At 40.9% G+C, this 144,179-nt stretch overlaps 1 protein-coding gene and 1 long non-coding RNA gene across 2 annotated transcripts; one reads left to right on the top strand and one right to left on the bottom strand.

The window, feature by feature from the left end:
* Nucleotides 1-3,122: 3,122 nt before the first annotated feature.
* Nucleotides 3,123-58,269, bottom strand: MAN1A1 (mannosidase alpha class 1A member 1). The gene is made up of 12 exons (XM_081856190.1): nucleotides 57,613-58,269; nucleotides 47,083-47,179; nucleotides 37,939-38,054; nucleotides 33,702-33,782; nucleotides 28,581-28,675; nucleotides 23,060-23,183; nucleotides 21,289-21,382; nucleotides 16,908-17,023; nucleotides 15,067-15,286; nucleotides 11,939-12,111; nucleotides 10,173-10,288; nucleotides 3,123-8,037 (listed from the first exon to the last, which is right to left on the bottom strand). Exons 1-12 carry the CDS (start codon nucleotides 58,252-58,254, stop codon nucleotides 7,917-7,919), a joined length of 1,995 nt encoding a protein of 664 aa, XP_081712316.1. The 5' UTR covers nucleotides 58,255-58,269; the 3' UTR covers nucleotides 3,123-7,916.
* A 69-nt stretch (nucleotides 58,270-58,338) lies between these two features.
* Nucleotides 58,339-73,585, top strand: LOC309338817. The gene is made up of 2 exons (XR_014155061.1): nucleotides 58,339-58,873; nucleotides 72,740-73,585. It is a non-coding gene; the product is annotated as an uncharacterized lncRNA (long non-coding RNA).
* Nucleotides 73,586-144,179: the final 70,594 nt, after the last annotated feature.

Consider the following 144,179-nt stretch of genomic DNA (forward strand, 5'->3'; position numbering starts at 1 on the left):
CAGCTGTTGAACAATCTCATTTGCACAAGTTGTTTATACCTTCTGCATTGGATGTCTTATGTTCAAAAGGCATGTCATTGTGTACTTTGCGGTATGCATCTAGGTTACTTCCACCCTTGGGTTTTTCAGAGTTTTGCCTTTCCCGTGTTGTAGCTCACTAGTGTGCTGGCCAGTACCTTCTAAGACAACTATTCAAACTTACTGTGACCTTCCCTTAAAAATCCACAATGCACAAGGGAGTGGGATGTATTCTACATAGTGCTAACTTAAAGTCACTCAGCAGTATACTTGCTTTTTGGTGAAATATTTTGCACTAGTGGAACACCTTTGCACAAGAGAATGCAAGTTGCTGGTAACTTTGTCACACAATCATGAGATTCTTAAGGTACCCTGTGTTTTCAGATCCGAGAGTAAGAAATAATACATGAATCTAGATAAATTTGGTATTAGTCAGAGTCTTAAGAAGAATTCTTTGCTCACTGTGTATCAGAGGTTTGGCAACTTGGGAATCAGAGCTGGAGAAAACATAACAATGAAAATACTAACAAGGGAAAAAAATGTTACCAGTTTCATAGTTCAGTCCTATGCAAGGTAGTTCGGAGGTCATTGTTGACTGTGCTCAGTTTCCTTCTAGGGGTGTATGTGTGTGTAGCTTAAGGGTCTTTTCACGCAAGGCTTAAATTTAACACAAGGCTGTGACTTCAGTTGACCTCTAATACAATTCTAAACTCATTTCAAGGCAAGTCAAGCTCTTTCAAAACAATTCTTGTCATTTCACAACAGCCCTAAACATCTATTGAGACTGATATAAAGGAGCAATCAACAAACAGTGATGAGATTTTGTAGTGTGTTTGCTTTTAAATTTGGAGCCTATCTTTCCAGGCAAGCATGAACGGCAGAAACAATACTGACCCCCACAAAACATGGGCGTAGCCAGGATATTTGTTGGGGGGGGGGCAGGACTTGGTTGGAGCGGGCATACCCAATGTGATTAGCCAGTTAAGTTAAGCATTTCTATTGTTTTACTTGATCGGGGGTGGGGGGGAGAGCTGCTCCCCTGCCCCCCTGGCTACGCCCATGCCACAAAGCAAATTTTGTTCAGTTGTGAGTTTTTTGGTGGGGGTGTCATTTCAACTTGCTTAAGAGGAATAGTTTTAGCCTCTTCTGCCCCAGGCTTCACACTGGAAGTTTTGGGAGCCATTCGAAGTACCATATATAATGTGTGCATGCCCCCCCCCCCAATTCTGCAACCAGAATCAAATGACATGGACACATTTGCACATACTTTTTGGTTATACTTTATTCTGCTTCTTCCCCCTGGGAGACAGAACACAGAACTCTAAGGAAAGCAGGCGGCCTGCTCCCCAAACACTGGCATTGCTCTGTCTTTGCTTTCTACATCATTCCTGTAGCATCACCTAAGCGGCCTTTTCAAGAGCCGGGCAGTGGTGTGGTGGCGTTTCTCACAAGAGAGACTACCTGATCTCTCCAACCACTGTTCCTCACTACTACGCCAAGTATTTTCTTTAAGCAGTAGCAGAAAGTGTAGTTTGCAACTTTAAGGTCCATATGGCCCACGTCTGAATTTGAATGAGTTTTGTATCATCAGCTCCAGCCAGCACTGCCAATTGTCCTGGTGCCCCATCTCTGATGCAAATGTGACCTTTACACGAGGGAGGTGGAAGTATTTAAAGATCTCCCTTGCAGTACCTGTTGGTGAAACAAATGTATTCATTTAGTCTTGTGACTCAGCCCATCTTGATCTGGTGAGGAAGTTGGTGACAGATAAGCCCTTTCTTGATCCCATTTGATTCAGTTAGCCATACTTAGAGTAGACCCACTGATTTATATATAACTCACTGGGAGATCTCCAACTAACTAGAATGCTTGGGTTGAACTGAAAGAATCACACAATGAGCTTATTTTGTACATGTGCTGCTCAATGACACACTACAGAATATTTCAAAGGATTGCAGGGGATTTATTGATCTTACCTTTGGTCCAGAAGTCACAAATGCAAGGTGTTTGTTAAAAACCATATCCTTAGCTCATTGGTTTCTTATGCCTGAAAGGTAGGAGGGCTGCTGTAGGGATCCTAAGTTGGAGACTCTTTTTGCAAAATTATTAAATGAGGAGGCACTGTCATGTTCAACAAGACTCCCAAGCTCACATGAACATTGGGATGATCTGAGCTGAGATTACTCCACTAGAGGATGATTGAGCTAACTGCTCAACAGCAGCACTTTGTTCCCTAGGATTCTAGTACAAATAATGTCATATTGCTTCTTCCCATTTCCTAAGCCCAAGACCTTCCAATCATGTCACCAAATCTTGTAAGAATCGTGTTGTGCCTTGGGGAGAAGGGGTTGAATAGAATTGTAGAGTTGAAAGGGCTGCCGAGGGCCTTCTAGTCCAACCCCCTGCAATGCAGGAATTTCAACTAAAGCATCCATGACAGGTAGCCATCCAACCTTCTTAAAAAGCAATGGAGAGTCCACAAAAAAGAAGCAACTTGCCCCTCCACTGGTTTACCAGACTGACAGACTAATTGACAGCAGGGGTGCCAATTCCTTAAGGAAAAAAAAATAGCAGGGCAGTAGATTACACACACATAGATATTAGCACATTATTGGGGAAGTGGCTTTATGGGGCACCAAAAATCACTTGGGCAAGGACTGGATATAGCTTGCAGGCTGCAGTTTAGCTACTTCTGGTTTAGTTGGTAAGTACTGCTCCTGCCAACCTAGCAGTTTGAAAGCAAGTCAAAAGGGTAAGTAGATAAATAGGTACCGCTCCGGCGGGAAGGTAAACGGTGTTTCCGTGCGCCGCTCTAGTTCGCCAGAAGCGGCTTAGTCATGCTGGCCACATGACCCGGAAGCTGTACGCTGGCTCCCTCGGCCAATAAAGCGAGATGAGCGCCACAACCTCAGAGTTGTCTGCGACTGGACCTAACGGTCAGGGGTCCCTTTACCTTTACCTTACTGTAGTAGAAATAAATCTACAGAACCAATTTTGGTTCATTACCTCCCATACAGCTATCCAGCATAACTTTTCCTCTTTACAGGAAATTTAACTCTTTTGGCACTTCAGTGCAAGGAAAAAAATCCACCAAAATAAGAGGCTGTATTAAAAGACTTTATTCACAATAGATTTTTTTTGTTTTGTTTTACAAATATAGTTCTTAAAAAGTAAGCATTTTGTTCTCTTATAACTTCAGAGATTTCTATAAAGGTGGAACAAAACTAAGTGGGATATGCAGAAATAATAATTAAAAAAATACACAATATGACCACACAAGTTTACTGAATCAACAAGGTGTCACTGGGTATCATAGAGCTGTCATATAAACAAACATGGACTTTAAATTCGCATTTCTCAGGATTTAATATATATTTAAACAACTGCAGTGTGATATGCTGAAAAGCAATGTAAATTTAGACACTGTTGAAACAGCAAGAGACACTTTAAAAAAATTAAAAATTGCCTTAAATTACATATACAGTGGTCAGCATTAGCTCAGTCACCCATAGTTACTCCTACTGAATGTAAACACAGTGTTATTTCCAGCTTGATTGTGTGACAATTTCTAGGAAATACTAAAAGTTAATTCTGAAGCTATTTACACCACTGTAAATAATTTCAGGACTGTAGCTACAACTTTTTAAATGGTGATCACTCTGAAGTTTTATACTTTGGTGTTTTGTGTTAACATAAATTACTGCTTTGAAGATATAAAAACATGTTTCTCTTACACTTTGCAGTTCTACAGGGAGATACAATCTTCTTGTCTACTTACATCACTTTACAAAAAAGGTACATTATAGTGCAGCTTGTACATACAACCTGATTACTGTATGTTATAGAAACATTGTGCTCTTTCAAATAATAAGACCAATGAACAAAAAACTACCATAATCACAACTTCCCATAAAGAGAAATATGTAACTGATCAAAACACTTGTGTCAAATACATTAGGGAAAATAAACCTGGTGAAATAATCACTAAATTGCCTGCAAGAGGAAAATAAGAAATATCCAGTACAATTCCTGCTGCATTTATAAATTTCTATTTCAACTCTTTATAGTGACTGACAAAAAAGTTTCACAGAAGCACAGTAACCATTTCACACATTTGGCCAGGTTCCCCCAAAATGGCACCAGTGGGTTTTGATGAGGTCCACACTGGAAGATTGGCAACAAATAGGGGAGAAATCTATGCATTAGGCCAGGCATAGGGAGACTTGGCCCTCCAGATGTTTTGGGACTACAACTCCCACCATCCCTTGCTAACAGGACCAGTGGTCAGGGATGATGGGAGTTGCCGAGTCAGGGATGATGGGAGGGCAGAGTTTGCCTATGCCTGTATTAGGCAATAAAAGATGTCAACTAGACCTGATCCACTGACAAAATACTACTGTTAGAGAGTGTTGGAAAAATGATTCCCTTTAAAGGCTTCTATCAGGACATTTCTGAGAAACAGGATGCTTAAGGTGTGGTGTATCCTGCCTAGAATATGGGGTTGGACTGAATATTATTTTTAACAATTCACTACATATGGCATTATACAGTTTGAGGGCTATAGGGTATACTGAGCTTTGCTTAACCAGACAATACTTCTATGTATGAGCATCTGCTGAAAGCCCAGAAGAGCAAGTTACAAAGGGCTACTTAAGTTCAATGATGCCGTCTCTTGGAATGTTTAAAAGCCTATTAAACTGAACAGAAAATACTATCTGGATTGTGGACTTTGAAAATCAGGACAATTTTTCTTAGCTATACATAGCAGATTATATCTCTACAGAACATTTTTTAAACAAAATGTTCCAGATTTATACGCGAAGAGAAGCAATCAATTGGCACAAAAAAGGGCGTGGTAATTCTACAAGACAGCCAGTTTAAAATGGAGGCTGGCAGGACTTCAGTCAGAAGGCAGAAATGGAATACTATATTAGAAAACTGAAAACCATACTAGGTAATCCAAGATCACTGCCATTTTTATTGGCTCAGTCTTAGAAGATGCCCTCTGCTTTTGGTTCTAACGTTTATTCCTCATATCGGATCTCAAATGGGATAATTCACATTCTACTACGATGCCTCTGTGGGAGAATTTGCTCAAAAGATGGATTTCCCCCATTGACACTAGCTTCCACAGAAAGTAAGAGGGGTTCTTCCATTGAAGCTGTAATTTAAGCTTTGGAAATCATTTAAAAATATCATTAAAAATTTTAAAAAAAAACTTATACAGTTAGCAACTTTCAAAAATTTGGTGACTCTGCAGCCCTACATTTAATTGGTGTCTTGCATTTGCTTTTCCATTTTAGGTTTTGAAGAACCAATTAACCTTAAAAACAGAGGTCTGCCAGTCAACATCAGCAGACTTACATCATTCCAAGTTACCAGATGAGAACACCTGTATGGCTGAGTATATTTTGATCCTGTCTTCTTGCTTGTGTGTTGCATATATTTTCTTTATATGGCAGAAACCACCACTATTTGCTTAAAAAATTAGAGAATTTAATTCCATTCTGCATTTAGACTTTGAATATACACACAATAGTGCTTTGGGTGATACAATAGGATGTTCTTTGTAGTTTGAAAAATGCATTATAGCCTGTGAGCTAGAAATAAACCAGAAGCTCCTTTCCCCTTCATTCCTTCAAAAGGAGGGGGGTGTGTGTGAAGAGGATAAAATATGAAGTTTCTCATAACAGATAGTAAAGGAATGTTTAGATTTACCACAGTATTGATTTTCTATACATCAGGCTATCCAACTATTTTCAAATAAAAATGTTTAACGTGAATAACATCTGAATTAATGTTTCACATAAATGAGTAAAGAAGTAAGCACACAGACGCATAGCAAAAGAGCACAGCATATGAAAGGCTTCTTTTAATTTGTCTAACTGATTTTCTGGACTGTAAAGATGTTAGCAGAAGTCCAGAATCAAAAATGTGACACCGATTCTAGTTAAATAAAGGAAAAAAAAATGCTTGTATTTTCATTATTATACTTTATTATAGTGGTTCTTGTGATGGCTTAAAAATCCATACACCAACACCATATCCAATTACTTGAACATCAGTCTTGAATATTAATCAAGTTTTAGTATAGGAAAATTTGCTAGCCCACTCATTTGTAATAACCAGAGATTCATGTGTGCCAGCAACTCGCATGGTTTCCTCTGATTCTTCAGCCTGATCTTAGAATATTTTTTAAAAAAAATTGGGATGGGTGAGTAGGGAATGAATGTAGCATGGAGAGGCACAGAAAGAGGAATCATACATAAATTTGGGGGGAATTATTGTGTTCTCTCACTATTCTACCAGATCGAAATATAAGAGATTTCATTCCTATGGCCTTCACAAATGCTATGGCATAGCCCTGGGTAAATCTATTATATTGAAAGTTAGAATTGTGTAAAGCTGTTCATCAGCACAGAAACTGATGCAGATTATCACCAGTTTTTTTAAAATCTGTGGATCACTCATTTTATGCACCATTCCAAAAAGTCCTTCAGCGACCAAGGAGTTACCTGTGTTGAATCAAATCTGTGGTTCTCATATTTCTTAGCATAAAAAGGATTAGAATAACAGTGTTGGCCTGTTAAATCACAGGCACCTATGTGGCCAAGTAGCTTTACTATATTAATCACTAATTAAAGGCTATTCTGCTCAGAAAGGCATCCCAACTGGTAAACTGGAAAAAGCGGTGCTGTTTCATCCTCTGATTAGACTACTAACCACAGTTATTGAAAAAAATTGGGCTGTCTCAACCAACATTCCATTTCTGTCACTTTGATTAACACTGATTAATATGAGTACAGAGTAGAATCTTTTTTAAAGCAAAGCATTTAAAGCAGTAGTGGTTTGTTTCTATCTCTCAAATGTGAATGAAAGCTGAAATGTGGATTTCTAAAGCATAGCACCTTCTCTTCCTACTTCCACAGCATTGTTCCTGGTATCTACCAAATGTCACACAGTGGAATGTCTGAAATGGCAATCAACATACTTGCAACACTAGCCACTCCTAGTCTCTAAGTGGGCTAAGGCTTAACTCAAAGGATTTCACAGATCAACCCATTTCTCATAAGCAATTACAAGTTTCAGGAGAAACCAGGTTGTGCCTTCAAATACAAATCATGCTGAAACTTTGCACTAACAGAAGGTTTTGAGAACTGCAGTCTCAAATTGTTGTAGATAAAGGGTAAGTTCAGATGGCAGCTACTATGCTCTTGGTGTGGTGGCTGCTTGTGAAACCAAATACAGGAAAAGAAAAGAAGGGCCCTAAATTTACTTGTTTTTAAGTTGATTTGCAGTTAGGTTCTAAAATTGTTATTAGATAAGGGTTTCAACATCTGGACTTTGCCTATCAAGAAAAGCCACAGTTTAACATAATAGTGCACACAGATGAGATGAAACTATTCTTATGAACAGAACACCTTCTAAAGTATTCAAATTACCAATTAATGATAGACCCGCATAAGAAGAGGCTGTCACAGTCAGATTTGTCTCTAGTAATAGACAAACCACATTAACATATATTAAAAAAGAAAAAGCTCTTCATACTTAATTCTTTATGGCTTTTTGCAACACAGCAAAGTATTACAGCTTAAAGCAGACATCTCCTCACAGAGGAGGAAAAGATTTTGCAGTCAAAAACAAAATGGAAAACAAGTAACATGCTGACCTCTGTATTCTATTTGGCCAGATGCATTTTGCAGCCTAACAAAATCTAGAGATGACAAGTTACAATTCCTGTCAAAAGATAAATATGTTTAATTATAATTAATTACTTTAGGTCCCTTGTTAAATATTGAACGGGTAGACACCAGACTGCAAAAAATTGGTTCAAAACAAAAAAAATGATGGAATTTTAATTACTACATTGTGTGCCCCAAATAGAATTCAGCATTATTTTATCGGCTTTTTCTTTTTTCCTCTTCTTTTTTCAGAACTGGTAGAGGGTGTGCCTCAGTGTTAAAGACCCAATGTTCAAACGGTAGAAGATCATCTTCAGAAAATAATAAATATAGATACCTGGCAAAAAGAAAAGGATATTTAACAAACTACAAAACTGGAAGGCTCACATAGGAATAATAATGGAATCATTTGTATCTCTCAAAACACCTAGATCAATAAAAGTGCAATATATTTTCAATGTGGCATAGTGGTTAGTGTTGAACTAGGACCTGGGAGAACAGGGTTCAAGCTTATTATGTGGGCCAGTCTGTGCCTAAACTACCTCAATGGGTTGTTGCGAGGATAAAAAGGGGCAAGGAAAACCATGTCTGCCACCTGGGCGCCTTGGACGAAAGGTGGGATATAACAAATAAAACAAAATATAAAGGAATACCTAGGAAAACACCTGACTGCACCTAAATTTTAGTTCCCTAAGCTCACATTTTTGTGTGTGTGCAAAGCAGTTTAGCACTCAAAATGACACATGGGGAATGAAGAGATTTCCTCCAAGGAAACATGGAAATGCAGCTATGGGACTGTTTTGATCTCCAATATACAGATGCTCCAGAAGCTTAAGTGGTGCTTAGAAAGCCCCTGTTGCCTCTGGAAGGGATGATATACAGAAGATCAGCCCTGATGGATCAGACCAAAGGCCCATCTAGTTTCCATAGTTTTCACGCAGATGCCAGATGATACTCAGTTGCTCCAGAGTCTCCCCTTCGAGAGTCCCTTCACAAATTATCTATTGGGAACATAATATTTGTAATAAAGAATTTGTCCAGGCAGTGTTAACTAATCCTTTTAGATGGGTAGCTTGCCAAATCCACTGCTCAATTTGCTCTGTGACACAGAAAGGAATGACTCCGTCATAAATCAAACCATGCTCAACTATGAAAACTAGATTACTTTGCTGCACAGAACTACATTTCAGATAGTATTTAAGAATTAATGCTTAGGTGTTCAAGTTTGCTTCGAGAGACTTTTGAAAGGGTCTCGTCTACCTGATTTGGAAGCACCTTTACTTCCTTAACATTTCCTTGAGAAGTTCATACTTCTGGAGAAAAGCAACTGAAACAACTGTGTGTAACCAAAGTTTGCCAACCTTCTCTTTCCACCAGCCCCCTCCATCTGCCTGGGCAACTGCTCTGTCAGGCTCCACAGATAGTAAAGCTTATACAGTGGTACCTCGGGTTACATACGCTTCAGGTTACAGACTCCGCTAACCCAAAAATAGTGCTTCAGGTTAAGAACTTTGCTTCAGGATGAGAACAGAAATCGTGCTCCGGCAGCGTGGTGGCAGCAGGAGGCCCCATTAGCTAAAGTGGTGTTTCAGGTTAAGAACGGACCTCCGGAATGAATTAAGTACTTAACCCGAGGTACCACTGTATAGCACATTGCCAGAGTTCAAAACACTTCATAAATTCTCACTAATAATATTTATTATTCCCATGTTACAGAAAGTAGGGTTGGGTCAGAAAATGGAGAATTCAAGGTAACTAAGCAAATTTCTATCTGATACGAATTGAATCACAGGACTTTCTAACGCACCTGCTCTGCCAGTATTTGTTTATATCTTGACTTTCTTTCAGTGAGCTCATAGCAGTATAAATGGTTCTCTCCTCCAGTCTATTCTCATAAAACACTGGGGGTAAGTGGAGAAACAGGGATGGGTTCCATGCTCAAGGTTGAGTGGGAATTTGACCATGGTTCTCCTAAGTCCTAGGTCCGACACTACCCACATGTCAGTTTCCAGAGGCAACAGAACCAAATGACTGCAGTCTCACCCGTACTTGGAACCAATCTGCCTAAACACAGCCCTGGTGTTCCTGGTCACAGTTACATTTTTTTGTCCTTGTCTGAACTGACATGCTTGCTGAAGACATCAGCAGTACCCCCTGAAGCCCCCTACTTCTATTCTGGCCCCGAACAGCATTTCCACGCAATTCTTTGCCAAAAAAAAGCAGAACTCATTTTCTCGACCACACACCAAGATTATGTGCAACACTCCCACCTATTAAAATACTATGGCACTTCAGTAAACAAACCATCTTGTCTTTGAAAGACCACTAGCGATAACCTGCTTGCTTCTCCTGGTTCTGACTCCCCATATTCCCATACCCCTTTTTTGGTCTGTTGCCCTGTACGCCAGCCCATACAAAGATTAATGACTTTTAGCTCGTCAACTTTTAAACTGAAGGGTTTCCACTGCTTACTTGAGGGTTTCTGAAAGGAAGAAACTTTGCTGCACATCATCATGGGTTTGACGGTTGCTGTAAACATCCCTAACACCAGAATAGCCGCCATCTACTCTGCAGTATTTTTCCAATGCCTGAATTTAAAGAAAGGAAAAGAGGAGTTTGATATTTTATAACTTACACTCTGCGCTTTAATGTAAAACATCTTGAGGGAACCTAATAGCACAAAGTTAAAAATTTAAACAATATAAAATAGCACAATTAAACATCAGCATCACAACAAATGTAAAACAACTGCCCAACTGAAGCCACTAAGACTAGTTAATGATTACTATTTAAAGTCTCATTGATTTTGAGCCATTTAACACACAACTTCAAAATGGAGTCCTCAAATTCCCTACACTGTAGTTTTTTTCAAAGGGATACAGTTCCTGAACTCGAAGGACATGCAGAGTAGAAAAACTACCCTCTTTATTCCACACCTAGACAAAGCTCCTATTGTACTGATGTGTTTCCCAGCTCACCAACCATTCTGATGGAAGTCGAAGATACTGAAAGCTACTGGGCACAGTATGACTTGGGACCTAAATACTTGAGGTTATCCTGGTATCTGCTGATGGGGCCCTACTGAGAAGTGCACCAGTGAGTGATTGCAGCTGCTGTTACTATTATGGTTTTACCATTTCAATATTTGTCTGATGTTCATGTTTGGATATTTATGATTACAGTTGCATTGAACTTTATATTTGGCTGTGGTATTTGCTATGTAATTACTATATATTGCTTTGGGATCACTTTTGACATGACCGGCAGCCAATAAATCCAAGGAATTGGACATTGAATATATTCATGTTAAAACAGAGTGAGGTATTGATGGATACTAAAAAAAAAAAGTTATTTTTCAAACAAAAGGAAATAGGAGATTTGTGGAGAACTGTCTGGGATATTTTGTGGGAAACTGCAGTCAAACATAACTATGCATGAGTGCTGGTTAGTACATGAAGGGGTTAAGAACAGAGAAGTTTGTTCCTAGACTCAGGTCACACTTCTCTGATGTGGGAGGAAGTGAAGCCTTCTCTTCCTGTTCCCTCTCTGTGCGCCATGTAACTGGTCAAGAAGATTTGTCTAAGCAAGCGCCAAGCTTATAGCATGTTTTTGATGCTTTCTGTATTTTCTACCCAAGAGTGTTCTGCCAGTGTTCTCCTTGCTGCTGCTTGGACAAATGCATGAATCTTTGGAACCTCTGGAACATTTTGTAAATAAAGTATTTTAAACATACTTACCAGTGTGTAGTAAGTTCACTGCAAGAGTGGTAGAAAAAGAGGAACACTGTAAAAGGGTCTACCAACCTATATTCCTATTGATATTGCTGCTGGACTTTTGTGTGTTTAAACTCTGCTATTGGGGGCTCTCTTCTGCTACAGAGTGTGCAAAGCTCCATGTTTTGAATCTGGGCACCCAGTGGATTCTTTTGTTATTTACCTCCCACACGTGGGTCACAAGGATTAATATTTTCCTCCCGTATGTTTAAGACTCATAAGCTGAGTATTTATCAGTATTTCCAGCTGATGAACAAGGTGGGAGGGCACTAAGGAACTAAAATCAAGGAGTTAGAAGCAATTTATAAGGACACTGTTAATGAGGAATTATTTAAGGAACTGGGTAATTATAAAATTCACATGAGGCAGAAAAATCATTAATTTTTACTAGGCAAGCTTATTTTGAGTGAAAATAAAATACATTGTTCAAAATTAAGCCTTTAAAGAAACAAACAAATATATTACCTCTACAGCTTCCCAGCCCCACTGCCGGTACTTTGGATCGTGAGTGAATCTCCACATATACATGTAGGTTTCGATAACTTCAGGCCGCAAGATGTAGTATTTTTCATTCTGTCTAGTAGCAATTGCCTCAACTCCACCATCAAACCTGAAGGCTTCTGGTCCCAGCTTCATGCCTACACAAACAATGTGCAATATCCAAATGAGTCGGCACATGAAAAACTTTCAACTCTTCAGCATGTGGTAGAGCTTTATTAATTTACGTGAATCATTCATATAAGGTTAGTACTATGTCACAGAAATATTTTTGCCATTTCTGAACTCCACTATTCAATGCTTGCGTCACTAATGCATGACATTTTAGTGTGGAGGGCACAAATATTTTGAAAGCATCCCAATAAAACTTATAAAAACACACCTCTTCTATGACATTTATTGATATCCCTGTCCCTTCCAGGGAATAATGCAGAATAAAAAGGGCAAACTGGGGAAACTAGAAGAATGAATTTGCTTAAAAATTGTAGGCAACAATTGAAAGTTGGGTCAAAGATAACGTTGGACTATGAATAAGCCTTATGTATGAACCACTCTAAGTTTTCTAGCAATATTGCTTTCTCTCATGCCAAATTTTATTGGAAAAGGAAACATATCCTTGATAAAACTTTAGCTTGAATATTTAAAATCTTATTATTTTTTGAGTACATAATGCCGATTGGTTGAATGGGTTTATATGCCAACAGTTTAGCCTATTTTAAATAGGCTCAACTGATCTCAACTAGAAGTCAGGTTAGGGAACACTCCTTCAGCCGAGATTCGGCAAACACCCTCACTTTTGACTCTTAGGTGTCTCTTCAATATCTTTTTATACTGACAAGTCTTGCATTGGTTTGAGTTCTTTTAGTCTGGCCCGCCATTTTTATTATTGTTTTGTACTGTTTTTAATGATTTTTGTGTTTTATTGCCAGAGACTGTAGCATATAAATACTTTAATAAATATTGATCTGTGCTTGTTTCAAGTTCTAAGCAATTCAAAATTAAGCTCTCGCATGCAGTGATCATACTTTGCCGTCTGCTACTTTTTCCTTTACTGGACAGTTTGGGTGTAACTTGGAAGTTTACAAGACAAGTGCCCGCTCCTCTGGAAGCAGAAGCAACTATTAAAACGCTACTGAAATCTACAAAGTAGTCATTAGTAAAAGCAGTTAAGTGCAAGACATAGGAATACATTTAAATCTGCTGGGAACATGTTGCATCTTTTTAGCTTTTTAAAAATACCTGTAAAAACAAACCCTTTAGAAGTTTTCCCATTGATGTACATGGATATTGGACAACTGTGTACAATATCTATTGATTGTGTTTTAACAGAGGTAAAATGATACATAATGCATGTGTGTTGAAATGGGGAAGCTTCCAAGTAAACTGAGTGGAAGTGATTTCTAGCACAGCCTTCTCCAATGTAGCGCCCTCCAGATGTTTTGGACTATGCCTTCCATCACCCCATACCACTGGTCATGCTAGCTGGGGCTGATGAGGAGTTGGAGGTCAACAACATCTTGAAGGCACCAGGTTGGAAAAGCTAGTCTAACTTTTTACATGTCTGTCAAACTAACACAGGCACTCACTGGCTGATAGCCCACTACAAAACTTGCTACCAGTGTTAAAAAGGAGAGCGAGAAACACTCTTTAGTTAATAAGAAAATAGATTACAGATAGTGTCATCCTGTACCAATCATAGTTTCAGTGGTGTTGTCTAACTACTCCAAAGACAGAAGAAGGTTGTCAAAAGCAGTTCTACAGCTTATCTTTGAATGCATGAATATACCACTCTGAGGCTTAATATCAAGGGGAAACTCCCCCTCAAAAAACTTCCCTCCAAACAACATACAGTGGTACCTCGATTTATGAACTTAATCCATTTCAGAAGTCCGTTCTTAAACTGAAACAGTTTTTAAACCAAGGCGTGCTTTCCCTAATGCGGTCTCCCGCCACCGGTGCCCTTTCATCTTTCAGATTCCGTTCTTAGACCAAGGTAAAATTCTCAAAGCAGGACACTACTTCCAGTTTTGCGGAGTTTGTAAACCAAATCGTTCGTAAACAGGGCTGTTCTTAAACTGAGGTACCACTGTACTCTGTACGGAGCACTTTGCTTCAGGATGAGAACAGAAATCGTGCTCCGGCAGCGCGGCGGCAGTGGGAGGCCCCATTAGCTAACGTGGTACCTCAGGTTAAGAACAGTTTTAGGTTAAGAACTGACCACTAGAATGAATTAAGTTCTTTTTTTTTTTTTTTTTTAAATTCTTTTTATTAAGTAACTTTTAACATAACACAAACTTCATCAAAACAGAAAAGACGAAAAAACATTTAAAGGAAAAACAAAAAGAAAAAAAGGAAAAAAAAGAACACATAGTGCAACTACTCAACTACTCAGGCGATATGTGTCAATTGTTGTATATTCTATGTTTCTTTTCCACACCTTTTTGTATTTTTCTAGGCCTTTTTGCCTTTTTTCTTTGTGCTTGTTTTTCTTTTTAAACTCACTTGTTATTGGGATTGTGAGTAGAATGAATTAAGTTCTTAACACGAGGTACCACTGTATAAGTATTGTATCTGTTTGCAGGCAGACTCAGTCAGTTAGTCAGTTAGTCAGTCAGTCAGTCAGTCAGTCAGTCAGTCAGTCAGTCAGTGTGTCTGTCTGTGTGTATGGAGCCTAACTCAGAAGTGAAGCCTGTACTTTGTGTATGCTCTGAAGCTAGTTTAAATCATCTGTTCACTATGTTGTTTATTTGCAAACAAGTTTTAGCTCGGTAAAGCTTTTATTCTTTTACTGAAGAAGACTCTGCATTATTAATTTACGCTGCACATCAATCTGCTCTGGGATCTGGCGGTGAAGGGACGTAAAAATAATAGATGACCCTCGTCAAGGGACGTAAAAATAATAGATGACTCTACAAGTCTGCGATTCTGTGATGACAAGTAATACAAATTCAATGCAGAAAAAGTAAAATGTATTAACTATGTTGGGGTGGGGGAAAGCAAAATGCACAGCACTAACCATCAATATAGAAATGGGCATGTTTTTTGGGAAAAAACCCTCTCTGGAAAAGAGCTGCTCCACAAAGTTTAATGCTTACTTGTGCGATCATAAGACTCATGACATGTGCGGGCAATTTCAGCACCAAGTTCAATGTGACGTCCAGTTTTATCAGCAGGTGCTCCATCTGCACCCAGAACGAACATCCCTCCAGCAAAGCAAGTGAGGTGGCCCATTTTGTGTTCAAGCAGCCCACCCTTCCACTCAGCAATGTACATCAAACCAGTGCTAGATTTTCGGAGCAGATGGGTTTCGATAGACTAGAAAAATGCAAAGATATTTCTGTATTAGAAATAGACGCTCAGCTGGAAGGCATACTGCAGATCAGAAAGGGTACCAGAGGATGTTGTCATAGTTAACAAGAAGAATCAAGGAAGTTCTTTTGAGACAGGAAGGCTTCCCTCAGAAACTAGAAACGTTGCCCAAATTAGAACAATATGAAAAACAAATTTGTACAAAAATGCTAGCAGACGGTAATGGTTGTAAAAAGGAAGCATGTTGCTAAAAACATTAAGACAAACAATAAAATAGTCTTTAAATACATCAGAAGCAGGAAACCAGCTAGGCAGGTGGCTGCATCAATAGAAAGCAGGGGAGGAAAAGGAGTGTACAAAGGAGCTGAATACCGGTACATTTGTTGTGTCTGTCTTTACTGCCTGAAGTGACATTTTCAGGGAGCGACGTGAAGAACCGAGGCAAATAGTGACAAAGGACAAAATTCTAGGCCTTACTGACATATTTAAAATAAACAACTTGCCAGATCCAGATAGTATCTACTCTAGCATTCTTGAACTCTAATGTGAAAAGATTTAGGGGCTTCTTAGTCTGCCCGGCAGCAGTCCCCCTCCCCATAAGCGACTTCCATAGGTTGGTATAGTATTTCATGAAGAATGAGCAGCTGTCATGGCAAGGGCAGATTTCGGCACACACAGTATGTTACTAGTGTTTCACATATGCAGTGGCCTCTGTATAGCATAGGCTTAGTTGACATATCTGATTAAACTTTTTAAAAAGATGGAAACCCAACTTATTATGCTTCCCTTTACCTGAGGGAAAGGGCTACATTTAATACAGGACTGCTTTTAAAAACCCACCATCTTTGAACAGTCACAAAGATACATTTTAGTCACAACAGCCAGTGAGGGCTTCATTCAGAAATAACAGATTTTCAATATTTAGTTATTGCTGTTCCTTGTAGCCATTGGGGGGGGGGGATCCTGCAAGGCCACTACACACATTCCGTCAACTAATGTTGTCAACATAAAAGCTATTGAAAAATGTGCTGTCATGATGTTTTGAAACAGAATTGACACACGTTTAATAACCATGTAGGTCTGGTTCAAGAGATGTTTTGTGTGAGCAGTCCTGCTTCCTCATGCCCTATCACACGCCATTCTGAAAGGACCCTTGATCCTGGGAGCAGCTTCTGAGGGGAGGAGTTTGGGAAATCATTGGCATGCGAGCAGAGTCTGTCTATGGGTCAAACCCATTACATTTACAAATTTTTTCTACTGCCAAGCATGGAGTAAATTATATGCTTTGTTAGTACTGTACCTCTTTTCACAGATAAATAGGCTTTGGCTAATCTTACAACTAGAGGGAAACTGGGAATCTGACCACCAGACACAGGTACATAATCAGTACGATGTGAAGACAGATGTAGGAGGAAATCACGGTCTATTCATAAATTAGGAACAATGACATTCATGTAAAGTAGATGAATATACTTAAAAGTTTTGTTTAAAGGAATACATATTCAATCAAAATTTATTGTTGAAAACATTTAAACAATCCAGACACTTAACATATGCTGCAAAGCCCCTTTCTTTAGAAGGTGTTTCATATTAGAAAATCTTAAGTAGATTTATATATTTCATTTACCTGAACAGCATCATAATACATCTGCATGCCTTCTTCATCTGTCTTGTCTGACATTAGCCATGCCTTCAGCAAATATTCATAAAAGCTATCTCCAAGCCCTCCAATTGACACATGATCTGAAAAGAAACAAACAGAAAAGCACTCTAAACTATTTTCACCTTCAATTTAAGTGTCTGTACACTCCCCACCTAATTTTAAAGATGAACTGCAAAATAACTCTTTGCACAGTAAAGCCGGAAACCCAAGAAATTATTTTAATTTGTAACCCTGCGCACACTTATCTAGGTGTAATTGCCATTGAACAAAGTGAGGCTGACTTCCAAGTAGATATGCAAAGGATTGGGCTGCAAGCCATTATTCAGAATAAAAGTGCTCTACAAACAACACTTTTTGATAAGCTGATTATATATAAATCCAATCACTCTGTATTGTATTACTTCAAAATATAGTGCTCTGCGAGCATGAAAGAATGTCAAGCATTTGGCATATTTAGCTGAACTCTACCCCTAACATAAAGTTAAAAAGTCCTCCCATTCAACCTGATTTGATGAACTCATTCTATTCTTTCTATTCTATAAGTGGGACTGACACATGGTTCAAATGCAATGCATACCGTCATCTGGGTTTAAAAAGGTGAACCAGTCTAATTTTAAGTTGACTCTTTAGGTTTGATTTTAAGTCATGTTGTTTGATTTTGCAAGTTGATTCTCCTTTAGGTTAAATAGGAGGCAATGCTACACTTAAGAGTTTTATTGAACCTTTTAAATGAATATTTCTAGGATGATGAGATACATTTTATGCTTTCTTTCTTTTTCCAGATCATAGTGCATCTACCTCTTCTAAGGTGGCTAAATACTGTGCTGCTGCATGTAAATTAGTCACCAGGGACTAATTGTAGCAAACATCATTTTGTTTTCCGTGTCTGGTGCTTTTATAGTATGATACAGTTACAGTGGTACCTCGGGTTACAGACTCCGCTAACCCAGAAATAGTACCTTTGCTAAGAACTTTGCTTCAGGATGAGAACAGAAATCGTGCAGCAGCAGCGCGGTGGTAGCGGGAGGCCCCATTAGCTAAAGTGGTGCTTCAGGTTAAGAACAGTTTCCAGTTTCCAGAACGAATTAAGTTCTTAACCCAAGGTACCACTGTACTAGTGATTTTATTGTTAGGGCTCTTTATTTTGTTTTCCTTGATATTTTATATATTTGCAAAAAAATTCTGGTCATTGACCATAATGGCAGATTTCCTAAATGTCAGTCATTGCTATGACTTCAATCACAGCAAAACAGTGAAAGGAAGAATAAAGTAAGTGTTTCACATAGCTAATGAGCAGAATACTGCTGGAGCAATGTGCCCCGTATGGACCAGAAATTTATTTACATTAAATGAAATCTGGAAAATTGAGGAGTATGTCTATTCTGGGAGGGATGGAGGGGCAGCTTTCCCTTTCACACCTATACCAAATATCCTGAAAAGAAGTCTATTTAACTTCATGAAGTTCTTCCTTTCCAAATTATGCCTTCAAAATTGAAAGGACAGACATGCTTGTTTACTCTTTAAGGCTTAAAACCAAACAAGTAATATGGGCTACTTTTTCCTATTAAAGGTTTCACCTTTACAGTGTGCATCTTTAACTATCAGCCTGTGACCTGGTATTTAGTTTTCTGAAATGTTACCTTTGCTCTCCATTTCCAAAGAAATGTTCTGTGATGGCAAGATAGAATTACGAAGAACTAACAAAACAGAACACTTTTTTTAAAGTAAAGAAATACCTCATTAATTACACGAGTGTCCACAATACAAAGAAGAAAGAAGCTTTTCTCAGAAGAATGAGTGCACTCTCTGTGATGGAAGGTTGATCTCTGAATAGCAGCATTTAAATGACCTTTGCAGTTTCCTAAATGAATTACCTCAGAAACTCTTGACATTTGCAGACTAAATAGCACAAGCAGAGTCTCATCAATAATAAGTCCTGCTATTATATCCATTATTGCTAGAGACAAATCTAATTGACCCATGACGCTGAAAATCACTTTCAATTTGCAACTGAAGTAACAAAGGCTAAATAAATGTACAGGAACAATAGCAATAAAATAGTTCTGACATTCGGAACTATAGTACTGCTGGTCTAATTGTAGTAGAAAATATTTTGCCTCACAGTGGCTATTGTTTCAGACTCAATATTCTCTAAGGCCCAGTGTCAACATTTTGGTGGTATTTAGTAAAAGGTAGGGTGTGCACCAGATTCAACCAAAGCCCAAAGTCCAAACTAAATCAGGTTGATTTGTGTCCTGCCTAGAGTGTGTAGAAGCAGCAACAAATCACTACAGAGCAAATGGGCTTGTCCCAAAAATATTTGTACAGATTTACGCCAATCTGTAGCTCCAAACAGTCTCACAGAAAGCCAGGCCAATGTTTCAATTATTAATTACAATACTATATAAGAATTCTAGTGTGGAGAGAAGGGGATCTGGAGGAAGGGTAGCATGATCTCCTCCTACCAAACATTTGCTAATCACATGCTTACAGGGATGAGCTGGACTTTGCTTCATGCACGCTGCAGGGCTACCTAGAAGGCTCCTGGTGTGTATGAGAAGTCTTAAAATGAGAAACACTTTTGGAAGTCCTGTCTCTTATAAAGTGTTTGATGGGTTTGGTTGCATTTCTTCAGCTTGTGTTTGTTTTCTCTCGTTTGTCACACAATCCCAGTTCCCTCGTTTGTTTGTTTTGAAATGTTTGCCGTTTTATTTTTTATTTTATTATCGTCTCATTGCTAAGAATATTGCATTTTGATTATCTATTGCCAACCACAAACTACAAGAAGGATCTAGCTTGTGTTTTGTAGCCTAGAGGTGTTTTACCTTTTTATCTCTACAGTGCTACCTTGGTTCTCAAATGCTGAAAATCTGGAAGCAAGTGTTCCTGTTTTCCAATGTTTTTCAGAAGCCGAACATCTGATGCGGCTGTCAGCTATTGTTTCCGGGACACCTGTACCAATCAGAAGCTGTGTCTTGGTTTTCAAACATTTCAGAAGTCAAATGGACTTCCAGAATGGATTAAATTTGTGTTTTTGTTTCTGAGGCTTTTTCGGTTAACTTGTTTTTGTGACTGTGTGGAACCCAGTTCAGCTACTGATTGATTGTGTGACTGCGGAAATGGATAAAAGCCCCCCATCCAACAATGACTATCATCAGTGCAGGTATGAAAAAATAATAATTTTAATTTTTATCATCTACAATACTGTCTTATTTATTTTATAGTACAGTACATTGATTATTGCTTTCATTTTATAGATCAATGGTCTCGATAGATAGTAAAATTCATGTTAAATTGCTGTTTTAGGGGTTGTTTTTAAAAGTCTGGAACAGATTAATCCGTTTTGCATTACTTTCTATGGGAAAGCGCACCTTTGTTTTGTAACGCTTTGGTTTTGTAACGGACTGCTGCTGGAACGGATTAAGTTTGAGAACCAAGGTACCACTGTATTTGCCATCCAGCCAAACCTTGTGGCCACAGCCTACTGAATGCAATATTATCATAATTTATCAGCAAACACAGGAGCATGAGAAATGACATGACTGTCTAATTTTTTTAATTCCTTTTTTTGAAAAGCAAATTTTAAAGGTGTACAGCACAAAAAGACCTGCAGCTCTCTTTCTGCAACTAGGCAGTTACTCCCCTCTAGAGAGGTTACCATGCCCCAAAGTTTACATGTTTCTATGTCAAAAAAGCAAGTTATTGTAGCTTTTATTCTGCAATGCCAGTCAATGTGATTTTGGAAATTTGTAAAATCAGACAAAGCCTGATCCAGATTTACAACCAGAGCAACAAATCAAATAAATGTGTCTGCGATAACACCTTATGAATTTTGAAATTTTGTATCAGTAAATCTTTTGTTAAATATTTATAATTAACAAGTAAAATAGATACATGTGCTCTCAAGATGACTGCTGCATTTGTATTGAACTGTGTCCAAAAGAAATGTCCCATTCACAAAACGAGTCCCACCTGCACAAGATAATTTCCCCTCCCTCTTCTCCCCCATGCAACCCACCATTCTTTTCTGAGTGTCCCAAATCCATCCAGAGAGGGAGAGGGAGGGGAGACTCATTGTGCTTGCATGAACAGGACAATTTTGCTATAACCACATCTAAATTATGAAAATGCATTTCTATTTCATGAAAACAAAACTATCATAACTATTTTGGTTCAGAGTATATTTAGTGTACATGTTATAAACAAACACAAGTAATGAAGGGACAAACAAAAGCCACACTGACAGTATAGTTCAAGTAGCTTTTTAAGAAGTCTTTTAAATGTTTTGTCTTTAAACAAAATAACTGAAATGTGTGCATGCCACCAGTGAAAATGGTATACTTACGTTGACCCCATTGACCACTACTTGGATTTAGGTAATTAGGATAAAGACCTTCTGGCTTATCCAATCGTTTTAAAACTTTTCTTATGTTCATAACCTATGTCAAATAACAAAAACAAACATGGTGTTTCACATGCACACTTTTTGGTGTATTTTACATAAAGAATTTATTCTTTGCAAAAAGAAAAGAAATGTATGACTATTCAAACTTAAGGGAAGCAACTCTTTCAAGAGTACTGGATTATATTCTAACTAAACTTCTACTAACAGTCTCATGAGCAGAGTTTTGCTTTTGGGACACATTCCACAGTGAAAAGGAAGGAGGAGAGAGGAAATGCTTTTTGCCAATCTTTCCTTCCCACTGCAGCCCCTTGAAAATCTGCTTGAAAATCATGAGAAGCAACAAAATGGGAAGAGGAGATTGACAAAAATGCTGCCCCGCCCATACTCCAACCAGACCTTCTGCAGGATTCCAGTTGCCTATATAAACAGAAGCAACTCTTCCATTTGCAGATGAGTTGTTAGGATTCAAGCCATCATTTTATACTGGCTTGGACTCTCCCCCTGTCCCACTCTCTCACACAGCCCACACTGGGATGGACATCGTCCAGAGCTATTTCGTGTAGCTAATTAATGACTTCCTGCTAGATTAGTGTTGAACATTAGCTGAAAAGTAATCTGGTTCCGTAACTCCTCAATATATGTTTGAGAAACTATGGCTGCATTTGAACTTGGGTATTCAGTAACTATAGTTAAAAAATGCAAATAACCTGTGCAGAAGCTTCTTGCTGTCCTAGCAATCCTGTTTTGCTGCTCCTTGAGCTGAGCAAGGAAACAAACCACAAACTGGTTGGCTTAGCATTATATCCAAACCAGCTGTTTGTTTCACTCTCTAAACCCGAAGCCAAGGTTTGTTCTTAGTTGCAGATCGTGGTTTGGAGAGGGGGGGGGGGGAGGGAGAGAGAGAGAGAGAGGCAAACCAAGAGTGCTGCTTTGGACAAAGCAGCCCTGTGTGGTTTGTTTCCCTGATCTACTAAGAGAGCAGAGAAGTGGAAGAGCCTGGGCTGGACGAACAGGCTAATTTGTTAACTGCTTATCGTTATATACAAATGAAGAATATATTTGTAATACAGAATGTATTGGGGGCAATTATGGGTTGTGTTTCATGTTGGGCTATTACAAATGTTTCATCTGAGCAACTATATCAGCTTGCCAGGCGGAAGGGTGTCCATCCCCCCATGTGCTACTCTAGGGGATCACCCAACCACTTCAGAGCCAATTTCATGGGTGCACACAAGGGGAGGCCTTACTGCAAAAGCAGCTACACAGGGCTTCCTCTGATGGGGTGAAATATACTAATAAGCCCTATGTTTTTAATCCCACACTCAAGTTAGTTGGAAAACATTTCTTTTGAATCAGCACCTAAAACAGACTGTTGTGCCATAGCAGGCAAGCACAACATGATTTAGGGATGATTACTACCTGTGAAACTACTAATAAGCTGGATACAAAAAAACCTAATGCAGAGAAAATCCACACACACTTTCTCTCCCTTGTTTGCAGTACAAGGTCAACCTAAGATACTTAAAATGTGTACACTTCTACCATCCTACTATCATAAAACATTTGAAAGAAGTGCTGGAAACCAAATCATTTGTACTCAGAAAATAAGTTCAGAGGATCCAAAGAACAAAAATGGAGATATTCCTGACAACTGGCAATTGTCACACTTCCAAAAGTGTGATGCAACTACTGGTAAAAACTCTTAACTGACCTTTTCAGCAAACACTGGATTTCCAGATAAGTGGCTTAGATGCATAAATTCCAAATGCAGAGTTCCAAATTCCGCCAAAATACTGCTTCCTCCTGAAGCCCAGGGCCAGTTGCGACCAATGCCACTAAAAAGGAAAAAAAAGTGATGTGAGATTGAGAAATAAAAGTTACAACATCATAAACTACGTAGTAGCTTGACAAGAAACATAAAAGCCCTGAATACTAAATGCTAAATGCAATAAAAAGCCTCTAATACGCAGCCTCTTATTTAATCACATTTGCATCTCTTCAATGTTCACATGTACTTTGCTTTTATTTCCTGTTAATGCTGTTAAGCAGTCAGAGCAGCACTTCCTTTGGAGTATGCCTAGTTCACAATACTTAGAAGAGCTGCATTACCAAATCATTTTTATGTGAACCTGAATACCCTCCAAAGAGCGCTGTTCACCTAAATTAGCTATTTGTAACTATAGGATGGAGCCAAAATAAAATGTATTATTCAGTTCCTTTTCAACATTAGCACATTTAACCTATCTGCACTGCTTTGGTACTATTGCAAGTTGAGAGGATGCCCAATTTAGCAATAAGCTCGTTATACACAGACCATGAAGGAGGAGGCTTAGAGATACAAGCCCTTCCCAAGCAGATCTTCTCTTTCCTCCAGAGTACCATACATTACTGTCACATGCTTCCTTGAGTGAACTTGTCTAACAGCCTCAATCCTATGAAATAAGCCCAAATTAGTTCAAAGGTGCTTATGCCCAATGGACATTGACTCCTTGTCACACTTGGCCAGCTTTATGTGATGAAAACTGAACCAGCATCCATCCTTGGTAGTCTCTTCCAGCTCTTGCATGGAACTTACTAGTCTGTCATCTCAGGCTAGTTATGGTCATGAATCAGTTATCCACATGAGTGAACTCTTGACGTGACTACAACTGGTGCGAAACCTGTATTTCTTTTCTTCAAAGGTGTGTGAAACCATTATGGCAAAAAATCCATGTAGTTTACTTTCAAAATAGAAAGTTGTATAAAAATGGAGTCTCTTTTCAAAACTTTAAACTAGGATATTATACTTTATGCTATACCTGATACAAAGCATGGGCTGTTAAACAAAGCATTGACCTTCCAGTGAAATAGAAACCAAATATTACATTAAAAAGCTTTCTGTGTGAATCTTCTGTTACTTATTTTACATTGTGGTTAACAATAAGAACTTCCAAAATAGAAAGCACCAAGGATTTCTAGGTCCACAAGTTCAATACACGATGTGTTTACTTTGAAATTTCTGATGAAAGCAATAAGGCAACCTCTTTCAAGAGTCAGCTGAACAAAATGGAATTCAGTTTTTGAGGCCTTGGGCAAAACTTGATTTAAAAATGATCCTGGCCAAGACACTATTTTGCAACAAAACAAATATTCTCAGTATGCTTATATTATCAAGTACATCCTTGCATGAAAGTAAATCAGACCTGGCTATGGCAATGGACTCTACATGGGGGTACCTTTGCAGACTGCAAGAAGCTTCAACCAGTCCAGAATGGAGCAGCAAGAATGTTTGTGGGAGCTCACCCCTGGATCAGGCTACACCTATCCTGTGACAACTGCACTGGTTACATATTTATTTTCATGTACAAGTCAAAATATCAGAGATGGTTTTTAAAACCCCAAATGGGTTAAGATATCTGATGGAATGCCTTCGCCTGTGTGTTGCTAAGCTATGGGAAAGACTCCCATCCATCAGGGAGACTTATTTTACTGTGAAGATAGCAAGGCCTTCTCAGTGGGCAGCCCCCACATTGTGCAACATGTCTGCTGAAGCCTAGGTTGTTCATCCTCTTGTTTTCCATGGGTTTGTGAAGATGCTTTTCTTTCAGCTGGCTTTTGCTGATCGACTATCTGAAGAGACAGTTTTATCTCTGCTTCCTGTTTCTTTTCAGCTGTTCTTGAATGCATTTTGCCTTTACTGGGGCTTTAATGTGAATCTGATCTATTTGTTGTAAACTATCTTAAATTATGTGTATAAGTGTTTTTAAAAATCTTATCTAAATAAATATAAATTACAGTAGAAGAACCAGTAGCAAGAGATTTAGTCTGCAATCCTGTGCATGTTTCCTAAGACTATGACCCACTGAATGCAGTGGGACAGCTAGGTAAAATATGCATGGGCTGAACTTTTAGCTATGTATATTTTCGTAGCTGCTTATGATTTATTATTCTCTCTCAACAAAATGGAGATACATCAACACCGCTCAGTGTCTACTTGGAAACCTGAAGAAAAATGTGCAGCACTTCATGTCTGGGATTTATTTTACTTTCATCACCATGAGATAAGTTCAAGAAACTAATAACTATTTTTTATGCATAGGTTGAAATAAAGATAGCAAACTCAACTGTCAAAGAGATGAAAATACCAGAGGGACAGAAACAAAGATCTTCACTTTCTTCCTGCCAGAGGGGCATTCATTAAAATTCTTCAGGTATTTATGCTTTCAAAGTATGTGGGCTTAAATTCAGGGATTTTTTGTAACAAATTACAGGAATAGTGCTGCTGAAGAGTTTCAGATAACCAGTTGGAGCCAAGGTATATGAAGCACGTCAAATGTGGGGCAGGCATGGGTAATTTCAGCCAGTAGTAGAAATATGCATTTAAAAAAATAAATAATACTGTATTTACATACATTTCATAAACAATTAGCTACTTTGGTGAAACAACTGAATGGAAAAGAATAGTTAAGGAGTTTCTCCAACATGGCTTTATTTGAATATTTCACCTGCAGTTGTAGGCAAATCTGCAGGAATCAACAGAAACTATAAGTTATTTCTTGCCCTACATATACATTTAGGTTGCAATTAAATGCACATTTACCTCAAGTAAGTTCCACTGAACTCAGTAAATGAGAACACCCAATCTTTGTCCCATGCATGAATGAGGAAATGCAGTAGTGCAGTGGGGGGCGGGGGAAAGGAAGGGTGTAGCCCTGGGTACAAATTTATGAGGGGGTGCAATCAGGCACCACCACCACCAGCTCCCTCATCAAGGCCAGAGCTGTGGGGAGGCAAACCGTGCACAGGCCGGGCCTTCAGGGCTGGGGCAGCACCTCCTTTTCCTCATGGCTGGCAAAGGGACACTTGTGCATGCTCCGCCCCTGGGATGGCCAAGAGGGAGGGATGAAGAAAGCACTGCCAGAGCCATGTGCGTTGCCCAGAGCACCTCGCTGCAGGGACAGGAGGACGAGGTTAGACAGTGAAGCTCCTGGCTTCACGTTCCTCTGCCTTATCTCTGCTCTCAGGTTGGGGCTAGTTTGCAAGGAGAGATTCCCTTGATTGGATGCTGGCCGGTGAAGGGACTGACTGCTGGCCAGTCCACTAGGGGGCACAATACTTGCCCCCCCCAGGGCACCGGCAACCCATGCTGCACCCCTGAGGAAATGTGCATGGGTTTGAGAAAGATAGGAGGAGCAAAGCATATCCTTTCCCCATCTTTCTCATACACTTGCTGCAACACATCCCTTCAGTAAAAAGCCGTAAGCTGTTTGGTCTCTTACTGTGGCGTGAACCACCTCAGATGTACAGATGGCTGATTTAGATCTTTATAGTCATCTTTGGCTTATTGTCTTGTGTGTAGTGCATCTGTTTATATATGAATGAATAAACATGTCAGACAAAAAAATTCTGCTTTTAAATATGATTAGTCAGTGTTTTCCTAGATTAGCACAATAGTCATTCCATTCAAGAAGCAGGTACATGAAGGCAATTCAATTATTGAAAAATTCAGATCCCAGTGCATTTTAAGTACGTACATACTTCTTTAGGTATTGAGTTTATAGCTTAGTTCCTCCTTAGGAAGTACATTCCAGCTCCTGTAAATCTCAAACATACTTTTTATCATCTTTCAGAATACACTTATGTAGCACTGATTAATAAAGGCAAACAATACAGGTTTCCCATTGCTTTATGTGCTAAGGGTTTGATTAATCATTTTTCCTGGGGTTTCACACATAGCAGGGGGGAATAAAATATAAGAAAGCTGTAAGATAATATGTAACAGTGAGAGCCAGCCTTAAAGCAGTTCCTTAAAGCAAAAGCAAGCTGAACACTAAATCAGAGAACCATGAATATGAGTCTGTTATTCTATGAGCTGTGTGATGATAATAAATTATCTCTGAAAAAGAAATCTGTTAGATCTAAGTCCCCCTACAACAGCATCTTGTATAATAAGGAGATTCAGTACCAGAACCACTCCAAAGCCGCAGGGAAGTCAAATAGATTAAAAGGCAATTCATTCAACATAGCTGTTGGCATTGGGAAGACAGGTCAGTAACACAGCCCTACTGACTTCTACTGTCAACAGTTTGTACAACCCTTCCAAGTAGCAAAGAAACCTGAAAACAGACTGAATATAAGTGTGATCCCTGACAAAGTCACAGTGTGTAGTGTGTTCCCATTCAGTATTCCTGCCAGTGATTTCCTTTTCAGCATAAGCCATTCAATTCTCCTTCCTGTTTTGAATTCTACCCTCCACCCCTCAGTCAGTCACCATTCTGTGCCCTCTGAGCATGCTCACTCCTCATTGAGTGGTTTGTGTTCTCTTCTGAAGGTTTTTTTTATAAAAAAAAAATAAATAAAAATAAATCTGGTACTTCAGCAAGCCTTGAGTTCCCTCAAGTCTGTCTATTTTCGCCATGTCACACACTTTGAGAAGGAGGGTGCAATTAGTATATATTGATTTAAAAATTGCAATAAAAAGAAGAGTAAATATTTGCACTGTCCTTGCATCAAGCTGACTCTCATGCACAATTTGTACAATTTGCTATTGTATGATAGAATAAAAAGATGACCAATATAAGAGCATGGGTGTGCATAAAAAAACATACACTAGTTAGTTAATTAATTTACCATTTGCCAGTTGAAGTAAATTAAGAAAGGAATTGAAATAATTAAGTTACACCAATTTTAGAAAGTCTCAATGTGAAATTCAGGCATATTAACTTTAAACCTAGAATACTGTGGCTTCACTACCTCCTTACAAATATTCAGAGTAGACTTTGAGAAGACTGGACTTCTATTCAACTAGACCACAAAAGTTGTTTCAGTTTGCAGAATGTCTGCAAATTGCAACAAATGAGGAAAATGAGAGAGCAATTATGTGTCATCTCGTGTTATGTATTCACACAAGCCAGGAGCCTAAAAGGTAAGATAATACAGTGGTGCCCCGCAAGACGAATGCCTCGCTAGACGAAAAACGTGCAAGACGAAAGGGTTTTTCGTTTCTTGAGTTGCTTCGCAAGACGAATTTCCCTATGGGCTTGCTTCGCAAGACGAAAACGTCTTGCGGATTTGCTTCCTTTTTCTTAAAGCCGTTAATACCCGGGGAATCCGCGCTCCGCAAGACGAAAAAATCACAAGATGAAGCAACTCGCGGAACGAATTAATTTCGTCTTGCGAGGCACCACTGTACAGAAAATTGTCGCCTGATCCCAATAAATAAAGGGCAAACAGAAGCTATTCCTTGTTTTTACCTTTTGATATTTAACAATGCCCAAGGAATTCCTGTTGGCGTGTTAAATGCTGGAAGCAGTTTCTCTCCTAGTTCTACTGCTTTCTTCCGAAATACCTGTAAAATTAAAATCAGCAATAGTCAGACAAATCAAGAAACAATAAAATCTAATTCACCTGGAGCTATGGAACTCTCCCAGGTCAGAGTCACATTAGCCATTCTCCAACACATGGTAAGTAGGATTTGGAATACTTCATGGACACTTTCCCATAACAAAACGAGTTAGAAGCTTTGTTCTAATTTTTAAGTGAAAGCTGAACATTTTTGGAAAGGGTCCTGGAAAACCTCTGAAATTGCTCTGCTTGTACACCCATCCATTCATTTATGAGATTTGTAGACCCCAGAATAGATTACATATATGAAAAACAAAATATAATAAAAATTGAACATAAAAAATCCATAACTCCAACAAAGAAAAAATAATTTCACACTTCCTCTTTTCATCAAGCCATAAAAATTATGTACAACATACAACTCTATTCTTCATTCAGACAATCCTGCATTTTATTATTTAGTTCCCGATTTATAAACCCACCCCTCACATAGTGATCCGTGGGAGGCATACAACATAAAATCAAACTAAATCAAGCTAATGTGATTTACCACCAATGATTCACACATTTATTTGCATGTGCTCTAGTGGCCATCCTTCAAACCCATCCAATAGACAAGTGGCAGTCTATCACCACATCAGGGTACTGGTTCTAGACAAGACTTGCCAATTTCATTCATGTGCACAGGTAGTTTTTTCAAGAATGCTGGTAACTAAACTGAGTGGATCTGACAGTTCACCCACTTGAATCCGTTGCCTCTAATCTATGCCTCTGTTCACCAGCACTTAAAGATGAAAGGAGAACGATGAATTACATTGGCACAAAGCAGAGTTAGGAACAGAAAACACTTCATATGTCCAGATTTTGCTTGCATTACCAAAAAATGACTATTGCAATTTGCTAATTAGGTTTTGTTATCTTATGAGAAGAGGAGCAAAAACCCAGTGGAAAAAAGTTTAATTCAGCTAACAGTAAAACTTCTGTTAGCAGAATGGGGAAGGAAGCAGTTTTCAGCTACTTCCTCTCTCTCTGCAATCCGCCATGCCTCCCTAAATCTGCTCTGAAGGATTGGGAAGACGATCTGGAGTAAATTTAGAGAGAGGTTGATGAAAGGGGGAATAGCTGAAAACTGCTTCCTTCCCCATTCTGCTAACAGACGCCTTACCTATCTGAATGACACAAACGGATTATAAACCTAAGGAAAGATTTTTTTTTTTTAATGTAACTAAAATTCCCTGTAAAAACACAGAGAAGAAAAATGAAAAATGTAGACAGGGCACAGAGTTTGCAGATAACTCAGTGCACATGAAAGTCATTGCTCTAAATAAAATTCTTATCTACATATTACTTGAAAAGAACCTTAGTCTGGAGGAGACACTGAAAGTTCCACGAAGTGCCCTGTAAGTTTTCCTACTTGGTTACATACACAATCTTTTGCCTGATCAACCTTTAATCTCTTAGCAGAACAAAACTTTACATCTAACTGGTCAATACTTGTTTTGTTGGCTTTAGAACACCAGGGACTGCAATCTTTAGCTGATCTAACGTCAATTCATGACAAACAGAAAAACATTTATTCCAACGAAATAAAAATGCAGGTTCAGTGACACAAAAATTGAATTATCTAGGACTGCACAAATGATTGACAAATCCTGAATCAAGAACCGAAGCAGAGCCACTTCAAAAAGGTTTGTCTGAAGTGGATCTCTACAAAGCACTATGGGAATTCAGATGTTTAATCACAGCAAACTGAGTCTCCAAAAATTTCTCCTCTAGTTTGTCATAGAAGAAAAATGCCAGAGCTGGGAGAGGGAGATGTCTTTTGTGACAGACAGGTCTAGCTTTTAATCAGATGACATCATTTTACCAGGGCTCTCCAATCACAGTGCTTTGGGAGATGGGATGCTGAATACATCACCTAGTTTTTGTCTCTTCTGTGCTTTGTCAATTCTTTGTGCTCTGCCAGTGGTGACTGCTTGGAAAACACTGAACATTAAAGCCCTTCTGCCTTTGTGCCACATGCCAAAAATATCCACTCCTATCAAATCAGCTTTGTGCTTAGTTTCTGTGACTTTTGGTGCCAACTGAGCACAACACAAGCCTGAAGCTGTTTCTTTCATTCATCATAACTCCCTAGCCACGGCACTTAACGTCCTGAAATTTTGCAAGTTACTTTCCTAGGGAAACCTCTACAATGTACAACATCTTCATAATAAAATTGTTGCCCTACAGTAAAGTGCCTGCCAGCTCAGGTGTAACGCACACACCAAGAATATAGGTGTGGTTAATCCAACAGGCTATATGGGTGAATACCCAGGTGATGGGGATGCCCCAAAGTGTGATCAGACGCAAAGTCTGGCAAATCACTTCAATCTCTTCTCCCAAAGCAGTAGAAGACAGAAGGGAAGGGGGAAAGGGAACACACAATAGGGATTCACACACACGCCAGGCAAAGGAAAAACGGTCAAGAAAGGAAAGTAACAAGCCAGCAGTAAAGATGGTGGACAGGAGTAAAGTTGGGAAACCAAACAAAATGGTGACTGGTAAAAGACAAAGCTGAGGAGGAAAAAACAACAACCAACCCTCAATCATACCAACCAAACAGACAAAAACACTCTGGAAAACACATCATGCCACATACCACTCACATAAAGAATAATTAGAAAAAATAAGCTTTAAAGAGACAGAGGAAACACCTGAGGAGAAATCAGTAACAGGAGCCAGAGAAGATGTGTACAGCTTTCGTCAAAGGCATATTGGGAGCGATCTACATCCCAATATGTTGTCCTGCCTTTCAACCACTAGGTGGGGCCATAGACCCAACCCGATAGCCTGGTTACCACAATGTGAAATCAGCAAAGGCTGTGTTGCAGAACTGCTACAGCTATCCTTCTGAAATTTGGCAGGATTCATCCACTTAGAAGGGATCAAATGTTGCTCTTTTCCAAACCAATGAAGTGGGGTCCAAACCGAATCTTGTGGTTTATACACAACCCTAGCATTTTCTTCAGTTTCAATAAGCAGGTATTTACCTTAAATAAATAATGTCCAAATTCAATGCTCTGAACTGTTGCATCTTTTAAGTAGCAATCCAATTTGGTATGCAGGTGTTAAAAGTTAATTGTAATGTCATTTTCCTACTGTTTTATCTATTAAGTAGTTGAAGTAATTTATTCTTTCAGGGAGACACATGAAAAGGTCTCCATTCTTAGAAGCCAAATTACATTTAGGACAAGTCAAATTACTTCACAATCTCAGAGATCCTAATAAAATATGGATATAATACTGATAACCACAAAATGGTGTAATGTATGGAACATAAGCAAAGTTTGCTGTGGGACCAGAAAACTGCGGATGTAAAGCGGAGGCTATCAGACAAAGTTGCCTGATGGTGTAAAGTTGGTGAAAGTGTTACCACAAGTAAGATGGAGTCTACAGCACAGCATCAAGAAGGAAATTCAGAGAAACTGAACACCACATTTGCTGCATGGGAATATTTCCTCTCTCCTTCTATTGTGTGCTGTTCCATTGGTTCTTCCAAGTCCCCACCGAGCAAATTTTGGAGGTGGGGAGCAGTGTGGTGAGTTGACCAGGGAGAAGCCCCATTATGCAAACAGAAGACCTTGTACAAGGTCTCTGCTGACGGGACTCATAAGCTGAATCCTGCCGTCAGGGAAAAATAGTTGTGCTGATTTTAGGCAGCATGATACAGCGCAAGCTCACACTGTCTCCCTGCCCTGCTGCAACCCTACACTTAAGTACAGGCACCCTAAGAACAATATCCCAAGACTTCTCAAAGAAAAGCTAAAGAATTCCCATTTTTGTCTTTTCAACTACTGTGTATGTAAGAAAGAAAAAGGGGACATCCACCTTTTTAGACTCTCAAAGTTATTTGCATACTTGTTACGGGGGAATGAACTCCTCATTTGGAGTATGTACCGTATTTTTCACCCTGTAGGACACACTTTTTCCCCTCCAAAAATGAAGGGGAAATGTGTGTGCGTCCTATGGGGCGAATGCAGGCTTTCGCTGAAGCCTGGAGAGCGAGAGGGGTCGGTGCGCACCGACCCCTCTCGCTCTCCAGGCTTCAGGAAGCTATCCGCAAGCCTTGGGAGCCCGGCGGGAGTTCCCGCCAGGCTCCCAAGACTTGCGGACAGCAGCCTGCAGCCCGAAACCCGGGGAGCGCAGTGGGGTGCGCCCCGGGCTTCGGGAAGATATCTGCAAGCCTGGAGAGCCCGGCGGGAGTTCCTGCTGGGCTCCCAAGGCTTGCGGATAGCAGCCTGTTCTGGGGGCTGGGGTCGGGGGAAGCTCGGGCTTCCCCAGCCCCACAAGCTCCGGAAGCGATGGCGAGGTTGCGCAACCTCGCCATCGCTCCCGGGCCCCCAGCCCTGAGGCTAAAAACGAATCCAGGACAGCTAGCGGGATCCATCCCACTCGCTGTCATGGCTTCTTTGCTCTTTGGGGCCCGGGGGGGAAATAATTCCCCCCTTTATTCCCCCCCCAAAATAAGTGCGCCCTATGGGCTGGTGCGCCCTATAGGGCGGAAAATACGGTACATACAGGGTAGTTTACAGGAACTTTGGGAGTGAGAGTCTGGGAGTGGCACAGACTCCCACAAGAGATGATGGACTCTCCTTCCTTGGAGGTTTTTAAGCAGAGGTTGGATGGCCATCTGTCATGGATGCTTTAGCTGAAGTTTCTGCATTGAGGGGTTGGACTAGATAACCCTTGAGTCCCTCCCAACTCTATGATTCTATGACTCTCTTGAAGAGCTCAGTGATTAGGTCTTCCCATTCTTGAGGCATCCCAGACCCAAGTTGTTAAGGGCTTTGAACCCGGCCTGGTAGTGTATGAGGAGGTAGTGCAAGCTTTTGAGCACTAGACTTATGTGCTGGCAGCATTTCTCCAATTAGCCAGTCCCTGGTGTGTTGTTGGCTAACTTCCGGACCCTTAAGCCAAACTTTGGGCTTTAACCTGTTACTCAGTATTATAGATTTAGAGCTACTATTGAAGACCATAAATGATCTTACCTCTTCTCCAGAAAGGTAGTATGCTGAAAGCAGCCCACCAACAAAGCGAATGTTCACTTCAAAAACCGAAACTTCTGCATTCTATGAATACAAATACAATACATTTTTAGGTAAATTATAGTGAATTTTCAACATGAAAAGGAAATACAATGTCTGCAGTAGTATCCAGTTGTTTCTAGGGTCTGGTCTGCATGACATGGTAAGCCAAATTTTGGCAGGCACCTCGAGAGGAGCTTGCAGCTGCTTTGCTACTCCTGGTGCTTTTAACTCCTGTGCTGCACTGAGCTAAGTCAAGGTTTGGCTGAGCACGTTGTTTGAACCCAAGCTCACGGTAAGGTTCTCTCCTCACTAAACACAAGCTGTATCCATGATTTTTTTTTACAAACTTGGCTCCATATCACAGACAGTGAAGTCACTATGAACTCTTTGCCTCCAGGAGGATAAGCTATCCAAAGATTTAAGCATAATTCTTGCCCAATTGGAATTCAGTGTTTATGCCAGTTTTAAGCTTCAAAATGCAGTATGAAAAAGTTTATATCCAGAAGCAGAAATAAAATGATGCTTCACAAAGACAGAAACATCAGTTAAATTCTAAGAAAATGTATTTCTTGTTTCCACAAGAAGGAAGAGTTTAACAGACTACTAATATCATTTGAACCTCACACCCTTACCATGTCCACAGCGCTACGTTTTTTTTTTTTAAAAAAAACCCTAAGAATAGGATTATTGGCAAAAGCTCTTTGTGAATCATACTTCTATGGGACAAACACATTTTCAGGATGTTGTTATTATTCCCTGTCTTTCCAGGTAAGACAGTTCTTCCTAGATTCTTTATGCCCATTTCTTTGTTGCAAATAGTTACACCATTTTACAACAATTAATATATTATGTATTGTTTGTTACACTATTCACATGATCCTGATCTTGACTGGGACTCTGCAGTGGTTTCTCATCCAAATTCCCCCATCTCCTATTTGCCCCTGAATGGACAGTCTGCTATAAACAGCACTGCCAGGAGCAGGAGCAGCCACAGGAATAACTTCTTGGTGGAAAACTGGCAGCTGTAGGCAATCCTTCTGTTTAGTACTCTGTGGGGCTGATTCTCATCCAGAAAGCAAAATTAAGCACTTAAAAACAACAGCCTGCGCTTAACATGTAGTTAGGCCATTAATTACTGCGTAGCTTATGCCAATTTTTTTATAACAAGGCAAAAACTTTGCATACAGCTACAGCTCTCTTTATTAGTATATTAATTCCATAACCTGATAAATTTTGTTTTAATTGTGGAGAGAAAAGATATCACAAAAACTTAAAACTTTTTATCATATATTAAATTACTCAACTTTCTCTCATACAATCTAAGGATACTATCATTTTAAATTATAGCCCTAAATAAACCTTGCAGATTTGCTGAAGCTAACAACTGTACAAACCATAGCATTTCTAGAGTATGTTACACAATCCACTGAAGCATGTGGAACAAATGAAGCAAGAGATTGTAGTCAGCGTAGACATGAAAGCTCTGTATTTAATAGGAGAGCTATCCTTAAGCTCATTATGGCAAGCTAGCATCACCCTGGGAAAACATGTGGATGAGAGAGATTTGAAGAGAAGCTGAAGAGGCTTTACTTAACTTCTAGGAAACCAGTCTGCATTTGAATGGGAATGTGGGGAAGAAGAAGACAATGAGGAGTCTTATTCAAGCCTGTATCAGATTTCCCTATGAGCAGATAATGAATGAAGTCTCAAATCAAAGATGGGGGGGGGGGAGCCCCTCTCGCAAGCTTCAGAAAACTATAAAGATATATCATGTGTAAATGTAAGAAATAAAATATCTGATGAATGCAGTTGAAAATCAGTAGGCCATATATGAGGATGAAGATGAAAAAAGTAACACAGGGATCATGGATTTTAACACTACTTGTCTGTCAGCAACCTATTTCTATAGCAAATATACCATAAAGGTCAGGAAAGAGAAATAATGCACTGTATTCTTCCATGTATAACGCACCTCCATGTATAAGATGCCCCCTATTTTGGGGGACTCCAAATTGAGAAAATGGGGATATTGTATCTGTGTACAAGACGACCCACAATTTTGAACATAATTTTTAAATAAAAAACCCCCTAGTCTCATACACAGAAAAGTATGGTGAGTATTTGGATAAGAGTTGGGAGGAGCAGATCTAGAATCAGGAAGTGGCAGGGGAATATGAAGACTTCCTTCTAATATGTCTTTGTAGTGGGGGAAGGGGGAAGAATATATACTTGCTCACTGAACTGTGAAGTTGCAGAGCAAGCCTGTTCTAAAAGTTGCTGGGTGAGATGTGGATTTTCAACTCCAGTCAAGTCAGCACTGGTTATTACCAGGGTCAGACTTTGGTAATATGGCCCCCTAACTGAATAGTTGCCCATATGTTGGCAAACTACCAGCTGTAAGGTCTGTTTATGCTATACTAAGATCACCTTTGTTCTTTTAAAATCAGATAATTCAGGAGTGAATTTATTTCCTCTCTACCTGCTGCAGAACTCTATGTTCAGAATTTGGCAGCTCTGCCATCACACATTCTTCATCTCCCTTAATCAGGCTTCCTCAACCTCGGCCCTCCAGATGTTTTGAGACTACAATTCCCATCATCCCTGACCACTGGTCCTGCTAGCTAGGGATCATGGGAGTTGTAGGCCAAAAACATCTGGAGGACCGAGTTTGAGGAAGCCTTCCCTTAATCATTGGATTGCTCCACCCATTTGTCTTTTGTTGTTGTTCATTGGAAGTTTCTTTCTTTGAGTAAGCCCATTTACTATCATTATTATCAATTACATTTATTAGATGCTTTTTGTTGCCACAGGCTACTCAAAGTGACTTTACATAAAAAAGAAATAATAAATTTAAAGTTTATCACAAAGGAAGTTAGAATTCTATGTCCCAAGTTGCATCACTTTGTGTTTACGCAGAACTACATATTCCCTGGTACTGCTTATGAAGCTCTTCATGGTCTGGTTGGAATTTTCTATCCTGAATACTGTCTTCCACAAGTTTTGCTATCTCACCAAGCATCCTTATCTCCAGTTTTCACACTAAATGCTGTTAGTCTTAATACAGAACATTGCAGCACTCATTTTTTATGACTTTATTCCATTTTTAGCTACCCTCTGGTTCCTGTTTATTAACTAGTTGGTCCCTATTTATAACATAGGCATGCCACTGTTTGTGAATTAATTTCATTAAATCTTGCATGAAATTACTCCCATTTATTAGGAAGGATTAAAACTAAAAAGTATTTAGTTAGATATTCCTTTGGTAACATCATCAGAATATGCAGCAAAGGCTAGATTTAAATACATAAAGACTTCTGGGAAACATCGAGGTGATTATAAATACCAATTCCACAGTGACCTGACAAACAAGACCTTGGCAGAAAGATTTTTCTTTCAGTGAGACATGCAGGAAACAGATAAATGGAAAGGTGCTGCTGCTTATAATTTTGTGTTTGAATGGGATTTCCTGAAATTTTAATTGCTATATGCTGAGAAAAATTGAGGTGATACAACCACTTTTCAACTTTAAGAATAGGAGGGAGATCATTAATTGCTGCCTTGGTCTAACAAAATATTGTTCACATTCTAGCATTACATTCAGATCCTCTCTAGAACAGCCCCATGGGATGGGAAAACACAATTACTACAGAAATATGACACCCAGGTTTGCAGCTCTTGGGACAGAGGTAGTTATGAAGGTCTTTTAAAGTAACTGTCTACCTAACATATGTTTTCTAAGTAAGAACACAGTTTAACTAGCATTTAAATTTTATTTTATAATATATACCTCCCACAATTACCTTTAAGAAAGATTCTTACTAAAGGATTTTACATTTTAAATAGGTAGTAAAGCAAAATGACATACTGGAAGTCCCATTTGAATTGTGTTAATTAGCAACAGATTTAAAGTTTAAAGCTCTGTCTCATTTGAAGAGAAAAAGAATTGTCATAAGGGTGAGATAAGTAACTTGCTTAGAATGAAACTTGCCTAGGCCTGTTCTGGGTTTGAAACCCATGTTGGGCACAAGATTCCTGGACTGCAAGGGGCTGGAGTAGATGACACTTGTGGTCCCCTCCATCTCTACAGTACTATGATTCTTTTCTGAGGACTGCTAAAAAAACCCAGTATCTCTGAACATTCTTCAAATCAGGGTTGTTGCTATGTGTGCAAGCAGTAGAAAAAGAACACAATACTCACCACATTGAAATCTAGATTTTTCTCTACCCATTCTTTAGCTTCTTTAAATTCATCTTTCATTTCCATGATGTACAGTGTATCCAAGGCATCAACAATTGTTGCTCCTTGAATATTACCTGAAAAGGGCCAGCATTGTAATTAATGATAAGCTTTTTTTGCTGCTCTATCAAGAAATATTTATAAAGCAGACAAAGATCATAATAACTTTCATGGTTCTCCGTCTACACTAACTACAATAGAGTTGCAGATATTATGAAGGGAAAATCCTTACAGTAACTGGATTTTTAAATTTGCTTTAGTGTCCTGTTCTATAGCACTGAAAATCTGATGCACACTTGTGTGCTATGGTCTAGTTGTCCGCATTTGTGAAACTAAATTTCTTGTCAACAGGTCTGCAAATCAAATATCAGTCCATAAATAATAAAATACTTCATTTTGTAGAAAGCTTATGATTGAAACATAATACCTTGAATAATAACTATGATCCCTGCATTAAGAGCACTATTTGGGATTCTTTCCTATCTTCCTATACTACCTGAACACCATCCTTTTGTTCATACAGCCCCCTGCAAGCATGCGACATTTCTTCACACTCCATATTCCTCCAATAATACATTTTGGATTCTGTGCCTCAGTTCTATTATCCTCCAGGCACTGTCTATAAGATGCTCTTATTCTGTTACAGAATATAATGATATTGCGTCTCACCATGATGAGAAGGTTGGGTGCAAGAAAGGTGGTAGTTTGTTAGGGTTTTTTTTTAAGTCTCCACATTTCTATTCTGAATCACATCATTTTAGCTATTTCTCCTCTACCTGACTCCTCAGTTAACACAAGTCTTTCTTGTAACAGTGCATTTGTTATTCATTAACTACTGAAATGTTATAGCTGTGTACAACAACAAATATTTTACAGAAAAAGATATGAGATATCTTGCAAACAATGCAAGAACATTAGCATGTAAAGAAAATGTAAGCAATTCTTTTGGCGAACAACTTCTGAATGGGCCTCAACTGGCAATTGCAAAATCATATAAGTGTCTTGAAACAACACACATCAGTGTGAATGTCCTTTCTGTAAAACCAGCAATAAAAGCACAAATAATAAGCTGAACCACACGTCCCGCACCAACATATGACTCTCCATTCACTAAGAACAGTAAGAGAAAGAGAAAGAGAAAGGCATACCTCATCTTTTAAAAGGTTTGAATACATGAACTTGAAAACTGGCTGAATTCTCAAGTGCTCAATTCTAAACTAGAAAGAAAGCATAACACTTGCCTACAGGGAGATTGCACGTTCTGATTCATGAGTCAACCAATGTGGCACCTGGAAGCACCCACAGAGGCTTTCCCTGCCACCTGCAGCATCCCTGCCCCACTGCTGAAATTTGGCTTGAAAGAATATGCTGCTCTATGATGATGCTGGGAACAACTGCTGATCTGAACTGTCTGCTTTCAGCATAACTTTAGTTGTATCTTCATGGCCATCAAAGAAAATGCAGTGAATTTCACCTATCTAACAAAGAACATCAAATTCCTGAGCCAGGGATTCAGAACTTTTTCTTAGGCCCTCTTGACTGCAAGTCTCTTTTCAGTGATCAAGCTGGCATCCATAAAGGCAGCTGTGGCAAGTAGGCCAATACCATATCTGATGCTCTGCATACCAACATTATGTATTTCTATTGTGTTGAACTCTGCCTTTTTATCAGTAGTGGAAGGTGTATTTGGCTTTTCTAATGTCAATTCATAACTTCCATCATTTCCATCTTGGTCATCATCTATGTGTTATTCATTTTCATCAGCACAGAAAATTATTTTGTTTGATGGTATTAAATCATCTAATCTACTTCTATGCTTATATTCAACAAGCCTTCTCTCATCTTCTTGCTGCTTCCACTTTTTAACTTGTTTGTTATGCTCAAGCATATGTAATACACTTGTGATTACTAGATAATCATTTTAATGATTATTATGCAATTTTACACACATTGTTTAAAAAAATGACAAGTTTTAAATTACTGGAAATTCCACAAAATGTTAAAAAGTCAATATTTGTTTGCAAAGTACAAATCAAAACTAAATTACAGTTGTACCTAGGTTCTCGAACGGCTTAGTTGCCGAACAAATCAGCTCCCGTATGCCGCAAACCCAGAAGTAAGTGTTCTGGTTTGCAAATGTTTTTCGGAAGCCGAACGTCTGATGCGGCTTCTACTTGAGTGCAGGAAGCTCCTGCAGCCAATCAGAAGCCACGCCTTGGTTTTTGAATGGTTTTGGGAGTCGAACAGACTCCCGGAACAGATTAAGTTTGAGAACCAAGGTATATTTATTTAACCAAAATATCTTTTGAATTCCCAACTCATGTTACAACTTTTTAGCAACCCTCATTTTTAGAAATTTAAAGTTAAAAAAATCAGCATACCCTATTATGAGAACCTACAATTTTATTCTCTTATACTACTTGAAGCTGCATCACTATGTACACTTACAAGGGGGTAACTCCCAATGACTTGCCTCTAATTAAATATGCATTGGATTGGCCTGCATGTTTATTCCAAGTGTGAGATAGTATAATCCCAAATCAAACACCACTGCTATTGGTTTTTCTGTCTTAGATAACATGGCTTGTAGTCAAGCGGCGGGAACTAGCCCTGGATGTTTACAGGGAAATAAATGCATTATCAAGTGGTACTACTCACAACACTCCAGCAATTTAGTTTAGTTATATTGTGAAGGCAAATATCATGTTTTTATTCCTAGGCTTTAACCATCTTTAACCAACATTCCTCTGTGAAACAAACTCAGAAAAGCCTTCCAAGACAAATATGCTACTTGACATGACATCATTTAGAGGACAAAATAGGGTAATGCAATTTAATAGCATGAACAGGATAAAGTTATTTGATTTACCAATAAATCCTGGAACTAGTTATGCTGCCAGAAGAAGTGTTATTGGATTTAAAATAGTTTATCTTATTAAATCAGCATAAGCTATAAATACAAACTTCAGTGTATGGCTCCAGCAGGACAATTTACCCACTGAAATAGCATGTTTCTTAAGTCTCTAAAAGCAGGACACACTGAATTGTGATGCTTAGCATCTGCAGAAGAGCCTTGGATCAGAGTTTTAAGTATGCCATCTCATATATATATATATATATATATATATATATATATATATATATGCAGGTTTTGGTGTCCTCGGGTGTCTTCCCGTGTAAAAGTTGGGGTGTCTAGGCGACGTTTCGACGAGGTCTCACTCGTCATCTTCAGGCTGGTGCTTTCGGCTTCTTGTTACTGGAACAGAGCAGGATCTCAGTGTTTGAGTTCCTATAAATACTGTAGAGGGGGTGTGGTGTATAGCCTCCAATGTTCTGGGCAGAGAGGAAGTTCCCAGGCTAGTGTGCCTTTTCTTCTTTTGTTCCTTAATTACTTGAGAGATATCTTGAGTGATTTCTTGAGTGATATCCTGAGTACCACTTAGGTGGGTCATTAGGTGTGGATTAGTTGTTAAAGTCTTTGTGTCTTGACCTCTTGAACTTTGTGAAGAGTTTTCCTGAGAAGATGGCTGTACTGTACTTAGTTGTGCTCTGGCTTGGCTTCGTGTATAGGGGCGAGCTGTGGTTTTGTGGCTTGTGTCAGCCAGATCTGTGTAGGGATTGCAGGGGGGTGCAGCATCCGGAGGTGCCACCATGGATTGGCTACTGGATGGTGTCTGTAATTCATCTGTGGAGAGGGTCTGGGTTTGGGTCTGGTGTGGTTGATTGGTGTTGGCGTTCTGTGTTTACACAGAGAGATTACAGAATCTCTCAAACGTGTTAATTGCCAATGGATACCAGCAAAACAGGATTACGAAGCTAATCCAAAAGGAAACACCCCCCAAAAACCAAGACACAGAAGAAAACAATGGCATGGCCCTCCTTCCTTATATCAAGGGCACTACAGATAAAATTAGCAAAATCCTCCATAAACACAATATCAAAACAGCCTTTTGCACCAACCAAAAAATAGCCAATATCCTCAGAAACCCCAAGGATAAAATCCAGTTGGAAAACCAAGGGATCTATGAAATACCCTGCAAAGTCTGCCCAGCCACGTACATTGGACAAACAAACAGACGAATAAATGCACGTATCGCAGAACACAAGAATGCCGTCAAAAAAGAAGAAAAAACTTCCTCTCTTTTCCAACACATGAAAGAAACAGGACACGAAATTAATTTTGCAGATTCCAAATTGCTCTTTAACACGGAACATCACCACAAGAGAATAATCATGGAAGCCATCGAGATAGAGAAACACCCTCACAACATGAACAAGCGTGACGACACATCCCGCTTGCCAGACATCTGGAAATTAGCCCTCCCCACAAAAACTGACACCAGATCCAGAGGCACACAGAACGCCAACACCAATCAACCACACCAGACCCAAACCCAGACCCTCTCCACAGATGAATTACAGACACCATCCAGTAGCCAATCCATGGTGGCACCTCCGGATGCTGCACCCCCCTGCAATCCCTACACAGATCTGGCTGACACAAGCCACAAAACCACAGCTCGCCCCTATACACGAAGCCAAGCCAGAGCACAACTAAGTACAGTACAGCCATCTTCTCAGGAAAACTCTTCACAAAGTTCAAGAGGTCAAGACACAAAGACTTTAACAACTAATCCACACCTAATGACCCACCTAAGTGGTACTCAGGATATCACTCAAGAAATCACTCAAGATATCTCTCAAGTAATTAAGGAACAAAAGAAGAAAAGGCACACTAGCCTGGGAACTTCCTCTCTGCCCAGAACATTGGAGGCTATACACCACACCCCCTCTACAGTATTTATAGGAACTCAAACACTGAGATCCTGCTCTGTTCCAGTAACAAGAAGCCGAAAGCACCAGCCTGAAGATGACGAGTGAGACCTCGTCGAAACGTCGCCTAGACACCCCAACTTTTACACGGGAAGACACCCGAGGACACCAAAACCTGCATTCCTGTACCCGTGAAAATCTACGAAAGCAAATATATATATATATATATATATGAATGAATACAAGCTTAGCCTTTGAAATAAGTATGTTGTAAGTAGCCATCCTGCCTCATTCCTGACTAGCTGCCACTACAACCTCCTGTAAACACTTCCCTCAATTCTGGAAGACATGAACTTGTACTTGCCTGGCTGCAAGTGAACTACACACAAAGGACCTTAGCTGAAATGAAAGAAAGAGAAGGGACAACACCAGCAAAACAAAGTACTGCACAATATAATGAAGCAGGTAGACATCAAGGGGAGGGGAGGGTAGGTTAGCAGTTCTTACAAGGATGTTTGCCTGACCTGTGATTTGCAACAGACTAGCAACAAATTGTCAGAGTAAAAGCATTACATTTCATGGCCTTTCAGGAAAGTACTAAGCGATAGGCTGTATTCAATGGCTTGCAGCTTGAGCCTCCAATATAAAAAGAACTTTAATCTAAATTCTCAAATCTGCTTATATTTCAGAAAGAACTTCTTTGTTGCTGCCTTTTTTTCTGCTATTGTTTTATATTCATCACTTAAGCCATTAGGACCTGAAACAAATTAGCTCATACAGGGTCTGCTATACATTTGCTACTTACTATAACCCAAACTAAACTTGTAAAAAAATGATGTTTGTTCATACCATTGGTACTAGATTTACCTATACAGTCATACCTTGGTTTTCGAACAGAATGTGTTCTGGAAGTCCACCGGACGTTCAGCTTCCAAGGCAAAGTTCGCAAACCAGAACACTTACTTCCAGCTTTGCGACATTCGAGTTCCAAGTTGTTCGTGAACTAAGCTATTCCAAAACCAAGGTACGACAGTAGTTTTTTTCTTTGTATGAAGAAGATGTATGCAATATGAACTAAGGCTAAGTTTAAAACTTTGTTTTTCAAGAGCAGACAGTCTCACAGAGTGCATTGCAGTGATCTTCACGTCTGCGTGCACACAGAAGTAAATCAATTTATACATATGTCATACAACATGTAGATCTAAACTGTAATAAAAATTAAGGTTATAAAAAGAGAAAGACCAGCAAAAATAACTTTAGAAGTAAAAATATCATAGTCATATCTCATAACTCTGACAAAGGATTTAAAAATTCTCATCTGCTTGCTATTTCATTGTTCTATACACTGTGCCCACTCATGTTTGAACCTGTTCATTCTGTAACTTGTTGAACCCAGATACACCAAGTAATTTTACTCAAAACTGTTATTTCCTATGATTTAATACACCATTCTTTCAGGTGGGGAATTTCCCCACCCTGTGACCACACACAGTATTTTGTATATAGTATCCTTGCAGAAATCAAATTTTTAGATTACCAATGCATGGACCACTGTGGCTAGATTATCTTTGCCCAGGAACAGACATACTGGGCATACCAACCAAAGCTAGCTACTGAAGTCAGTTGAGCCTCTAGTAATGAAGATGAATGACTACATTCTGACTACAAGCTTGGTCCTTCAGAAGGAATAAAACTACATCCAGACAAATTTTCTGGACCTGAGGACTACCTATACACAGTGCCTCCATCTTGCCAGTATTCATGCTCACCTTACTGGCCCTCATCCAGTCCACCATTGCATCCAGAAACCAGCTCAGGGCTTGCATGTTGACTCCTGACTTGGGCGTTACAGAGAGATAGAAACATCTGCTTACTGAAGCCATTGTTCTCCAAATCTTGTAATGGCCACCCCCAATAGCTTCATATAGATGATAAATAGCATTGGGGACAAAATAGCACCCCACAGCCTAACTACTAGAGGGCAAACACATTTGGAAGGCCCTAGAGCTCAGTGGCAGAGCATCTACATTGCATGCAGAAGGTCCTAGGTTTAATCCCTGGTATTTCCAGGTACAGCTAAGTGTATCCCGTTTGAAACACTGCAGGGTTGCTGCCAGTCAGTGTAGACAAATATAAACTGTTTCCTTTGCTGCTTTCTGGACTTGCAGGAAGAAGTGGAACCAATGAAGATCAGTGCCTTCAACTCCCAACCAACAGAAGATATCCAAAAGGATGTCATGGTTGATGGCATCAAATGTTGTTGAAATATCAAGAACGAGTAACATGATTGCACTTCCACTGTCCCTCTCGCAAGCAATGTCATCTATCAAGATGACAGAGGACAACTCAGACCCAAAAACCAGATCACAACCGAGACTAGTAATGGTCAGATAATCTGCATCATACAAGAGTGAATGTACTTGAACTGTCACTACCCTCTCTCAAGCACCTTCCCCAAAACGGGGGTATTGATGATTTATCCCAATTACCACTGAATCAAGGATTTAACAGATGCTCTTAAAGGTGATGGTGAAGTTTACACCCACTACCATACCCTAAAGATAACACAGCCACTATGAGTGCTGTGGTGCTCACAATGTAACAGAGCCTCTTCAATTACAGCAGTCTAAACCACTGAGTCAGCAAGAATGTGGTGTTACACCTGCTCTCTGTGCTATTAAACCTTTCCTTGACAGTATTTGTTTAGTTTGCAATCTATGTTGCCAGAAGTGAATAATTATTAACATGTGCCAAGGTCAATATATGTAAAGCCCCATAGAAAAGCTGTTATTTCCTTTCCAACCTTGGCATTTTAGACTACAGTTTTAAAAGAAGCAGCAACAAACTTTAACTGTTAATCAAAAGAGCCAGCTACTAAGATTGCTCTCCACTATATTTAACAATTCTTCCAAAAGTGGGAATATAAATTTAATGGCCTTTTGGTAGAAGAAAAAAGTGTCAGTAAAGAGTATATTCTAAGTACTGTGGCATAGCAAATATTCAGCTTCTCATAACATTTGCCATAATGCACATGGGTGTACACTATGGCAGCTAAGACATAGTCTATAGAACAAGCCTTTCATCTAGATTTTTTCCCAGAGTAGAAAACTTCATGCAGAATTGCAGCAAGCAAAAGAACAACCCCATATTTCATTTTCTCCATCTCATTCCTATGTGAGGTAATATTTAACAGATTTCCCCCTTTCTCATCATGAATGAAGTGGAACATGTTGCCTTGATACAGGGTTATAGAAGGCAATAAATAATTCCATGATCATGGTAAAAGAGCATGAACTGGGAAATCTGGATGGTGATTGCATGTACTGTTCCCTCAACATTATAGGGAAGGAGAAACAGGGCTGCTGTTTTTGATGGCAGCTATGACTTAATATTTTGCCTTTCCGCCAAGGAGCTAAAAGGTAGTCCTGCCCCCCTTCCATTTCATACTAAAACCCTGTGATATTAGCTAGGCTCCAAGCACACAAGGCCACTTAGTAAACTTTATATTCTAGTGGGAATTTGAACCTGGTGTCTCTGCCCTTAGTCTGACTCTCTAAACACTACTGCAGTTTAGGCTCTTTTACTTCACTACTGAACAGCTAAAGAGAAGTTTCCAAACATGAGATGGAGATTACCATGAACATGCAACCCAAAAGACAACTGAATTTATCGCGTTAAGAGTTCTGGCTGGCTAAAGCACATTAAATGAAACAAAAGCTTGGATTCCACTATTTTAAGTACAAAATAGAAGCAGCTAAAGGAGAAAAGATCTACAGGACAAGGAGGCTATTTTTGTTGCTGATATGGAAGTTCTTAAACTAAGAAACAAGGCTCCCTCAAATATTCCAGAAATTCCTATTGTAAACTATAATCTATTAATAAAGGATATAGATGTTCGAAGCTGATAATACAACAAGAAAAAACTGAATGATTCTAATTGCCATTTTATGTAGTTAGCATGCCTATTTTGAAGAGTGCTTAAAATCTTTATCAGTTTGGCCAGGTTCCATGGTCAACATATGATAACCTTACCATTTTAAATTATTATTTTTGATACTTGAAGCCACTCCAGGGCCCTATGGAGTCATGCTGGTGGGATAAAAATCCACATATAAGGAGTGCAACACTGTAGTATACCTTGTATGATCTTCCTTGTAAGTGGGGAACAAACTAATAAGACAATGCTGCTTTGGTTATTTTCAATAATCAACCATTTACAGATAACCAGCTGTTGTGACATGTGCTAAGAGCCCACATGCTTCTAATGTAATCTCTAACTTCAGAGCAGTAAATCAGATGATGTCACTAAGTACAAAAGCACATATTACTTACCAAATAAATTGCTTGAGTGTCCTTGTTTCGATATGGGTTTCAGTTCATTTAATCCCCATGCGTAATGTTTATAATTATCCCAGGCATGTTTCATCATCTGGTGGGGAATGAAAGCAGGATTATAATGTTGATTTAGCAAGAAACCATTGCAGTAAATGCTAGCAGAAAATATACTGTACACTGAGAATCAATGTGTTGAATTCAGTGGTTAATTAAATCCATATTGTATTGTAGACATACCACTTTAACATAAAGCATTATTAACATTAAGTTGCTGTTGTGGTGTTTTAGTTATAGTAGGGAGTCTTTTATTCAATTCCATTCTCTATTGTTAATTAGGAATTTGTAATGCGCACCCATTAATTCTCATTAAGAAGTTTAGCTAAAAGACTATTAATCCAATTAAGAATTTCCCTCTAAGACAACAGGCTTCTGAAGCTGGGAACTACAGAAAAAATATTTTATTCCCCCACAACATATGCTTACAAAGTTATGAAAGATAAATCATATGTCTGGTAGAGAATGCAGTTTGGTTACAAGCTAGCAGACTGAAACAACTTGAAAGAAAAGAAAAGAAAAGAAAAGAAAAGAAAAGAAAAGAAAAGAAAAGAAAAGAAAAGAAAAGAAAAGAATGTACCAAATCAATGACGGCAGAATACATTCTAGCAAGCAGTGGGGTTTTATGGAATATGTTAAATGATCAAATCCTGTAATAGGAGTACCAAAGAACTAGATGCTTTCCCATATTTACTAGATGAAAGACTGGTGTTCTAATATTTCACAGGACTCCCACAGCAGCACAGTCTTTGTTCCATCCCCATGCCATGGTTGCCACTAAGTAACAGCTGAGTAAACACAGTGATACCTTGGTTTAAGAACAGCTTAGTTTATGAACAACTTGGATTAAGAATGCTGGAAACCTGGAAGAAAGTGTTTTGATTTGTGAACTTTGCCTTGGAAGCAGAACATGTTTTGCTTCCTGTTGAGTGTGTTCCATTTATAAATTGAGTCCCGCTCTGCTATGGGAAAGCATGCTTTGGTTTAAGAACGGACTTCCGGAACGGATTAAGTTTGTAAACCAAGGTACCACTGGAACTTCCATTCAAATAGACTTCCTAAAAGTTTAGGTAGCTTTTCTTAAAAGATTCAAGAAGACAACTTCACAGAAAATGACATTTCCTTCACATGATTGGTCTAAGTGCCACTGACCACATCAAACAAAAATGTCAAGAATATAATTTATAAAGCTACTACATTTTGGTTGGTGTGTATACTTGTATCACAGCCCAGTTTTTGAAAGCAATACAATAGCCAATCCATATGTTGAGGGAGAGAGCAGACAGATCTTCGGGGAGGAAGCATTATTCTTGACATTTTTGTTTGATGTGACCAGTGGTGCTTAGACCAATCACGTGAAGGAAAGGTTGTAAAAGGAGGAAAGGCAGTAGAATTAGAAATAGATTTCCCACTTTTCTCTGCCCCTTGATAGTTTTAAATGTGGATGTTCCTTGGTATGGCTAATTTTAACACCATGAGTGCCATCTTATTAAAAATAGTGGAACATATGCTTCTAATATGTCTGGTCTGACTAATCTGATAATGGGGAAGGCAGCAAACAACTGTGTGTTCACTCAGACTGTGCTCACGCTCCCATTTACTGTGCACTCAATGTATTTCCAGTGCTGCGTTTTTCATCCCTGTTCATCTGACGTTATCCAAAATGCAGATCAAGTCTGTACTTTGCTATAAAATACTACAGCCTGATAAATTGTTAGAATCATAGGATGATAGAATTGTAGAGTTGGAAGGGACCCCAAGGGTCATCTACTCCAATCCCCTGCAATGCAGGAATCTCAGCTAAAAACACCTAAGGAAGGGGAGTCTACAACCTCCCAAGGGAGACAATTCCACTAACAGCTCTTACTGTCTGAAAGCTTTCCCATATGTCTAGTTGCATGTTTAGTTGTTTGTTTGTTTATGTTTTCCATATGTTTTGCTGTAACTTGTCAAACCAGCTTCACACCCGTTAGAGTCCTTAAGTTGCTTTTACTTGTCTCTAGCCAATATGTAAATACCTTTGCATAGAGTAAAGGCATCCGTGTCCCCTCAACACTGCTTGGTATATACACAAACAAAAACAAACCTGACACTAATAAAGCTGTGCTGATGTGAACAACTGGGAGGAGGGGAAGCTGTAAAATGGACAAGGCGGGGAGGACAACTTTACTGCACTCTAAGGTGGCAATGTGAACACACTGTCATTTGGCAGCCCTTGCTTTTTTCTTCTTAATTACCATACTCTCCATAGTTATCTGCTGCACCTCATTTGGACAGAATTCTTCCTAAACCATTTTAGCCAACAACAAAATCTGGTGAAAACTTAAATTTTCATTATTGCTTGTTCTCTTGCTATTCTATGTTGTGTGTGTTTGTGTGTGTGTGTGTGTGTGTATGTATGTATGAATACACACACACACACACACACCCTCTTATCACAATAAAATACCTCTAAGTGGTTTAATAGTAGACAATCTAAAGTATTCATTAAAAATGCCAATAAAAATGTTAAAAGCAAGTTACATATTTATAAATATATACAGTGGTACCTCAGGTTACATACGCTTCAGGTTACATATGCTTCAGGTTACAGACTCCGCTAACCCAGAAATAGTACCTCGGGTTAAGAACTTTGCTTCAGGATGAGAACAGAAATCGTGCTCCGGCGGCATGGCGGCAGGAGGCGGCGGCCCCATTCGCTAAAGTGGTGCTTCAGGTTAAGAACAGACCTCTGGAACGAATTAAGTACTTAACCCGAGGTACCACTGTATATATAAAATCAGTAATTTTAAAACACAGTAGTGTTGCTCCTCATCTTGGATGAGATTTCATATTTCAAGTGTTCTGACTATTTAGTTTTCTCTCATCTCAGAATTGTATGTCAGTAAAAGACCTGAAATACTTTATTAAAGTGCTGCTTATCTACAACACACATTACAATGCCAATCTTCCATCATAAGCCCTTGAAACGAAACCTAAAACTGGACCTGGACCACATGTGAGGTGAGCACCCCCATGTTAACAGAATTATTGGTCCTTATTAGTGTACCAGCTGTTCATAGCCAAGTGCCAAATTTATACCTGTCAAATATGAAACAGACTGAAACCGGCTTTCCACATATGCTAATAGTCAAGTACTAGATTGTAAGAAGAGAAACCATTCTGGTGTGTGTGTGTGTGTGTTTTATAGATTATGATGTGATCCACAAACCAATTAAACTTTGACCTAAGTCTATTCTTCATTTTCAAGATAAGCACAAATACAACCTGGGTTGCTCAACTGTACTGAGTAAAGTTCATATGTACACACACTCACACTCTTCTTATATATACACATACATACACTCTTCTATATTGCATTTATAGTCTGGTCTGCAATCCCAGGAGGCAAGACAGTAGTGTTTTACCTGCACCAGTCTGAAAGTTTCCTTCTTGGTGTGATTCCTGCCTGCAAGAGGTTTTTTTGGCTGACAGCAGAGTGCAGTGTTGTTTGGTTGCTGACTGACTAGATGAGCTGGGATGTGATCCAGAGCACATCTTCTCACAAAGGCAAATCTTGCTGCGGGCAGCAGGATTAACACCAAAGGGGATTTCCACTTGCAGGAGTTATAGGAGTATGGGTACGTCAGGATACAAAATTGTAGGCCAGGTACTGTGGGTGACAGGCCTGTGAGACCCTGGGAGAGGGGAAGTTTGGTTTGGTGTTGTTTCCCTTGAGTGAGAAACAGGGGGACAAATGCTGTAGCTGTGTTCTCACTGACAGTGTGGGATTTGTCCACTACTGGGCCTTACTTAGTCTAGTATCTGTGGGCCGATCAACTATATGATGGTAGTGCTAAGATGTGTCTAGGTGAGCAGGTAGCAGCGTGTTAAGAAGATGCTACCCTGATGTCAGTGTTGGTGAGTAGGGCAAGGTATAGTCTGAATGGAGGAGCTGACCATCTGGGGCAGAGGTGTAGAATGCATACCCCGTCTCCCATTTCAGCCCTTCCACTTTTCCAGAAGTTACTGGTAGATTATCCACCGAGTCTTCTGGTCTGATGGTGCTATTAATGAATGTCAGATCAGTTTATAATAAGACCACGCTCATCCACAATCAAATTGGCTGACCTGCCATGTATTACTGAAACTTGGATGGGTAAGCTGGGTGGACCTAACCTAACTCAGCTGTGCCTCTCTCTTCTTCACCACAAAACCTCTTGATGTTGGGATAAGCTTCAAGAGTCTGCACCTGGTGTTTGGACAGAGAGACAGATTGAGGATGCTCCTCCTCTATCAAATACACTGTTGTCCAGGACTGGCTATTCTGTTTCGGCATTTTATTTCTGTGCCTTGCTATCACCACATAATAAAGCTGCTCCTGCAACTTCTACCTACTTGAAGAAAGTGTATTTATTTCAGAACAGCACTGCATGGCCCCAACACTTTCCATACTCTGCACAACCCATACTCACAACCCTTAATGCTTCTTTTTCTGCATGTTCACACACACACTTTTTTCCAGCTCTGCAAGTCCATCTGGTAAAATCACCAACTCTTTCAGCTGTGCTACTGCAGTGGTGTGAAACCCTACACTAAGACCATAAATATAAACATACTCAGGTCTTTTTGCAATAATTTCTTGAATATTCCAGCAATAAGTTGAATTCTAGCTAGAGGGGGGGGGGATCACAACCATGGTCTGAATTATAATTAGGACTGCATTATTTGCAAGCAAACATTTTTTTAAAAAAAAGAAAGTGGAACTTGAAGTCCACTCCCAAATGTTCCTAAAGATACAATTTCAAATTCCTGCTTTTTTCAAGTCATTTTTGGGAGTCTTTGCAGCCCAGGTAAGCTGATGCAATTACACCATTTAATAATGCCTCCCCAGGCATTATTAAAGTCAGCAAGTTATAAAAACTAGCTCAAATGTGAATGCAGTACTTTATTAAGATGGAAAACATCCTGGGAACTATATTTACCTCTCACAGAGCTACAATTCTGGCCGAACTACTGAACACAGCTATGAGAATACTGGTTTGGGAGTAGACCTATGATATAATAGGAAACATATGGAGGTCATCTATAGCTGAGAAAGCAACCAATAATGTAATAGAGATGAAAGGAAGGAGGGGTGAACTGACTCCTTTTATGCTATTTGGTGGTTGTTTATTTTGTATACGAATGAAGTTTACAAAATACATTATCAGCCACATCACTACAAATTTGGATGTTGTGACCATCTATACTTGTTGATACTTTAAGTTGGAGAAGATGACATTGTAAGGGATTGTGTTTCTATAGAACCCTGATGGAATAACATAAGAGAGTCCTGTAAAATAACTAAATAAAAAATATTAAATATCCTCTATGCACTTCCTTTTCAAATCTTGCAATTTTGTTTATGTTTAGAATTTTTGTATATTATTTTGATAAGGCACAAAGATCAATAGCAATTCCATGCTCATATCCAAACGGGAAGAATATTTTTGTGGAGCGAGACATGAGTAAACTGAGTAGTCAGCGTCTTGGGATCATCAGATTTTGCACTGTCGCAGGTAGAAGAAAGGACATATGGGTAGTTTCCCCAAAAGCAGCAAAAGACATGCCTTGTGGAAGAAAGCGACTAGGTTCCAGGTGTCCTTCACAAAGTTTATTAAAAACAATTATGACCAAAAAACCCCCACATTTTAAAAATGAAAGTTTATTATAGTATAGTAGCCATGGATTTATTTTAAGTGAAAAACTAAAGCTCTGTCAGCATAGTTATGTCATGCATTTGACTTGGGAGATTTCTGCTAAGTTCCAATGATAGTACTCTCACTGAAACTTTATTTGGTCCAGCACAATTTGCAAACTATTCATAATTACTTTAGCAGGTGCAAATAGATCTAAGTTTCAAAGATCGAACATGTTTTACCAATATAAATCTATTAATTATAATGTCAAACTAACAGTGATATTCATAGTGAAACTTTTACTTTTAATCTTGAAAGGCTACATATGGAGTGCATTTCTCAGAGCTACAGATGGGTGGAGAACAAGAACCACATAAGCCAGCCCTACTCTTCTTTTTATACAACAGAACTAGCAAAGCTATATTTTAATAATTATTCAGCAATTATCAAAGGCAGAGCTAAAAAAGCAGTGTCAGGAAAGTTTAATCACATGTCTCCATGTGAATTTTAGTCAGTGAAATACTAAACCACTGTCAATTGCCTCCAATGCAAAGTTTTGCTTTCTTTAATTAAGGGCCCTAAGGCTGCTAGATTCAATGTAAGATACAGTTCTTATGCCTTACATAAATAGTTTAACACTTTTATTCAACCCTTAAAGACACTAGACCTCTGTCCTAAACTGTGTTGCAATTTTGGACCATACAACTTATTTATTGTTTGGAGGGGGTAAACAAACAATCTTGAGAGCACATAAAATTCAGGAAACAAGTACAGTTCATTCCTATGCTTACCTACTCAAAAGTAAGTCCCTGCAAGTACAATGGAATTTGCTTCCAATGAACTGTAACAGGATTTTAGTCTTGTTCTATAAGAGCCATGATATTCCTCAACGCTAATGAGATTAAAAGCAATGTGAAGTGTTTATAGATATTATTCCTGGTGATCTGCAATGAGCCATTGTTGTTGGAACAGCCTAACCAAAATATAATTTATCTTACAAGTTACGATACCAAACCTACTCAAACAACACTGAATCCATTTTGCTCTGATCACAACACATCAGCTCTCATTACAAAGTTAGGAGAGCTGTGTTATTGTTGCTCAAATTCCATTTACTTTTATTTCCTCTAGAATAAACTACAATTTACTTCCATTTGTAATTCCAAGCACATTAAATGAACAGCCCATTAAAATCAAGTTGTGAGTTGCCAAAACTGTAATCCTTAAAAAGCAAGTTTAAAAAGATTTGCTTTGCTGTTATGAAGCAGCTGCATGCACCACATACATATGGCATTAACACACATTACTTGTGGAAGCCAGCCTACCAACTTCACTAAGACTTTCCATCAGCGATTATCAGTGTGTTTGCCATATATGTAACCAAAGAATACTTCTCTATTAAGTTTTGCTGCCAACACCACTTATCTATTATTTCAATGGTGCAATTTACAACACTGCACTTTGGCTACATTCTAACACACTTACAAGGAAGACCCATTGAAATCCATGAGTATTGCCAAGCAAACACAGACAAAGTAAGGCTGTCATGATACTTTCATTTTGGCTTGAGTCAATATATAGTTTCAAGTGCTAACACCATGTATTTGGGAAAGTAGCAGTCGTCACCAACAAAGTCAATATATAGCAGCACTAGTAGATGCAGCTATATGTACACAAATTTCATACCACTGAATCATAAAACCAGTTTGCAATATTCAAAAGAAAGGTGAAAAGTTGCAGATGTCCACGTCAGCCTGCATGAATCGGGCATCATGCCCGACCAGGTTTTTGCCTGCAGCACACTATACAAATCCCAGAAACTTATGTCATTCTTGGACAGATATAAATCCAACAAAGCATCAATATTGTAGTAGGCACAAGAGAAAAGCTTTAATACATTAACAGCCAGGTTCTAAAAAGAAAAGAAGAAACGAATCTGAAGGCCTCCTCTGCAAATATGATGTTAGCTTTGAGGCAACAGGAAGGGGTTATACAGGATACAAAAATAGAGTTTCCTGTTTCTAGATAAGAGGACTGTGATGCACGTAAATATGAACAGTTGATAATAACCAATGAAAGAAATTCTAATGAGGGGAACTGCAGTTTACTAGATTAACAAGACAATGCTACTTATGATTGCTGCAAGTAAGATACACACAAAAATTCAGCCTAGGCACATATACTTAGAAATATTCCATTGAACTCAGTATGACTGAACTTGAAGCCTTCTGAATCCAAAACATGATCCCTTTCCATACACAGCCCTTACTTTCAGACTTAGGACTGACCAATAAAGAAGTTCTCCTGTGGAAGCAGCAGACTATGTACCATAGCCTACCCTACATGTGACAGAATCCTCGTTTTACATTTACTAGGAAGCCTCATTGAAATTCAGTGATGATTGACCTGAAAAGGTGCATAGAACATTGTAAGCTGAACTACCTAAGAAAGCTAGCAGGCAAATTAACTGCTTTCCCAGGTAGCGTACACCTGGGAAGCTACTGTCACTTTAATAGGACAGACATGGTTCTGTCACAATCCATGGTCAACAATGTTACTTTGTACCACTGCTGCCTTTCTCCCTACTGTTTTTCACTTACTGCAAATATGACAATGACCATACCACTTGCCCACACAGTATCTAATTGAATACATGATCCTAGTAGTTCCTGGGAAAATGCTTGATAAAGAAATATTACAGTAGCTTCTTAAGATGCAGGCCAGAGCATCAAAAGATTTGTTAACACATTCCTAAGATGGTGATGGCTTGTTTTGCTTAACTGCCATCTGTTCATAAGATTTAGTTTAAAAGGTGTACAAAACTTTAAACAGAAACCAAGGGAACCACAACAGATATGACAATGTATCACTGTGTGTCCCCTTTTTATTGAAACAAAAAACTTCTGAAACAAACTTAAGCTTATTTCACCAAGCATTTGATATAGGAACTTGAACTACCACTTTGCCCTTATCATAGAAACACGCAGCACAGGTAAAAATCACAGACCCACAAAATCAGACTCCTGTAATTACAAGCCTGATGTGTCAGCCAAATAGTCACTGATAACAGTAGCAGCTTTGATCTTAAATTTAATTAGATGATTTACTGAGTGATTCAACCTGGGATTTAGACTGGGAATTCAAGCAATTCAACATTGTAAAAAAATTAATTCTTAGCAGGCATACACACAATTACAGCTGGTCTGTAGCAATCACTATTGGTACAGTCATCAGAACATTTTCAGAGTTGTCTATTTCAAAAGTCTCATACTGCACCAAGTCAAAAGCAATGTACATAGCCACTCATTAGCAATCAGTTACTGTATTGATGTTAGGTATGCCTACGCAAGATTTTCACCCAAGTCTTCTTTGATACCAGCTTTTTATTATTGGCAGTAGTAGTAGCAGCAGCAGTAGTAGTACTAAGACTTTCACCAGGAATAGGGCAGTTACTTAAAAGCACACATGGACACACACTTAGTAACTTAGGTGTTCAATAAAGTGTCTGTGTATGTGGGTTTTTTAAACTTGTTTGTGCACTAATCAAAAGTTTGGGCAAGAACATGAAAGACGTTATGTGGGCCACTTCACATATTAAACAATTCTTATGGGCAAGTTAGTCCCATGAAGAATTAGGGTGCAAGAAAATGTATGCCATTTTGCCCACAGGGTATGCATAGGATTGCTACATCTCTGTGTGTTTCATGATTAATAGAAGTGCCTCACAAGCAGGACCACTTTTCAACTGTTACTATGTTTTAAAAGTTTAACAAGATCCAAGTGAACAATGAAGTGTATTATCCATAAAGCATGATGTTTAAGAAGAGGTATCAATATAATCCTATAATTTCTCCAACATATGGCCTCAATTAGAGTAATAGTACAATTCCTCCCAACTTTTCCCAAATAGTAGGAAAATATTGCACATGTGGAAAACTTCCAGTAACACTGACAAAGCAGATGAGCAGGGAGAAAACTGAACATTGTAAAATCGGCAGATGGATGAAGACAAAATTGGACATTTAACCAGGCAATCACTAATATATTGACAGTTAAGGACGTCCATCAGTCATTAAAATGCTTTATGACAGTTACTTCTGCTACTAAGCAAAATACTGGAGTTAACTTTTAAGCCCTCTTAGCGATCTGACTTGAAAAGTTAGACAAATTTAGTTTAGGAAGTTACGTAACACAGATGTCTTTAGTTTAGAAAATTACATAATATCGTCAGTATTTGTTATGTTGTCCAGCATGCCTGCTAGATTTTTCTTTTGAACGCTGAAGTCTCAAGTAGCACTTAAGCAGAAATGTACTCTGGCACAAAATAAACCCCTACAAGCAAACACACACACACACACACACACACACACACACACACACATCTCGAGACAAGACATAAGATTCAAGCCAACACAAGAGAAAGCTGAGCTTCAGATACGATCGGAGAACTGACGTAGCCTATTTAAATCATCATCCCGTGAGCTCGAAGAAAACCAGAAGCGCTTAAACTATTTTGAATGAAACGTGTCTTTTCCCCATTAGAAGTTCCTCCTCACGTCAAAAGCCGTCCTCCTCCTCCTCCTCCTCACACAGGACCGTGCCCGACAACGACAACAATGAAATTATTGCAGGAAAAAACGGGAGGGAGGGTCGCCAAGGTGGCGGAGAGAGTACCCAAGAAGAACACAAGACCGAGCCACACAAAAGCGAGAGGGTGACTTTTCGGGATCGTAGGGAAGGAAGTTAATTTCTGCATTATCATTGTTGTTATTATTTGCGGGAGGGGGGAAGCTGCTTTGAAGGAGTCACCCACCTCTTTGATCTTCTCCCTTTTCTTCCGGATGGCGGGATCGGTCGGTTCCCCTCCCACGGCCCCGACGGGTTTGCGGAACGGCAAGTCCGGCAGCCCGGCGGCCCCCGCCTCCCTCCTGCCCAACTTGTCCTGCAGCAGAAACTTCGCCTTGTCCTGGTGGATGTCCCTGCGGATCTCGTCGGGCAGCTTCTGGAGGGTTTCTTTCGCCTCCCGCAAAGCTCGCTCGTGGTCCTCGCGGATCTTGGCCAAGTTCTCCGCGGCTTCCTCTGCAACAGCGGCGGCGGCGGCGGCGGCCCCATAGCCGCTGCTACTACTCCCGGCTCCGGGCGGCTGCGGCGGGCGCTGGTGTTCCCCGTGCGCCGGGGGCGGCGGCGGCTGCTGGAGGTTGCTGCTGGAGTGGAAGAAGACGCCGCTGAGCAGCTTGGGGGAGTCCGGCAGGAAGAAGATGGCCCCGAAGCAGAGCGTGATGAAGGCGCTGAAGACCAGCAGCAGCACGAACTTCTCCGTCAGGCGGAAGGCGCCGCTGGGGCCGGGGGCTTTCCTGCCTCCGGGCCCGCCCAAGGGACCTCCGCCCAGAGGGCCGCCCAGGGCGCCCGGGCCGGCGGGGCTGCCGAAGAGCGGCAACAGGCTGACGGCGGGCATCGCGCGGGGCTCCGGGACTCAGCGCCCCCTGTAGGCCGGCGGCGCCCGCGGGGCAACCCCTCGTCACCAAACCGCCGCAGCCAGAGCGGGCCGGCGGGACCAGCCCGCGCTTCCTGCCCTCGGCTGCCGGCGGCAACTTTCTTCGTCCTCTTCGGCGGCAGGAAGTTTTGCTCGGCCGCCGCCGCCGCCTCCTCCTGCTCCGCGAGTTCCCCCCTCACGGGAAGCGGCTGCCTTTTGCCCGACGAGGGAAGTTCGGCCCCGAGGTGTGTTTGCGGCTCTGTCAGCTCCTGCCCCCGCCGCCCCCTCGGCTGGTGCGGCTGCTGTCGCCGCTGCCCATTTGACGCCGGCGCTGCCGCCTGCCCTCAGGTATCCGGCGAGAGGAAGGCGGAGCGGCGCTGCTGTTATCGCTGTGGCCGCCCAGCCAATTCATAGGAATGATGACACTTCGCTCCCTCTCTCCCCTCCTCCCTCTCTCCCCTCAGAGGCGGCGGCGGCGGCGGCGCCTGGCACTCGGAAGCGGAGGACAACTGCTTACTCGAGCACGGAGCGCGGAACTGAGGCAGCCGCGAGGGGGAGGCGCCTGCTTCTCGGCGAAGGAGCGCGCTGGACCAATCACAGAGTAGGCGGGGCTGGGTGGTGGCGGGCGAGAGGAGGAGGCGGTTACGGGAAGAGAAGGGGCGGGGCATTCCAAGGAGCGAGGGGCGGGGCGTGTGGGTTTGTGGGTTTTTTACAGTTGAGAAACAGAGCGTCCCGGGCGGAGGGGGGCGTTGCCCGTGCAGCGCGCGTGCGGGGGGCCAGAGCCGCTGGTTGCACACTCACAAACACACACACAGATGACGACTTGGCTTGCTATGCATCGTTGTCGGCTTCCCCTGCTCAGGCGTACGTGACGCCACGCAGGAGGTTAGGCGAAATCCTCGTGCCTGGCCCATCTCCCGGCCTAGGGTACATTAACCCCGGGTCCGTTCATGCATGCACACGTGCAGTAGTACGCAGTTGCGTTTCTTGATCAATCAGTGGGGCTTTCATTCTAGCACGAGATTGCAGCATGACGCGCACCGTCCCGTCCCCCCACAAGAAAACTCAAGTTTTAACACTTGTCAATAAAGGATCTTCCTGTGGACGGCCGGCTGCGTGCATATATATATATATATATTTGTTTACTTATAATGTGGCGACAGTTTATGGGAAGGGAGGAACTGAGGCCGAAATCTGACACCGGCTGTAAATATACAGACCGATCGATACATTGCTAGGCAATAACGGGCGCGCTGGCTTCCTGTGCCGCTTACTTGATTGACTAAGCGAGACTGGGTAAACGTTCACAGCCTCCCACCGAACTTTTCTGGAATTAAACTGCATTGGCTGAAGTGACCAACTGGGTTTTTCCACTACAATAATCTAGCGGGGCTTCCAGACTCTGCTGCCCATGCACAAAAGTTTTGCACAGTGTCCTGAGGACGACCTGATCAAATGGAGTTGTCAACTTTTCCTTTTCTTGCGAGGAATCTTATTCGGAATAAGGGAATTTCCTTTTAAAAAAGGGGAAAGTTGAGAGCTATGGCTCCGATTTAAATCACGTTACCTCCCCCAAAGAATGCTGGGAACTGTAGTTTGTCAAAGGTTCTGGGACTAATAGCTCTGTGGAGGGTAAGATACTGTTCCCAGGATTCATTGGGGGAAGCCATGTGCTTTAAATGTACTATGTGGATGTTGCACGAGTCTGGCTGTTGTTTATTTACTGGACTTGTAGCCTGCCCTATCCCAAAGACTTGGGACTGTTAGCAGTGTACTAATTATTCTACCTTATACTCCACACCACTCCATCCATGTGACCAAAAGCATCCATAGTAGCCTTACATCCCTACAACCTTGGGCAAGTCTTCTTAAGAAAGTAATTCTAGAGTTTAGGTGCAGCCATCCATGACACTTGTTTATATTCCCTTGCAGGCATTATTTGGTTCATAGTGGTGGTATGCTTAAACATTATGATAGAGATGCTCTTATAGCTACAGGGTGGTTCATAGCCACCAGCCGCTTGAATTCAGCTTGGAAGGTAATGCAGGGTCTGGGAGAATATGGACTGGGTGAGTCACCATTAGAAGGTCGGCTGCAATATTTTGCATTGGCTAATACTTGTGAATTATTGCCAAGGAGAGCCTTGCATAAATATTTGGCTATCATTTAGCAACAAAGGCTCACCTGGGCCTCTGCATGTTGTACTTTGCTGCACAGCTGTTGTGTTGCTGTAGTGCACTTGACAGATAAAACATATGCTCATTTAGGGTCCATGGTACTCTGGCAGCTCTAGGTGGGAATTGTGCTAGGCAAAAGGGTTTGTGTGTGGTTGTGAAGGGGATTGAAAATGGTGGTTGTGGGCTTCTTAAATTCAGAATAATACTGTTTACAACATTAAAGTCTCACATTGAACAAAATGATCCATAGAAAGTACTTTATGATCTGAAAATAGAAACGATGTATGTACTTTTGTAACCCCAGAAAATCTTTAATAAAAACAATTAAAAAGAAGAAGAAGGGGAGGGGGGATGGCCTCCCTGGGTAGAAAAAGTTTTCAAGTGCTTAAAGTAAAGGGAAAACAATCATCTGATATGTTGCAAAAGAAAAAGAAACTGAATGTTTTGTTTAATTAAAAGTTTGCAATGAACAATGACTCAACGCTTTACCAAACTTACAAAGCTATTTTTTTCTATAAGAAGTTATGTAAAGCTACACATTTATTGTACATGGCTCTATGCCCAAAGCCCTTGCCAAGCAGTAAATTATACAGTGGTGTTGTAATGAACATAGAAATGAAAGGAACAGCTATAAAATGGTTTAACAATAGCCTGCGAAGTCTTTGACATTAAAAAGCACATTTATAGTACGTACAGTACCCCAGAGCATCTCCAGTGACCATGAAGCTACACTTCACCATATGGTTAAGAACAATGTGGTGAAGAAACAAACCAAATCAGAACCCTATAATCACCATCTTTTTATTTATTTTTTAAGGGAAGGGATTGGAATTTTTCATGGAAGATTTATTTTACTTTCGACTAGAATTTTAGCAGACAACAGAAAATCTTTGTCAACTCTTAACACAATCATTTATGTGACTATATTCCTCTTAGGCTAGTGCTACATTGTACTGCAGACCACTGCTTTAGTTTGTTGCTCTTTGCGCACTAGCACATTGTATTATGTTATGGCCACAACATAAGAGGCTGCTAGAAATTGAATTAAAACTCAGTTTGTTGGCACTCAAATGCAAGTGGGCATATGAAATGAAGAGAAAGGGAAAGTATCGCTTGATTGGATTGCACATGCTCAGTGTCTCTTGAGTTGGGATGGAGGAGAAATTCAAATCTGTTTGTATTTAAAGGCAAATTTATCAAATTTTTACTTCTGTCCTTTGCAATTCATACTTATCTGAATTTTGTGATGCAGCTCTCTTACCAACCAATGATAACAAAAATGCATATATTATGTAAAATGTGCAGATGAATGAATGTATTAGTGAACATAACGTGAGAAAGGCATTCTGTTAGGAGAAAATGCTTACAAAATGCATAGAAAAAGTGTTTATTAGGAGAAATTTGCACTAAAATGCAGAAGTGTTTTTTTAATCACAAATTGCTGCAGAAATGTGGAGAACTGAATTTAAGTTTGGAAAAATAAGAAACTGGGGGAACTTAAACTGACAGATCCTTACATGGCAATCTGTAAAGTGCTATGTATGTCTTAGGTTCAAACTATATGAAAGACCATGTTCCTCTGGTTTTGAGATCTTTGAGGGAGGCCTCTCAGTCCCACCACCCTCACAGGCACACTTGGTGGGGATGTGGGAAAGGGCTTTTTTAGTAGCTGCTCCCAGACTGGAACTCCCTCCCGGGAGAAGATAGACTGGTTCCCTCCTTGTCCTTCTGCCAACAGGTGAAGACCTTCTTGTTCCAACAGGTTTTGGGGAGCTGACTGCTTTTAATAAAAGGGATGGTGCAGTGCTGTTTTTATTGCAATTATTTGTATGTTTGAAACACACACACACAAACATATATTTGTTGTGTTTAATAAAGAAACAATGAGAAACTGAGTGTTAATTCAGCATTTATCACTCCTTGGTCTGGAAAGGCCTTCAGTACTTTGCTGTGTTATTTCTTTGTGACCATGGAACTTTACCTGCAAACACCCTACGGACCACAAGCAGTCCTTACACCACAGTTTAGGAATTACTGCCAAGGATATTTAGGAAATTAAGATGACTACGGATTAAAGATATTTAAGCTAACCACAATTGTGTTAATTATACTATCTGCAGGTGGTGTATTGTATTATGTCTTGTGAAAGATTATGTGGATATTGCCTAAGTTTTAACAATCTTGTGCCCTCAATTATCCCTTTGTTGTTATTGCCCATTTCCTTCCTTCTCTTAGCAAATATGCAGTGTATGCCTGATTTTTTTTCTTTTTTGATGATTCCCAATATGGCTCCACCAATTAAACACTACGGAAATTGCTTGCTGAGGGTTCAGATGATCTTATCCTCACCAACTGGAAGGGCATTTACAGATCATAATTTCTATTGCTAGCTGCAATGCTTTAAATTCAAATGCCATTGCTGCATGGAATACAGCTATATACATATTTTGGTGCATTCATTTATGATATATGGTTTTAAAGGGCCTGATGAAACTTGTAATGGAGGCTCTAAGCAGTTTGCAAAATACGGAAAATAGTTACACAAGACAGACATGATTAAAATACACAATAGTTAAAAGAAAACCGTAATTAAAATAAAAAACCCAATCACATTAAAACATTACAATATAAACACTCATAGTTAAAACGTACAATAAAAGAATCCAATTAAAAGTGATAAAAAACGAGTCTTGCGTCAAGAGATCAAGGGAATGCCTTTCTGAACAGGTGCATCTTCAAGAACTGGCAGAATGCCAGTAGAGATGGGGCCTCATATTTCTGCAGGAAATGCATACCACAACACCAGTACTACCAGTGAAAAACCCCACCTCTGTCTCACCATAAATCATCAGACTATCATAGGACTAACCAGGTTCCAGTTGTAGATATCAATGCCCTTACTGAGCAATGGGGTGGAGAGTTGATCTTCCAGGTATTCTTATTCTTCTTATTCATTTCATGTTTATACCACTTTATATTTTTATGAAAAAAAATCCTCAAAGCGGTTAATAACACATAAAAACATCAAAGTATACATTTAAGGTGGCATAATTGACAGGAAACTAAAATATTAAAGATTTCAAAATAAAACATTGCAAAGGAGGTCAACTACAGAATGCACATTTAACACAGCAAAATTAACAAAAAAAAAAGCAAAACAAAGCCTTACTATAGGAAGTCAAGTATAAAAATGCACATTTAAAAGAGCATAGTTAGCAAGAGAATAAAATATTATCATACGCATAGAACATCTACTGGGCAGTGGCTGTGGAAGCTCAGGTTCAATGACCCAGATCTGCACTCAGAGACAGCCAAGACAGCTGCCTTAGCTTTTGTATCTGGAGTGATTCCTGGGCCCCATCCTCCCAGGTCAGGTGGAAAAAGGCCTGTAAGGCAGGAAACAGGTTTTCCAGGACTTACAGCCAAGATGACAACCTGCTCTAGAGTTGTTTAGGGCTTTATATGTAAGAATACTGTAAAACTGGCTCAGTGGCTCATAGGCAGTCTATCATCCCTTAGCACTGGTGTGACATGGGCCCACATTCCCCCTGTCTTCCCCCCAGGGAATTTATACAAGTATTGCACTTTCTCCACACCAAGCTTTTAGTACTTAAGGCAGTCTTCCCATTTCTTCCTTCCCATCTTTTCCTGCATTCTTCATTCTGCACCAACTCATCTGCTATTAATGCTTTTCTTTTTCAACTCCTGTCTCAGTGGCTTCTGATAGAATTCTTCCTATGGTGTGGCATCCTCCCCTTCTCTGTTCATGAAGGTGCTTGCCTTTCCTATTCTATACATGACATTGTGGCTGAATCAAAACAGATCTCCAGACTTCACAGCCCTGTTCACAGACATTGAAAAGCCCCTCTCCATGGGTGATGGTTCGGGGAGGGTAGTAGCAGGTCTGATGATTTTTGCCCATCTTATCTTGTAAGCTGCAACATTTGTATGCACACTCCCCCTTTCCACCACTCATTATGTGTTCCTTCCCACTTATCCATGCAGTGTGAAGCAACTGAGTAAAAGAATGACCCTCACAATGAATTAGCTATGTTTGTAATATTGCGACAATGTGAAATCTGATTGGCAGTATGGAATTGTAACATACAGCAATCACATTCGCCATGTGATCCCTGATTGGCTAGTTAATACAGTGTGCGAAATAAGGAGAAGTGGAATAAAAAAAGTGCCTAAACAGCTGTCCAAAGTGAAAATGAACATGGTCAAATGGCTGTGTGAAAAAGTCAACATTTGATGGTCTTTGGAGAGACATTTTTGGACATCCCACTTCTCATTACACCCCTCATTTCATATCAAAAATGTTCACTCCTGAATATTCATTGCAACCTTACACAAAATCCATTTCTTCAGCAAAGCCTCTACCTGCAACTTTACTGTTAACACTGGACTTTGTATCCTTTTCCCATTGTTCATTCATCACACGGTGACCTCTTCCTATACTCCCCCTGTGCTTTCTTATTTTCTGTCCAGTGCCTAAGAAACTGTTGGCAATAAAACATGTTAAATGGTAGTGGTACCAGATATAGCAAGATTCTAAAAGTAGAGTTTTAGTAGTGCCTTCTACCTTTATGATTTATCTGAGTTGTAAGAACTACCGGTATTTCCCAACAACCTCCTGTAATGTTCTTCAACAATACCAAGTTGCACTCTCATACTCTGTGTGGTCGTGATCTAAAAGCATTGCAGTCTTTACACCTATTGCAGCTTTTATACTTGGATGCACAAACAAGTCACTCTCTTTCTTTGATCTCTGGCCTTTAATCATTGTGGGTCCCCTTCAAATCTTGGTGCTGCATTTCAGAATAGATTCAACTTCATAGGCGATTTTGCTGCAAATAAAAGCACAATAAGAGGGAACAGTAGTAGTAAATGTGTTAGATTTCTTTCTAGTCCAATAAGGAAATATGACATTAGGGTATATTTCCAGATTACAACTCAACATTGATGCCTCTAAATAAAACATTAAGATACTAGGTTTGGTTAACAATTTCTCTGTTTTTCTTCTGTTGTGTTCCTTAAAAAATAACTTTAAAACTTATGCTGCATGCCCTTTTTATATTCCTTTTATATCAATAATAAATGCTATCCAGAAAGAAAGTGGAAATATTTATTTATTTACTTATTTTATTTCTTATGTTTCCTCCACCATTTAGAGTACTTATTCTGTTCTTTGGACATCAGATTTTGGGAAGGGGAAAAAAAGATACCTTGAAAAAAATAAAGGGCCAGATTAGCCCATTGGCAATGCCTCAAGACATACCTCAATTTCTTTTTAGCATGTGTCATCTGAACAGGCACACTGTTCCCATGGACAATTAATATAATGGTGAAGAAAAGGGTTTTCTAATATGAATCAACACTGTACTTTTAAAGAATGGTTGGTGCCTGTTGACCATTGCTGCCCAAGTGCTTCTATTTTATGGCTTTAATTTTTTTGTCTGTAATGGTTGTATTATGAGACTTTAATTATTATGCCTTCCCAATGATTTAGAAAGCCTTCATTTTAAGAGCCCTTGCAACCTGTCTCACTTTTGTTGCCGTGTTATAACAGGCCAGTTTTGTTCCGCCATTCTCAGCCTAGCCCCATGAATTTTATTTCGTGCAATCACTCAGAAGATGGCAGTTCTCAGGGGGGTGGACTGCCATGTGTTGATTAATGCAGCTGGGATGCCTGTGTTCAGGCCATACCACTATGAATATTTGTCTTTTTCCAAATGAGATCAAGGACTTTCTCCTTAGTTTTCTAGCCTTAGGGTGCTTATTCCATTGATTTACTCGGTTGGCTTACTTTTTAATAGGGGAAAGACTAATCAAGAACAAAAATCCAAACTTGTCTGCTCTCCAGACTTCTTCTGGATTATCTGGTATAGCTAAACCCAAACTTTGGAAAAGGGGTAGTTGTGTTAGTGTGTTGCAGCAAAAACAACCATGATTTATTTGGCACTTAGAAGATGGACAGATTTATGGTGGTATATATTTCCATTGGCTAGAGAGACCATTTTGTCAGTTCATAATCACCTAAGTGCATAGTAGGTACACATATATAACCATAGAGAGAAGTGTTATTTATTGTCGAGGGCCTGAGCACCAAGTCTTCGCTTACGTGGTGACTAGGATGGCTACAAAGCCGAGTGCTAGTGAGACCTCAGACACTCACCCTCTTAATTTCCCCAGAGATGTTTGTTACATTTTGCTAAGCATCAGTTTTTGCCAATAGATTTTGGGTGGGGAGAGAGCCCAAATCATGTGCCATGTACTGGGCAGAGAAAATCCTCTTGGTACCACTTAGCTCAGAGAAATACCTGACAGCTAGAGTTTTTGGGGTGGGTGGGGAGGGGGTCCTCTTTCTCTGAAAGTCAGCCTAAATTTGCATCTATACAACTTAGTTGGAATATGCAAACGTTACATTGATGTGTATCACGGGCCTCTGCCCTGAGTCTTTTAGATATCTAGCAATGCCCCTTCTTGCTGACATTGGTTTTAACAAAGTAGACCAAAAGGGCATGCCGTGTAAGAGATGCAACATGTTTTTCACACTGCTATACAAAAGGGTGATTTGGTTGATTTACAGGGCCTGTGATCTCAGTTTCTCTCTGTTTATGGCATTGATTGTGATGCATCCTGGGAAAAGACAGATACCTCTTGGACACTCCTTAAGGGGTGCAGAGCCCAGGCTGGTCTTGTGCCTATACACTCCAGACATACCAACAGATAAGGATCAGGACAATCATTCCGAAACATGTATGTAAGAAACCTAACACAACAATTCTAGGCATGTTTACTCAGAAGTAAGTCCTACTCCAATAAGACTAATCCTAAATTTGCCTGGACATCAGTGGGGTGTGTAGAAGTGGCATAGCCATTGCTGCATCTGCAGCCTTGCCATTCATGCCAGCCGGGACACAAGGCAGGCAAAATCCTGCTCAGTGCTACACCAGCCTGGAGCTGATATAGCAACTGAGCCCAGATCAGACTCACTGTCTTCAAACGATGGCAGTCAGCCTGGCTTGGAAACTAGTTTATTCCAGGTCTGTGCAGCCCTTCACTGCCCCTGGAATGTTTTGTTTGGGAGTTTTCCATGGGCTACTGCTGGTGGGAATCCTGCTGCCAGTAATTTTGCCAGGCAGGATGGGGAGCCCTGCACTGGAGGAGAGATATCAGCATCAGTCCATGGACAGAGACTAGTGGAACTGCTTTTGGATGCGCTCTAAGAGAGACACCTGCCCCATCCAAAACCTCCCTCCCCAGTATTTCAGATTGTGGGGTTTAGATTGCAGCCTTATTTTCTAAGGCATGTTCAGAATTGTAGATTAAATCTGAAGCTTTTAAGAGGACACTGTACCCAGGGAGTTAGGCTACAAAATGGCACAAAGCAGATTTATTTAAAGTAATAATACACTGTTAAAATATATTTTGAAATATGAAGCACCTGTTAAATGCAATGTGCATATTGGTCCAACATATTCAGACTGAAAGAGCTTAAGGTATTCAGTTCAGTTCTCTAGCAATGCAGAAGTAATTAAATGCACATATATCACTTTACGAACACATACCGGGAAAATTGTCAATATACAACTTTCAACATCCATTGGTAAAATGCAGCCCCAGCAGTGAACATCACCTTAATGAAAATCTGTGAAGTACACAACTGTACAGTGCTCGGCAATAGATAACAAATTGGAAATAAGGGAAATATTATGGAGACACAAAAATGGAACATTGCATTTAATTTATGCTTTATATTTCAAAGGGTATTTTAATAATATGTTGTAACTTTTAATAAGCCTCTTCTGTGCAATTTTGTGCTCTAACTTTTGAGTGTAGCATAGAACTTTTTCTTAGAATTTATTACCCTTCCTTTTTGTATGTGAGGGTCTTGTACAGCCTTTAAGAGGATTGCAGTGTAGGATCATTTGAGTCATGGGGGACCCTGAGCTGCACAAATATGAGGCTCCCTACCAACGATTGATTGAGTGAGGGTTTAATAGTCATTTATGCTAAAACATCTGCAGTGGGAATAATTTTACTCAAGTGTACAATATGCTAATATGACAGCATAGGATCAAAGTACAGTAACAATTCCTTCCTCGAAACTTCCTTGGTAGCAACTGCAGGGAATGCTCTCTAAAAGGCCTTAATTGGTCCTTGGTACCTTCAGTGCTGAACAAGCAGGGTCCCATGGACACTGGGAAATGTAGTTCTTCTGGTTGCATGAGTTTTTAATATAGATAGCAGGCAACCTGGAACTTCTTTATTGTTGTTGTTGTTGCTGCTTTTGTTGTTGTATAGTTGCTTCCCCACCCCAAATGAAACTCACTCACACCATTTACAATGGATTCATGTTACACTGAAGGCATTAAAGACAGGTATACATTGAATGACTATATTGTAGAAAGGTAAAGGCACTTTATAAAGAAAAGTAATAGAGGTACAGAGATATAGAAATTTGACTGGGGGCATTACAGGTCTCTTATGAATGAAGAACAGACAGGACATAGAACATACCTACATCATAAAAAAAAATCCAACTTATTAATATGTGTAATGTAGGACCTACTCTAAGGAAAATGTGCATAGCATTTCAGTCTGTTGTATTTAACTTCATGGAATCTAGAGCAGCATTTTAGCCCATGGCAACTCTGTGAGCTAGTTCAGGCTTAGAGAGAGTGGCTTGTTCAGTGAGCAAATAGCTGAATTGGGATTTGAACCTTGTTTCCCACATCCAAATATTGCATTGCCACAACAAATTACATTCCAGCTACCTCTCAATTTCTTCAGAGGCATGTACTAACTTCCCTTGACTAAGTGATTGAGAGACAAAACTTCATCCCAACACAGTGTTGGTGAGCAACTATAATGGAAGTTAATCATTAATTGTACGTGGACTCAGAAAGACTATTTTAACCGGAGCAGAACCAGGGATGACACTGTTGTTCTGAATAAGGATGCCCATTAAATCCTAGATTTACCTTTTCATCTATCCGTGGAATAAATACACTCTGAAGATCTTGCGGTAAAAGTGACTTGCATACTTACTTTTCTTCTGAAGTCTTTTTTTAAAGACACTTTATTTGTGAGAGGCCATATGGTGTATCTTATCTTTTTTTGCTCACTAGGTAGAACAATAAATCTATTGTGCCTGATGCATAACAATAGGAATCTGTCAGACCTTGCTGTCCTATCATTTGGATGATGATTCAGTTTATATTTACATCCCATCCTTCTTCCCAAAGAAGCATAGGATGGCATGCCTTTGTTGGTAATGTGCAAGAAAATGTAGAAAGTTTTTATTTTCAACTCGGCCAAGAAGATGGGATGCTCTGTAGCCTGTCCCAAACATATCCTGTTCTCTCTATGAAAATGTTGTGTTTTTCTACAGTTTGCCATTCTTTTGGTGTTTCCCATTGCTTTGGAGAAACATCAGCTGCCTTTCAAATCCTTCCTATTCAGACACATTTAAAAGAAGAAAAACATGCATCTAAAGCGTTCAAAAAGTAACTGAAGTGCATTGTATAAGCAAGACAGAAGTATCAAAGTATAATAGAATCAGATCATAGAATCACAGAATTGTAGAGTTGTAAGGGACGCTGAGGATCATCTAGTCCAACTCCCTGCAATGTAGGAATATGCAGCTATCCCATAGGGGGATCGAACCTTCAACCTTGGTGTTATCAGCACCACACTCTCTAACCAACTGAGCATTGCTAGCTTCCTACATTTCCCTCTGACTTGCAACAAGTTAGACAAGATAAATACACTAAATCCATAGGTTACTCTACTGACAATAAGACTGCCGTCAGTGGAACATGGAGTGAAGTAATATTTGGCAATACACTTTATCTCATTCAGCTCCTGCCTCAAATCTGCTCCAGAGTATTGTACAAGTCATATATTGTCAAATGAAGTCATATGGCCATTGATCATTTATATTTATTTATTTTTCTGCCGTACTAGATAATCTCCCATTGATTGAAACTGTATTTCCATTTACTCATCATATACTAGAGATGAGATAATTTAGAATTGGCTGAAATTTACACGAAGCTTTGTTGGTAGAATTTGTTGATAACCGTAACAAGCTACAGTGTTAGGAGATTGGGAATGGAATTATTAGAGGATTCTGAATTCCAAAATCTTGTTTGGGATAGGAAGGCTATTGATATGGAAATGTTGTGTTAAGGAATGAAAACTGCCAAGCAGCATCCTTAATATTCCAAAGTACAATCCACTAAGAACTAGGATTACATATACTCAACATAATTCCCACTGGAACGGGTGGAAAATATGTGGCAACAGTCCTTATGGAGCGTACCTCTTTCCCTTGCAAGAAAGATTTGTTTTCAGAATTGTGGAATCTGACTTGAGCTGTCAGTAATGAACATAATTCACTATGGAATCTGAAACAATGTCCATGCTAGAGAATTCGAGGCATTCCCCAGTTGTAGATGAAATAAAATATTCACCACAGAAAATATAATGAAAAGGCTGCATAATTTTATATAATCATAGCACTAAAAATAATACAACTTGCTTAATTCACGAAGTTTTGCTATTTCTTCTACATGAACATTGCCATTTAATTGCAAATTCTGTTTTTTTGCCATGTAATTTTTATTGCCTTGTCTAGGTAAGTGTCTCTTGAGCTTGAAGCTGGCCAGTAGCTCACATCTCTCACTTGCAACATCTGTGCAACCAGACAGAAACAATGAGTCCTGCTAAATAATTCCCATGGGGATAGGGGACAACCACATCAAACTTTGCTTGTATGAAATATTTACCCAGCATGTTCTTTCTATAGAGGAGCAAAGAGGTTCTTGTTAAGTTAATACCCTTTGTGTGTGTGTGTGGGGGGGAGGATTTACTGATTTCAGAAGGCTTCCTGTACAAATGTTTGTTGATCACACTGACAACCTTTCCAGTATGTAATGTTGACTGCCCATGTCCCTTTATCACCTTTTGCCAGACCTGGGTCCAGTAATGGAACAAGGCACTGAACAGGATAACCCCAAGGTGGGGTTGTTGTTGTTGTTTAGTCGTGTCCGACTCTTCGTGACCCCATGGACCAGAGCACGCCAGGCACTTCTGTCTTCCACTGCCTCCCGCAGTTTGGTCAAACTCACGCTGGTAGCTTTGAGAACACTGTCCAACCATCTCTTCCTCTGTCGTCCCCTTCTCCTTGTGATCTCAACCTCTCCCAGCATCAGGGTCTTTTCCAGGGAGTCTTCTCTTCTCTTGAGGTGACCAAAGTATTGGAGCCTCAGCTTCAGGACCTGTCCTTCCAGTGAGCACTCGGGGCTGATTTCCTTAAGAATGAATAGGTTTGATCTTCTTGCAGTCCATGGGACTCTCAAGAGTCTCCCCTAGCACCATAATTCAAAAGCATCAATTCTTCGGTGACCAGCCTTCTTTATGGTCCAGCTCTCACTTCCATACATCACTACTGGGAAAACCATAGCTTTTACTATACGGACCTTTGTTGGCAAGGTGATGTCTCTACTTGAGCCATAATGTATGCTAAAGATTGCTCTGCTTGATATTCCATCATAATAAATTATATGGCATTATGCAGTGCCATAGGAGGAAGGCTCCTATGTAGCTCAGTGGTAGAGCATCTGCTTGCATGCAGAAGGTCCCAGGTTCAGTCCACAGCATCTCTGGGTAGGACTGGGAGGGAACCCAGCCTGAAATCCTAGAGGGCTGCTGCTAGTCCAAATAAACTATTCTGAGCTGGATGGACCAGTGGTCTGACTCAGTAGGAGGAAGCATCCTACATGTCTAGGAAAGGGCCTTCTCTGGGATGGTGCTCCATTTATGAGGTGTGTCCGGTGCCTACTTTGGGTTTTTTTTGTTTCAGTTCCAACTTAGAATATACCAATTTGTCCAGGCATATGTGAGGAGGCTAACTAAGGTCGCAGTCCTCACTTGCCTGGCAGTAAGTTGCAATGGATTTAACCGAACTTACTGCTGAATAGAAATGATGAGGATTGTACTGCTGGTTCAGTGCTGGAAGGATGGAGCCAGCTGCAGTATTAGAGGTTGTTTCAGAGTGCACTTATGGCTGTGATTTAAATTACTTTTTAATTGCTTTTGTTTGTTTGCATTGTCTTTTGTTGATATTTTGTTTTCTATAATCTGCCCTGGGATCAATACTGATGAAGAATGGGCTAAAAAATTTCAAAGCAAATAGACACAATTGCCTAGCATAGTTGTATTGGGTTAATTTACATACCTATAACATTTTTTTTAAAAAATGGTTTATTTTCTTTCAGCATGTGTGGACAACTGCCTAGCTATAGTCAAAGGCTCAGACCAATACGAAAGTAACAACAGAATGAACGACTGGGCACTAAGAGCATAGTGACAACATATGAGAAACTCCTCTCCTTATTCTGTCACTCAGAGCTGGCGCCACCCTCTTCAGGGCTTCTTATTTAGCCCTCCTGATAACATCTTGTGCACTGGAATATGGATGTAGCCTGAGCTTTGGGGACATAAATGGGCAAAACATTGTTGTCAAGAGGAGACAAACGATAAACTCCACTGGCGGGCAGTTCAAAGCTCCTGATTGTTCTATTGTCATTGAAATGTATTGTTTTAAGGAGCTCCAAAGAACGCACAAGTCTGGACTTATTTCTGCAGGAACAGAAGGGAACAAATTAGCTTTTTCCAGTTGGCATAAATAGTCTGCTGCCATCCACCTGATTTTGCTTTCCACTCGGCTCCCTCAGTGGTTAAAATGCCAGCACAGTACATTTTCCTAATGTGTTTTGTCAAAGTAGCAATTTTCTAATAGTGTCGTATGAAAAGTAGAAAATGACACAAAATGTTTGTGTTTTCTATTGATCTTTAAAATGACCCCGCTCCTTTTCAGCATAAGTGACTGACAATTACTTGGCAGATAACCCATGCAGACACCGACCTTGAAGAATTAGAGGAAATCTGTTCCATGGATGAAGTGTTCTTGAACAATTTCTCTGAAGGATTGCACACAAAAGTGCTTTCCTCCGGCATCATTCATGCATGCCCTCTTGTTCCACTCTCTGACTGTGGTACAAACGTGATGCTGTAGTCAATGTAAGGAAGAAGAAGAAGAAAAATAAACAAACTACCTTACACCTCAGTTCCCACCCACATCAGTTTATAGAATGCTACAGTATAATGTACACACAAGTTGGATGCGGGTGCGTTGTGCTCTAAACCACTGAGCCTCTTGGGCTTGCTGATTGGAAGGTTGGCGGTTCGAATCCCTGCGACGGAATGAGCTCCCATTGCTCTGTTCCAGCTCCTGCCAACCTAGCAGTTTGAAAGCACACCAGTGCAAGTAGATAAATAGGCATTGCTGTGGTGGGAAGGTAAATGACGTTTCCGTGTGCTCTGGCTTCTATTACTGTGTTCCGCTGTGCTAGAAGCGTTTAGTCATGCTGGCCACATGACCTGGAACGCTGTCTGCGGGCAAATGCCAGCTCCCTTGGCCTGAAAGTGAGATGAGCACTGCAACCCCATAGCTGCTTTTGACTGGACTTAACCGTCCAGGGGTCCTTTACCTTTACCTTTCCACAAGTGTACCTGTCTTTAATTATTATTTTGTTCAAGCTTCACGACAACACCAGAATACCAAAATTGCAGACCACGTAGCCATGCATCAGGGCCTTGCAAGTGCTTGACAACCCACTTCCCCCCGTGTTTGCAAAGCCAAGTTAGCATTTAGCCCCTACACAGCACAAAAGTGCTTCACGCAGATGACCTGGTGAGGAGTATTATCCCCATACCATAGGTCAAGGGCTAAGTCCAAGAGGCCTGCTTGGGGTTGCCTAGTGAGCTGTGTGGCAGAAGCAAAGCTCAAAGCAGCTATTGTGTTTTTATTTTCCCTAGGTCTCTGTTGCTATGCTACACCAGCTCTCTGAAGCAGCTGGGCAATAAAGGCAGGAGTTTTATTGAGCCCCGGTGAGCTAAATAAAATTTGGAGGCTATCTACCTGCCAGCGTAGTTGACAAGATCTTCACATCCATGCTCATCAGTGAAATGGGCAGGCTACAGGTGCAGTGCTGGGCATCTTTTCATGCAAGCTAGCAGGTCAGCAATCGGTGTGTTTCCCTCCACAACTCCAACAAGCAAGGGAACAAGAGACCTCTTTGCAGGTTGGGAAGGTGTGCGATGACACAGAGGAGCTGCCAGAGAACCTCAGAAAATATGCCCCATTTAAAATATCTATTATTTCTTTAGCTCCTCTCTTAGCCTCTGCCTGTTTTTGCATCTCCCCAATGGTAAGAGAATTGGTAGTAACAGACCTTGGAGGCCACAAAAAGTGTCAGTATTGCAACCAGCTGTTCACAGAGAAGGTGTGTGTGTGTGGGGGGGGACAGAATATTTATTAAGTGAAATAAATGGTGACTTGCTTGAACATTTGTGAACCTGGTCTTGATTTAGGCTGTGTGCACAGGATACCCTTAAAACATGTTCGAAACACATTCTTTTGCACAAAGAGCTCTGGCCACCTTGGTCTATCTCTCACAGAGTTACAATTCCCAAGAACCATTAATAAACTACAGTACCCAGAATTCTTTGAGGGAAAGAATGTGTTCCAGATGTGCTATAAATATTTAGTGTGCATGAAGCCTTAGAGCAACCAATGCTAATTTGGCCTTTGTACAGCAGGCTTTTTTCTGCACACACTCGCACATCCCTCTCTATCCTCCATCCAGGTAAGAAAGAAGCCTCATCAGTCAGGCAAAAAAAGAAAAGAAAAGAAAAGAGAAAAGGAAAAACTCTCAAGGAGGGTGCACAGCAAGGCTGATGAGTGATGTTGTCTGAGGAAGACATGGAAAACCACACACACGATGACCAAGTTGGACAACTGCACTTCTTTGGGCATTCCTAATGACTGAAAGTAGTGATTTTTAAAATGCTGCATTGGCCATGTCCTGATGTTCCAAACACTCATCTCCCCTGTGTTAGAACAAAAAGGAATTTGTTAGCATCACTTAGTGAAAAAGCAGCCACAGACTTATTTGCTGCTCACTGGATGACAGCACTGGTGCTAAGCGGTTTCAGAATTACGGTCTCAGTGGCTTAGTACACATAACTTCATTAGGTTACAACAGGTTATTTTCAGAAAGGCAGATACATATGGAATAAATATTATACACATAGACACACACAGTTAAAACAAACTGACACAGATATTCTTTCATTTGTGTTTGTTTCTGAGACACTAAAATATAAAGCTTTTTGCTGGATGTTATGTTATGCTAATATTCTCATTTATGTCTACGGAATTGCCTGTAGGTGTTAAGATTTTTGATAGCATGTCATATTCTTTTTTGCCACCCAGCTGACTGATTCATGCCACCTAGTAAAGCTTCATATAACTTTCAAGTATGAAACTATGCCTGAGTTGGAGGCGGTGGAGGGGGGAGGGAAAACCATCTTAAGACAAGGCAATTTTAAAAAATAAAATAAAATAAAATAAAATAAAATATAAAAGCTTTGCAAATGTCAACATGGCTATGTAATGATATATGAACCGGAAACATTTTAATTTGTATCTCACCATGTTCAGAGTCACCATTATTTCAGCAATAAAGTGAACAATCACATTAACTTGTTACACGGTAGACCCAACATGTGAAGTTATTATTAATGAAACCATGAATTCATGAAAAAGGAGAGGTAGTTGAAATACTACTGTGCTTCATTTCAAAGAGACATCTGGTGATACACTGAGACAATCAGGATGCCACATTCATAGTTAACAAATTTCATGGCAAGCCAATCTTTGATAGCCCATTGATGGCTATACCTGAGGTATAATATTGGAAAGGGGCATCAACACAAAAGGATTGCCTCTGAAAGGCATAGCAAATTGATAACTGCAATTGTTATCTGAAAACTGCATCTGAATGATGACTATATTGTTACAAATCAGCAGAAATACACCGTACACCATATGACACAGAGATGGTTCAAAAGTCATGAAAACAAAGAGCACAGTTTTAACTGTGGAAATGTGGCATACAAATAAAATGATGTATGTATGTATGTATGTATGTATGTATGTATGTATGTATGTAAACCATGTTTTATTGTGATGTGAATGAGCCACAGTAAGTGTCTAGCCCTTTCACTCCTCTCCTCCCCTCTTCCACCACAACCCCAAGGAGGAGATTTAGCTCCTGTTTTTGATTAACCACAGCTTGTCATTTCATCTAAATCAATAAACTCTTGATTGTTTGAAGCAAGTCAACTTCAAACCATGAATTATGCAGCTAGCTTTTTTCAACAAACCATAGTTAAGATTTTCCACAGTTTAGGGTTTGATTGTAAGGCTAAACTGTAGTTAATCTACAATGGAAGTGAAAAGGTTCAGATTTTCTCTTCAGGAACACAACCGATACCAAGCAGCATGCAAACACAAAGCTTGATAAACTGTGGTTTATCACAATGTCTGAATTGTCCCAAAGAGAAAATGAACCATACAGTACTTGGTCTGATTTATGACCTTTTCAGTATTGCAGGATGTGTGGTACAGTGAACACCGAATCTGTGCCAAAGCAATTATTGGATGGCCTTACTCTACATCAGATCATCGATCACTTCTCAACCCACTTTGAGAAGTTTTGCATAGATATGTGCAGAATCTGGAGGAGAGTTTTGTTTTTAAAATGGTTATACCAACCCCAAGCAGGGATTTCTGGGGTGGGGGGGGGAATCTTTTTGGCTTTTCAGATTTCAGCTGATTCTTGTTGCTCAGATGTACTTGACAGTATTGTAACTCCTTGCTCAAAATTATAGAGTCCTCAGATGTTTTCAACCATGCATATTTCATACAGTGACAATGCATCATGGGTTTTATAGCCTTATGTTTGCATAAAGAGTTAGTTGTTCTTGTCCATGCATGGAATGGTATAGTTTAGTTTGAAAGAGAATAAAACTGCTGTGGAAGTAACAAAATGTTCATTGGTCTGGTGCTGGTGCAAAAACAAATAAGAGCAGTTCCTGGGTGAATGTGAATGCAGTCAGTCCTTCAAAAGCAGCACAGTTTCAATACTCTTTTCTACTTTGAAAGAAATTCAAATTTCAGCATGGATTTAAATAGGATTGGCATTTGCAATGTAGTATTTGTTTTGTTTCTGTGCAAATGACCTTATCATAAGAAGGAATTATTCTACTGGGTGCAACGTCTTCCTTTCCTTAGTAAACACGCAGGGTAGCTTAATAAACAAGTTTGGCTATATGCAATTACTCAAACTAGCCAAGTTATCAAATAAAGCAATATGTTTCTTGCTGTGCATACAATATGCCAGGCACATTGCAAACAAAACTGATAGACCAAATCTAGTTCTGAAGAGCTCAGAAATGATACTGTTCATTTCTATCTCACCATGCTGGAGGAAAGCAATTGTGTTACGGGTTTCAGTTGTTTCTGCAAAATTATTAAGCCATTTGTAACATAGCCATTACTGCAGCTTCAGAACACTGTGGCTTTTTCCAAGCTAAGTCCTTTTATTGGCTTTCTGTCAACCCTTCTTTCAAAAACATGCTTTCATACTGCTTGACAAATCTCAAAGGGAAAGTGGAGGAAACTAAATTAGAAAGTCAGATATTTTTGAATTGGAAACGTGATGGTTTCCCATGTGTTGCTATTCCCCACCCCATATATTTATGTAAAAGCAGTTGGTTGGGTTCACTCTAAATGGCCAGAGTGTGTTCTGTTCTAAAGGCAAGGGCACTGACTATCAGCTGGAGCAACAGGGAATAATTGGCTTCTATTTTCCCTTGACTTTGTTATTTCAGAAGCTTGGGATAAATTAATTGAGGTTTTAGAAATGGGAATGATTCACCAGTTAAGAAGATCATTGAATAAGAACATAAGAGCCTTGTTGAATGAGGCCAAAACCCCATTTAGTCTAGCATCTTGTTCTCACAGTGGTTGCCTATATGGGATGTCCACAAGCAGTACATGAACACAATAGGGCCTCTCCTCACAGTTATTCCCAACAAGTGGTATCAGGGGATAGGATTATTAGTCAGGCCACTCAAGCCCCTCTTTAGCCATCTCCCTTGAGTGGCTTATTGTTGAGAAAGATGCATATTACTGGCTATTTGGTGACATAAGCATTGTTAATACAAAGTAAGCAGGTGGAATTTCATCCCAGCGCAGCCTCCCAAAATCAGAGAGTAGGTCTCTGCTGACTTTTTCAGCAGAAAGAAAGCATATTCCTGAGTTGTAGCTGTCATTCAGCGACAAAAAAGAGAGACAAATTATACAGCTACAAGAGCGGCTGAATATAATTAAGGCAGCCAGCTTTTTCAGTGCTCTACTATTATAACACTTGAAAAGTCTATTCATCATAAAAAATCAAGACAATTTGTCCTAGGAAAGTAAAAGCTGGGATGAAGCGTCTTCCCACCAAGCTGTATAATCTGGCCAAATTTCAAGACACCCCAGACCAGGATCAAGCGGATAATTCTCAATCGCTGGTTGTACTCCTGTCCTCTGATTATTAATATGGGACATGCTGAGCACTTTCAAGGCACAGTGGATCTTAATGTGCAGTCCCTAAGGGCTTTCTTGGGAGGTGCCCATTAAATCTTAGTACAGGGAGGCCACATAGCCTTGGCTAAGGCACAGAACCAGCCACTGGCAACGTGGCCACAACATTCCTTAGGTACAAGCAGTCCCTTTCTTCAATTTACTTTTCTAGCTGCATCCTCCTTAGATCTGGACTTTTCTCATTTGCTTCTTCTAAGGTCTGACTGATGCATGCAGACACCAGGTGGGCAAATGTTTTGAATGCACCTGCATGTTATCGACCACTTGCGGGAAGTGCAGTTAAGGCCATTTTTAAACAAACCACTGCAAAACATCTGTTTTGGGGTTTTTGTAATAGCACGATAGAAATCATCTCAGCTACTCACACAAATCACTTGCCACATGGAGCACCTTCCAGATTCCCACCCCCTCTTCAAATGGGTTCCCATACAGATCTGAATCATCCATGGGGGATCGAGTTGGGTTGCTTTATTCAACACATGGAGATGGATTTTGCTGAAATGGAATTTATCACTTTGCCATCACACCATTTCTGTTTGTACTCGCATTTATTCTTAACAATTGCACACTTGGTTTCCACCTTGTTCCAGCTGGTTAAAAAGTGACCAAGTGGGAACTCTGCATCATGGAACTCTGAATGATGAGCCACCAGCAGTGGTTCATGAAGAAGGGGACAGATTGACAGTGGCGCCTTCCCAGCAGGGCATTCCCTGGAATGGGGCAGGTCAGGCAGTGGTAAGGTTGAGGAAGATTTGGGTTGGCATTGGTGGCAGCCTACAGGTGCACATGCACTTGTGAAGCTGCCACCACCAACCCAGAGCTGGTCTTGCCATCTCACCTCACCCTTTCACTGTCCCGGTAATGGCATGCCTGAGGGCCATATTGTGCATTAGACAGCAGCAGATACTTATTTTCTGCTTCCTGTCTATTCAGCAAGCTTTTGTGACCAAACCATTCTCCCAGGATTATGTGACTGCATTCTGCACATGACGCACTGATTAAGGTTTAATACAGAAAATGCTTTTAATGGATGCTTTAAGGTGTGGAGTGGACCATGGTGGAACTCAATGGGGCACACTCATTGGGGAGCACACCTGGTATAAAACAAATCTGTAACGTCTCCTGCACAAGGAAAGTGGAAACTCAAAAGACTAACACTGTGCAGTGTTACAATGCTTGACATGTTATATTAATCACAGGCTCACTGGCTGATGTTGAGAAACAAAAGTTCTGTCTGTTTAATCTTCCTTATGTCTCCAAGCTGTTGAGTAGACATGCTTTTAGATCATTTTCACATTCATGAATAAAGACTCCTAAGTAAAAGTAATGTACCATTATGGAATGGAACAAGCCGATGCAAAAAAACCACTGCAAAGTGGTTTCAACAAAATTTCATATTAATCATCAGCAACACAGGACCCAATTTAGAACGTAGCAATTTGATGCTGCTGCTTGCTGCCAGGTCAAAGGTGGTTTTAGAAATCAGAATTCCTTTTCCAGAATTGCTCTGAAGTCACTTGGCCAAGGATATTTGCTGTTGATAAGTGAAATGCAAACTGTATCTTTGTTTTAGGGATGCTTGACAAATTTGATTTCTTGTGAATTCCAATGTGAATTAACCTGATCCACACTTCCTGCACTAATGTGTAGATTTTGAGCTTTTGAGATACAGGTCTCAGCTTGGAAAACATACCAAAGTGTGTTGATAATTCATATGTCTAGAAATGTGTATACTGAGATAAATATGTTTCTAAATACACCTTTGTTTTAAAAAATGGAATGAAATGAAATTATGAATAACCACATAAAAAACAGTCATGAACTGGAAATAGACCAATCTGTCCATTCTTACATAGACTTTCGTAAGCCTCAGAACCAAAAAGTTTTCCCTACCTGAAGATGCCACCTAGCTATTAATAGCATTTCTAGTATATTCTTTTTCTACTTCACAATGTGCGTCAGATAACAGTAGTTAAAAGTTATCAACTTTCCAATTAGTGTGCTCATTAATACTACAAGCAGCGCAGTGAGTGAAGAAGCCATACAACTTCACCTGCTTTGCCTTCCAAGTCACTGCTTTAAAGATAGATTTGTCAGAAATTTACGAAAACACTGTTCTCTTGAGTTGACGTCAAATCATTGTACTTACATTTATTCCCAAGTTCAGCGCAATGTTAATGCAATGTTTTCAAAGTGTCATTCTGTTCTGAAAGGTAGCTATTAAAAGAATAGTCACCATCCTGCTCTGATAATATCTGCTCCCTATTTACATTAAGTGCCAGGTTTGCTTATTTTTTGTGTGTGACAACCTCCCCCCTCCCACTTTTATTGCTTTTTAATTCAGCTAGTGATGCAAAGCCAAATACAGCAAAGAGAATGAGCAAGATTCTATTAGCAGTTGTGCATCCATAAAGTTGATTAAGCCTCAATCACATTTATGCAGGCACACAACCAGTTGTAAATGAGGGCCAAATGCTGCCTGCAGAGGCTTAGCTACTGGCAGTGATGTGCAAAAAAGGAGAACAGAAAGTGAACATAGTTCTCAGAAGGATTGTGCAAGGCTATCTGCAACTCCCCCTTGCCATGGTTTCCATTTTTCTGCCCACTCTTTGCCAGTAAACTGATCGCAATGTCATCTGTTACATAGTAGGAAAACGTGTGTTTTCTGCCATTCATACATGTGATGGGAGCTACAGCCATTCCTGATTCCATGACACACATAACTCATATAGAAAGTTGGACATCTGCATTTCTCATAAACCCCATTGCGTTATTGAAAACACAGGGCATGATTGAGCCAAAAAACAAGAGCTTCTGAGTCCTATTGATTTGGATGGGAGAGTTAAGCATGTACTTAAAGCTTGTCCCATTGAGCCTGGATTTAAAAATGTGTAACTTTGCAAGGGCCATGCATGTAATGTGTGATTCAGCTGTGAAGGTACATCTAGTTTCTAAAGGCAGATTCACAAACTACTCTCCCCCCCGCCACCCAGTGTGTACCTAGATAGTTTTGAGTATATACTTGGGCAGGGGAGAGGTGAAAAACAGAGGCAGGTGTGTGTTGCAAACATGTGTTGGATCATGTACATCAGGGAGCCAGAATAAATCCTTTCTGAGGCCCAAACTTATTACTATTGTGTCCACTGTATTTCCATTTGAACCTACAATAGTCAATATGAAGGTGAAGCATTAACAGAAGGTTTGTGAAAATGTCTGACCTCAAAGTTTTATGCTTGGGTACTTTTGTCATTGAGTGTACCTAGCTGACACAATTGGTTACAGAATTAAACACTACCACCTGTCGGAATTGTTGAACCTTGAATAAGATTTATAATGGCTGGGATGTAATGGCTTGTTACAATGATAGCACTGAAATACTGATTGACTTGGAAAAATTTTCAAACTGGCTGATAATGATCAACTGTAAAAACAGAGTAGCCAATATAGTCAGTGTAAATGACCAGAGGAATTTATAAAATATTTTTTTAAAAAATAGCAATACTGAATATTCTCCACTTTTGATTTTTGGGTTAAAACAAGAAATTTAGGTGGGGTTGGCATTTCTCCTGAAAAATAATACAATGAAGAGTGAGGGTATTTCATGGAGGATAAGGCCATAAATGGCCATATTACCTCTAGCACCAGATGCAAGAATACTTCTGAATAACAATTGCTGGGGATCACGGTTGGGAGAATGCCATTTGTGCTTAGGTCTTGCTTAGGTCCCATAGACATCTGGTTGTCCACTGTGAAAACAGGATGTTGGAAAAGATAGATCTTTAGTCTGGCCCAGCAGGGATCTTCCTATGTTTTTATGTTAAGTTAGATTTCCAATACTGTTCAATGTTAATGTTTCCAGTGGCTGCTTTTCCTTTTTCCTTCCTGGATTAGTCACATGGACAATTCCTCCCCATCAAGGCTCACTTCATGAACTGGATAACGTAACAATGCTGTGTATCCAAACAGATTTGGCTTGGAAATATCACCAAATGCATTAAATGAGTAATTGAGCCATTTTTTTTCATGGCAAGGACTGCAAAAATCGTCAAAGAGAGAGACATTAACATTGCCAAAATTGTTTCCAAAAGCTTGAAAAGTTTCAGCTCAGCCCAAATTTCAAATAATAATACATGTTGTAGTTGTTACAGTTTATTATTGCCTGCCCTTCACTATAAGGTCCCAGGGTGGGTTACTGGAATTAAAACCCAAGATTAATATTAAAATCCAGTATCACACAATATTAAAAAAACAGCTCAGAACAATTAACAATTACAGAAATAAGGAGGTTCCTAAAAATATACACCTTAAGTGTCAAAAACCAGGGGAAAGAAGCACACCTTCAGCATTCTATGAATTCATATAAATGTTAACTAGCATTTGGGGGTGGGGGGGCATCACATGATATTGTCCATGGTGCTGAACCGTAGCCTCTCAGGACTATTTTCTGGAAATGACCCTGGGGGTAGGAGCAGAGCCACTAAAACACAGCTCCCCCAACCTACTGCTCCTGCTAGCTAGAGATGGTGGGAGTTGTAGTCCAAAAACAGCTGGAGACCCAACTTTGGGAAACACTGCTCTAGAAGAATACCATGGTCAACAGTATCAAAAGCCGCTGAGAAATCAAGGAGAACAATCAGGGTCCCTGGCCTCTCTCTCCTGATAAATGTCATCAACGAGGGTGACCAAGGCAGCTTCTGTGCCATGACCAGGCCTGAAGCCAGACTGGAATGGATCCAAGTAATCTAGGCAATGGTCTGTTGTTTCTTTATGGGTCTTAAGTCTAATTACTTTTTAAAATAAGAATTACATTGGCTGTGATAGCAACAGCTTATTAGATGAAATTAATGGGTGTAGTCCATAGGTCAAAAGACACACCAGCCACAGGAGCCTCCCAGCACTGATAAGCTAGCTAGAGTGTGACAGGTAATGCTCCTTCTGACCCCTAGAAAAGTTGTGGGTCAGGGCTTGCTCATGAATCAGAGCAGCTGGGAGAACTGCTCTTCCCTCCCCCTTAGTTACACAGACACTGGACCTGACAGCAACCCAGGATGACATGGGTGGCTGCTGTTAGCATAGAAGGGAATGGATGGAATATAGCAGTGGAAGAAGTGTTGCCTCCATAGGAGGGCACCTTGACATCCTTCTTTGCTGTGATACATTCAAATGAACACGGCGGTTGCTAGTCATCAAGATAAAAATCTCCTCCTATTTGGCTGAAGGAAAATGACAGATCAATATGAAAACAATGCCCTTTGCAGTAGACACAGCAGATGCTCTCAATTACAGGCAGCAATTACCATACAGAGGGAATGGGAAAGCTCCAGTACCACTTAACAAACACCAAATAAGCTGTAAAAACTTCATGACCCTAATAGTGCTCTCTTATAAGCCTGGAAATGATTTCCTCAGCCTAGCATAATGTACTTATAAATATGTATGTAATCTCAAAAGGAGCCTTAATAATGATAGTCATTTAAAATAAAATAATAAAATAAACCCCTGACAGTGATAAATCAGCCTATTACAGTCTAGAGGCAGTTGTTGCTTTGTGCAACAGAGGCGACAGATACCCATGACCAAGGCTTACACAGCGGAGAGATGACAGCCATTCTTGGAGGGTGGGGTAACAGTTTGCAGAAATCAGCAACTGTCTGCCTGTGGCAGCTGAAATTAAATAGGCCATTTGCAACCTGCTTTGGTTTAATTTTTACCAATTCCCATAATTCTGGGTCCATAGGAACTGTAGCAATGTTATCACAATAAGTAATTTCTGTAGGGGCTGGCGTACTGATGGGGCACAGAAAACTCAGAGCCCAGAGAATGAGCCAAGGCAGTTCTGGAAGGCGACAATCACAGGGGGCTCAGTCATTTAAAAACTGGTCCTAGGTTGGCCAATAATTTTTGAAAACTGAATATCCCTGTTTCTGTTTTTATATCCCTTTGAGCTGTATATACAAGCTTTTGCCCTAATGTTTGCAACTCTCACCAAAGAAGGAAGTGCTTCCTCCTCCATGGCTGATGTTCTCTCTCTCTCTCTCTCTCTCTCTCTCTCTCTCTCTCTCTGCGTACACACACACAGACAGACACACATACAGTGTGTGTGTGTTCAGTTTGGCTATGCCTTTAGGAATTTTGAATTTTTTTTAAGCTACATATCAGGAGGTAAATATCAAAGGAAATAATTTACAAGCTACCAAGTGTTGCTTTGTACAACATGCTGAACACCCTATTTTTAATACTGAGGGTTCATTTTATGCAAAGGCATTATTGTACCCACCCACACCCAACAAAACGCTGTCCTGTGATTTGTCTTGCTTACTTTTAAGGGTGTTGTAGCTAAAAGCTGGAAACGATACCTTTAGTGAGATGTTTGCTTGTGTGGAACTGAGCATCAGAGAAACCATGACACCCAACATATTACATACGTGCTGAGGCAGACCTAACACAGCACCTGTTTCCACAAATATTTGCAGCATCCAGTGACTGTAGGTAAAGGTTTGTATAGGCCCACCTCCGTATAATTTAGCCCATGCAAGGTGACTATGTGAAGCTACCATCCCACACAGAGTGTAGCATTTGGCACCCCTTTGCAGTGGCATGCTAATATTAGATCATGTGCATGTTAGTAGGTATAGGTAGCTGGGTTGCCATGGGCTGATGCAGCTGGAGACTTGGTGGGGGTCGTCCTCCCCAGCCATAATACATATTATAAGTAAATAGGAAATATATTGTGAATTTTAGAATACGGAAATATGTAGTGGTCAGAGAAGGTGTGGGAAGACTCAGGTTCAAATCCTAACTCTGCCACAAATCTCACTGGGTGATCTTGGGCCAAGTCAAATTCTCTCAGCCCAACCTACTGTAGAGGTTAGTTGTTAGGACAAAACAAAATGGGAACAGACACATATGCCACTCTGAGTTCCTAGGGCAAAAGCAGGGTTATAAGTACAGGGTGAGCCCTTTAAAAGTGGCCCCGTGGATACAGATTACACATGTTCCACGGGGCCTCTTTTAAAAGACTCACCCTTGTACATTAACAGTACTATGGTAACATATGGAATGTGTTTGTATAGTAATCTGTGATCCTAACAAACGGACATACTTTTGTAAAGCCTCTTTGCCATTTTCTCTTCAGAAATGATTGTGTGATTTATGAAATGGGTTCCTCAGAGTGGGTTGGGAAACTTGTTCCTTGCTATTGCTGTCCCATAAATGACCGAAAAAGAAATGTACAATTAAAGAGAAACAAACAAGAGCATAAGAATGAAAAGTCTGCTGCAATTGAAAAAAAAAGTGTGTTATTAAGAAGAAAAGTATAGATATGATTAGACCAGCTTCATGGAGAGATGAAAACCAGAGGAAAAACCAAGCACAAACCTCAACTAAGTTTCCTTCTTTCTTTCTATCTGCTTAAGTGCACCAGTTCTGTGACCTTCAACAGATCCATCTCTTGGTAACCTTATGGGAAAGTGCCCTGTTTAAATTCATTTTGCAGATCTCATTACCTTGCCTATTATTATTAATTTGTACAATAATGAGAGTTCTTAGAGGCCACTGTCAGAGTCTCAGTAGGTTAGCAGCTGTGAGTAGACAGAAGCTGGTCACTTTCCCCCAAGAACAAAAATGTTTATTAATTTAAGGAAGAACAACAAAGGTAAACAGATGGAAAAGAGAGGAAGAAAAAAATTCTCTTCCCTCCAGTTCGGTAGAATCCTGATAGCCACATTTTTCATTTTGTGTTTCTCTCTCAAAGGAACTTCCCTGTCTTTCCTAGTCCCTCAAAAATCTGGTAACATTTTTTTTTAGTTAGCTTTTCAGAAATCCAAAATAGTCAAGGTTTGATATTGTGACATCTGTGGGCAGACCCTCTGGAGCATCATCCCCCTGTCCCTTTGATGACAACTGGCAGTGGAAGTCTGAGAAGTGAAATAAAAGGAATGACTGAAATTTCAGAATATTCTCTCAGGCTACCAGAGAGGGCAATAGAGTGCACACTATGCTGTTGTTAAAAGAAAACGTACCAAATGAAAGTTGTTCTTGTTACAAAGACAGGGTAGTATCTGTCTGTTTGTGAGAAAACAGGGATCTAACAAGAGGCCAGAGAAAAGCATAGCTACAAGATGAAAACACCACAGCAGATATCAGAGATGGCCTCCAGCACCTGGCAACCACCTCCTATAATGGAGATATGGCTGAAAATTGGGCCCAGTGGAAGTAGCTCATGGAACTAATCTGTTGCAGGTCCAGAAGCAGACATATAATCTGCAGAGCAAAAGGCAGTTCCAGTTCAGCATTGGACAGAAGCACAGACATATCTTCAGGGCCTGGGGAGCAAGTGGCAAACTATTTGTACAGGAGAGAAAGAAACACAGTACTGTCTGTATTGTTTGAAACATAGGCTGCATTTACACAGAAGTAGATTCCGTTTCCATGACATTTCCCTAACTGCTAATTTCTGCACTTTATTTGAGCTTTCGTGTGACATAAAAGCCACTACTGGAAACCTTTAGGGGAAATGTTGAATGTTTGGTGGTAATTTCTGTGGTAATTGCTTCAAAAATTAAAAAAAATAAAAATCTGTTTGCAACCACTTTAACCCAGAAAATTGCGGGAGTAAAGTGATGAAATTTGAGGCAGGTTAATGGCATGCAGTTATTTCCTGCTGAATTCATAAGAGAAACAAGGGGTGGGGCGGGGCGGAGAATAAGATAGTAGTGACTGTCCAATGATGTTCACTTCCCCACTTTTTTTTGGGGGGGGGGGTTCTTTCAAGATATAACAACATCATGCACACATAAAATAAAATGTTCAGCTCTAATCCAGAATAAGGACTTTAGCCAATACACAAAAAATATCAACTGAATAACAAGATCACATAAATTCTGCACTGCATTAAAGAATTCAAAAACCGGCTAATTTTTCCTGAATTTTTAGTTTGCTCCTATGTTAGATGTACATGAAGAATGTTCTGATTATTTTACCACAAAAAGCACCAACCAAACCTTTTAAAAGACATTTAAAGAGGGTGCAATCCTACACCATTTTACTGCAAGGAACCTATCAGCCTCATGTGAATTACTTCTGAGTAGACATGTATAAGAAAGTCTGAAGTTTTCAATTTATCTCCTCTTCACTGATAATAGAAGTACCGCATTCTTGCAGCCTACCTCATAAATGTGCCTCATCTCTGACTTGAAAGTGATTTCCATGGTATGAGAAGCTTAGTTCATATTCTGCATCCATGCAGCTGTTCACTTGCATGCTGAGGTTGTTGTGAAGGATGCCAGTTATGGAAAGGGCTTTCCCCTCTCTCTCCTTTAATTTAAAAAGAGCCTAAACACAGAATCTGCCATATATTTTTCAGAGTCGTTTCTGCTGTTAATCCCTGTCCTGCTGACCTGCACCAGTAGGCAACTTGCTTGCTGTATTTTGGAAAACCACGGGGAATTTAGTTAGTGCCCCCTGGGAATTTACAAGGATTAAAAGACCTGTTCCTTTATTTTACGCTTCTTTCTTCTGTTGCATCATGAAATGGCTGTGTTAAACTGCTTCTACTGTTTGGATTAGGCTGCCATTCAAGTCTGTCCTGGTGAATATTTGTTGTTCTAAGTGAATAAATATCAGTTTTTGTCTTTTAAAAGTGATAATTTAGAAGATAATTAAACGAGTTTCTTTCTTTATAGCTGGGAATTTTGTCAAAATGAGAAGACTAGTGTGCAAATCAGCTGGAGCTGAGTGGGAAATATAATTTCTTGGCGATTTTCCTGGTAATTAAAATTTCAATGCAAGCTATGGACATGATGCTCTCGAAATATTAAAAACCCTTTTTTGTTTTTTATTTTGACAGATTCATGATGTTAATGTTGATGAATGTTCCACATCAAACAAACACAGAACAGCTCCGTGACTATTTCCCCAGACTTTGAAAGAAAATCTTACATTTTCAAAGGAAAAATATGCTTTATGTATCACAATGTGTTATTAAACATCTGCAGAGTTACATGTTACTTGAAAGCAGTGCAATATATATATATATATATATATATATATATATATATATATATATGAGGTGCCGGAAATCACCATGAACACCTCTCATTCTCTTAGAATGGAAATGTTGCCCACCTGAGAGGTGCTGAAACTGAGCTTCAATGAGTTCCCCTGAAAAAAACAAAACCTTGCTTAAAAGGGAAAACAAGTATCTGTTCTGAAAATGGGTTTGTCACTCTACAACTTGTAAATGTCTGCCCACTGCAGTATCACAAAGTCAAGCCCAAGGCCCTCTATCCCTTAAAAAGAATACCTCCAGTAAGGCCGAGAAATTAATTGTTGTCCATGATCCCCAAAGTGAGCCAACACATAGACACACCTAGTTGTGTTTTTATGTTACCTGACTTTCTTTAGACCTGCTTTCCTCCCAACTGCCAAGGAAGCTGAGACTCCAATACTTTGGCCACCTCAAGAGAAGAGAAGACTTCTTAGAAAAAGACCCTGATGCTGGGAAAGGTTGAGGGCACAAGGAGAAGGGGGCGACAGAGGAAGAGATGGTTGGACAGTGTTCTCGAAGCTACCAGCATGAGTTTGACCAAACTGTGGGAGGCAGTGGAAGACAGGATGGCCTGGCGTGCTCTGGTCCATGGGGTCATGTAGAGTTGGACACGACTAAATGACTAAACAACAACAAGCTAGTTCCAAAGTACTATTCCCAATCCAGTTGAGATTCCTGCATTGCAGAGGGTTGAACTAGCTGACCCTTGGAGTCCCTCCCAACTCTATGATTCTATTATCTCCAAGATGGACAAAAAGGGCCATCACCCACCTACACCCTGGTAGATTTGACATACTTCAAAACCAGGGGTATTTCAAAATGGTGTCAGCAACTCCTTTAAGAAGTTGCTAAGTGTGTGCTCCAATCTGCCACACATTGTAAGAACATTCACTTCTATTAAGTCCATGAGTGGAGCGTCCCCTGCCCTTCTTAGCTGCCAAGTTTCCTTCTCTCAGCTAAAGGGTCCTAACCATGGAACTCTACGATGGTTCCCCATTTATTATTTCATTGCAAAATTGTGTTAGGGGAGACCCTGATCCAATGCCTCCTCTTCTCAAAAGCCTTTGAGGTGATATAGTTGCATCAGATGGGGTTGGTTCAGTCTGTAGCACTGAGGCAAGAAAACAAAGTATGCTCAGTATATCAGGGAATCCATGGTACAAAACCCACACTCCTGCAGTTTTTCACTAGGAAGTTTCCATTGATTTCATAGTTACAACAAAGGAGCAATTGTATTGGCGTTCTCATGATATCATAATACTTTTTGAACAACCGTGGCATGCAATTTCACAGCCCTCTCTCTCTTTCTCAATTTGTTAAACTTTTTTTTTAAAAAAATCACCCTACCAAAATACAAACTATATAACTAAGCACATAGCGAAACACATAGTAAAGCCTTTAACTACTCTTCATGCATAACCTTGCAATTTGTAGTCTATTACATTTTCATTCTCTTCTAGTAGTTCCTAGCCCTCAACTGCACCAATGATGTATTCAAAATCTTGGGTCTCAGCAAATTCTGTTAATGTTTTCCTTATTCCATTGTCAGAGAGATACAGGGGTGGAAATGTTGAATAGAGTGGCCTCTTATCATGGAGTTACGATCCTCTCTTGGTTCAAACATTTGCTTGTCAGTCTGTTTTTCCTTCTCACCTTTATCTAACTGCATGCTTATCTTCCAGTACCTGTATTAATCCACATCTTCTCCAGCGTAACTATTAATTTCCCATGTGGTGGTGTATCAAATGGGGTACTGAAATCCAAATAGATTGGATCATCAGCATTCCCACTGTCTAGAAACCCATTATCTTACAAAAAAGGAATCAGATTAAACAGCAAGGATCCATAGCAGACCCCAACCCCCCTTCTTTGCTGCTCCAGCAGTTTGTTTTATCCGTGTTGCCCAAGGTGATCTTAGTCCGCACACTGATACTGTTTCTTCCACATTGTCACTCTTTGTTTCTTCACTATCAATCATATTGATATATAATACTCTTCTGCATTCCCTCCACACACACCCCTGAAAGATAACAGATTCTCTTTGGTGCTGTCATTCCAATACAACCCCTTGTTTACAGGTTATATACATACAATATTTAAATTTCACACCCTATTCTAGCAATTTAACTCTCTCTCCCATTAAAAAAAGCCAACTGGACTGTTCACATACGTGCATGCTGATTTCCTAGATCTCATATTCTTCATTTTGCTGCTACTTGGAAATAAGTCCAATTATTTCAATAGAATATATTTCCAAGTTAAGTATGATTAGGCCAAGATGATTGTGGGCTATATCTATCATTATTATTTATTATTTATTGAATTTATATACCACCCTATACCTGGAGGTCTCATGATGTACCATCTTTGAATCCCAAAGCACCACATCCAGTTTCTTATAGATGCTTGGAGGTTTTTAAGCTGTCATCTTCTGCTATAGTGTCCTGTCCCCCATGCCAAACAAACAAACATTTCTCTGAAAGGCTGTGGAACTTTTCAGAACAGCATCTTTGAGGCCTGAGGGACTGTTACCGAATGACAAATTTGGCCCATCCACAGTGTGTACTGGGGGCTTGTGGTGACCACAAGATTCACCTTGAATCTGTAGCATTTGAAAACAGACCAATCTGTTTCAGATCTGCTCTGTGTCATTGTGATTCATGTAGCTATTTGGATCTGGATCTCCTCTGTTAAATCCAAAACTGTGTCTTGCCCCATATGTATTTAGGGAAACCTAAAAACAGTTTCTTTGTTGTTGGTTTTTTTAGACTGTGGGAAGTTTAAATTGTTTTTCAGGGTGTGGGGTGCAAAATTATGCATGTTTGCTTACTCAGAAGTAAGTCCTATTATGTTCAATAGGGCATGTTCCCAGGAACGTCTGGGAACAATTGTGTAATTGTTGTAAAAATTGTTTATTATGACAGCAAGGGAGGACTGACACAGGCAAAGGACTATACGTTAATGGTAAGCATCTGCTTACATGTGGAAAATACCAGTTTGATCTTCAATTTAGATTTGGGAGAGAATTTTGTCTGAAATCCCAGAGAGGTGCTGTTAGTCAGTATGGACAATACTGAACCAGGTAGAACAATGGTCTGAGCCAGTATATGGTGGGTTCCTGTGTTTCTATGTTGCATCAATAGAGCTTCACTCATGCAAGCTTCCTCTATCCAATTCTGAGAAATATTCTTGTGACTTGTCTCAATACAGCCCTACATGTTGCAGCCCACAACGTTCATAGATCGCTCCAACCCTCTGGAGATTATGGGGCTGTGGGGATGGGAAGGGAAAGATCAATTGCACAAACTTGCTTTCCACTTGTGAAACTCTGTATACAACCCATAATGCTTCTACTGCTACTGTTTTACAAAGGGAGAAGTGAAAATGTAAGCAAATCTGTTGCAAAATTAGAATTTGAACTGAATCCCCTCAGGTCTATATACAGGTCTAGATACAGGTCTAGATACAGCCAAGCTGTATCTACCAGGTCAAGGCAGCCGCCTAAAAACTATTTCTTAGGCCAGATTTTGTGCATAATTTCCCCATCAGCATTCTTCTGTTGCTTTAATGCCAGAGATTGAATAGCGAAGAGATTTAAAGACCACATTTTGTTGAATTCTGTAATTTCAGGTTCAGCACAGTGAAGCTGCGGAATGGTGGAGCCAAGGCATGGTGAAGTTGCAATAAACACAGTACAGCCATTTTTTGCGGGGGGGGGGGGGATTAAAAACAGGCAACAACTTTATTGATTACAGATGTCGGCAGGCATTGACTGTTTATCCTGAATCGCTCAACTTGTCTGCAGGTTGATTATTCAACAGGGTTAACCAAGGTTAAGGATCACCCTCTAAGATCGCCATTTTGGGAGTTCTATGGCCCATCATCCTGCATCTGGGCATCAGGACAAATGTATCTTCCCTTGGATCCCTTACCAGGAAAACCTGATACCTTGGAGCGGGGAGTGGAGCTCCCAACCACCTCCGCCATCCATCTAGGCTATGGATGCAATCCAATGCCTTATCTGCCATTGAGTAGGCACAATTGCTGTAAGGTAGGCGAAAGCCCTAGGCAGTCCCAATTTGTCTGAAAGCAAATTCCTCCCTGGTCACAAATACGGTGGCTGAAGACTTCCAAAGCAAGTAATAATTAATAATGTTTTTATTATTTATATGCCACCCATCTGACTGAGTTGCCCGAGCCACTCCCTATGGTCTTATGCAGGGCCTGCCCGCTTACCCACAGGCAGTCATACACCATAAATATTAGGGTGGTGGTGGGGAATCCAGTGCTACTTGAAGCTGAGTCCTAGGCTCCTAAGACTGTGCCCCCCTAGCCCACAATGGGCTGCTATTGGTGTGGCTGGTACAGGAGCAAGTGACAACCTCCCTTGGTTGTGCTGAAGCAAAAAGACCGACCAGCTCCACTGTGACTGCGCCAGCCCGCAACTGCCGCTTCCCTCCAGCTGGCGGTAAGTGGTCTTTGTCAGACCTTTTAATTTTATAAGAGACTTTCAGCATCCAAAAGTTCCAGGAATACCAGACCTCTGTGCCAGCAGGGCCAGCTGCCACCTCTAATGATTTACTGAGCTTTCCTCCCTGTGCGTGTCTGAGGCAAGAGTTCAGAGTGGATTTTATTTTTCTTTTCATAGCCATTCAGTTAGGGCTTATAGTGCAAATTGAGTATTAGGAAAACAAATGAGCGTTGTGTGGAAGCACAGGCATCCCACATCCCAGAGGCCTCAGGCAGTGCTTGGGCAGCAGATGTGAGCTAGTGGGAGCTTCCTACAAGGATGCTGTCTGATGAAGAGCATGTTGCAGGCTACTCAGAGGAAGAGAATTTAACACCCAATCTGGCTCTGCGGCTGAAGCCAGGAGTTCACATGCCTCAAGAAGAGAATCTGAATCTCTAGAGTGTCATCACCTCTCCAACTGGCCAAGACCCTTCAGTCCTCAGTAAACTCCAGACCAAAATCATAGAGGATGCTATGCTGGAGTGCACACTAGGGTTTTGCTTCTCTAAATTCTTACTCAATGGCCTGGTTTGCACCACACAATAAGTCAAATTATGTCTTAGGAAGACTGTGCAGTGTCTTTGTTCCTCAATAGTCCTTTTGAATGCCACACTAAACTAAGCCACTAGATGCTAGGACTGGACACCAACCCTTCTGTCTGCTCTGAACTGAAGAGAGGTGCAAAAGCTTCTCTCTGTAAGGGAGCACGTCCATGCCTTTCCCCTGTTGTTCGGAGGGGGTACCAGCATTGTTTTGTCTTCCCATCTCTTTTACTGCTCCTTTTAAAAATGTGACAGTGTATCATATCCTCACAGAAGTCATTTTGTGTTGTGATTAAGTTCCATTGGAAGCAGTGGGACTGCCTTCTTCAGTACATTCCTCCCAATGTGCTCCCATCATTATCCGAGGCCCTGCTCTAGATCCCTTGACCTTGTGAAGAAGCAGAGTGGGTGGCAACAATGGCTAGAGCATTGTCTGTGGACAACCCATGGAATGCCTGGTCAAGCAAGTGGCACAATGCCCCATCACTCTATGGTTTGAAGTAGCAGAAACAGATGTGCTTTTGCAAAAAGGCCTTTGACTGATTATCTTTCTGCTTGGTGTTTGGCAGTGCTGGAACTATTACTGAGCTTCATTTTGTTTTCAATTTGAAGATAGTTTGTAGTTGAGATACTGTTTTGGTATTGTGACTTGTTACCTGCCTTGAGTTCCTTTGAAAGTAGGTGGGATATATGCTAAAAACAAATAAAATAAGTGGAAGGTGACTTGATTGTGGCTTGATTCAATTCTGTTGATTTCAATGGGATTAATCATTATAAAGGTCTGCTGGATTTTGCCCTCTGTAGACAGAACAAAAATTGTCTGGTTTGGTTGCTACTAACCACTTCATTAGCATCTGATCATCATACTACCTTTTGTTGGCATATTATTTTTATAAGCCCCCCTCCCCAAAGCACAGAGTGTGTTTCTAGATGGGAGCTTAAATACTGCAGATGGTTCATTCAGATATCATAATTTATGTTTTTAAGAAGGAGGTGGAAGTGAAATCTGAATTAAATGGGGAAAAATATGGGCCAGTGTTTTGATGCCAATTATGTTGGGTGAATCTCATGAAAAATTTGCATGTGTGAATAGTACCTACCCCTCAGTAAGAGCCCGTTTGGAAGCACTCCTAGAGTGCACTGGTAAAGCAATGGAATAATAGTAATTCTTTCAGTGAGCCAGTGGTTAAAACTATGCTTAAGTGCAGCTCTTTGCTTGCTCACTCTTTCTCTTTGTCAACAATTATTCATTTCAGTTGCTTGCTTAATGCTGCTCTTGGGCCACACACCGAAAGTTCAGAAAACTATTGCATAATCTATGTACGAGTCAAAGGAAACTCCTGCAGAGTTTAATAGATGAGGAGATTGTGCCCTGCAAATGTAAACTGTGTGAGGGGAGACTTTTTATCTCATAAGCCCAAGGGCACAATTTCTTTTTACAGCTCCTCCTATTCTCTCAAAATATAGATCTACCACCACATTGTACACAAATGCTAAGAGAATGAACACATTTGCCACTTATTAATTCAAGCACAAAAGGAAAACAAGCAGAGTTCAACTTCGTGGGGGGTTGAAGGGAGGGGGCAGACTCTGAACTTACTGCATTAAAGCTTGGTGTCGCACTAATCTAATGAGTTTTCCAACAAATGAGGCATGAAATATAATTCTGGAATATATACTCACTAAAATATCCAAATTACTGCATAATGCCACTGTGTGTTTTATCGTATTGGAGGACCTAGTAACAAATACGTTATTCTTAAATTTGCACTACCAGCAGAATAAAAGGGGGTTGGCACACAGTAACCCAACATCTTATTTTATGAAGTAATTTGCTATTCATATATGTTGCTAATAAATGCACATTACAAGCTATCCCTATGCGAGAAACATACCTGCACCCATTTTCAGGAACAACATTTAAGACTTCAGTTTGGTATTTTATTTACAATTCTTGTTTACTTTTGTGTGTCATCAGATAACCTTCTCTAACAGAGAACAAAAAGTACTTGTTTTCTCAGATTGCCTCATGCAAATAGGAACTTTTGCAATGCACACTGCTAGCACTTTTGTGAAAAAAAGATCCCAGGTGATCAGTGCATTCCTTCTGCTGCCCTATAGTCTGTGGTTGCTAATTCAGCCTCCCAAAGAAATAAACTGGTCCTCTAGTAATATAACATGGGTTTCATTTATGCAACCCTTAGACTGGGAATGGGTATCCTGTGGCTCTCCAGATGTGTCATACTATAACTTCCATCATCCCTTACCAATGGTCATGTTGGCTGAATCTGACGGAACAATGTATGGAGGGCCACAGATTCCACATTCTTGGTCTAGATCACAAGAAGGGATCGGTGGGCTTCCAAACTCTAGCACTGAGAAAAAAGAAATTAGCCAACTCTGCCCAAACTCTAGAATAGATCAAGGAAAGGCTTTCACAGTTTGCTCCTTAGATAGGGAACAGTGTTGTGGTGGCCTCTTGTTGCGTCAGAGAGTCCTTGGATTGTGAAGCAATTCCTATCCTGGTAGCTCTGTTGCACTGTGATGAGAGGAGGATTTTGTTTTTTTTAAAATCTCCATTTCCTTGCTCCATTTCCTTACTATGGTAAACGGACTCTCCTGTATAGTGGACAGCACTCCACATGCTAGGAGGGCAGGGCTCCAGAACGCTAATGTAGGGAGGGTAACTTTTTTCAGGAACAAGGGCTGCATTCCCTTCTGGGTATGCCAAAAAGTGGATGGAGAATTTAATATGAACTTTACCTTTATACAGCAGGCTGCTTTCTACACACACCTCTCAATCCTCCATCCATCCAGGCAAAAGGCATATTCAGGGTTCAAGGACATATTCTAGGAGGATGTGAAGCAAGGATAGTTGGAAGTGTGGTTAGGGAGAGGGTATGTCCTGGGGAGAGTCTTAGGGGGCCAGAAAGAGAGGTATTAGGAGGTTCCCCATACTTGCAGTAAGGGTTAAGTAATTAATATCCTCCATTGACGTCCAAATCAGTGGTGTTGAGAAGACAGGATGGGCTTAAACACAGCCAACTATCTTTGTCTTGATTGTTTGAGGAGCACTTAAGAGCTTGTGTGGACAATTTTCCGTAGAATGCAAGGACAAAAGCTTTAATTTGAGTGTGCGTATGATTAGAATGTCAAAAGCAGATAAGCTCTTCAACAATAGTGCTGATGTCAAGATGGGACTTGTAAGATAAACAGAATCAGTTGCAAGAGTGTTGGGAGATCTTGTATAAATAAAAGAAAAACCAGTGAAGGTTAATGCTGGAGCATATGGATTGTTAGGGGGGATGGTACCTCTGGTGGGGGACATGTCATGCTCCTTCTGAGGTAGTTTGTCTACCTTTGGTCCCCACCCTGCACTCAGCTCTCATCTGTGGCTCCTGGAAGCTGTCAGATTGCAACAGTGGCCACACCCCAGGAAACAGCTTCGACTGGCTGGCTAAATTAGGTGAGGGGAGCAGATGGGTCTCAGGAACTTTTTCTGCATGTGAAAACAGGCCCTGCTGCCTTGCATGATATCTTCAGGAGAAGAAAAGGCCAAGGAGTAAACCCCACACTAATCCAGCGGAGTCTCTAAGATGGTTGGAATGCACCTTGTATGCTTCCTTCTAGCAACTCTTGCAGTCAAACTGGTGCCAAACATATTGTTCTGCTTTCCTTTGAACCACATCAGCAAGGCCAAGAGGGGGGTCTTGTCATCTGGGCAGCCCAGGACCTCCATACACACTGCCCAGGCTTGTGTTCCAGGGAGGTCACTTTGGTGCTGCTAATGCAGAAGTTTGACTTCACTCCCAGAGCCACACTCCATTGTCTTTTGAGACAGACAGATGCCAACAACAACAATGCTGAACCATATAATACACATTCAATTCGGATAATTAATATTCCATTGCAATGGGATTGAGTTAAAGAGAATGGTGGTAGGACGAGGTGTGTCTAAGAAATAAAAGTCAACTGCATAGTGTTAAAAAAAGACTGAACTAGAATATTCATAGTTTTTAAGAAAGACTGACTGAAGCAATGGTTACAGGAAGGTTTCTCTGAGTCTGGAAGTCACCCCCCCCCCAAAGATAGCAGTTACAGCTACAATTACAGCTGCAGTTCCAGCCCATCTAAATGGGATGCTTCTGGTAGATTGTGGCATATTCATCTAGCTAAAAGAGTGCCAAACCAACTGCAATCATATATAGTCAGTTTGGAAATGTACTTTATGTACTGCTGTTTAACTTTTATGTACTGCTGTTTAACTGTTTAACTTTAACCAGTGCCACTCTGAGATCTTCCAAAGAAAAAAGAAAGACCACTTTCCCAGGAAGATAGATCATTGAACACAGTGGGCTTGACCTCTGCGTAAATATGGACATAAAAAATACTATTGTTTCAATGGATAGAAATATGGTGAAACTCCCATGGAAGCAGAATTGGAAAGTTAGGACTCAAGCTTAAAAAATGCAATCTCTGCATCAGTTTTACTTTGGGAACAAACAAGAAGCAGGGACAAAGTGATCTGAGACAAGGTATGCACCAGGACCCCTTCATGGATCACTGCCTTGTCGTGGAGAAGGGCCTTGAATAACTCCAAGAGGCTCTGAGCTATGCCGTGCAGGGCCACCCAAGATGGACAGGTCATAGCCAAGAGTTTAGACTCAATGTGATCCACCTGGAGAAGGAACTGGCAAACCACTCCAGTAGTTTGCCAAGAAAACTCCATGGACATAAAAAAGGAGAAGCTTTGAGAAGAAAGTGTGAGTTTCCAAGGCATGCTCTGGTTCATGGGGTCACGGAGAGTCGAACATGACTAAGACGACTAAACAACAACAGCATGCACCAGGAGCAGGACTGGAGGAAGAGCAGAGCAGCCATGATCGCCAAGACCCAGCATATTTGCTCATTTGTGCTAAGCCACGCCTTGGCTTAGTCTTAAGTATGAATTGGGCCTATGGTATGAATTCATGAAACGCTGAATAAGATGGCAAACATGCCGTAATGGGGATGCTGCTGTTTCCCACCTGCGTTGTTGCAGAGGAAGCTTAATCATGTACTCCAATTCTTTCCCTTCATTCTCTACAATTAAAACCGTTGTACTACTTTTATTGGAAGGATACACAATCAAACGGACCCTGGGCGACCCTGAACGGGAGTCCACCCCGGCTTTGATTCATGCTGTGCAAGCGTGTGATAAAGGAATAATTGCCTTGGAACAACATCCTTAGTTCTGTCTTTGAACAGTAGGCATGATCATATCCAGTCCAGCATCAAAACAAATAGATTTTCTGTATAACCTGCTAATTGAAAACAGAGTTTTAAATGTTGTTCCCCTGCAGTGAAGCATTTCATGCCAGTTTCATATAAAAGCCTCTTAAGTAGCGCCATCTCACAGCTAGCTTTGTTCAACATTTCTATGCGGGGAAACTATATATATGAATATTAGCTCCTTTAGCAGAAGAAATGGTTCGTGGACTTTTATACTTGGAACAATCACTGGTGTGGGTATCAGAATTTGAGACTAGCTAGTTGAAATCCTTGTACAAATCAGCCTATTTCAAACAGAACATCAGAAATGTAGAATGCGTAGAGCCTTATTGGCTTATCCTGTGATTTAGAATTTTATTTTCATAGAGAAGTTAGGTTTGTTCTTTCCTGCTCAGCACAATGAAAATTGTATTTTGCAGTAACAGTAATTGCCTTTGTGAGCATTCTACTTCATCTGGCATGATATCATGCATTCCAATGAGATTATTTGAAACACAGGCATTTTCCTTGTTTTTTATATGACGATGGTTGCATTTATAGGCACTCCACCACAAACAATACTGTGCATGGCTGTAGGCGCTACATTCATATAAGGAGAATGTTGGACAATTTTGAAAGGATTCAGTGGAGACATAAAAGGATGATGAATGATGTGGGTAGAAAGTTATTTCGAGAAAGGCTAGAATTACAGAGTATGTATTTTAGTTTGAAGAAAATGCTGTGTGGGTCAAGAACACAATTGTTATCCACATGCAACAACGAGTAGGATAAAAGTGCTGGGCTTGAAGTACAGAAAGGGGAATGTTTCTCAACCATTCAGCAATAGAACAAGCTGGATTCAAATTCTCTGCTGTGGACCTCATAGGGCAACTTTGAAGCAATCTCTCATAAAGCCTATTCTACCTCACAAGGTTATTGTGAGGATGAGAGCAGGGGAGACAATGAGCCCTGAACTTTTCCAAGGCTGAAAATGCAATTAATTAATTGACTTGGAAATGAAGTGCAATCCTAAGGTTATTTATTGAAAAGTTAGTCCCCTTGAGTTAGATGAACCCTCTTAAGGTGTTGTTTTTTGAGTTTGTAGTCTTCAATGCTTATTTGGCAGAACAATGCTCTCTAATTTCTCTGCAAAGTCCTTAACTGCGAGGTGGCCACTCTCTGCAGTGAGTTACACCACAAAAGGGGGTATTGTGCTGCATAATCGGTCCCTGGGTACCAAGGCTGGCCTTTGCCGGGAGCATACTGGATCAGGATGCATGGCCCATTATCTCCCCTTTACAGAAGTTCCCCTGAAGCTTTATGAAAGATGCTTGCTTTGTATTTATAGATCAAAAAGCCATTGTGCTAAATGAACCTCACAAAAACATTTTCCCTGCACTTGAGTATTCAGTACGTTGTTCTGAATTTAGCTAAATGCATGGCAGACTCATATTTCATAAACAAATTACCTTTGGACAGCAGAGGTGGGCACAATTGGCAAAGCACATTGCCCTGCGTCTCTTGTTGCAACATCATGCTAATGTATATAAAGCAGATCAGGTCTCACAACATAGGGTTCCCTAAATGATGCTTCCTGCTTGCCCCCACCCCAGTCCCAAGGTGAGGTGCATAGATCCCAAAGCCAGTTAAGTAATTTTGGCACCTGGGGCAGAAAATCCCACATGCAACCCCCCCCCCCCGGCAGTGAATACAATAGCAATGAATTAAACAACTCACAGTTTGTTGCTCTTTCATAAAGTCAGCTGCAGAGGTTGGCTGACTGCCTCATGATATGGTCGATCAAGAGGCTGCTATGGAGTGCAGAGAGGGATAACAGTTAATAGACAGAAAAACAAATACTGGGTTAAAATGGCAAAACAAATATACTCCAGGTACTGATGTGGCCCTCCATAAATACATTAAAATGGCCCTCAGAGTGCTCTGAATTGTCCACCCAGCAAGTGGATCAACATGAATTCTCCATCTTCAAACACAGCTCAATCAATAGTCTATTTCTGTAGTTCGAGTCTTGCTGCTAACGTGTGTAGTCCATTAGTGTTTAAATTAGGCATGCGAGGAGCAAGAACTAAGTGTTTATATCTGTTTTTTATGTATAGGACAGTGAGAGATTTTACTTTCTTGGGCTCCATGATCTTTGCAGTTGGTGACAGCAGTCACGAAATCAAAAGACGCCTGCTCCTTGGGAGAAAGGCGATGGCAAACCTAGACAGCATCTTAAGAAGCAGAGACATCACCTTGCCAACAAAGGTCTGTATAGTTAAAGCCATGGTTTTCCTGGTAGTGATGTATGGAAGTGAGAGCTGGACCATAAAGAAGGCTGATCGCCGAAGAATTGATGCTTTTGAATTATTGTGCTGGAGGAGACTCCATGGACTGCAAGAAGATCAAACACATCCATTCTTAAGGAAATTAGCCCTGAGTGCTCACTGGAAGGACAGATCGTGAAGCTGAGGCTCCAATACTTTGGCCACCTCATGAGAAGAGAAGACTCCCTGGAAAAGACCCTGATGTTGGGAAAGATGGAGGGCACAAGGAGAAGGGGACGACAGAGGACGAGATGGTTGGACAGTGTTCTTGAAGCTACAAACATGAGTCTGACCAAACTGCGGAAGGCAGTGGAAGACAGGAGTGCCTGGCATGCTCTGGTCCATGGGGTCACAAAGAGTCGGACAAGACTAAACGACTAAACAACAACAATATGTATAGGACACACACATATATAGGCCATATTCTCAGAAAGGCAGGCTCCCAAACCATTGTCTCTCACTGGAACTTGAAATTGCTAACTAAGATTTGGGGGAAACAATGTTGCTGTTGTTTTGGTGTTTGGTTTGACCATTTGCTTTTTCTTGTAACGAACCATTTCAATCCTGTGCCTTATTTATGTTGCATTGTCTTTCAATACTGGCACAAATGCCTAGTGCTTAGGATAAACCTAGCAGTGTGTTGGTGATCCAGCCTAGCGTTCTGTTCCCAGGAAACATCTGCAGCAAATCTGGGGAAGTTAGATAAGAATTTCCAAAATACTAGTTATTTTTTTTCAAGGGTGGTGGTGATGGGTGACCTGGTTGAATTTCTGTAGGTAAAGTTCAGTAAACAAGCCATACAGATAATGTTTGTGCAAGCGGAGATGCTCCATTATATATGGATGCTCTTAATTATACAGTGCAATGTTTCATTATAAATTATTGTAGGGAAAGATGAGGTTTTTTTTTTTTAAAGTTAGGTGTTTATGTGTAAACTTCCAATTCCTGGTAAGAAAAGCTTTTAGAAGTTCAAGCTCTGAGGGGTGGAAATGTTCATTATGCTTGTCAGATAGTAATTTTTTACTAGAGTGAATAATGTCATGACAAGTTGTTCATTAACAGAGAGAAACAAAAAGGAGAGACGTCAAGGAAGCAAAATGTACATTGTGAGCAAGATATTGTTTGAATATTGGGGGTGGGGTGCATGCCATCCACCTGCTTTGTGGAAATGCAGCCTTTTTGTCATCACCCCTGGCACAACAAAGCCTAAGTGGCATCAATTTGTGGATATTGTTATAAGTTTGTGTGTGCTAAATGCCTGGGCTCAGTAAACGTTAGAATTTAATTACAGTCTGTGTGTTAAAATGGGATGTCAAACCTGTGTGTCTTAAGATGTGTGTTAAACGCTTTAATCCTTTGATTACATTCAGCAAACTTATTACATTGTGTATTAGACCTTTTCTAATCCTAGGGAATCAACGTGTGAAAGGCTAATTAAGCCAGGACTAGCCTCCTGCAGAGGTGTTAGCATGAGGGTGCTGTGTCCTGTGAGCTGACTGGGGAGGCAGAGAAATGGCTGGTGTCTGTTGAAACCTAAAGCTGCATTTATGGAGGAGGCAAAACCCTTGTGTAATGCTGGGTACCCCCCCACCCCCGGCTCAGGTGTGTGTGTGTGTGTGTGTTTGTGTGTAGATAAACAACATACCGGTATCATATAGGCATATATCACAATCCTCTCCAACTGCCCCCAAAATGCCAGGACCATCACAAAAACCATTAAGCCACCATGGCTTCTCACTTTGTCACACGGAATCCTGAATTTCCATCTTTGTTGAGGTACACTAACTGGAAATGGCTTCATGTGGGGGGAAGCAGAGGGAAGAGGTACTTGCTGACTGAAGCCACCTCCTCCTCCTTTGCCCCCTCCTTTGCTGCCTCTCCCGGGAGCCGGAGAAGGTGGGAAGGAGGATCTGAAGGATCTGGGTCTGAAGGAGGGAGCCAGGCAGCAGCAGCAGCAGCACCAGTAGTGGGAGAAGGAGGAAGGGGGAGCAAGGCAACAGGGACACCACCAATGTCTCCACCATCCCTGCTGTAGGAGGCTCTGGCCTCGCAGGCCCCCAGCCACCCATCTAGCTGGCCATGCCAAATAAAAATAAGGAGGAGAAAGTGAGCCAGGTCAAGCCTGCAGAGAGGGTGTCAGGTGGAGGAGACCCTGGGGAGGAGCAGGCCCTGGGGTTGGGGGGTGATGTGGAAGGGTGTAGCTGGCAGAGGGCAGGCAGACCAGTCAGGGGCTTGAGTTTGAGTAGTGGGGGCAAGGTAGTTATAGGGGTGGAGGGTGGGTGAGGAAGCTACGGTAACTGGGCTTCGGTGAGGGTATTGTTTGTATCATGAAAAACTTTAATAAAACTTAGCCTGCAACCCCCCCCCCAAAGCAGTGATACTGTTGTAGAATAGAATGTCCCTATTTTCATCTGAGGAATGTTAGTGGGCATGATATCATAATAAATGTATCGTAAAGAAACCACAGTCTTGACTGTGCCTCATTGTTTAAATGGAAACATAGACCCTGGGTAAGTGCGCCTGGAATCTCACACTGCTTGGATATTGGGTTGGCATGTAACCATTTTATCCTTTGTTATAGTTGCCCTTTCTCCCTCCCTGCCTCTCCTGCTGAAGAAGGGAAGGGATTTCTTTCTCCCCATCCTCCGTTTGATTTCATGCTTTGAGGTGCCGTGTGAATTGATGGTTCTCTAATGCAGCTGGAGCAGGGAGGCTTCAGGGCTGGAATCATGGAGCTGGATGGAAGGAGCAACTGAAAACATGATAATAAACAACCAGGGACCAAATTGGGAATCAGCCAGTTGAGATGATGTTCACAAATTATGTCACAGTGAGTCTTTCTCAAATGAAAGAAAACAGCTGGAGTGGGACCTCTTCAGAAGTAGCTAATAAAAAACAAGCACACCGATGACTCATTGACTGGCAGTGCTCATTCTCATTGTAGAACCATAGCCTGGTAGCGCAAAGGATCTAGGCCTTGAGTTTTGTCCTCAGTGTCAGAGTAATAACATCTGCTATATCTTATCAGCCAATGTATCAACTTACAGCATTGCATTCATGGTGTATATTGTGAAACTAGTCTTAGTGCTTTTGCCACCCGGCATACAGTTTCAGTTCCTGCTCCCTGGTGGAATCTAAAAAACGCTGTGAAAATGTTTTTTAAAAAAACGTTTTGAAAAATATATTGAATTTGCCATAAGCTCACCATCACCATCTAGTGTCAAATTTGTATAATGCACTTAAAACATTATACTTGCAGCTGTAAAGCTGAGTCCCTAGTTGTGGTGCACTTGACAGTGGATTGTGTTGGCCCCCTTGTTAGCTGGCAGGCTATGGCATTGGGCTACCATAATCTGCCCCATCCCCTGTCACACAAGAATATTCCATTTCCCTCTGTGGAATACTGCAGGATATGATACCTTCTGCTCTAGACGGTAAGAAGCATGCTCCCTCCTTTCCTGCTTCAGTCAGGTGCAGACAGGAATGTGAACTGTATTGCTCTATTAAGTTCAAAGTGCGGACTGCTGTCATTCACCACTGAGTCACTTTCTGTGTAGAGACACATAAGCAAACTAATTCCAAAGTCCATTAACTTACTGGAAAGCACTAAAGCTTTTTATAATAGGCAGATTATCTCACCTTCAGAATGCAGAAATAAACCATTTCAAACCTATTGCCATCATATATAAAAAGCATCCAGAATTCAAGATCCAGGAGAACAGTCCTTAGGTAGAAGCTGCCTTAAAACTTTGGGTTGAAGATCTTCCACAATTTTTAGTATAGGGAACAGTTAGGTACTTTATAATGTATAGAAGACAACATGATGATTTCTCTACCTTTCAATTTGTCCCTAGCAGATTATTAACTCATGCTTGATTTGTTACATATTATTCATTTCTTTCAAATATTTATGCATCACCCTGTAGCAATGTATCCAGAGTGGTTTGCAAAGACATGATTTTTAAATATCAAACAAAAAATGTAGTTAATTGTAGGATGTTAAAATGATAATACATAAAGAAGCTTGGGAATACAAAGCATCTTTCTTTGGCACTGGCAATACTGTAGTACTGGTGCCAAGCAAATTTATTGGGGAGGGAATTCCGTAAATGAGGTGCCACCACCAATAAGGCCTTCTCTCTAGTTGCCACCTGCCTCACCTGAGATGCTTGGGACATCTGGAGGAGAGCCTCTGCAGATGACCTCAAGATTTGGGAGCATCTGTCTCTTCAGGTACTTTTCCCCTAAGGAATTCAAGGCAATGTACACATTTCTCCTCCTTGTTATCCTCATAGCAACTCTGTGAAGTAAGGTGGGCTGAGAGATATAAGTAGCTCAAGGTCACCCAGTGAGCTAAATGACTGACTGGGGATCTGAATCTGGACAGTCTCAGTCCTATATAGCAATCTCACTACACTGATGGCCAAATTTCTTCTCCGTGTCTTAGAGATCAGCTACACTTTGAGCATGAGGAAAATCTACAGTTTATTCAAAACAATTGTATTGGGTACAGCCTCTGCTTTAGAGAATCCCTCAACCTTTTAGAAGTGCAAAGGAGAGAGGAAAGGAAGGTGGTGTTCTGTTGCACAAATGCAAGTCCCTTCTGCTGGAAGATGGATACCATTGGCTGTCATTCAGAAACTGGTTTGGTGCAAAAAATTATGCATGTTTATTTGGAAGAAAATCCCATTGAGTTTAACGTGACTGACTCTATTTAAATGTGCAGAGGACTGCTAACTTAGTGGATTCCATCAAAGCAGTCCTCACTATGCAAAAGAACTCCACCCACTGCCAGTTCTATTTATCTGAAATACTATTGCTTCCGAAAACACAAGTTAAATGCACCACTGACCAGTTGAGATGGGGGGGAAAAGTGCTGGGGTATACATTAATGTAGAAAACAGCCCCCCCCCGGGGAATTTTTTACATCCCAGTTCATATTTGTGCATGTCTGGGCATATTCTGGTGCTCTGAGAGTGCTTGCAATAGAGTTGTTTTAGCTGTTTTCAGAACTACATCTGGAGATTAACCCACTCTTAATCCTCCTTTGTCCTTGAATATATTCACTCCACATTAATACTATATGTATGCATGCAGGGTTCCATAAAAAGATAGCAAAGAAAATAACTGGAGACTATATATATTAAAATACAAAACAGGAAAGATATGCTATTAGGATAAGAAGCTGAAAATCCGTTAGGCGGGATAACTTTGATAATGTAATACAGACAGACAGGAATAGGATGCCATGATTATGTGCTAAGAAGGTAAAAATGTTTTGAGAGGTGGTATGTGAGCAATGAGGCAGGGCATTTGAGTTTGCAAAATAATAGGATAGGGCAATGGGAGGAGAAAATCAGTCAGGATTGTAAGTAAACGAAAGCTTACAAAATAGCAAGAGTTGGTTTAAATTCTGCATTGTTCTGCTAATAGTCTTTGACAAAAGTGGCTTGGAGGCACCTGAGGGTTTCATAAAATCCTATCCGCCATTACCCAAGGGCTTGAAAGAATCTCTCTTTTGTTCAGAACAAAGGTATTTTGTCACACTAAAAATAGTACAGAATAATGAATTAAGCAAAGGTAGGATGCTCTGGCACAATTTAAAGCATTTGTGCCTTCCTGTTTTTCTCGTGGAAAAATAAGATCCAGAGGAGTGTTAAAATGATATGCAGACAACATTATATGTGTGTAGCATTATAAGAGATTATTAAATGTGACTAATGGTAGTCGCAGAGGTAAGCCAACTGGTGCCTTCTGGGTATTGTAGGATTCCACCTTCCACTGTCCCTGACAATTAGCCATGCTGGTTGAGCATGATGGGAGTTGGAGTCCAAGAGGGCACCGTGTTGGCTATCTCATAATATAGGTAATATTATCATCATAATTGGCAGGATGGGTTTCCTTTGCCCTATGTCACCATTACCACTACCCTCGTAAAATCACAATGCTCATTTCAGGAGCAGGAAGCCTTCCCTACTCATGTACACGCCCAGCACTGTTTAGAACTCTGGAAAACCAGGAGTCTAAATCATGCAGCAAGCCTATGAGATCAGGCTCCCCACTTTAGACGTTCTCTCTCCAAGAAATGGAGGGCACCAGGGGGCAGAGCTAACATCACATGGCAGATCTAGAATGCCTGAATTAAACTTGAATGTGGCATTTGAGCCACAGACTGATCCTTTCCTTGTTTACTCACGAGTAGATCACATCCTGGTTCTTATTCCCATGTAGGTATGCACATAATTATATATGTTAATGTTCTGAAAGAGTGAAAGGCAAAACCCTGTTATTGCTGCTTTTTTTAAAGGAGTGACAGAAATAAACACTTGACCCTATTAATAGCTTGGTAATAGATTGATCTCCATCACTGCAGAGTTACTTTATGGAAGAGATCCAGAAGAAGGCATTTAATAGCTGGAATGTTATGTGTAAAAGAAAAAGGTAGGTTACATTGCCTGGGGATTTAGTATAACATAAAATAATATATTTTCAACAAAAATGTACATTGAAAACATTCCAATAGTCTATGCTTAGGGTCTCGAAGAGACAGATATTAAAACTGAGTTGGGGATGTCAAAAGTCCAAGCATTCCTTCTCAATTAAAATGCTGAGATGAGCATTCCTGTGTGAAGAGCACAACTGGAACTTACTTATGCTATTGTTTGGGTTGGGAACCTCAGGCCTGTGGCCTGGAATAGATCCCAGTTTTGCCTGTGATGCCCTTTCAACCGAACCATGCTCACTTGCCCAACACCAGATGCCATATGTCTGGATGGCTACAGGGTCTCTGGGCCTAAACTCTGACACCTGTTTTTAGTGCCAGGGCATGGGGAACCTTGCAACCAGGGATTAGAGGGGAAGCATCCAGATCAACAGGTGCTGTTTCAGACAAAACAAACTTGTGTCCTGCCATCTTCCCTGCACCCTATCACATAAACCAAACCTTGACAACAAGCTTAGAAATACAACTGTGGTCTACCCCAAAAACTCACAACCTGCTCAAAGTCATTGTGTTAATGACATTTGCTAAGGAAGAGCTTTTTCTTTCTTTCTTGCAAATAACCTTTTCAGCACAGAAGGGGGCCTTGTTGGGGTCCAATGCAAATGTCATGAAAGCACTCTCTTGCTCAACTTATCCACCTCTTCTTTCTTGTCTGTTCATGGCCTTGGCAGCAACAGTGACTGTACTCCTGAAAACTTTAGGTTGCCAGGTTTTTCTTCTTTTATTCACAAAATGTGTGGACAGGAACCATTGTTTTCCATCTAGTTTAGCTTCAGGGAGCATCATGTAGCCAAATAAATTAGCTGTGTGGCATTATCCCCAAACCAAATCAGAGTGAGGCAATGTTTTTTGTCTTCACTCTGATTTGGCTTCATTTACAACCCTATATAGCCAATGAGATTTGGCTTGGTGATGACAAAACAAAACTGTACGCAGCAGGAGCAGAGAACATTTCCAGCCCTCCAAATTCCATTTTGCAAACAGGAGAGCAAAGCTCTCTCTCTCTCTCTCTCTCTCTCTCTCTCTCTCTCTCTCTGTCTGTCTGTCTGTCTGTCTGTCTGTCTCTGGTATATTTTGACAACCCCCAATTTAAGGCAATCCTTGTGCAACTCCTTTTTGTGGGAGGAAGTTTCATTGTAATTAATGGGACATGCAGGATCAGGCTTAATGGTTCTCAATTAAAAATAATTCTTACAGAAATAGTTTTTGCAAACCTGTATAAATATTTCATTCCTGACCTAAAATTTAGATTTCTGATCTTTTGGATACAAAGATTTTAGAAGAGATACCAAATGCAAGGTGGGGTTGGAACCACTGATCTGCACTGCATAAAGTTCATTTTGGAGCAAGAAGCTGCAAAGGTTGCAAATGCTTAGATCTGTAACTTTTTTCACAATCTTGTCCCCTTGACCCTTACCTTGTTTTCTAACCATGTATCTCTTTACAGCCTTGTACTCAAAGTTACCACCTTATCCTTTCCGGCAACTGTCAGAAACATTTCCCTTACAACTAAGTGCTAGCCACTTAACTAGTGTGTTCGCTGCATTGTGTCTACCTTTTCCTTGAATGGTTTTCTTCAGTGCCTGAATATGCTCCATCTTCTTCTGCGCAATGCTGAGCTTATGAGATCACCAACCTTTCACATAAGGAATTGCCCTATTTCAGAAACAAGACTTTTATTGAACTCATGAGTATACATCCAAGGCTTAGTACACAGATGATACACATAACCGTCATGGACTGGTTGGGCACAGAGGAATGGTGGGAGGAACGAGCTGGAGAACCCAGCTCCTGACCAACAGGGTGGAATCCAGTTCCTTATGCAATAATCTCTCTTGCATAAGGTTACTCCAGTTGCATAGGAGTCACATGTGTCTTGCCAACCAGGTGGGAAAGATCCATGTAATTGACTGAGATATTGGTCTGAATATTGGTTGCCAATTCATTTCTGGGCCCAATTCAAGGTGTTCATATTAGTGTTTAAAGGCCCCAATGTCTTATGCTTCAAATATCTGAAAGCCTTTGCTACAGACACTTTTGGGTGTTGGGATTATTCACGGGGGCCCTCTTTGTAGTTCTACCACCTTCAAAAGCTAAAGGAATGGCTGCCTGGTAGAGGCCATTCTCTGTTCCAAGTTCCAAGGCTGTGGTAGTCCCTCCACACCAGGTGCATATGGCACTTTCAGTATATAGTTTCTGCTGTATGCTGGAGATGAACCTCATTTCCCTGGCCTCTGACACCTGAAATATGTTTTTTCAGAACTCACCATATTCCTGTAATTGCAATTTGTTCAAACCGCTTTTAATATTCAATTTTACATGGTTGTAACCTCCCACAGTTAACTGTTGTTTAGGGTTGCCATATTTCAAAAAGTAAAATTCCTATCACACACAAAAAGACCCCAAGATTGTTGAGTTTTATTTGGGAACAAACCCAAATTGTTGAGCTTCTTTGGGGAAACCCCAAATTAGTGATTTTAAGCTTTTAGAGCTGTTTCTGCTGCTTTTTTCATTGCCATACATCTGGGTTTCCCCTGGCATTTTACCATTTTGGCAAAATCCCCCCTCCCCGACACCATTTTTACAACTGAAAACCAGGACATGTCAGGATTTTTCCTGACATATGGCAAGCCTGCTGTGGTTACCTGATGATAACCCACTGTGGGACCTGATGATGAAGGGTGGGTAATTAATTGAAATAACAACAACAACACAAATTCTCCAGTAGTGTAGGGCTGCGTGAGGAGGAAGTGACTCTGTGTGTATCTAGGTGTTGAAATATGTCTTTAGTTGTGGATATCTGGGTAAATGATTAGAATTAATGAGATAAAGGTTGTCATTCTTCCCATTTTACCCATTCCCCCCCCCCAGTAAACATGCCTAACATTGTGCTGCAAGTTCACAGCATTATGTCACTCACACACAATAACTTTCCTAGGCAATACACAAATCGAAACAAGTCTTTCTTTGAAATACGAACTTCACTGAATTTTGCAACAACGTTCTCCAGTCGCGTAATGGACACATATATGCATATACTTTGGGAAGGTATATTGATGAAAATAACATACGGATATGTATTGTACTAGGGGAAATTCCTTTTCAGAAATGTGTATATTAGTCAAAGTTGCACACAAACAACAGGTGCATATTGTGGGAAATCAGCACTGATGAAATTTCACGAGGACTTCTTCTTTTAATTGCAAATAGATGAGGAAATATGGAGAACTGAACTTAAGACTGGAACAATGAGAACTGGAGAGAAGCCTAAATCTATGAGTACAGGTAAGAGTCGACCTTAAACTTGGGTAGGACCACAAGGAAGGGAGTGTGGAGCTGAGATATCCATACATGCTCTTCCCTCGCCTTCTGTTTCTTTAACCCCAACTATGGATGCGTGAATGAGGCTATTTCCTGATTTTTGTTATATTAACCATTGATGGTCAGATCAGAGAAATAAATGGGAGAATTAACAAACTGAGTGAAAAGCACCCAGATACTAGGGCTGTGCATGTGGGCTAGTTTTTGTATGAGAATTGAGCTGAGAAAGTGGAGAGCTCTCAGGGGACTGAGTATAAACCTTAAGAATGATCAAAGGATTTGAAAATGTGAATCCACTTCATGAACATGAAAAAGGCTGTTCATTATTTCATCTCTACTTTTACCCTTCAATTACCAGTCCTAGGCTGAGGACCATGGCAAAAACTCTGCTTTGCTATGTCTCCTTTGTTTGAGTGTGTTAGAGAAGAAAACTTGCCATTTCTTCTTCTTCCAGAATGCATATTAAAGATGTATCAGGAGTCATGTGAGGGAAAACTGATTAGAAATCCTGTCAGCCGATAACTCTCCATCTTCCCTTCAGCGATATGTATCTCCGAATGTGTTTGATGTTATGAAATGCATTTTGGTTAAATGCTGGAATGCCGAATGGGCTGTCAATAGCCTGAAGGGATGCTACATTTAAGGCATGAATCAATTCATAGAATCTTTAAAAGTGGAAGTGTAGGGAATTAAAGTGCCTAAGGGCACAATCCTAAACATTCTTACTGGGAAGGGAGCCTCATTGAACTCGGCAGGGCTTACTTCTGTGTAAACATGTCTAGGACTGGGCTGTAAATATGTTATTGGATAAAACAGAAATTTTTTAAGGTCACTTTAACTCTCTTGTTGAGATTTCTCTCTCTCTCTCTCTTTTTTTTAAGAGCGGCCTGCAGGTACAGCACGTTCTACATCAGCCAGCTAGGATGAAGCAATATTGTAAAAATAGTCCAGAAGCTCTAATAGTGCAGCATTTCGCCACTGGAGACATGCCTCATACCCATTAGCCAATCCTAGCATCACAGGGATGTAGAACTGGTGCGAAGTGAAAACAGGGTCAGTCTGAAATGTCAGGGTTGAAAAACTCGGATCCAAATAGCTTTGAACTTTGGGGATTAGGAGAGGTTGTGGAGATGTTAAGAAACAGCACATTATTGAAGGAAAAGGTGATAATTGTGATCCCTGGTTTGTTTCAAGGGCTACATCTTACAAGTAGTTTTTCAGTCTTCTATTTTCCTGAAGTCTGTTCATCACTGGGATTTGGGTTTTCATTGTGTAAGGTGCCATAATATTCCAGGGAGCCACAGAAGCACAGTTAGGAATCTATTTTCTATCAACTCACAAGAACTCTGTATTAGTATCTATAATAGCACTGGATTGTTTGCTATTTGATGAGGGTTAGGAAATCTCACAGCTATGGCAATACTTCTTGGAGCTATTGCTGCTTTTCAATGCTCTGATACGGGCCAATTTCTCTTCATGCAGGATAGGTCACAATGACTACACAGAACATCTACAGTAGGTTCATAGGCAACATGCCAGTGAATACTAGCTGATGGAAAACAACCAGTGGTGTAGGCTGTTGCTTTCAAACTGCCACTTATGGGCTTCCCCAATGCATCTGGGTGGCCACTGTAGGAAGGAACATGCTGAACCTCGATGGTCCTGTGTTCTGTTATTCTTATTCCTACATTTTTATGTAGATATCTGCATTAATGTGTTGCACCATCTGTAAACAGAGGCACAATGCATGCTTTAGATTTGAGGACTGGCTAATATGGGTGTGATCCTGCCAACCTAGCAGTTCAAAAGCACGTCAAAGTGCAAGTAGATAAATAGGTACTGCTCCGGCGGGAAGGTAAACGGTGTTTCTGTGTGCTGCTCTAGTTTGCCAGAAGCTGCTTTGTCATGCTGGCCACACAACCTGGAAGCTGTATGCCGGCTCCCTCGGCCAATAAAGCGAGATGAGCGCTGCAACCCCAGAGTTGGCCATGACTGGACCTAATGGTCAGGGGTCCCTTTACCTTAATGTGGGTGTAAAGCTGTACCTAAAACACATTGCAGTGACCCACACCAGCAAGATCCCACCAGATCCATCCAATGCAGAACAGGGGGAGTGAGGTCGGATTGTGCCACTCTAACTTCTCCTTTTGTTCCTCCCTCCACGTTTCTACACTAACATGGATCTGAATCAAAGCTCAGAATTTGCTTTCTTATCATGTACTTTGCAAGCTTTTTCTGTACCCCAATCTGGAGCAGGATCTTTGTGTGTGTGGTGGGTGGGTAGGAGGGCTTGAACCTTTTGGTCCTCCCCTGGGTCAGCACCCCTGCCTTCTATTTGCAAAGGAAGGAAAGTCTCCATTCACTTCAATGGAAGTTCTCCACAAACAACCCCCCCACTGCAGTTATAAGGGGTCTGATTTGGATTGAGACTACAGCTGAGGCAAAGTGTTAAAGCCCCACCCCCAACCTCCACACCAGGGTCCTGATTTGCACAGCCCCCTGTCCCAGGCTGGAAATTTATGAAACAGAAAGCTTGCAAACTGCATGATAAATGTCAAGTGTCATTTGGCTTTAAAATACCAAAAAAGAAGAAGCTTGCACTCAAGGGCAAACTGTATGATTCATGCTGCCTAGTTTTATGGATGTTGATGTTTTACAATGTTTTATCTGCTGTTTTAGAGTTTTATACCTCGTACATTATTTAACCGTCTTCTGGGTTTTTTTTCTGCCTGCAAACTGTTTTGAGAGCTTCATGATGAAAAGCGGCAAATAAATAAAAACAAACAAACAAACAAACAAACAAACAAACAAACAAACAAACACCATGCATGGTTGGGCTGCTAGCATGCTGGCTGGTGATGGCACTGCACCATAAGTAATAAAAATATGGCTCTCTAGTGTCATTGTGTACAAAAACTGGCAGAAAGGATGGACATTTCTTTGAACCCCATGTAATATGTCCATAGGAAATCCATCTATTGATTTCAATCTGTGGCAGATTTGTTCGAGTTTTCCTTTTCTTTTCTCTCTCTTTAAGAATCCCTGCAGAGCCAGATCCCAGTTTCTGCTCCTTGCCAGTGAGTGGAAGTCTTTAAAGGAGAAGCCCAGCCTGGAATTTCACACTCTACTTTCTCTGTTAGGTTTCTCCAGGCTATTTGCCAGTGTTGATGGAAAGGTGTGTGTGTGTGAGAGACCCTGTTGTAGGTGTTCCAGTTATGAGGCCCCTGGTTTTATGAGCACCTAACTGTCATGCTGTGGCAGGATGGTGGGCTCTGGGTTGGTATCCAACACCTCTGTTTCTCCATGGTGGCTGGTGCTCCTTGGGACTGGGTCGGTGGAAGGCAGCCAGAGCCAACAAACTCTAGTTTTGCCTCTCTCCTGTTCTCTCTTGCTGACCTCTACAAGGAGAAAACTGAGACTAAGGAGAAGGAAGCTGAAAGGCTAGCCCCTTGTTGCAAGTCAGATAGTAGTCAGGCAGATCCTGGCTACGTGTGGGTGTGAGGTTGATGGGAGAGTGTCTCAGTTGCTCTAATGGACCAGCCACCACTGTTGCCTCTGGTATCACTACCCTGATTGGCCCCTACTAATGCGGCTCAGAGTTCTAGCTGCTGTTCAGAGTGGGGGCTCATGGTGACAAGATGGGGGTACCAAATACACCCTTCTAGGCTAGTCTTCTACTTTCTTCTTCCTGGCAAAGTGCAAGGGGAAATGCACTCCTGGTAATCTATTTTGACATCTTTCGAAAGCTTGCTCATAATTAAATGGGAGAAATGGTGATTAAAAACTGTGACCATAAGGTAAATTGCTTGGTAAGCAAATTAATAACAAACTGTCAAACAGGGAGGAGGCATTTAAAAGTAGTGTGATGCCACATTTATCATTTCCCCCCACTTATTTCCATGACAATTTTTTGCATTTTTTTTTAAAAAAACCTTCTTTTATCGACAGCTCCCCTTACACAGAACATGCAAAATGGCCCCACATTCAAGTTGGCCATTTCCCTTCCCATATACTGCCTCCCTTTTCATCAAATTCAGACTTGTCTGTTGGACACAGGCAGCCCACCACCCTCAGGGTGGGGCTTCCAGAGCATATTTATTTATTGCATTGCATTGCATTTATATCCCAGCTTTCCCCCAAAGAGCATATGGTGGGCATATCCAGGTTCTGGACCTGCTGGTCCCTTTGCCACACTGGGCTTGCATGGATTTGATGTTGAGTGAGGGAAGCTTGCTTGTGCTGGACAAGTTGCTGGCATAAGTGCTAGTATCCTTGGACTGAGCTGAAAATTTTACTGCCATCACAATGCATATAGACCCAAAGCATCAGCATGCTTAGATAATACGTGAAACAGTGGCATGCATTGTGCAAATTTGATATTAATAGGAAGGTACCTTTTATGCACAGTCCTTTTTCAAAAGGGAACAGTGTTTCCAAGAAGAAAGGCACGCCTGCAATATGTATTCTTAACTAAACTGCTTTTGTCTCTCCTATATCTATATATGTATTGCTTGCACAGCCCCAGGTGTGCTTTCTTGTTCTTCCTGCTTGCCATGTTTCTCCTATTTGTGTTGATCGACTCCCCCTCCCTCCTTTTTCGGTATGTGCCTCCAGGGCTTCTAACCTTGTCATGAAAATGCTCCCTTATTGTTTAATGCACTCTGCTTCCCTTGCTTCCTGCCTTTTGTCTTTACAAACCCCTCTGCGATTTGTGCCTTTGTAAGAAAATGCACGGCGTGTGCGTACAACCTCTCTGCTCCTTGACAATTCACGTCAGCACTGTACATTTTGCTCTCCCATTTAAAAATAACCCTCCTTACATAGCATATAGCACATTAACCCAGTATGGTAAAAGGGAGGATTGCGGTAGAGAAGAGAGGGCCAATGTATATGCTGCTTTGGTGACCTCGCAACAAAGAGCCTTAAAAAATGATCAAATTCATCACGTGAGTAGGCTCTTCTTTGTTGTTTTTGCTGCAACCAACTAACACAATGACTTCCTCTGGAACTTGGTAACATGGTAGCTGCTTAAAAAACAACAAAGTTCTGTATGCTCAACTCCCATATGCAAGTATAAATCCATTCTTTGACATCTTCTCCACCCATGGTGTGCCATGCATCAGAATCCCCCCATTGTTTTCCATAATGCTTATTCCCAGGTAAGTCAGTTTAGATGGGACCATTGGATCCCTTCCAGGACTTTGATCCTGTGTCCAGGATTAGACAGTGGCTTTAGCTGGCCACTTAAGTGAGTGTGCTCATCAACATCTCAAAGAAAAAGCTAGGTTGCAATAGCTACAATTAAATGATGGAGAACAATAAGCCAGAGTTGTGTGTGAGCTGAAAGCAGGCTAGAAGCTGCTCTATGTTGGATTTGGGGGCATTCCTGCAAACCAAAAGGCACAGCAAGATATATTGGGGCTTTAATGCTGTGAGCCCCTCCATCCTGTGCTCAGGTTGTATATATGTGTAAATAAAACCTTATATCCAAGGACACCACAGTCTCTGCTCACCTTCATTCCAAAGAAAACATAATCCTGGGTAAAGTACTTGAACCCCTAGAGTCTCTCAGCACTTGGAGATTGGGTTGGAGTGCAACGATATAAATACAATTTATATTATTTATCACATTTTTATCTCACCCTTCCTCCAAGTTGCTCAGAGTGGTATGTATGCATGCAGATGTGACGTGTTGTTCACTCCACAAGGCAGGCTAGCCTGCAGCCTATCCATCATTTGTATTTTGCATCTGATGGGGGATTTGAACCTAGCTAACCCTGGCTGCCATCCAGCATTCTAGCAACTGTGCTTATGTTGGTTATCATTGTGGTGAAAGGAAATCTCCATCAAGGGGATTGAGTGGTATTACTGACTTCCTTCAGAACGAGAGAATAAAGAGCAGCTCCTGGTTGCTGATCTCCCACAGCCAACATGGGCAGATGGGCTTCCCACTTTGGTCTGGCCTTCTGCCAAATTGCCTAGACCTTTGGACAGGTGCAACAGTAAATCCTGGCCTCCCAAGGAGCAGGCCAATTACATGGGATACAAAAAAAGAAAGGGCAAACACTACGTTATGTAAAAGGAAAAATAATAACCCTTTTAGGAGAGCATGGATTTTAGAAGCTGATTTTGTCGGATAATTTTGTCTCAGTCCACCATTCTGTGGTGATTTCCAGATGGGTGGCTACTATCCCATCTGTCTCTTTGAAGGCCATTCCATAATGCTTCTCTTTCCAGTAATTAAGAGGACCAGGGATTAATGAGCAACTTTCTTCTACCCTCTGGCTCATTGAAAAGTGGCTTTGCTCTGAAGAAATGCCTTAGGGAATTGATGTAGCAATCAACACCAGACTGGTAGGGCTACATTTCAAGAAGGCATGATAGGCTTTCAGAGCCTTGTAGGGCAAGAAGGGACCTGCAGGGCATTTCCCTCACTGCACAACCCACATTCATCCACAAGACAGTGGTGCCAAAAGCAGATAATAGGCGCAGCCACGAGGCAGAGAGCCAACAGGCCCTTTAGGGTAAGAATCAGCTAAGGCAAAACAAGCAAGAAAAATGTGCTGCTGTATATAGCTAACCTGCCAATTATAAAATAAACCAAAGTGCCAGGTAGACACACATATTCATGGCCATTAATGAGTAGTAGTTGTTGATATGGAGTGGTGCCACCATGCACATGACCTCCTTGCAACAGCTATGCTACAGTTTACTGGGAGGGGCGAGGTGGCAAGGATGGTATTCTGCGTATTCACTGGTGGGAGCACTGGATTTGCTCTGTTACTGCATGCATACAGCGCTGACATGTTCAGTTTTCTCACCCCCTAGAAGCTGCAGTGGTGCTGCGGCCAGGAGGTCAGGTGCGTGATAGTACCCCTTCCTGCTGGCCATTAGTGATAGTGTGGCAAAACTCTATCCTAGGTAGAATTAAGAAATAGACCTTATACTTCTGGGACATTGTCATTAATGTTGTCAACAATGTTGTCAACATTGTTCCCAAATTTCAGTCATTTACCATTTTCAGTTTTATTTTTGTACACAAAGAGTGCCTAGGAAATAAGAGTAAGAATATCCTATGAATCCTGGCAGATTAAGTTTGGGCTGGTTTTTTGTCCCTGGTCAGGGAAGTGCCCACATATGGAGATTTCTTCCCCAAAACAAAACAGCTTAGGGGGAAAAGATCCCAAGAAGTCTATTGATTGTTGCCACTGGGATGATTTCTGACACAATCAATGGCATTGGGTTAAAAATACCCCCATTGGTTGTTTTGAAACAAAAAGTGATCCAGGGAAACAGCCTTAAGTGTCCATAGATTTCTATTCTACATGCACTGACATTTGGCTTGGGGAGGTAAAATACCCTAAAATTATTTGTGCACTTTTTATAATTTTGGTTTATGAATTAAGAAAAAGGGTGAAATAGTCAAAAGTGCCTAGGTAAGGACAGAATGTTGGGTTGTGCCAGCTAGTATGTGTCCTTAGGTCTGCATCCTTTGAGATGATGTGAATTCAAGGGTTTGGGGATAGAATGATTGGGCTGGGGGAAGAGGGTGTTTTAACCACGACTCCCAAGGTCATTTTCCTTTCCAGAAAGGCTCATTTCCACTCTTGGAGTCTTGCTGGGAAGGCAGGGAAGAAACTGACTAAAAACAGCCTGGGAGGGTTTTGCAGGGAGTGAATTTTCAGCAAATTCTCCTCTGTTTTTGTCCTTCCCCACTGCCCCCATATCAGTGTTAGGAAGAACATATGGATGCCTCCTAGTGCCCAGCTCCACCTAAAGACTTGCATGCAGTCAAAATTCCTTTTTGGATGGGTGCATCATCACTCATTTGCCATTGCCATTCATTTGCCATTTTAATGCTCTGCTGCATCCATCATGGATGTTGGCAGCACAGCACCACCATAGCATCAATCTGTCCTTTTTACCAGCATGATGTTCTGTTGAGTAGTGGAGCCAATGCAATGCAATATAGACCATAATGTTTAATTGGCCAAGCATTATTGTGGTCCACTTCCCCCGCACACCCTTACTATGCCTTTGGCTGAATGACCAATTGGATTAGGCCGTAGGTTTCCCTATAGAAAGAGACTGTAGCTCTGCAAAACCACTTTCCCCAGTGCAGCTCTGGGGCATCCTTAATAGGCATGGTTATGAGTCATCTGCTGAGCAAGAGGTTGGGAACTGTAGATTTCAGTAGTTAAGCTGGTATCTAAGTTGCTTTTATGGTTATTGAAAGGAGTGATAAAATCCTCTTAGCAGATCATGAATTTTATATACTGAATCTGTTTGATGGATGGAAATAATCATCTTATCTCAGTTCAATCTAGCTGTAAACTGGCTACCGTCCCATTTGTCTCTTGGGATATGTCTCCAAGCTCACTTAGTGCATCCAGTGCCTTTGAGGCACATGAGTCCTCCTCAGCTGAGCCTCCACAGACCTCTCCTCATAGCAGATGAAAGCAGTCTGAGTGTGGATATCCTTGTCCACACAGCTGTGGGTAAGATTTGGAAATGAAATTCTTGGTGACCTCTGCTTTGAGGATGGGCACGTGAAGGACTACTGACTGCCTATTATTTTACTGAAATGTGAGTATGAGAGATGAATGGCCTGTCCTCCTGGGTGTTTCTGTATGAGTCACTGTTCTCAGCATGCCTTTCTGAAGGCAGGAAATTCTGCAGTGTCTTTGCCCTGGGAGTGACTGAATGATACAGAGATGCAGCAAAATTACCTCCTGGAGCTCAGGGGAGTCTGATTGGATGGCAACAGTGCCAGAACTGTGATTCATGCAGGGATGAAACAGGCAGCCTCTTTGGACTTGCAGGTATCTTTACTGAATGCATTCATTGCACACTTAGAAGATTTTGTAATGGCACGCAGATTAGCAACAACAACTGTTGCTGTTTATTTCATGTATGCTTTCTAGGCAAGAACAATCCACCTAGAGTCTAGGCTAAAAAGGACATGGCCCTGGCCTCCATGCCTCCAGTAGTGATCCCTCAGGTATGGTGGCTATCCAAAATATGCCCTAACCACTCCTGAATTACCGGTCTAGACAATATCAAATTACTGAGCTGCCATGTGAAAACATTCCTCTTCAACCAGGCCTTTGCCTGATTAAGCAATCTATGGCCTTTAAAACGTGTTGCGTGTGTGTTATTGTTTGTTGTTATTATGTTATGCATTTTGTGTTTTTATGTTGTAAACCACCCTATGATCTTTGGATGGAGGGAGGTATAACTATTTAATAAATACAACAACAACAACAACAACAACAACAACAACAACAACAACAACAACAACAGGAAATCATCATTAATACTGGATATGACAGGCTCTGGTTGGTTTGTACATGCATATGGGAATACTCTGCTGAGTGCTTGTGGCATATTTGTGTAACCCCTAAAACTGTATTTAAACTGGACTATAGTCCATAGGGTCAAAAAGACGTAGTAATACTACCTCTAATAATAATAATAATAGGCAGGTCATTATTTTGAATCTATGACCCTATTCACATACATTCAAGCCCTAAACCTATTCATACAAGCTACCTGGCCTTCAACCATATGTTTTAAGCTATTAGGTAAACCCACTTTGATTCACACTTGAAGACTTTTTTTTTTAAAAGAAGAGGATGAGTGCTGCTATTATAATGACAACAGTACTTTCAGAGTAATTAGTGTACTGCAAAAAGAGAGAAAGAGAAGTTAGGTTTATCAAGGGAATCTGAAGGGACAACCCACTTCATGATATATTTGATGCTATAATATAAAGCATTTTTAGTAGTGACACTTGTCCACAAAAGACTTGGAGAACTCACTTGTGGTTCCACCACTTGCAACCAATACACTCATTGTAAATGCACAGCAATAATTTTTTTTTATTGCACCTCACAAAGTATGGCGAGCTATAAAGATTTTATCACTATGCATTGGGGACAGCCATATTACATCACCACATATCCCCTCCATAAACATTCTGGCTCGCTATCTCTGCTAGCTGAGTAATCTTGTTCCATACAGATGGCTTCTGAAGTTAGCTGTAGCATTTAACTTATCACTGCAATATGGTTTGCTCTGCATTGTGAATTCAGCTTTATTTATTTTTTATGCAGTGCTGGGAAGGTCTATCGTAATGTAGGAGAAGGACTTGCAACCAAACTTTGCACTGAGGAGTGCTTGGGTTCCAGCCCTCCATTCCAGTACTCCTCAGCTTCTGTCCCCCCTGAACACTTTTATAACCTCTATCTGTAAGGGCCCTGTGGGATGAACCTTGGAAAAAAAATCAAAGTGAAGAACATTTCTTTAGTTGGAACCACCATTATACAGACAAGTACAAAGTTGCCCACAAATAAATGAATGCATAAGCAATCTGGATGAACCAAAGCAATGCCACAAATAGTTCCTCTGAGCCCAGGGAGAAGGTCTGGTAACGTTTGTTTGCCAACTTTGTAGTCAGCCAGTCCAAATGATCATCTAATCAACCAAAGTTCTGGTCACTACACAATTGCTCTCTCTGCAAACAGCTTTACTCCCAAAGCAGAGGGACAAAATGACAAATAGCAACTTGGGGATTGCAACTCGAAGGATGGAGCTGTAGTTCATTGGCAGAGCAGCTGTTTTGCATGCAGAAGGTCCCTGGTTCAATCCCAGGCATCTCCAGGAAGGACTGGGAAAAGACTGCTGCCAGTCATAGTAGGCCTGGACCAATGGTCTGCCTCAGGATGAGGTAGTTTCCTGTGATCCTTTGACATAACCCTGCACTCACAATACAAATATAACAAAGAATGCTAGATAAACAAGAGCTGATTCCCATCTCTTTGCATGCATAAACACATATTCAATAATGCATGTCAATGAATTCAATTTACCTTATACAAGGCACAAGTCCAGATATAGAGTTCGCATCTCCAGCGGAACAAGCTGACTTCCATCACTTTCCAGACCTTTCCTCCAGGACTTTGCCCCTACAGAGCCTAACCATGCAGGAGTGCATGTTGAGCCCACTTTTATATATGCTCTATACAACTGACTGTGCCCCCAAATACCCCAGTAATAAGATCATTAAGTTTGCAGATGATACAACGGTGGTTCGGTTTAATCACGGCTGGAGAGGGGGAGGCGGCCTATAGGAAGGAAGTTGAGCAGTTGGGGGAGTGGTGCAGGAAAAACAACTTACTCCTTAACTTAAAGAAAACAAACGAGATCATTGTGGACTTTAGGAAACGTAAATTGAATATTCAGCCACTTATTATTGAGGGGAAGTGCGTGGAACAGGTCTCGCTTTTTCGATTTCTGGGAGTGGAGTTGAGAGACGACCTAACCTGGGGAGAGAACAGCAAAGACCTGATGAAGAGAGCACAGCAGAGGTTATATTTTCTGAGAATCCTCTGGAAAAACAAACTCTCAAAGGACCTGTTGATGGCATTTTATCATTGCACTGTGGAGAGTGTATTAACTTATGGTCTGTGTGTGGTGTTTGGGAGCTACACGGCCTGGAAAAAAACAATGCTGTCCAGGGTTGTAAAGGCTGCAGAGAGAATAATTGAGTGCACTCTTCCCACCTTAGATCAAATCTATGCTGTCAGGTGCCATAAGAAAGCTGCAGAGATAGCACAGGATAGGACGCACCCCGGAAATGATCTTTTTCAGCTTCTGCCTTCTGGAAGAAGGTATAGGGTTATAAAGACCATGACTAGCCCCCTGAGAAACAGTTTGTACGCAAATGCAATTCTGGTTCTAAATGCAACATAAGGAGTCTCTATAGTATATTGTATTTTAAAATGAGGTTTCAGAGTTTTTAGGGGTTTTTGAATGTTTTATGTAGATTTTCAATTTCATTGTTCTGTATGGGACAATGACAATAAAGATATCGTATAGTACCATTTAGTTCATGGTGATATACATGCTCTGTTCTCACTGGGCTGGTCCTCCCATCCCTTTAGTCTCTCCCCCCCCCTTTGTACTTCTCTAAACCTTGGCGTTCTCATGAGCCTCCTGATATTTCCCTCTGCATCGGTGATGCAGTTTTGGCTAAGTAAGGCTTGGCACTTGTAGTCCTGAGTTACCAATTAGGGCTGCGGATACACTATAACTTAAAGTCATAGTCTTTCCCTCACAGAATTCTGGGAACTGTAATTTATACCTCACAGAGTTACAATTCCCAGCAACCTTTAACAAACTGCAGTGCCCACAATTCTTTGAGGGAAAGAATATGATTTGAAAGATATATAGAGAGAGAGAGAGTGAGAGAGAGAGAGAGCGCGCGCGCGCGCAAGAAGAAACCATGTGGCCCATTTCTAATCCTTCCTTAGTTTTTTTTATTATTTCATGCAAGATACAACAACAACAACAACTTATTACTTATACCCCACACATCTGGCCAGGCCTCCCCAGGCACTCTGGGCAGCTCTCAACACAATATTAAAAACACGATAAAACATCAAACATTAAAAACTTCCCTAAACAGGGCTCCTGTCCCAGAGCTCCAATTTAATGCTGAAGCCATATAGTACTAATCTATTTAAAATACCTCTTCAGAAATAGTTCCTTTCTTTCAGCCTTAGGATTTGCACCCACTTGGAAAAAGATCTTCAACATTAAAATATATTCCATGTTATAATACTGTTTTAAAATTAACCACTGTATCACTAATCATTTTGGTATAAAGTGTTAATTTGGAAAAAGATAAAATATCAGAAGCATGATGAAGTGCAGGTGAAATTATTTCCCATCCTTAATCCAATAAAATACAGTGAATTATTGAGCACTTCACAGAAATTTCATTTTGTCTGATATGAACGATAGATTGTATATTTTTCCCCAATACCGAATATACAGTAGTTACCACTTTTGTCTCTTATAAGCATTTGTCTCTTATAAATACAGTATCAGATGAGTGGACTAAAATTACAAAATGTGCTTGCATAAAATTTCAAGTGCTACATATTTTCAAAAATGTATAAATGAAATGAGCTATGTTTTCCCAAATCCAGTTACTAGAGAAAAGGAGCTCTGGTTGGGCTTTAACCAGGAACATTTCAGGAATATTTCAGGTGAGGAACCTCCAGATGTCATTGGACTCCAACTCCCATTGTGCCCAGCCAGCATAGCCAATGGTCAGGAATGATGGAAGTCATAGTCCAGCAATATCTGGAAGGTCACATTCCCATCTGGAAGTTCCCATCCCTGAAATATTCCAACAAATAGGAGGACAGAAACTTTTATGAATTTGATGCTGAGGTGGACATGAGTGACAAACTTCAGAGGTGAATCAGGCCTACTCACTGGGTGTTTTTATGGTAATAATTGTCCTTGAAAATGACATTCATCAGGGAAGGATCTTTTAAAAGGAAAATATGTTGATAAACTAGTTGTCAGTATAGAGTGCAGAATCCAGCCCAGCTAACATTTAGGGAGAGCTGTTTGTAGACAAGGAGTCAAACACAAAGGTCAGCTACTCAGAGGGTTAAATCTGGCATTTTCAGTCCAAAGTCAACAAGCTAGAAGGCATGGTGTACAAAAGCAAAAGCAAAAGCTGCTGTTTACTGAATTAAGGTCAGAGTATTGGTCCATTGAGTTCGTCACTGTCTACTCTGTATTGACTATCAGAGGTCGTCAGGGTCACACACAGGTGTATTTCCCAGAATTACTTGGAGTTGCCTATGATTGAAATGGGGACTTTTTGCATGCAAAACACATTCTCTTACTGCTGAGCTACAGCCCTTCCACTTGAATGAGACTGAATACGTGGTAAGGAACTAGAGAAAAAGGAAGAGGGACCAAGAGTAGTCATGAGATTAGGCAAGCCTGGGCAAGAGAGAACACACCACAGGGAGCAACAGCCTCTCTCTTTAAAATGGGGAATAGCACTGCATCAGCCTCTTTGCTGACAATACCCTGTTTATGCTAGACAATTCTGACAAAGCTATCCAGTGTTGTAAGAGCAATTACATGACTTCAAAGAGATAGCAGGTCTTGAGGTGAACTATGAGAAATTTGGACTTACATGTGTACCTAAACTTTTGGACACCAAGAAAGAACTTTCTGGGCTAACCTTGAAATTTGGGTGCCTTAGGTAGCCTGGGGTTCTTATTGTGAAAGAGATGTAGCAATTGCAAAAGAGAAACTTTGTCCCTTTATTGCAAACTGTAAAAAGGGATATTTATTGATGTGAATGCTTGAAAAATTCTTGGTTGGGAAAGAATGTGTCACTTCAAATGGCATTGCTCCCCAAGTTCTCATTCTTATTTCAAACCCTCCCTATTCCTCTGAGTGAGCTTCAAAAGCAGCAGCACTTATTTGATATATTTTAATGGAAGAGGTAACAGACCTAGAGTACAGAAGGTCTGCTGAGGGTGGTTGCAATGTGCTTCATCTACATATTATGAGGCATTTCAGGTGAGACAGCTCATTAGGTTTATTTGGAATGAAAACGACATATCATGTGTAGAAATAGAAGCTAAGCCTTGGTCCTGTAAATATTGGAGAACCATCCTTTTACTTCTTCCAGAGTACAGGACTTTGCTTTATTTCTCATCCATTTTTACGGTAAGTTTTGGGTGAAGGGAGCAAAACAGTTTGCTCATGATCCATCCCTTGTGCTACCCTTTTTGAACCTCCTGAAATTTAAAGATTCATTCAGTATCAGGGATTGAAGGCAAGGGGGCTTCAAAGGATACTGTGGGATAATCAGCCTCATATAACCAACATGCTTAAACCTAATTAATACATGAAGGGGTTAATACCATAGAGTAAGCTGTCCTGCCAGGCTTAGTTATGTCCACTTTCTCTCAGCTTGGGAGCAACTATGTAATCAAGCCTTTGTTCAGCCCCATAGTCTACCTGAGAAGCTCAACATGTGAAGAGGTTTGAGGTAATTGCTGCAGCTCAAACCGCATGGCTCACACAAGTCACTCTTGAGTTCCTGGATCTATACCAATAATTTAGGAACTCTGATCACTTTGTAACTAAGCTAAGTTTTACTGCCTGTGTAATCTTTTCTGAAGCACATGAATCTGACCTTTGGAGAGCTTGTAAGTTTGTAAGTAAACCATTTCAATTTCAAACTTACCAAACGTGTGCTCTTTTCTATACTGGAAGAAGTAGGAAATTTTGGAAAGAATTTTGTTAAGGAGACATTTTGGAACTCACTTTGAAGGGCACATTTTAAGGTTTTGCAGCCTATATTTCCATGCTTTACTTTGCTGCATGTTTTGTGTTTTTAAATCTCCGCAGGGGTTTTCTCACCAAAGAGTACTTGCCCCAAACTTGGAGCTCGGCATCCAGAAATTCTCCTTTCTCTCTATATATTGCAGGACCTCTTTACTAGGAGCAGACCTTTAATGTTGCACGAGCTGGAGATTTAGCTGGGGGATCTCAATCAGGATTGGTTTCAGAAGGTGTAAACACAGTCTTTCATGACCATGTTGTCTCAAGCATATGGTACACTGTGCTCACTAATCCTATTGGAGAAACTGTGTGAGACTAGCTCTGGAATGACAAAAGGAGTGGTAACAGATGTGTATAAAATGATGACTAATCACCTGTATGGTGAGGGGGAAGTTTAAAGCAGCTGTAGAAAACAGACTTTAGGGGTGCAATTCTAGATGGAGATTGAAAGGCAATGTGGAGAGTTCCATGCAATAAATCTGTGTCAGCTAAGATGGAAGAATCCATGCTCAAGCTGGTGCATAGATGGCACTGATCAGATTTTGCTGTCACCATAATGCTGGAGGGGGTGTCCGACCCCAGTTCTGCTTATTCACCTCAGGTGGGAATGCCCAGGAGTGAACCAGTTCTGGTGATGTGTCTTTGTAGGTACTTCAGATATTTTTCATTGGGAGCTGGAGGTTGAACCATCTTTGGCCTTGCTATCTTTATTTTTTGAGCAAAACAAGTCCGTAGCATATAAAAGCTTGATAACTTACTTACTAGCAGCTACCCAAATGGAGATCACTCACCACTGGGAAGCTGCAGGGGAGTGCACATTAAGATGTGGTCGAGTTTGGGATTTGGCATTAGTTGATAAGCTCACACAAGAGATGTAAACGTCCCAGAGGTGACATAACACAAGGCACTTTTGACACTGATTAGTTTCCTATTATTTCGTATGTGAACTCCAGTGCAGGAGAACGTAAACCACCTAATCTTCAGATATCTTTTTGGAGGGATTATCTGTCCTGATGCATTTGATATGCTTTGTCTGCCTCCTTGTAAACTGCTCTGACTACTCTATATACAGCCTCACATGTGGTGGCTTGTTACTGACCTATTGATCTGTTACTGTGGTCACAGACTGCTGTGTGGTATACAACCTGTAAACTGTGTTGTAAATTTCTTATGCTGGGTTGTTGGCTTATGTGATTATTAATTTCAAAAAATTAAAAAGAAAAGAAGAAGAAAACAGACTATCAAGCAAATTTCCTTCTGCTTGCCGATTGCAGCATAGACACCTGCTATGAAAGCTGTTAGTCTTAGTTCTCTATAGATAGCATTTTTAAAAAACAACAACCATGCACACTTTTATACGTAAATAGATATGTAAACTGCTTTGCAATGATTGCTCACCAGTCACATTGGTGGGTGGCTTTTGTGACACAGCGTGGGCACTGCCAGCCTCCGAAGCCACGCCATGGCTGCTGGCCATTTGCTCCATCTCCTGGGCTGGCTGCCGAGGCTGCAAGGCTCCCACCAAGCCCCTGTTTAAATCAGCCAATCGGTGGTGGGCGGGGGCGGAGCCATGGCCATGTAAGGAGGCTCCAGCCAATGTTGTTAACATATTCACTGATGTACAGAGGTGCCTCTTTTCTTTTCCTTTTTTGAAGTTTTTGCACCCCTCACCATCCTCTTTCAGAACTGGGGGAAGAAGTGATCAATACAGTTGTTCTGAGAACAGTCACCCATCATATTCCCCATGGGAGAGCTTTGGATGGCTCCAGACCTCTTGTTGGATACAATAGGACCACTAGTAAAGGTAAAGGGACCCCTGACCATTAGGTCCAGTCATGGCCGACTCTGGGGTTGCGGCGCTCAACTCGCTTTATTGGCCGAGGGAGCCGGCGTACAGCTTCCGGTTCATGTGGCCAGCATGACTAAGCCACTTCTGGCGAACCAGAGCAGCGCACGGAAACGCCATTTACCTTCCTGCCTATTTATCTACTTGCACTTTGACATGCTTTCGAACTGCTAGGTGGGCAGGAGCTGGGACCGAGCAACGGGAGCTCACCCCATCACGGGGATTTGAAGCACTGACCTCCTGATCGGCAAGTCCTAGGCCCTGGGGTTTAACCCACAGCGTCACCCGCGTCCCAGAATAGGACCACTAGGGATACAATAAACCTAGCTTTTCCGGTTTCTGAACTGTTGTGCAGCCTATATGTCCTAAATCTGCAATCCTAACCATATCTGCTCAAGTAAATCCCAATGAATTCAGTGAGATTAACTTCTGGTAAATTCACAACAACAATGGAATGCATTACAGATTTAGGGTGGAATTCAATGGTTGCACTCATCCAATTGTTTCATATGCACAAGCTTTCCAACCTGTCAGATGGAATGATATCCTCTGTTGCTTTTCTGGAGGTTCTCCTGACCTTCTCCCCATAAGACAATTTCAGGGGTATGGGAGTATGTGGGGGAGGAGAAAGGGAAAAGTTCCTTTGCAGAAGCAGAAATTGTTGTGCAGGACTGCCACTGACAGACCTGAGGAGGTGAATTTGACTATCTATTTATGCCAACCCTAAATATTCATTTTAAAGGTAAGATTAAATTTAACATTCATTTCTACCACCCCACTCCACTGGTGGTTTCTTCTGTTCTTCCCTGATGTCTGAGTGAAGGAAACAAGATAGGATGACAGCTTTACCCTGAATGTGAAATCAACGGTATGTTTACATTACCATTTACTGCAGCTCCAGTGTGTACATAACAAAAGAGGTTTAAAGACTCAAGGCAAATCTAAAAAAATGTAGTATAAACACTGACATTTGGGAAACACTGGCCTGCGAGTGCTCCAGTTGGACAACAGCCTTTACCAAAGGTGTCATGGACTTTGAAGACACTTGAACTCAGAACGCCAAGGGAAGAGGAAGGCACATTTGGCAAACCCTCACCATGATCAACTCCTGCTCAGAAACCTATGTCCCCACTGTGGAAGGACGTGTAGATCCAGAATTGGCCTCCACAGTCACCTACGGACACACTGTTAAGACCGTGTTCATGGAAGACAATGAACTTCTGATTGTCAAAGAAGAAGAAGAAGAAAGATACACAGTTCCAGCTGTGTCCCATAGCTTTAAGGGAAATACTCCTCTTCGATGCATTTTTTCTTGAAACCAACTTTCATCTGATTTGAAAACAGAAGCCATGGCTCTGTTGTGCCCTGAACAGATCAGGCAGATTTTGTGCATGCTCAAATTGGGGCATGTGCACAGATCAAAGCTTTACTCAGTGCGATGAAAGAAATTATTGAGTAAAGGCATCATTAGACCATTCAATGCACATGTCTACTCCATCTATTTCCCTCCACCCCCTCCACATGGCCCTGGTTGCTATCAACCCATGCTATGCCACTGCCAGGGAGTAAGCCTAAATTCAACAGAACTTGAATTCCTGTTGACATAATTAGGTTTGCAGCCCAGAGGTGGCTTTGGGACAGGCCACTGGCCACTTCATTAACTTTGTCTTTAAAGTGTCACAGTGTTGTTGGTTGTTTTGCTGCAAAAGACTAGCAGGGCTACCCCTCTGGAAATCCATTAAATTTGAAACGGAGCACACAGGGAAGTAATTGATTTGTAAGTATCTGTTGATGCCCGAGATATGCAGGTCTATTGTCTACTAGTAAAAAATAAGTTACAATATGCATATTTCTGTATCTGCGGATGGCAAAATAGGACACAGAGCTGTGCAAAAGAAATCTATTGCAGCAGAACAGAAAATACAACATGAATGTGCAAATGAATATAAGAACAGATTGAGACATGTTTGTAGATCCCTGGTTAGGAGTCACGCCAAGGAGCTGAATATAATCTTGTAGAAAACCGCTCAAGTCACTGTATGGAGTCTGAATGCTATAATCAAGGTTCAACAAAGACCACAGAGAAAATCTCCCAACTCCACGGCATTCCAACAAAATTAACAGAACCCTCTGACTATCACGTTTCTTCTTTTCCTCTCGCTGTTCCTTATTTTCACAGATTCTAGTACAGAGATGCAGTAGGGTGTGGCAGGAAGGTATTACCAGCTAGGACACACTTTTCACCGATCCAAATGTCTCCTATTATGGAAGCAGGAGAGGTGGAAGCTGAAGGTTACTGGGGATGTCCTCCCTCCCTCTGAGAAGCTGTGTGTTGGACCACACAACTGCTGATGGAAAAATCAATTGGACAGCTTCCCTCACTGGCAAGATTGAGCCTAAAAGATACAGGGGAAGCTGGAAACTAACAGCTCCTCTGTGCTTCTCTTGTTACTACTCAGGCTGTGGTTGGGAATGCTGGGTAATAAGGGAGCATCTCTCAGGAGGTTGCACCCACAGGAAGTTAGAGAGAGAGAGAGAGAGAGAGAGAGAGAGAGAGAGAGAGAGAGAGAGAGACGGTGGTGGGCTTGGTGGATGTCAACACCTAAGGCATAGCCAGGATATATTTTAAGGGGGGCAGGCTTTATGTGTGTGGGGGGGCAGAACCAATGTGATTGGTCAGTTAGTTAAGTATTTTTTTATTTCTTTGATGGGGGGCAGCTTCCCCCTGCACCCCCCTGACTACGCCCATGCTATACATGCATAATGGAAGACACCACATGCAATTTTTGGAAGAGTGATGTAGCACTGTGATTGCAAGATATGGTGTGTAGCTTTGCTGTGTGTGTGCATATGTAGACCACCCAGTTCTAGGGCTTTAAAAACCTGTAAGTATGGATATGACCACAGAAAGGAAAACTCCAGTACATGGTCAGAATAAAACCATAGAACTATCAACAGTACTGTGGTTTTCTGTAATCGCATCCACAACATCCATTTAAAGTAATCATACTACCTTAATAGTCATGACTGCCCCCAAAGTATCTTGTTAAGCATCATGAGAGGAGTTAGGAGACCTGTCACAGAACTACAGTTCCCAGGGTGCTTTGGGGTGTGTGTGTGTGTCATGACTTTTAAAGTGGTATAACAGTGCTTTAATTATATGGTGTGGATGTGATGTACAATGATAGGGAAAAGCCACCTGAGCTCGCTGTATCTTCAGAACTATGGAAAACAACCTCTACTTTGGAGGCATCATAAGTTAAAAGAAAAACAGAAAACATCAGCATAAAGTGATGCATGAGCTTCATATCTCCAGTACTGATAGATAATAAATCATTTGTATACTGGCTTACAATTGCCAGGCAAAATCACAAAGGGCAAAGAATGAGTCCTAGTGAACTAAAGATTTATTAAAAATACAGCCAGCATGGCTGAACTGACCTAAGCCCTGACAGTGCTATTGCTATGTCCAAATGGGTAATGACAATGGAGATCTCCAGTGACACCCGTTGTCTCTCAGTCCTCTGATTCAGACTCAACAGATGTCAAGAAAGCCTCTGCATTGTTGATGCTGATATTCTATTGGTGGAATCTTACTCATAACAAAGAATAAATTCATTTGAACGAGCTCGGAAAAGAATGGTGTGGTGTTCTTTACAATGTTAAAAGAGAGTACAAACACAAATTTTGACAGCATAGCAATAAACAATATATAGAGCAAGACAACATGGAACTGAACAGCATTAATTTGTGTTGATTATAGATAAGGCATCTTAACCATAGCAACAAAGGATGAAACTATTCCATCAAGCTTGTTCAGAATACCAAGCAAGAATGCTAAGCTGTTAAAATTCCGATGTATATTAAATGCTTCCTGCAAAAATATTATGAACATTTTGGGTTCTGTTGTTAACCCCGTCATCAGATATCCATACAACCCAAACTTGAAGATATAGTTTTGGTGCAACTTCTCTCACTTAGGCTAGTGAGCATGAAGCTCTGAAGGCAACCTGTGACTCTCCAGATGTTGCTGGACTCCAGCTCCAAATGTTGGATTTGACCTATCAAGTCCTAAATGGCTTAAGACTGCAATACCTCAAGGACTGCCATGCTCCATATGAACCTACCCAGACCCTGAGATCCCCCTCTGAAGCCCTTCTATGTGTGCCTCCTCCATGAGAGGTCTGGAGAGTGGCAATGCAAGAATGGGCCGTTTCTACAGTGGCTTCCAGTTTCTTGAATGCTACCCTCAGGCATGTTTGGCTGGTGCCCTCATTATACACCTTTAGGCTCCAGGCAAAAATGTTCCTCTTCAACCAGGCCTTTGGCTGATTGACATCCGATGCCCTTTAAAATGTGTTGTGGGAAGGGGAATTTTTAGTTTGTTTTCTTCTTATTTTTATTATGTATTTTGTGTTTCTTACATTGTAATTTTATGTTGTGAACCGCCCTAAGATCTACAGATGTAGGGCGGTATACAAATTTAATACAGAACAACAGCAACTCCCAGCATTTCTGAACATGGGCCATGCTGCCTGGAGCTGATAAGGTCCCAATTCCCAACAGCATCTGGAAGGTCAGACATGTTTCATTGCTGCTCTAGATGATGGAGAGCTTCAGAAATATGAGAGGACAATTACAACACATAGAATCAAAACTTCTTTCTTTCTTTCTTTCTTTCTTTCTTTCTTTCTTTCTTTCTTTCTTTCTTTCTTTCTTGTGTTTACTTGGTGTACATCATCTTCCAGCTATGATTAGTGATTTTTTATTCCTTTAGGGAATTAAAAAGAACCATCTACAATAGTTACCGGTAAATGGGCAGCAGTTATGGGAGAAACTTAAGTCTGGGATACATTTAATAGCTTTCAAAGCAGATCAAAGACTATGTGGCTCCATGCGTTTGCTTTAGCCTCAGCCACAAGCAGATAAAATTAATTCTCACACATCTTCCATAAAGCAGAACTTAGCTGGGGCCTGAGTTTCCCATATGTGCTCAACAACTGGATGAGTGAAAAAATTTGATTGAATGATGCGGTTTTAACATTTTCAAGATTGGAAGGATTCCCCTCACCCCGTTCACCATGGTCTGCTAGGCACAGCAGAGTGATTTATTTGAAAATGATATATTAAATGATTGCTGCCATCCAATAAGGAAGATATGGTCAGTCATATTGTGGGTTGATTTTCTATCCTATTCACTTATGAGTCAAGCGGGAATTAAATAGATTCTGGCAAGATTCTCAACCTGAGTAAAAATGTGTCTTTGTGCTTGTCATGGGACTGGGGTTAGATTTCTATAAGGGAAGTATAGATTGGCTGTCTCAGGCACACTTGGAAATACATCCCTGTAAAATCAATGGTACTTTAGGTGGCTCATCTTTAACAATGGTCTCCATGATAATACCTATAGAGTCCACAGGGACAAGGGCTTATTTCAGGTTTGCAGTGGATGGGCTTCTGTCTGAATGGTTCCACCACCTCATCCCTGTTGTTGGCTGCCAATCTGCTTGCCTCTCCCTCTGGGCTCAGTTGTACCATACAGTATTTCAGAGGGACTGATGCCATGAGGCATGAATTTTACTGCTCTTCTTGCTGCTCACTCACATGAAAAATAGGTAGCAAGGAGGAAGAGGAGCAGGGTTAGGAGCCTCCAGGGATTGGCAGTGGTGTAAATCTTGGCATGTGCCCAATGATGCTAAGCCTTGGTGCCAGCGTTTCACAGGAAATAATGCTAGCTTGTGGATAGCCTCTGTTCACTTTAGACACACTGTTTGTGTGTGATAGTTCCTTGACATGAGAGCTGAATTAAGTGTAATGATGAGATTTGCATGATCATAGTGGCTTCAAAAATACTATTGCATTTGTACAATCTGTGCAATTAGGACCTATGTGCAGGTGTTAGTTGGTACCAGTGACACTTTATGTAAATCTCTGGTCTGGCTACAAGTATGGTGCACACTCCTGACACACTCAAAATTACTTGCAAGCCATTGTGCTGAGAATTTCAATGAGCAGACGTGCTGGGAAGTCTTTTACAGGATTGTAGCAATTATCCTGCAATGTGCTCAGAATGTTATTAGCACTTAGAATGGATTTACACAAGGTCTACCCCATGGAGGTCACTGGAAAGCACTTCCACACAGTGACTTCCCCACACCGAGGCTGTAATGTTATTATCTCATAAGTGATTAGTTTGCTTTTTATTGTTTATTACATTGTTTGTTATAATTTTAAATTGATTCCCTCCCCAATCTACTTCAAGCCAGTTAAATACATTTTTGACTAATGGGTAGGTTAAGTAAAATCAAATCAATATGGAAACTAACATGAAGTACTGGCCCCATTCTTCATCTCTCATATAATCTTCATGCTCCATTGCTGGTGCAGATCATGTTTCTGTGAGGAGAATTAGGAAGTACTATGCATTATCTAGCATAGAGAGAAGTGCATTTAAGGCAATTGATTTCAATAGGTTTCCATGTACAGGATAGCTGGATTGTGTGTTTGGCTTGTGTGTGTGTGTGTAGTTAAGTCATATAACAAAGAGGAAGTTTTCCATTGTCTTCACCTGTCAAGCACTGCTGAATGAATATTAAAAAGTACTGGGGAGTAGCTTAGCAGCTGATTGATGCACGTATACTATCCCTTGGTACAATAATTTAAGACAGCCTGTAATAAATTAATTAACTTTATAGTCTTAGCAGAACACCATGAAAATTGTCCTCTACTCTATGAACAAAGAATATGCATATGATAAAGAAATGATTTAGGATTGGATATTGGCCACACTAAAATTAATAAGAGCTTTATTATAGGCACATAAGAGGTCAGAATTTCATCCTAGTGAAGGTAATAACACTTCAATGTTATGTGCCTTCTTCATAAATAATAATAGTGTTTCATTTCCCACTCCCTTTAGTAATGGGAAATTCTAGAGCAGCTTTCTTTTTCTTTGCCAGTTTTCTACTGGAAACTTAATACCTTTTGCAAATGCTTTTTTACAGACCTGCTATCCACAGCCTGCCCCAGATAAGGAAGACACACATCTGATAGTTAACTCTTTATTGGAAAGAGAAACACTTGCAGCAAGATGCTCAAGATATACATGCTCACACGCTTCACTATTTTAGTGTTGTTAGCCGCCCTGAGCCTGGCTTTGGCTGGGGAGGGCGGGATATAAATAAAATTTATTATTATTATTATTATTATTATTATTATTATTATTATTATTAGCCTCTGGGTAGCTGTCCACAGGTGTATGGAGCAGTTGCAGCAGCAGGGAAGCTCTGCCCCTGTGGTGGCTTAAATACCCTTCCCCTGATGGGTTGCATGCCCTCAACCTGAGACTTCTCCTTCATCCATCTCAGTCTGCCCTGACTCTCCCTCCTCCCCCGGCTCCTGCCTTGCGGTTGACATCACACCCCATAAATCACAGCTCCCCTCTTCTGGGTCACTGCCCTGGTCCCCTGCCTCTGCCAGTCCCTGAAACTTACAGGCTAAACAAGTGGCAAGCAAGCATATTTGCAGGCAGATATCACTAGCTGCAGAACAGGTCAGTCCTAAAGCCACGGCAGTATCCCTTGGAGCCCCAAACGTAAGAGTTGTGTTTCCATCGCTCTGGAAAAGTTCTTATTTCCCACCCTTCTCCCATTCCAGGTCTCTTGACCCACACCTCACATTCAGACAATGCCAACTTATTTCACAAGCTTATCCCCACCTTAAAGGTTGGGTATGATTTGAGATGATCTGTTTCCTTGATTGCTCATTAGTTATCATTCAAGGTTATTGGCCAAGCCCTGGTGGCGATAAAGGGAGCTTTTGAATAACAAAGATTGCATGGCACACAATGATCAAAGCATTAATAAAAGCTGGGCCTTGGACAGAAGAGGATGCAAAGTAAGAATAATGTTTTCCTTGATGGTTTGCATCACTCTCTTTTTAATTGTATTTCAGCAACATATAGTTAATCTTGGACTGGCTTTGCCTGAAACAAATGTCAGCCGCACTCCTGTTTGCATTAGCGATTGCCAAGATCCATTTGCTCATTGTGTAAGCTAGATGAGGTTTGCCCCTTAATAAAGCTGTCGCTTAATCTCAACTGGGTTTGAAACAGTAAATTGCAGTGTTATTTATTGCAAAGTGTCAGGAATATTCATTGCTGTCCAAAGATGAAGCTTCAAACTGCCAAGGTTTATACATGTGAGAAGCCATGTTCAGTTCAACAGGATTTTGTAGATGCATCCATGCCTTCATTCACACTTCTGAGATGTTATTTTTCTGACAAAATTCCATTAGGCAGACCTATCTGCAAGCTTCTTCACTAGAGCAAACTGCTGTAAGATGAATTGGGCTTGCTTGCAGTGCCAAATCTGCCATTGGACAATATGAGGCAACACCTCAGATAGCCGATTTGGGATGTTATGAAATGACTGCCAGTTGTTGCTTATTTAATTCACAGTTACTGTATTTTTACAGCCGGAGGAAGGGGGAGAGGTGCTTATAGGATGTTTGGTCTCAGATGCTATAGACCGTGTTGGGACATACTGCACCTTCACTTGGAAGTCGAGTGGGAGATACCATCTGCAAATGTACCTCAGGCAAAAAAAAAATGTCCTGGGCTGGCTATATGTGAGAAAACCAAAGTGAAACCCTCTGATATTCTCAACTAAGCCTTTCTTGTGAGACTAAAGAAAATTGAACTCTTGGGTCGCATCAGCACTCACCAGCTGACTAGCTGCGGTGTCATGTTGTGGAAAACAGCATGAGTGTGCCTTCTCCCCAACTTGGGTTGTATTTGGTACCTCCACTTCTCCCTCCCTCCCCCAAGTGAAGGTACCAAGTAGAGACAGGGCTTTTTGTTGTTCTTAAAAATGATACTTACTTGGACACCTTAATAGCAGATCCTATGCTTTGCATGCAAAAGGTCCTCGGTTCAACCCCAGCATATCTCTCATTTAAAAAAGGTCCAGTAGCCATTGATGCAAAATATCTCTTGCTGAAGACCCCAGAGATCTGCTGCCAGACAGAGTAGTTAGGCAGTCTTAGGCTAGATGAACAAATAGTCTGACCGCTTCATATAGTCCCATGTTATCCCCCAGCAATTTTTTCCATTTAATTTTAGATGGCATTCAGTGACAGTAGTAGACAAAGAAGAAAAGCATGCCATAGAATGGCTGAAGATCGTATCATGCTATGTGCTATTTTTTAAAAAAAGGTTGGGGGTGGGGGAGAAGAAGAAACCGGATAAATGTAAAAGAGAATTATGTCCAGCTCTTGTCCTATTATCATTTGTGATTTAGAACACCAATTCATTTCCCAGATTGACACAATTTCATGTTGTGGGAACAGGGGAAAATGACAAAGAATAAGAACCTAATTAAAGATAGCAGAATGTGATCTTTTGGGAAATTACAAGTGCTTGCCCACCTCACTCCTATCGATGTTTACAGATAAGTATGATATCACAATGGTTAAGTGAACATGTGGAAAATGAGATCCTTGTGGGTTTTTTTCTTCTTACAGTTCACTGTCGGCAGCAAACTCTAAAGAAGTGTTAAGATAAGAACCAAGAAGTGCAGTTCGAGACTCTTGCCAATGAAGTGATCTACATGTGTATAGGAAGCAAGGAGCTACACTAGATAAGAAAACCTGAGTGATGTATTTATGTAGAACACTCTTTGCCAACCTGGTGCCCACCACAGACTTTGGACTACAACTTGTGTCAGTCCCAGCTAGCATGGCTGGGATGACTAGAGTCAATGAGAGTTGTAGTTCAGAACATCTTAAGGATGATAGGTTGGTGGAGGCTGACTTAAAGAAATAGACTGCAGATTTTGCTCATCGAATACACTGGAGTCTCTTCACAACATTGATGCAAGATTTTAAGAACTGTGTAGAGAGCTGAGATCTTTCTTTACTGCTCTGAGACAGTGGCAGACCCCACTGTTGGACCCATACACCTGTACAGCTTAAGATGTTACTTGCTCAGTTCCAGTCCAAACCAGGCTAGTGGATGTGCTATGGCAGCTAAAAGAGGCACTCTAAAATCATACAGTATATTGTAGCCCAATTGACAAGAGACTGTAGGAGATTAACTTTAACTATGGAACTCCAGAGGCTGTAAAGACACAATAGCATGACATAGAGTTCTGACTGGCAGTATATTGGCTATTAGGGCATGAAGAGTAGTATTATTTTACGGACTTCTGATTCAACCTCCTTTCCCTTCCTTCTGTTTTCTCCTCTTTCCCCTTTCTCTGGCCCTATCTGCACTATACATTTAAAGCAGGATCATACCACTTCATAAATAATCATGCCTCCCCCTGCCAAATTCCCAGGAATGGTAGTATGTTAAGGGTGCTGAGTATTGTTAGGTGCTCCTGTCTCCTGCATGCAGCTAGAATTTCCTGAGTGGTTTAACAACCAAGCCCTCTTCCCAGGGAACTCTGAGAATTGCACCAGAAGCCAGCCCTAAATCAATTTGGTGCTGGGGCCCTAATGTTTAACTAGGGCTTTAAATATCCCATACAGTCAGGAAGGTGGAGGAGGAAAGCGATGCTGTGCCTTCTCTTCACCCCTCATGACCACACTGCAGAGGGCAGGAGGGTTTAGTCCTGCTGGGTGTTGCTTTGCCAGCACTTCCTCAGTAGGGTTCAAAAGGGCAAAGCAGACCCCTGCAGCCTGAGGGATTCCACCATATGTGGGTGGCTCCTGCACTGTTGCGTGTGCTCTGCTGCCATGCCAGACTCCCCTCTTTGCCATTGCCATGGGCTGGTCAAGATGGGATGATACAGATGGAGGGTTTACCGAGAACCTGTGGTAAGACTCCTGTGGGATATGGAGCTCTTTGTCAGAATTGGGGCAGCCTGATAGTGGGGATCTTGGGAGGGCTCCCTGAATGTGCCTCTTGCCTCACCTATATCCATGACGAGAGTAGTGCGCCAACTTCCATCTCCATCCCCACTTCCTTCTCCACAGCTCTCAGAGCCTCTCTCTGATACTTCCATGGCGTGTGCCATGTCACCTACCCTAATACGATCAGACATTGGGAATAGCCCTTCCTTTCAAGAGGGGGGCATTTTGCCAGCCCTCCCACCTTTCAGGAGGTAGAGTAATCTCCCCCACCACCTAGATCCTGGAGGCACCAAAGGAAGAGAGAATAGATGGTTCTGTCTACTGGATCTGCCTAGGTTGACCTTGTTTTGTTCAGCCCTACAATTTTTCCTGCCAAATTTGGTTAAAATCAGTTCAGTCTGAAATGGTTCTGTCAGTTATTTTGCTTCAAAATGGCATCTAACACTATCCAAACATAAACAAAAACCCACTCCTCATTCTCAGGAACCATTACACCAAATTGGGCATCTTCAGAGGCATCTAAACTGGTGCAGGTTGGAACTTTCATGCCACATAGGACAACACTATGCCAAATTGGGTGATGATTTCAAAGGCATCAGCATCTGAACAGTTTTGAATGGTGTGATCCGCCATCTGAGTTCAAAATAGCACCTGAAGGTATCCAAATATATAGACTAAAATCGCTTTTCAGTTTTGGGAATCATCACAGCAAATTGGGTGATGATATCTCCAGAGGTATCTGAATCTGTGAAGTTTAGATTCACGCCACCATCTTTATTTGAAATGGCATCTGGTATCCAAACTTAGATGACAGTTACCTCCTCCATCTCTGGAACCATTATACCAAGTATGTGATAATATCTCAAGAAGTGTCTGGTGCATAGAGAACAGACAAACCAACCACTTTCCAAAATATATAGTGGATTCTTTTCCTGTCTACCAATAAATAATACAAGATCTATCGTATATAACAGTGTCTGTAGGATGAGGCCTCTGAATGTTGGGAACTTTGTATACAACAGTTTGCTCCTGATCAAAATTTACAAGGTTTTTGATATGTGTGGCAAAGATCTGAATCAATTTTACTTAGCTCTCATTTTCTCTGACATTTTTATTACAATGTTATGAAAGCATTTTTGATCCTATTAGGATTTTTAAGCTCTTAACTTTATTATATATATTTTTGTGAGGCCTAAATTACTTGGCAGTGTCACTTTCAATTTCAAAATGAGTAAAATAATAGTGTAGAAAGGGAATGAGATCCTCATTTTGATTACATAATCTGATGAGCGTATGGGAAAGATATGCAGAGCACTCAGTAGCATCAAAATGAATGAGTGAGGCAGCACTCCTAAGCTCACTTGCCTGCAAAAAAGTCCCATTGAATTTGATGGGAATTACTTCAAAGGATACGGTTGCCCTGCCTAGCTCTCTTGCTGTAGATCAAAGGACAAGAACCAATGAAATGTTTGAATGGTCACATCTATATGTCTAAAGTTTGAGTCTAGAAGCCATTTTCAGTTTGAGGCTTAGGATTTGACTTAAGCAACAACAAATTCATTACAATATGGATGAAGGGTGATATACAAATTTAATTATTAATAATAATACATATCCTTGGGCAAGATAATGAGGAAAAGCTTTAAAACTACAAGATATTTTTGCACCAATGTTTTAAAAGCTGGTTACCATACTAGTGGGATCTATACACATGTTAAAAACGTGGCGAAAATGCTTTTTTTTTTTTAAAAAAAAAAATGTTTTGAAAAATGCATTGAATTTGTTATAGCTCGTCACCACCATCTAGTGTCACAATTGTATATTGCACTTTACAACACATTCAAAATGTTTTGTTTGCAGCTGTATAGCTGAGTCCACTGTCTCCCAAGAAAAGTTTTGGATAGCATTGTTGAACATAATATAACCAACATATAGAAGGGTAAGGCCTAGAACCAGCCACAGTCAGCCAGGATACTTCTGTCTGGGCTGCCATGCTCCCTATCACTGAATCATCAGCACAGGTACTAAAGCCAGGAAATAATTAATGGAGAGGAGTATTGGGTGCTAGGCCAAGAGCTTGACCCTTTAAATCATGTTTGGGAAAGCTATGACTGGTAGCCACTTATGGCCCCCAGATGCTCTCAAACAGCTGCCAGGTGGGCTGGGGTGGTGGTAAACACAATTGTGATGGGAGGGTGGCACATGGAGAAGGGAGGATGAATGTGTGTGTATGTTTGTCATGATCATATGTGAATGAATATGAATATGTGTGGGAATGGTCCCACCCACCAACAGCCCAGGCCTTGCTCACTGCCCCCTCTGGCCAAGGCCAATGGCATGAGCCCCCCCTGTTAAATGTGGCCCTTAGGGGGAAGAAAAATCCCCCGGCTCTGCTTTAATCTCACCACTCTCCAGGGAAAAGGTAAGGCCTGGGAGGGTTAATTTGCACTGAGAATGGCGAAGGGACTCCTTTCATTTGGACACCAGGCCTTGATAGAGCAAGTTGCTCACCTGGAGCTCTCCATGGTCCTGTAACCTCAACCTTACCTGCTAACTTGCTGGACTGTATCTTTCTCCTAATGCTTCCCATGAGTTCAGGGTCAAGGAAGAACTGAAAAGTTGCATAGCTTCATAAATCACAACAAATGAATAATCAGTCATGGTGGCTTAATGTCTCAGTTTGAATTTTTAAAGAAGTGTTCGAGCATGCAGCTAGCTTTAATAATAATAAAAAAACACCAATAACTCTGCTCTAACTTACAATCTAACAAGCAGACCCAAGGTCACTCAGTAAACTTATGGCGAAGTAGATATTTGAATCTGGGTCTTCCCTGTCCCTGGATGCTCTGTTACATCACATATGGATTGGGGAATTCAAGAAAAGAACAGAGAGGCAAGAATAACCTTCTAGACCTCTGCCACTGTGGCACTAATCATTTTCCTTTGGTATGTGTAGCATTTTGTTGTACATGCTGCTCCCAAAACTCCCATCATTTGTGGATTTGGCCATTTAGTGGCTTCCTCTTTCTACTGCTTGAGGATCATGCTGTCACTGGGCAATGCAATGCTACAGGAGTGTGAAAACTCACTCCTGAAAACTAATGAAGTAGGTTATGTTCTTCTCCTACAATATACCCAACATAGAATAGGAGCAGCTGTGCTTGGAAGTGATAAGCATAGGAACATGGGAAGCTGCATCACACCGAGTCAGGCCTTTGCTCCATCTAGCTCAGTATTGTCTATACTGACTGGGAGCATTTCTCCAGGGATTCAGGCAGGAGCTCTTCCCAGCCCTACTTGGAGATGCTGATGATTGAATCAGGGACCCATCAGGTAGATGGTCTACCACTGGGCCAAAGCCCTTTCCCCATAACATAGCTGGAAAATTGCACTGTAGGAGTGGCAATCTTTGGAAGGGAAGCCTGCGTGTAATATGTATGATTGCAGACTTTCCACAGGCATCTGGTTGGCCACTGTGAAAAGAAGGATGCTGGACTCCATGTGCCATTGGCCTGACTCGGTGGGGCTCTTCATATGTTCGTAAGATGATCAAGTGAGATTTGGATAGGATGGCATTAGGCTTGATTAAAAAGAAAGCAACTCTTAGTCATGGTCATGAATTTGCAGGTGAATATTTTATTTATTTATTTATTTTTAAATTGCTCTAGGTATGAATATTTCAACAACAATAAAATTAATCCAGTAAAAATCATTCCGTATTGGGTGTACTTCTCCACTGCCCTCCAAGGAAGTCTCTTTAGAAATGCATGGCTGGGAGTAGAAGCTACATGTGCCAAAGGAGGTCCAGATCCAAGCAATCCAAAAACTACATCCAGCCAGTTGTCTGACAGGAGATTCAAGCTGCCAGTTGCGGTTGCTGCCCATGGTGACTGATAGGGTGGAAGGCTTGGAGACCAACAGTAGGTGGTGCCAGAACCCAGAATAGACAGATCCAGCTAATTCTAGTCTTGCTCCCCTCCCCACATGCTGAGTTCTACACGGACAATGCCAAGAATAAGGAGGAGGAAGCTGACACAGGCAGTGCCATCTCCTGGGCAGTTTGCAAGTAGGAAGGCAGGCTAGCGAAGGCTAGGTGAGGGCAGACTGAAAATAGTGGGTAATGCCCCACTCACGTTAATGGTCCAGTGTCTGCTACCAATTGCAGTTCACTGCAAATCTTAGATAACTGAGCAGTGTGTGTGCCGTGGTCTCAGCTCTTCATGCACCACACTGTTCTGAAAATATAGAAATGATTCAAGTCTGATTAGAAATAAGTGGCGCCTATAACCAGAAGAAAAGATTCAAGGTTGAAGCTGTCCATGTAAGAACTCTTCAGTCACTATCTGAGAAAGAGCGAATAAACTCATAAAGAAGATAAAGATCCAGCTATTGATCCTTGTATGTGTTCCTTAATGGAACACAACTCCAAAAGGAATACAATAAGCACTGATGGGGAAATAAATAACAAATAATCTGGCTATCAGTTTACAAGCTGCATATTAGAAAGGTCACGGAGGCTAAAGGGATTTATCTACTGTTAAGAGATCTTGGTGAAAAACAATCCAAATTATAACCAGCCCCAGGAAGTCCTAATAAGGACTCATTCGGCCCCTAAAACAGCAACTGGATAGCATCATCAAGGAACCTGATGAAATACTATCCTTGGCTGCCAAAAGATCTCCAGAGGAACCCGAGCATGGTACAGCCAAAGAGCAAATTCTGGAGAAAATGTGCAGTCACAACCCAAAATATTGCTGTACCCATTACTGCTTGAGAGAGGGGGAA

Source organism: Podarcis erhardii (assembly GCF_964252035.2).
Source record: "Podarcis erhardii genome assembly, chromosome: 3".
NCBI lineage: Eukaryota > Metazoa > Chordata > Lepidosauria > Squamata > Lacertidae > Podarcis > Podarcis erhardii.

What these genes read in the sequence shown, in the direction of transcription:
- MAN1A1 (XM_081856190.1), bottom strand. Translation starts at nt 58,254, where the DNA reads ATGCCCGCCGTCAGCCTGTTGCCGCTCTTCGGCAGCCCCGCCGGCCCG. An exon ending in ACACTCAAGCAATTTATTTG is followed by an intron (nt 38,055 to 47,082) that starts GTAAGTAATATG and finishes GGCCCTTTTCAG; the next exon opens with GTAATATTCAAGGAGCAACA. An exon ending in ACTACCTTTCTGGAGAAGAG is followed by an intron (nt 28,676 to 33,701) that starts GTAAGATCATTT and finishes TTAATTTTACAG; the next exon opens with GTATTTCGGAAGAAAGCAGT.